Genomic DNA, 144,179 nt, shown 5'->3' with positions numbered 1-144,179 from the left:
ACTTTCTAGATAGCTCTCCTGCCAGCTAATAACTAGGCTAACTTTATTTATTTATTTTAGGTCAGTAGAAGCCAGCTAAGTACTGATGCTACCAGGCCTTTAAGTTGTGTCCTCTAAGAAGGGTGCCAACCTTTCAATAGAGAGATCATTGTACTTTGCACCTGTGAGAAGACTAGCTGCTGTGTTTTGCAACTTCTGATGTTTTTCAAGAATGGTTCTATATAGTCCCACTGCAATATGGAAGAGAGAATATATGTTAACCGAGGCATTGATTACCATCACAAATCTCATTCTCCCAGGAAGAATCACAAACGGCATAATGGACACAGCTGTCATATGCAAATCCAGTGACAACTGAGGATCAAGGAACATTTCCAGTTCATGAATCTGCTGCTTCAGGGGACAGCCTGAATGTAAACCAACTAAGAGGAACCTTTATTTGAGTTTCCTGTTTTCAGACAGCACTTCCATGTTGTCTGGAATTAATTTTAACTTGTTCTTCCTTATCCAGGCACTGTTTGGAGGTACCAATTAGTATTTATTCCTAAAAATATAGTCTCCCCACTTCATAAGATTCTGAGTAGCTTCCTTAAATTTAATACAGTACAGCTACCGTGTTCCTATTGTAACTGCTGGACAACACAGAGAACAATGTGAAACCCTCAGTGTCTAAGCGTTCATTGAGACAGTGCAGACTGCCACATAGACCTGTCCAATCCACATCCTCATAAGGTAGATGCTTTATGTCACATACTGAAAAGGTTCTTCCTTTTTCTGGAAGAAGAAAAAGAATCGGACCTTTTAAAAACAAAAGTAGAAGTGGCTGGAGTGAATCTGAAATAGCTCTCCTAAGTAGTCTCTGATAAATGGTTAGAATCTCCAGAAATTTGAGGAGAAATTTCTAGGTGATCTGAAGCAGAGATAAGTTTTTGTTTCAAAAATTCCTACTCCTGTAAGAATAGGAAAAGTCTAATTTGGCAACTGATTTAGGTTGCGTTTTGTGCACATCTTTTGTTGTGTTTGTGCATGTGTTTTAAAATCTCTTATTCCTTTTTTTCATTAATGTCTCCATTTCCTATAGGAATCTGTGTATGATTAGGGGGCTGGAGACTAAAACATATGAAGAACGATTACAGGAACTAGGCATGGCTAGTCTAATGAAAAGAAGGACCAGGGGAGACATGATAGCAGTGTTCCAATATCTCAGGGGTTGCCACAAAGAAGAGGGAGTCAAGCTATTCTCCAAAGCACCTGCAGGCCAGACAAGGAATAATGGATGGAAACTGACCAAGGAGACATTCAACCTAGAAATAAGGAGGAACTTTTTGACAGTGAGAACAATCAATCAGTGGAATAGCTTGCCTTCGGAAGTTGTGGGAGCTTCATCACTTGAGACTTTCAAGAAGAGATTGGACTGCCATTTGTCAGAAATGGTGTAGGGTCTCCTGCTTGAGCGGGGTTTTGGACTAGATAACCTCTAAATTCCCATTAAACACTGTTAATCTGTATGTCTTTGGCTTTTTCAGGCTGATCATGAAGATAGTAATTTTTATGTAGAATCTATTTTGATCTATAACAATAATTTTGAAAGTTTCTCAGGATTCTTTGCATAAATTCTGGTAGACTGGTTTTTCATAGCAAAATGGAAACATCTTGTGGGTCTTTCACATTTTTTTTGGTAAATGCTTATTCTTTAAAAATCAAACAATTCTTTCCCTCTAATGGGAACATAAAATCCTAAACTATTCCTGGCTGAATAATCTCTGTGAATATTGAAATCTCCCAGAAGAGGAAGCTCAAAATAAACAATAATACCTGCAAGAGATTAACAACATGGTCTTTAAGACCATACAGAGTCCTACAACAAATAAGGTTGAAATGAATAGTGCATCTGTTAGTTGAGGCTTAGTTCTTAGTTTGTTGCTTTGCTTTTTGTCAGAAGCTGCATCTAATTTCTTTAAGGCAGTGATCCCCAACCCCCGGTCCGCGGACCGGTGCCGGGCCGCGGAGTACCTGGCACCGGGCCGCGCAGCGGCCGGGGGCCATGATCGCTGCAGCGGCCGGGGGCCATGATCCCTGCTGCCTCTTCACCCACACGCGCAGCCTGAGATCAACCCCGGGACTCGAACCCGAGAGCCACCTCTCCGGTCCAAACCCCACTCCCACCCCGGCCGGCTGCCCGGCCGTCTTGGTAGCCCGTGGAGACGGAGCGCGTTCGGTTCGCCGCTACCTGGGGGCGCCGTCCCCATGACGTCCTCGCCTCCTTCCCTGGCGAGGCTTTCTCCCCGCCAGCCAATCAGAGGCCAGTCCCCAGGCAAGCGGGTACAAGTTGCTGGCCGGTCGAAGCAGAAGCGGGAGATTGGAGGGGGGGAGAGAGAGAGCGAGCGAGAGAGCGAGCGCTGGGCGGGTGGCAGCGTGTTCCACAGCGGACTAGGCGCGCCGCGGGCTGCCAACCCCCCCCCCACACGTACACACACTGCCTCTCTGGCAATTGGCTGCCCAGGAAGGGAGCGGGGAGCTTTCACAGATAGGAACGTGATGGGGTTTGTTTTCTTCCCCCACTCCTGAGCCCCTTTTTTTTTTTTTTGCTTGCCTTCTGGGGTCTCCGCCGTGGAGCAGCCGAGGTCAGATGGGGAGGCGGAGAGAGAGAGAGAGAGAGAGAGAGAGAGAGAGAGAGAGAGAGAGAGATGGGCGGGTGGCAGCTGTCTGTGAAACATCTTCCCCTCCCCACCTCCTGGGCAGCCAATTGCCAGAGAGGCACGGTGGGGGTGGTGGGGGTGGTGGGGGTGGAAGGAAATAAAAAGAGAAGTTGCCCTTTCATTTTGCAATCTCTCTCTACGACCTTGTTTCATTCTCTTCCCTTTTGTTTCGCCCTCATTTCTCAATCTCAGCAACTTTAACACTTTTGGACTTCAACTCCCCAAATTGCCCAGCCAGCTAGAATAGATAGATAGATGGTGGATAGGTGATTGATAGATAGAGAGGGATGGATGGATGGATAAATAGATAAATAGATAGATAGATGATAGATAGATAGATAGAGGATATATACACATACACGCATACACACATACATACACAGAGAGAGACAGAGACAGAGACAGACATGAATGGATAGATATCACAGAAGTGAGTACACCCCCTCACATTTTATCAATATTTAAGTATATCTTGCAGCAGTTTAGACATTAATGGCTGGGGGCCATGATCGCTGCAGAACAACGCCCCCCCCACCCCTGCGCGCGCTCAGCGGGCCACGGTAAAATTATCAAAGGCTGACTGGTCCGCGGCGATAAAAAGGTTGGGGACCACTGCTTTAAGGGATTGCATGTTTTATGTTTCCTGTATGTCTTTATGTCTACATAGAAAAACATATCCAAAGCTTATCCAACTTTGTCACCAGATAATAAATGTTTGAGCAATGGTAGGTTCCCTATAGTGGATTTGGAACCAAATCCAGCTGCATACTGCTTTTTAAATATTATTAATACGTTGTCTTTAAAAGAATATATCTGTGTAGTATTATTATATAATATTATTTCATTATCATTTGATTTTTTTAAAAAAACCATCTCTTAGATTCAACGAACAATATCTTTACAACAACATTTAAAAATATTTGGATATAGTAAATTAACACAGAAACAAGGACTTATATTAATAGGTAAGACAATTGGATTAAAAAAATAAAGCAAATAAAAACACTGGCAGGAAATGAAACAAGTGCCACCCTGCATATCTATTTACATACCCTGGAAGCTAGCCCAGAGAAAATCACAGCAGAGTAAATAAATATATCCTATGACATTACTCCCTTAGAAAGATCTTCAAACTTTGGGTTTATTTCAGACATTTATCCTTTCAAACCTGATGGGAGGTTTGGATGGGAGACCACCAGGACGTCCCACAAGAGTCCAGGAAGAAAGCAACAGCAATCCCCTTCAAGCAAATGATCTGGATGTATCCATTAAGTCATCAGGAGTCATCAAGCTTCTCTTGAGGGAATCACTGATTACCTTATGAAAGATACATATCTTAAAGAGAATATTGATCTTGACATATCGTATTTCCATCAGGTTTTAGCATTCAGTGTCCCTTCCCTGTTTGGAACATTTAAATTCACCTGGTTCCTCCATTTATCTGATTTATATGAAGATCCCCCAGCAATCACCCAGAGATGTTATATAGATGGTGAAGTGAGAGTGAAAATCTGTGGTATATAAAACGTTGAGGGTTCCTCCTCTTCCTTTTAAGAACAGAGAAAAATGAAGCAGAATAGGTGAGAAGACATTCAGGACTGGAGCTCAGTGTGCATTTGTAGATATAATTACATCACAGCAATTTACTTTCTTCAATCGATTATTTTGAATACTATCAAACATTATTTTGAATACATTAAGTTCTTGTATTTCTTACTAGCAGAGGCAAAAGCTTTATGAGGTTTGAACTGATCTTGCATTAACGGAACCTCCAGATCAAATTCAAAGCTGAATAGTGATCTTTAAGGTTATTCCTGAAGTTTAGCTTTGAGGCATCTCTGGCCTGCCATTTCTGCTTAACACACACTGTTAATTTCTTTGCTTTCCAGATTTTTTTTTCTTTGTTAGCAAGCACAAAAATCTAGTGTTCCTTCATGGATATAGTGATTTTCTAAGTAGGGCTGAAGAGCTGAAGTTCAGATTTGTGAAAGGACTGGAACAGACTGTAAAATGTAACATCAGATCCAGACGCTTATGCTAACTAGGCATCAACTCCCACAGATCTGCCTTTAAATGTGTGTGCTGAGATAAGCCATGTGGAAGAGTAGGAAATACAATTTTCATGGGCAACCCTTGCGCCACATACTCTTAATTTTTGTAGGTAATAATCCTCCAGCTGTGGGTTTGAAAGGTCTTTGTAAAATTTCCTGCAGTTTTTTTGGATAGATTTAAGCTGAAAATCAGATTTTGTACCTTACCAGTGGAAGAATTGGAGATGGTCCCTGAGCCACTTTTAATGCCTGATTTAATCCTCTGAATGGTCAAAATGATCGGATTAAATTTTTAAGGCACTGATTTTTTTTTTTTTAAGAAAGAGGGTGCACAAAATATGAATAACATGCTCGGGACAGTTTATTCCTTTCACATTTTGCGAGAGGGAATTGTGATTGCTAAATAAACTGCATATCCTACACCCAGTTGTTCTATAGTTAACTACCTACTATCTCCTTCTACAATTAGAAAACTAGGACAAAATAACCATATATAAGGACAGGATCCCACTTGAAGTACAAATTAGCACTGAAATGGTTAAATGTATACGTGCATATAGATATATGTAGATAGAGACAAAGATATGCTGCTTCATGCCAGTGGAGAAAATAAAATAAAATGAAGACATTGACACAGCAATAAGAAAAAAAGAGATGGATAAAGAAAGTGTGCAAATAAACAGATCTCTCAGAGTTTTAAAGGCTCTCTTAACTCACTTTACATCTTGCCTACCATATTTTCTCAAAAATAAGACAGGGTCTTATTTTCTTTTGACCCCCGAAATAAGTGCTTGGTCTTATTTTCAGGGAGATCTTATTATTTTTGAGTGCAGGAGAGAGCGAGTGTGATCACCTCATGGCTGCTGCTGTGTTGCAATAGTTTCAGGGAGGGCTTATTATCTGAGGAGGTCTTATTTTCAGGGAAACAGGTTATCAGTTCTGCTAGTGGTTGGTTGACTATTTCTTTATTTATCAGTGTTTATTAACCAACCCTTTCTTGAAGGACTCTCATAGCCCTAGAACATCAAAACAAAGAGGGAAAAAACCCCCAAAATGATAAAAGCTTCAGTCAATCTAAAACTTAAAGAGGCAGCTGTGATCAAACAGCTTGACTGAAGTCATGATGGAATAAAACACATCTAACTTGCTTACAGAATTTCAATAAATATAAAGCTATATTTGCTAGCTGGGAAAAATAATTCTATTACTGAGCTACCATATGAAGTGTATAAGTTTGGTATTTTAGAGTCTAATTCCAGGTTTATTTTTGTTAGGGTTAAATTACAGCACTAAAGTTATTCATTTATTAAATGTATTTGTTGCCCATCTCACACAAAAGGGAAAAAAAGATTAAAAAAATACTGAACAATTAAAATAATCTGCTTCATCCAGGATCTGCTGAAGATGCTGTGCAACTACTTTCTCCACAACCTTTCCTAAAAAATAGAGCTGAGACATCAGCTGAAAGTTGTCCAGTAAAATGGAATCCAGTGCTGCTTCTTGAAGAGGGGGCAAACCAATGCCTCCTTCAGAGAGGGTTGAATAAACCCCTCTCTCAAAGAATTAACCACAATTAGGATTCAACTACACAATATTCCCAGAGGAGCCTTAACTGGCCAGCAGGGGCATGAATCTAAGGAGCATCTGGTTGAACTCACAGCCATTAGAACCATGTCCATTTTCTCAGGCCCAACAGGAACGAACCGGTTACTAGATAACAGAGCAAGCCTGTGCCTCCATCATCTCACTGGACCTTTATCAAAGCTGATATTCAATTTGGAATGAATTCAAGCAATTTTGTCTGACAGATGGTCTGCTAATTCCTCTGCCCAGTTTGTAAGTAAATCTCTGAGTCCCCCTTCCCCAAGAGAGCTCACGTCACCTTAAACAAGACTGCCAGGTGGCTATCTGTTGATGCAATAAGTACAGAGAAGTATTGTTACTTTTTCTAAACCAGAATGAGCAACTTTAGCCAGACAATGCCACAAGAAATGGTTGTTGTTTTTCTGGAAGTACAAGGGCTGCAGAAGGAGAGGTGAAGTGGATAAAATGCATGATAATGATAATGATGGCAGCCTTCTCTGATTGCTACATTTGAGAGACTCAGGGTGATTAACATTCAATAGAAACTATGAATCTTGTATTTTTGATTGAAATGCATTTTTGTTTGAGTGGTTTGGAAATTACTACTTCCTAGCTAATAAAGCCACATCCAATTTCAAGCAGTAAATTTTAAAAGGCCCACTCATGCTGTAGACAAAGGGGAAGATGGGTCAAGGGCCATAGGTTGCCCTCTCTAGTTTTAAAATGTTTGAAGTTAGTTTTGTTACATTCATATTGAAGAAAACACATGCAGTAGAATGGCTGGCCCTTGGGTGTTTGCTCTTTCCATCAACTGTCTTAGAAAAAGTTGGTTTTCCACTTTCTTGTGACACTACAATGGAGAATGTTGTGATGTCAGCATTCTTTAACAGCAAACTTTAGCAATCTTTATTCCATTCTTTAATCTTCTGCCTAGCTGCTTCTTCCCAATGGACAAGTTTATAAACTGCTGCTTTACTACAAGTGAGAAAAAGTCATTGTCTGACACAACACAATCTCTATTGATCCTTTCTCTGCCAGTATCTGGAGACTGGAACAACTACCTATCTATGTTGGGGTAAGAAAAAAAATGCAGTTATATCTATTTATTTTGTCTCTGCCTAGGATGTTGCAAAATGCAGGGGAGGTTATATGTCTATTTGTATACTATATTTTTAGTATCCAGAATGACTCTAAAACATCTTACAAAAGCATTACAAACATCATAATCTATAAGATTGGCTGAAACTCAGCAGGTTCTGACAGGATCTGTAAAACCGGTAGTAGAAATTTTATGTAGTTCAGCGAACCGGCAAATACCACTTCTGGCTGACCCCAGAGTGGGGTGGAACTAGAGATTTTGCAGTATCCTACCCCTGCTATACCCACCACACCACGCCCACAGAATTGGTAGTAAAAAAATGATTTTCACCACTGCTACAAGATAACTACACTGTTCTGAAGCCATCTGTATATTATTCAATCAGATTATTCAACCAGGTGGTGGATTCCTTGGCTGAAAAAATCTGTCACCTCTTTTGCCTCACTTCTGAAAAGGAGGGGACACAAAGTCAGAGTCCTTTGTTGACTGGAGTGTAATAGTGGCCTCATATGGGACCCACAAAAGTAACTCTTTTTTCAGGTCAGACCAAATGTCACAGAATCAGAATCCTCACATTTGTGTGTGTGATGGCTTTCTCAGTACATTTCCCAGTAATTGTGGGTTTCCTGGATCAAATCTACTTCCCAGCAGATTGTAGATATCAATCCACGGTGATGCTACTTGTTTCTCAGTAACATGATGGTTTACTGCTGGGGAGGGGCATACATGGAAATGAAAGCTAGCATCACAAAAACCCCAAAGTTCTTAACAACAAAAAACAATGTTACATTCTATCCCAAATTGTAATGATATTGTATTTTTTGATAACAACATTCAGATAGATTTTACATGATGCAGATGGATTGCAGTCCATTTTATCCTCAAAACAATGCTGTGACCGAAACTAAGATGTGAGACTCCAACTTCATCAGAATGCAGACATATGGGGTTCTAGTTTGACACTCTGGCCATTTAATCTCATATCCACATCCTCCAAATAATTACCAGGCTCAGATGTGCTTTGTATAGAGTTTGATGTTCAAAATTTCCAAGTTCTACGTACAGGACTTTCCTTAGAGTTTCATACCAGGACCAATTGGTTTATGGTATATGCACTGCAGCTACGTGCCTGATTTGATGAGGCTTTGAGATGATGGATGGATGGAATGGATGGAAACTGAACAAGGAGAGATTCAACCTGGAAATAAGGAGACATTTATTGACAGTAAGAGCAATCAACCAATTGAATGGCTTGCCTTCAGAAGTTGTGAGAGCTTCATCACTGGTAGCTTCTGAGAACAGACTGGACTGCCATCTGTCAGAAATGGTGTGGAGTCTCCTGCTTGGGAGAGGATTGGGCTAGATGACCTACAAAGTCCCTTCCAACTCTGTTAATCTGTTAATGATTGCACCCTAGAGAGAAAGAAGAAATTATTCATTAGAAGAATTCAAACCAATATTTGTGAACATATTTAAAGATTCTATATGCCCATTTAACAAAAGTATTTAAATTTCTGAAAAAAAGTTTTTTATTAAAAAAAAACCTGCCACCAAACCCTGACAATCTGACAGCTGGGCAATCATGGATTGTTTAGATTAGACTTCATTGTGTCTTAATTCAAGGAATGTGAGATGACCAGGGACTGAACAACTCAGCACAGGGAATTCTGATCCAGGAAAGGCATACAACATTTGACACTCTTAAAATTCCCTCTGATGGGCTGATATTTGCTTCTTTGTCTCTGCAATTTTGCTCCTCTCATTCTCCTTCACGTCTGACTAATATACATGCCTTGGAAGACACCTGCTATCAAAAGTCTTCAAAAGCATATTGAAAAAGAAAAGCCCATATAAGAACTCTGGAATCTCTCTCCTTCTTTCAAAAGTATGAATACTTTTTAGTTTAGTTTAAAAGAGCATTCATTGTGATGATGAAAAGTGTTACTCTGAAGAAATGTCTGTCTTTTCATATAGGGTAGGAAAATTAATATTGGACAGGTGCATATAGAAATCTATATAGATGCTGCAAGTTAATGCTGGAAGTATTTTTAAACAGCTGGTTTTTTTTTCTTTATTGGAAATGAATGTACACTGCAGTGCCAGGTATATTTTTAATTATTTTTCCTGTTGCCAATGTAGGAGATTAGCATCAACAAGAGGAAATGAATTTGAAGAAAGGGAGGGCTGGTATTACGACAAAACAGAGTGATATTAAAATAATGAATACTTTTTCTCTTTCCATTTGCAGATCATAAATTGTTCTATGAACTGCTTTTTTAAAAATAAATCTCAGTTTCTTTTAACACTGTGTAATCTTCTTCTTTCTTTCTTTCTTTCTTTCTTTCTTTCTTTCTTTTTTCTTTCTTAAATCTCAGATTCTCTTAACACTTTTTTATTTTGTTTGTTTATTTATTTATTTTCTTCATCAGGAGCAAAAATTCAGCTGAACCTATAACAATTCAGCCATGTGCCACTGGTAACCTTGCTACTTCCAGCATGACAACCCTCTTACACACTGGAGGCAACTGGTCCACTGGTCTATTTGATATCTGCAGTGACAAGACAATTTGTAAGAGAATTGCATGTGTTCATTTAATTTTTAAAGCTGCTATCCAAACTTGCATGGGGAAAAGGAAGTTTTCATAACAGATTGCTGATTGGAGTCCTTTGCCCACCCCCAGCCCCCGGATGGATGGATGGATAGATGGATGGAAGGAAGGAAGGAAGGAGAGAGGGAGGGAAGGACCGAGGGAGGGAGGGAGTAAGGAAGGAAAGAACTGTGTAAGTTGTAGGGATTCCATCACTGGAAGTGCTTAAGAAAAGACTGGACAGCCGCTTGTTTGAAATGTTATCAGGTCTCCTGCTTTAGCAGAGGGTTGGACTAGAAGATCTCCAAGGTCCCTTCTAGTTCTAGTCTGATTGATTTATTGATTGATTTATCCATAACGTTTGGTTGCTAAAATGGTTCTTCAGATTTTCCAGTAGTGGACCCATTGCTACTGTCACCGAGTCCATATTCATACTAAATAGATAATATCTAATTATCAGATTTCATGTCTTCTTATATTATAGCTTTCTCTAGGTCTGTTTCATGCCTATACATTTAGTCTTTGACTTACAACCACAATTGAGCCCAAAATTACTGTTGTTAAGTAAGACATTTGTTAAGTGAATTTTGCCCCATTTTATGACCTGTCCTGCCCCAGTTGTTAAGTGAATCCCTACAATTGTTAGTTTACTGACACAGTTCTTAAGTGAATCTGACTTCCCCACTGGGAAGATGATTCCATGACTCCAGGACACTGTAACCATCATAAATATGAATTAATTGCCAAATGTCTTAATTTTGATCATATGTCTTCAGGGATGCTGCAATGGTCATAAGGATGAAAAAATAAGTCCCTTTTTTGAATGCCATTGTAACTTTGAATGGTCACTAAATGAGATATTTTAAGTCGAGGACCTACCCATATACATTAAATTACTAGGATAGTTTATTACCAAAACCACAGCTGTACCTGAAAAGCCACAGGAAATATTTAAGTTTTTCCTGTTGGCTGAGAAATGATAACAATCTTACAGAGATTCTTCACAGAACTGTTTCCATCACAATTCCTTGTTTCTATGGGCTGCAGTAGTGTCATCAATTTTAGAGGCTTCATCTTTTTGTACAGGTATCAGGTGTCTAACCTGATTTTATGACCCTTTTTGGGTGGTGGCCCTTAACTACATGCCACAGTTGTTATGAAAAATAATTGTTTGCAATGGGCCGGTTTTTGCTGAAAACTGGAAGTGTATGTCAGTTTTCAGCAAAAGTGTCATAAAATATGGTCACGGGATCATGAAACACTGCAAGTAGTCATAAATGTTGGCTGATTGCTAAGCACCCAAAATATGGTCATATGACCACAAGGGGGTGAACGATCTTTGGAACTGGGTTGTAAATACCCTTGGGGAGGTACATTGTTACTTTGAATAGTCTCTAAGTGACTGGTCAGAAGTTGAGGACTTAGCTATATATGTAAACAACAGGTTTTTACGCAGATATTTTTCTTAAAAGATCTTTAATGTCTTGCTGATTTGGAGGAGGTATGTAGAAAACTAGAACCTTTTTCCCATTAGAGAAGATCTTACTTTATAGTTAAAAGCTGGGCAGGATGGTTTTACAGGGTCCGAAATTGATGCTTCCATAACTGTTCAATATACAGGTAGTCCTCAACTTAACAATCACAATTGAGCCCAGAACTTCTGCTGTTAAGTGAGACCATTGTTAAGTCAGTTTTGCCCAATTTTATGACCTTTCATGCCACAGTTGTTGTCAATCACTGCAGTTGTTAAATTAGTTAACTTAATTATGTTAATTTGTGTTACTTATAACATAATGATGTTAATTTAACTTAATAGTGTTAAATTAGTGACTTGGCTGTTGAGTGAATATGACTTTGCTTATCAGAAAGCTGCAAAAGGGGAATCACCTGATCCCAGGACATCACAACCATAATAAAGGTGAACCAGTTGCCAAGCATCTGAATTCTGACCACGTGACCATGGGGATACTGCCATGGTTGCAAGTGTGGAAAATGGTCCTAAGTCACTGGTTTCAGTGCAGTCACAAAATGAATGGTTGTAAGTCGAGGACTACCCATATATACATACAGCGGGAATGGAAAAAGGCCAATTATGAGGGATTCTGTGATCTGTAAAAGGAGTGCTAGCAGTTTGTGCTAGCACTCCTTTTACAGATCATAGAATCCCTCAGATTTGGGAGGTGCAAAGATGCTTAAGGCACATGTTTCCACCCCTCCCCATCTCTAGCATCCTAAATCTTCCTAATTTTTTGAGCCAAGTCCAGCTATGTGATCCTTCAGCTGACAGAAGCCATTGTGTTTCTCTCTGACCTTTCTGTTTGTACTTTGCAATAGGTATGTGTGGCTTGTTCTGTAGTCCCTGTCTGGAATGTAGACTTGCGAGCAAGTATGGTGAGTGCTTTTGCTTCCCATTGCTACTGGGTTCAACCTTAGCCCTAAGAGCCGGCATCAGAGAGAGACACAGCATACATGTAAGTCTATGTTGTGCAGAATTCCCCTACCCACAACGTCCTTGGCCATAAGCATTAGATCTTTCTCCTCTCCTCTAGTTCAGTTCCAGTGGGAGATATCTTGGTCTGGAAGAAATCCACTTGAATAACTTAATGGGTAGTAGAGATTAAGTTGAAAATCTTTACAAGGGTGAAAAGTTCGCAGCAGGCAGAACATAAAAAAATATCTCAGAGCTTCATAGGACACAATCTTGCCACTCTGTTCTCTTTCCCCAAATCCCACATTTCTTGACCGCTGGGGTCAAAGATCCCTTTCTCTGAGAGTGCTTAGCTCCTTAATGCACAGTTAATACATTAAACCGCTAAAATAGTTGCTCTTTTAGCCTGAGACAAAAGACAATGTGTTTTCAAATGGCATTTCTGAGCCAAATAAATTCCCATGTTTTTTTAAAAAAATTGAATAAAAGCAACTGTTTATCTTTGCTACAGCTGTAAAATTGCATTGTCCCCAAAGAGAAAATACACTTTTTCTATGTAAGCAGAAAAACTAAGGACCAAAGTCAATAATAAACTATCATTTCTGTGCCAATATATATTTTAATGCATGCCAAATGGAGTTAGAGTCATTTTAACATTTCAGTAAAAACTAAAGGTATTTGATTTTTAAGATAATTACGATCCGTATTTGCCAAATAGCTCTGCACAAGAATACAGTAATATCCATCATCCACATGCAGGAATGTATACTGAGGAAAAGTGAACACACATTCTAGGGTGTTTTTGAATATGGATGCAGATCAAATAAATGCTTTTTAGGTTTGGGCAAACTGGATTGGATTGCAGTTGTTGAATTGGATTGGTCTAATGCAAATAAGTAATCATTCCTGAGCGTCTGAATTGGCCCAATTCAAACTGTCAGTTTGAATGTAAGGTCAGCATTGACTTCTTTTGGAAGTCCAATTTGATTCAAAGTGGCCCAGCCTTTTAAGAATAATTTGAAGCAAATAGTCAAACTGCATCAACGCGATAAAGATTTACATTGCCCTAATGCTCATCTTGCCTTTCCTGTAAAATGAAAACATTAGAGGTTCTCCTGCCAAGGAAGCATGACACGATGCAGATGTTCTTCATGGCTACCACAACTTAGGTTAGAAGACAAGATGGAATGCCAGCACTGATTTTGGTCAGGTTGCATGAGAATGGTTGTGGTGTAAAACAAACCCTATGAAATGAAAGTTGCATAAAGTGGTTAAAGCTTAATATAAGTGCTTGCACTTATAGCATTGCACCATTCTCTGAGTAGTATAGATGTAAATATTTTCAGGAGGGAAAAACTATAGCAAAGGCGGCCCATTTTCAAATTATACAACTATGTGCAATAAATAGTGGTAATAGGAAAGGAATAGGAAGTATTTCATAGATAATTACAAGAGGATGATTGGTCCTGCATCTTTTGTCTAGCTCTTTAGCAATTCAGAGAATATAGGAATGGTTCTCAATTATAGTTTGTCCTTGGGATAGACTAAATAAGTATTTAGTTATTAAATTAAATTACATTACATTATTAATTTAATTTACATTAATTAAGTTATTACATTAAATTAATTATTTTAAATTAAAACCAGTTTAATATAACTGAGCTGGCAAAAAAAAGAGCCAAGCTGATGTAGTAATGAAAGTGCTGGCTTAGAAGCCAGGAGACCATGGGTTTTAATTCTGCCTTAGGCTTGGTGACTTTGGGCCAGTCACCCTCTCTCTCAGTCCAACCCACATCACAGGGTTGTTGTTGTTGTGGAGAAAATAGGAGGAGGAGAGAATTTTAGGTATGTTTGCCATCTTGAGTTATTTCTGAGGTAATAAAGACAGGTAAAAAAAAAATCTTTAAAAAGCAAATCCAGTTGACCATTAGTTCAGCAAAATGTTAAATTTAAATTTAACAACAAAGAAATAAATTTAACATGAAATGGTTTGTCATGGAAGCCACTGCCTGTGAAGGCCCTTGGATTGGGGCTAAAAGGCGAAAGTGGAAGCAGTTTGCTCCGTCCCATATCTGAGTAGACATGGTTGCCATGAAAGACTGGTCTCACCAGAAAAACAGTTCATTGTGTCTTTCTCCTTCCAGCTAGTGGTTAGTGGTGCTTTGCAACCCAGGTATTGTAGTCTTATTTTTAAATGGATATTGCCAAATCTTTCAAGAGTTTCATACTCACTTGAAATCATATAAATTCTAAGGCTCTTATCCGAACCTTGCAAGGTCTCAGAGGATTGTGATGACCTCCGAAGATTTTGGTATCTAGTCAAGGTATTGGCATTTTATTTACTTAAAGATTCATATTTAGTTGATGGTCTAGTGCCAGGATGGTGAACCTATGGTACACATGCCACAGGTGGCACAAGGAGCCATTTGTCAGGGCACACGAGGCGCTGCCCTGTCAGCTGGCCAGCGTGCCTGCGTGCGCTGGCCAACTGAGTTCACAATTTTTTAAAGCCATTTTTTGCTCTCCCCAGCCTCCAGAGGCTTTATAGGAGCCTGGGGAGGACAAAAAGAGCCCCCCCACGCCCCCAGAGGCCCTTTGGAGGCTTCATGAGCTTCCCTGAAGCCTCCGGAGCGCAAAATAACAGCCCTATGGGCAAACCGGAAGTTCGGGAACGGACTTCCGGTTTGCTCGGAGGGTTGTTTTAAATGCTCCAGAGGCTTCAGGGAAGCCTCCTGAAGGTCCCTGAAGCCTCCAGAGGGCCTTGGGGGGGGGAGGAGGCTTTTTTCACCCTCCCCAGGCTCTCATAAAGCCTCTGGAGCCTGGGGAGGGCGAAAAAAGGATGCAAAAAATGGGGGGGGGGTCGCACCTGTAGTGCACGCATGCACACTGGGGTGTGTGTGTTGCGCATTGCATTATGGGTGCAGCATGCCCACACACGACCCCCCTGCGCTCCCCCCACTTATGGCACTTGAGCACTTGTCATTGCTAGTCTAGTGCAAAGGTGGGGAACTTTGGCCCTTTTATGACTTGTGGACTTCAATTCCCAGAATTCTTATAATCAAAGTTGATAACTACACAACTTGGGAAGGCTAGCTGAATTCACGCACTTGTAAGATATCTTCAGGGAGATTCTGGAATTCAGTTCAACTGCAGAATGGCTGAGGAGGAGAAAGATTTTGTGCGTTTGGCTATTTTGTCCAATTGGGATGCAGTTCAATATAGCAAACCTAACTTTTGAATAAACATAGATAGAAAGGATGGTTGCATTTGGAGAGGAATACAGCGGCTGTGAGAGGATTGGGAAGAACAAAGATTATTTTTAAAATGGAGTGGCGGAAAACCAGGAATTCCTATTTCCTTCAGAGGTAGAAAATGGTGGCTGGAAAGTACAGATAGTCCTTGACTTACGACCACAATTGAGCCCCAAATTTATGTTGCTAAGTGAGACATTTGTTAAGTGAGTTTTGCCCCATTTTACAATCTTTTTTGCCACAGTTATTAAGTGAATCACTGTAGTTAACTTAATAACATGTTTGCGAAGCGAATCTGGCGTCCTCATTGACTTTGCTGGTCAGAAGGACACAAAATTGTGATCCCATGACCTTGGGATACTGCAAAGGTCATAAATATGAACCAGTGGCCAAGCATCTGAATTTTGATCACATGACTATCATGACCCGACAAATGTGCGCACGACAAAAGCGCGCCGAGGAAACCGCGGCAACAAAAACTGCAACGTCATAAACGTGCCCACAACAATGCACCGACAAAACCGCGCCCACAAAAGCGTGATTTCAGTTAAGGTAAGGGTTAGGTTTAGGTTTAGGTTTAGGTTTAGGTTTAGGGTTAGGTTTAGAACTCGCGGTTATTACTTGTTTGTTGAAGGCACACTTTTGTCGGCGCGCTGTTGTCGGCGCACTTCTGCGCTCATTCGTAGGTGCGATTTAGAACTCACGGTTTTCTCGCCACGGTTTTGTTGGTCGCACTTTTGTCGAGCGTGCATTTGTCGGTGAACCCATGACTATAGGGATACTGCGACGGTCGTTTGTGTGAAAAATGATCATTTCACTTTTTTCAATACCAGTGTAACTTTGAACAGTCACTAAATGAACTTTTGTAAATTGAGGACTACCTGTAATTCTCTCAGAGATGACTTGCAGTGGATCTTGCATTGAGTCGAGTGGCTCTGTGGCCACTTTCAATTTACAATTCTGAGTTAGAAATGTGGGGGAAAGCTCACAAAATGGAAAAGGTTTTGTTGCCTGGACACTATGCAGTGATCATAAGAAAAAGACAAGATGAGCAGAAGTTGTTTGGTCACAAAGACAAACCCCATAATTAAAGGCCTATGCAAAGAGGGAACAGGAACTGACTAATTAAGGGTGGATTCAGGTATGCCACTGATTTTGGGGCAGCATATTCAAATGTCAGCAACTAAAAAGCAGATACCGACGATATAAAATTAGAGTCAGGAGTTGTGGAGGGCTCTTTTGCTTCCCCATAAGGGATAAGTGGTTCTGCCGCGTTATTTAGATATTTCCGTTTCTCAGACTGAGGAAAATGTGGAATGCAATGGGTTGGTGACACTGTCATTTGGATTATTTCTGTATTTAAAGAAATCAAATTATTACCTCCTTTCAGGGAAAGCTCATTGGTGTGGAAGCGAAGTGTAATTTCTACTTCCCTACACACACACACACACACACACACACACACACACACACACACACACACACACACACACACACTGTTGGGAAAGAACTAGAATTAGAATTTCTTCTGTGGAGAAATTCTAATTAGATTAGCATTTAGAGGCATGGAAAAATGGTTCCTCAGTCTGTCTAATATGGAGAGATACTTTTCTGTTCTTCCCCAGGGAACTCTCTGCGAAGACTGGATGGCAGTTCATTGCTGCTGGCCTTGTGCAGTCTGTCAAATGGCTCGAGAAATGAGGATAAGATCTCTGTTCCAGGTCTACAAAATGCACCGATCCTCTCCTCCTCTTCTGGCCAAAGATACACTTGTTTAAAACCGCTCTCCCCTTCATCTCCAGAGGCCCCTTTAAAGGCAAAAAGATGTTCCGTGTTCTCTTCACTCCAGCCGCAGTAGTTCGAAGTGCCATCAGGCCTCTGGAGTTTGGCACCACAATATATGCAGTCAGTTCTGTTTGTTTGCATCGTATTTATCCATATGGCTTTATCCATCTGCATTGTCAGGACGCCTGAAGCATCCTGACATTTCCCCCTGTCTCAGGAAGCAGGGCTCAGTTTTCAAGCGCAAGGGGTTAAATTCACTTACTGTAGGTTTTCTTCTTCCATCCTTGCACAGGATTCCCTGCAGGCAATTATGCTTGACAGATGATCAGAAGCAAACTCTCCACTTTTGACAATTTACTAACTAATCATCAGCAGATGAGTTTAAATGATGCTCATCATGAACTCGGGCTAGTGTTCGTGAATCAGGCTGTTTGTTTCCGAAATGAGGCGCATACTTCATTCTGGCCAACCTTTTGTTCTGCTTCCAAGAATCAGATGTGGACATACCCTGCCTAGGATACACTTTCGTGAAATAACCAGAGGTTCCAGCAATGTGCAAATCTTTAGGGCAGGAGCCCACAATCTTGGGGTGCAAATGGCATATTAGACATGCAGGTTCTCTTCCAAAAATGGCTGCATGGCATCAGCTTATTCACAGATTGGATTAAGTAAGTGCTATGACTGCACCTATTAAAAGCATCTATTTATCAGCATTTTCCTTTGTCCTTTTCTGGGGAAAGGGGGATACTTCTAAAAACAACCCTAGAATGCATCCAACTATCTCTTTTGTTTTCGAAAACCGACTATGAGGTTCATGGGGGAAGGGGTTTGAGCTATTCAAGTTTTTCTTTCTTTTTTGCTAATGAAAAAACCCACACACAAATGGCACTGGAAGCTTGGCAAGTATCAAAGGAAGTTTCTGCATGATCACTGAGGGTGGTGGGTGGGAGTGATGAGGCTGGCATTACTTTGGGAACCCAGGTTTAGGGAAGATTATACGTCAATGACATGGCAAATTGGGTAGCCCTGTTTGGAATTTTTTTTCTGAATATCAGAGGCAGTTTGCCACATTGAAACAGGCTGCAAAGCTATACGTGGCTTTTAGTACTAAGGAGTAGGAATGGGATGTTGATATGCCCCTAAGGATGGATTATGGATTGAAAGTTATTTTCTGCTATGTAAGAAAAGAAGGCCATTCTGATTTCATTAAGAAGGTCCTCATTTTGCCAGTAGCTAAAGTTTTTTTTCTTTTTAAATGGAAAGACTTTTGTTATCAACGTTAGCATCATTCCAATGAGCCTTTTGTCCAGTAGTAATTTTTACTGAAAATCAATTAAGCAATCCATCAATTAATTAAAATCAATTAAGCAAACCAATACTTTGGTTTCATAGCAATTAGATTTTTGGTTATTCCAACATGATGATATGTACCCCCAGCTTGGTGGATGATGCCATTATAAATTCCATCTACATTTTGAACAGAGAGGACCACTGGTTTGAAAGAGGGGGTCAAAGAGGACATCTATGTCAAAATTGAACAGCCCTCTTTCAATAGAAGGGGACAGACATGATATCCTCTATTTCCAGCCTACAATGCAGCAGTTCTAAGAGACTCCACACCCATTTGCACTAAAGTGACCCTGAAGATACATATAAACCTCCAGGTGGCCTCAACTACTCTTAAAAGAATTCAAATGAACAGCTGTCTGCAAGCAATATAACTTCTTCCATTCCCCACCATCCTGTCAGAGCTTTTTGGATGAGAAGTGAAACATTTTCAAAGAAAAACAAGAAAGTCCACTTGTCTCTTTAAAAAGCATCCTTGGGATATAAATTCCATCATTTCCTTGTGGTTCAAGAAGAAGTGAAAAAGAGAGGAAGTTCTTTAACAGTCACTCAACACATTAATCCAGAGATAGCCATTATCGCATAAAACAATGAATTGGAATGACCTTTCGCCCCTTCCTCCAAGGAATTCTACTAGCATGAATACTATTTATATGGAGATCAATAGCTGCAGCTTCAACTTTCTCTAACCTGGAAGCAAGCTGACTAGGGCAAGGCACTTCCTGAAGCCCCTCTTCTGAGGAGGCCAGCTACCCTTATTCTGCTATGTGTAAAGAGTTCCGAGAAGTAGACAGTGGCAGCCAAGCTTTCATCCTGCTGGGTAGAGTTTGAAGCCATCTGCTCCACCTTGCATGGCAACAGTTGCCTGGAAAGATGATGGGTAGGGGCATCACCCAAAGCGGGGAGCTTCACACAGGGTTGGTTCTTCTTGTAGGGAGATTCCTGACCTTGTGGATGCTCCATCACTGGATGTTTTTAAGAAGAGACTGGACAATCATTTGTCAGGAATAGTATAGGGCCTCCTGCTTGAGCAGGGGGTTGGACTAGAAGACCTCCAAGGTCTCTTCCAACTCTGTATTCTGTATTACTCTGTATTCTATTCTGTGTATGGGTAGGCAAAAAGGTTGAAGGGTGAGCAGCCATCAACTGCAGAATTCTGACTCCTATGGGAATCAGGAGCGAAGGAAACAGTGTTGCACCTAATGGATGGGTAAACAATGCAAGGCCAGGAAGGTGAGGACCTTGGAGGTCTTCTAGCCCAACCCCCTGCTCAAGCATGAGGCCCTATTCCATTCCTGACAAATGGTTGTCCAGTCTCTTCTTAAAAACATCCAGTGATGGAGCACCCACAACTTCCAGCCATTCCATTGATCAATTGTTCCCACTGTTGGGACATTTCTCCTTAGTTCTAGATTGGATCTCTCTTTGATACATTTCCATCCATTACTACTTGTCCTGCCTTCAGGTGCTCTGAAAAATAGGTCAACCCTGTCTGTGACTGTTGTCTTCTCTGCACTGTTTCTAGAGTTTCAAAATCTTTTGTGTGTTGTGCTGACCAAAACCAGATACAGTTTTCCAAGTTTGGTCTTACTAGTGCAGTATAAAGTGGTACTATTTCTCGTGATCTTGATACTATCCCTCTGTTGGTGCAACCTAGGACTGCATTGGGTTTTATATTTAATTTTTAATTGACATTTTTGACTTGCCTCGGATTTGATTGCGATGCCCTCCTGCAAATCCATGCACTATGCTCAATCTACTAAAAATAATTTTGAATAAGTATCCTGATTCTTTATGCCTTAGTGTAAGGCATAAACTAAGGCTGTTAGACGTTCTTTCCATCTAGGATATGAACATTACATGAAGTAGACTTTCTTCTCTGTGTAACATAAATCTCCCATATGATAAATTTGACACTTCCTCATCAGGTTAACATAGAATGACATTTTGCAAGGTTTAGTTAAATTCAGCATGTAGTCTCTTTAGTTAGATCAACATTATTTTTTGCAAGTTTCCAGGAGTCTAATTAGAAATGACATTAAGCATGTGGTTTGCCTTTGCATTTTTTCCTCAGTAGATAGCAACTGATGAACACTTGGGACATTTCTGTGGGAATAATTTGACTCAGATCCATAGGGGGGCAGCTGCAAAGCAAAGCAACAAGAGCTTTGCTTCACTGCATATACCCTGAGCTTGCCTTGAGGATCTCAAGAGGGCCACAGCTATGCAGTTGCTTCATGACTTGGTGGATCAAATCTCACAGGCCTTCTGATCAAGTTCATGGGATATGCAGATAGCAGCCTTAACTCTTCCTTCTGATACTGTGATCTTAATAAACTTTACTCCTCCCAGAGGTATTTTAGACTGGAAGAAAGTTCCTCTTAGTGTGAACCATTCTTTTTTCTTTTTCTTTTTGGGTGTCCTCAAGTCAGTGTTGGCTCCTGGTGACTGCCTGGACAAGTCCCTGTAATTTTCTTGGTAAGAGTCAAGAAGTAGTTTGCTATGACTTGCTTTCTAGGGCTGAGAGAGAGGGGACTGGCCCCAGGTCACCCAACTGGCTTTGTGTTGACGATGGGACTGGAACTCTTGGTCTCCTGGTTTATAGACTGGTATTTTTAACCAGTATGCCAAATTGGCTTCATTGAACAATCCTACTGCATTATTATGGTTTGTCACACAGTTAGTCAGATGGCCAGACTGGATTTGGCATTTTTATCCACAAATCAAGTCTTCCCCTAGGATCCAGAATAGGTAGATATTGATATTGGATGGCGTTAGTGGTGTTGTCGCAGGATGTAAGCTGTTCCGAGTAAAGCTACCTTTTGTAATTGACTGATGGTAAACTTGTCAATGCCAATGATGTTCAGGTGGTGCTTTGGTTGTTTTAGGATTGCACACAAGGCACCAATTACTATTGGTCATTTTATTTCTATCAGCAAATCTTTGTATTTTGTGACACCCCCTCCCCCCAGTTTTTTTCTTCTTTTTGGCTGCCATGTCCACTACCCAGGATTTTTTTTTGGGTTAACAATTGTTAAATCTGTGGTGTTATGTGGCAGGTACTTGTCTATTTCATTTCACGCATATGACATATGACTGACACACAAACAGCATGATCACACTCCTGTTGATCTTCTGGATCTTGGAGTCTTAGTGGACAACCAGTTAAATATGAGCTAGCAGGGTGCAGTGGCAGCCAAAAAAAAGCCAATGCAATTCTAATTTGCAGTAACAGAAGTATACAATCAAGATCAAGTGAGGTACTAATACCACTCTATAAAGCCTTAGTAAGGCACCTAGAATACTGTATCCAGTTTTGGTCACCACATTATAAAAAAGATGTTGAGACTTTAGAAAATAGAAAAAATTCAGAGAAGAGCAACAGAGATTATTAGGGGACTGGACACTAAAACATACGAAGAACAGTTGCAAGAATTGGGCATGGCTAGTCTAGTGAAGAGAAGGACCAGGGAGACATGATAGCAGTGTTCCAATATGTGAAGGGCCATCACAGAGAGGAGGGGAATTGACCTGTTTTCCAAAACACCTGAAAGCCAGACAAGGAATAATGGATGGAAGCTGATCAAGGACAGATTCAACCTAGAAATAAGGAGAAATTTTCTAACAGTGAGAACAATCAAACAACAGAATGGCTTGCCTTCGGAAGTTGTAAGAGCTTTATCACTAGTGGCCTTCAAGAAGAGACTGGACGGCCATCTGTCAGAAATGGTGTAGGGTCTCCTGCTTAGGTGGGGGGTTGGACTAGATGACCTACAAGATCCCTTCCAACTCTGTTAATCTGTTATCCTGTTCATGAAATGAAAAATGAAGGTAAATAAATGTTTAGTGGATCAGCCTTATAATTTTATTGAAGCTGATTGAAACAAGGTAGTGGTTTATTAAATAATTGCAGGTGTGATGCTTTCTTTGCCCTGTGTTTTTATTATTAATGTCCACATTTTATGACAACACTATGATAGAAAAGATCGGACCAATGAATCTCAGGAAGTACAGCCTCTTGTCATCAATGTTTCTCCCCCAATTAGGTTCTCCTGTTTTCTGACTGACAAAGATATTTGTGTCCCTCAAAAACGTTCATACCCTTTCTCTGACAAAAATTGCATCTGTATAGGACAAGTTCTTATCATTTTTCTCTTTCATTTCACTCTATATGACATTTCCACAGTTTGATGCTTTCTGGAGGCATTAAATTATATCGTACATAATACTAGCCTTGTTGAGTGTATTGCCTGAGGATGATGAGAATTGTTGAGAAGCTAGCTGAGGATGACTGACCTGTTGCAATATAGTTTGGCGTGAAAAGCAATGAAATTGGTAAAACAGGGCATAAAGATCAGCTCTTGTTATTAATGAGAAATAGATGCCAAATCATGCAAACTGCAGAGATATAGATAGCCTTATATCCAGAACATTGGAGAAAAACAATTTAAGTTTCATTGCAGAGTGAAGATATATCGATATGTGGAAAATATCTAAAAAGTGTTGAATTGTAGGACCAGTCACCCTTAAGATACCTTGTGGAAGAAAAATTTAAGGAAGAGCACAAGCATTGAAGAGTGTTCCATGCATGTTGGGGGGCACTGGACTAGGAATTTAGGAATTTAGGAATTGATTTTATTTGTAGGCCGCCCTTTTCCCTGAGGGGACTCAGGGCGGCTCACAGAAACCAGGGAGAGGGGAATACAATACAATACAGTACTAAGACGACAACACATAATAAAATAATACGCAACATGCATACAACATTCGGGCGGGGTAATGGTCCTTATCCCCAGGCCTGACGGGCGAGCCAGTTCTTCAAGGCTGTGCGGAAGGCCTGGACGGTGGTGAGGGTACGGATCTCTACGGGGAGTTCGTTCCAAAGGGTCGGGGCCGCTACTGAGAAGGCCCTCCTCCTTGTGGTTGCCAGCCGACATTGGCTGGCCGATGGGATGCGGAGGAGGCCCAACCTATGAGATCTTATAGGCCGTAGGGAGGTAATTGGCAGAAGGCGGTCTCTCAAGTATCCAGATCCACTGCCATGTAGGGCTTTATGGGTGGTCAATAGCACCTTGAAGCGCATCCGGAGATCGACAGGTAGCCAGCGCAGCTCGCGGAGGATAGGTGTAATGCGGGTGAATCGGGGTGCACCCGCGATCACTCGCGCGGCTGCGTTCTGTACTAGCTGAAGTCGCCGGATGTTCCTCAAGGGCAGCCCCATGTAGAGCACATTGCAGTATTCCAGCCTAGAGATCACGAGGGCCCGAGTGACTGTTGTGAGAGCCTCCCGGTTCAGGTAGGGTCGCAACTGGCGCACCAGGCGTACCTGGGCGAATGCCCCCCTGGTCACAGCTGCTATATGATGGTCGAATGACAGCTGTGGATCCAGGAGGACTCCCAAGTTGCGAACCCTCTCTGAGGGGTGTAGAATTTGACCCCCCAGCCTGAGTGTTGGATTAATGGCCGAATTTTTGGGAGGAAAACACAACAGCCACTCGGTCTTTTCTGGGTTGAGCACAAGCTTGTTAATCCTCATCCAGTCCATGACGGCTTCGAGTCCCCGGTCCATTACGTCAACCGCTTCATTGATTTGGCACGGGGCGGACAGATACAATTGAGTATCGTCCGCATATTGATGGTATCTAATCCCGTGCCTACGGATGATCTCTCCCAGCGGTTTCATGTAAATGTTAAATAGTAGGGGGGATAAGACTGAACCCTGCGGCACCCCATATTTTAGGGGCCTTGGGGACGATCTCTGCCCTCCCACTAACACCGACTGCGACCTGTCCGAGAGGTAGGAGGAGAACCACCGTAACACGGTGCCTCCCACTCCCACCTCCCGCAGTCTTCGCAGAAGGATACCATGGTCGATGGTATCGAAAGCCGCTGAGAGGTCAAGGAGGACCAGGATGGAGGGATGTCCTTCATCTCTGGCTCTCCAGAGATCATCCATCAATGCGACCAAGGCGGTTTCAGTGCTGTAACCGGGTCTGAAGCCTGACTGGAAGGGGTCTAGATAGTCTGCTTCCTCCAAGGACCGTTGGAGCTGGAAGGCCACCACCTTCTCAACAACCTTCCCCAGAAAGGGGAGGTTGGAGACCGGGCGGTAGTTATTAAGGACAGCTGGATCAAGGGATGACTTCTTCAGGAGGGGTCTCACCACCGCCGCCTTCAGTGCGGCGGGGAAGTTCCCCTCCCGAAGGGAGGCGGTTACTACCGCCTGGATCCAGCCTCGTGTCACCTCACTGCAGTTAGAAACCAGCCATGAGGGACACGGATCCAAAGCACAGGTGGAGGAACTCACAGCTCTCATGGCCTTGTCCACATCCCCGGGGGTAACCTCCTGAAACTCAACCCAGAGCTGTTGAACTTGGTCCCTCTGAGTCTCGGCTGGAACTGCAGGTGTGGAGTCCAAGTCCGTCCGAAACCGAGCAATTTTGTCCGCTAAGAATTGGGCATATTCTTCAGCTCTGCCCTGCAAGGGTTCCCCCGCCTCCCTTTTGTTCAACAGGGAGCGGGTTATCCTAAACAGGGCGGCTGGACGGGACTCAGCGGACGCAACCAGGGAGGCTATATGTGATCTTTTAGCTGCCCTAAGTGCCCTAGTATATTCCCTGGTGCAGGTGGTTACCATTGCTCGGTTCGATGCGGACTTATCGGACCTCCAACGGTGCTCTAGGCATCTCCTCCGGCGCTTCATCTCCCGGAGCTCCTCGGTGAACCAAGGTGGTCTCCGGGATCCGCTGCCTCGGAGGGGCCGCAGTGGCGCAATCCGGTCGAGGGCCTCTGACGCTGCCGAGTGCCACGCAGCAGCCAGAGTCTCTACCGGACTGTGGGTGAGAGTATCAGGAATAACCCCAAGCTCTGTCTGGAACCTTACTGGCTCCATAAGACGCCTGGGGCGGAACCACCTGGTCGGTTCCTCCTCCCTACAGTGGGGGTTTGGCCTCCGGAAGTCGAGCCTCAGTAGGCAATGGTCTGACCACGACAGGGGTACGATGTCACTCCCCCTCAGACCAAGATCACACATCCACTGCTCCGAGAGAAATACAAGGTCAAGCATGTGTCCCGCCGAATGGGTTGGGCCTCGAATTACTTGAGTCAAGCCCATGGCTGTCATGGAAGCCATGAACTCCTGCGCCCCATCAGAGTTTTCACCGAGCGTCGGCAGATTAAAGTCCCCCAGGACCATCAGCCTAGGGAACTCAACTGCCAGCTCGGCTACTGACTCGAGGAGCGAGGGGAGGGCTGCTGCAACGCTGTTGGGAGGCAGGTACGTTAGCAGCAAACCCACTTGACCCTTGAGGTCCAACTTTAACAGCAAAGACTCACACCCGACAATCTCCGGAGCAGGGACCCTACGAGGAACTAACGACTCCCGGATAACAGCGGCCACACCCCCACCCCTTCCCTGGGTTCTCGGCTGATGCAGCACCTGAAATCCTTCTGGGCACAGTTCTACAAGGGGGACTCCTCCCTCTGGGCCCAGCCAGGTCTCAGTAATACATGCCAGGTCTGCCCTCTCGTCTAAAATTAAGTCCCGGACGAGAGGTGCTTTATGTACAACAGACCTGGCATTTAGCGACAACAGCCTGAGACCAGGGTCCTGATTACTTACACCATCTGGTCTTGGAGTGGGACTCCTAGGGCCGGAAGGAGGGATCTCTGTGATGTAGCGAACCCTCCTTCCCCGGTAATGGCCTGCCCTAGAGTCCCCGCCGTATCTGCCCCTCCCTGTCACGACCGCAATACCCCGACCCTCTCCCGTGTCTTTAGCCCCCTCAGCCACCCCCATAGCCCCCGCAACTCCCGGCAGGTCCTCCGAATCAAGCACACTCATTTATACACTCAAGCAGTCCCCACGTGATAATTAAAACACATAAAATACAAGAGTCATAGGGTAATAAAAAGTGGGATCATCCAATTCACACATTCAATCCCATGCACTCAGCATACCATTTAAAAGTTTGCGCAGCGTCCGTAGATCTTATAAAAGAGTATATATAGAAGGGGGAGTAGCCTTCGTCCCCTCTTATGTATTTGGGAAGGTCCCAAAAAGTCCAGGCGATTAGAAGAAATTGTTAAAGCTGTTAAAGTCCGATTTATCAATAGTGTCAGTAAAGGCAAAGTCTGGGCAGTTAAGATGGTTTCCCTTGGACGATAAAAGATAATATTAACCAGCTGGATGCAGTTAGTTCGTATGTGCAGAGGCCCGGCAGATGTAATTATGGCTATAATTGTAAGTGGAGTGTGTAGGTGGTAATTAAGAAGGCGGTAGAGGTGGAAAAAATGATGAAACCAGCCTAGAACTAGAGGAAGCGCCAGTAATGGCCACTGGAGGGGGCCAGAGGACCACATATGCTGCCTTTCCGGGGTAATGGTGTCCAATACAAGATGGTCTGGTAGACGGTTTTGCCTGACGTGGCACTCCTGAGGCAGCAACAGCAGCAGATGGTACCCAACACAATAAAAAGTTTGTTGTTGCAGACCTGGGATCACAATCCAGGAAGGTAGATGGTAAATAAAACGTTGCAAGGCCCAGTGAAAGCAGCAGTAGAACCCAAAGGAGATGTCGTACCAAGGGGAGAAAGAGCAGTCAACAGGGCCGCAATACAAAACAGTAGAATTGTGGTGGGGATAAAGACCAAGTCCTCCAGACCGAGCAGGCACTTCCATGCAGCTCCTTACCCTTTGATCAGGGCACGGATCAAGCTCCCCAGGGTAGCGGGGCAGCCTCTTGGGACAGCGGGGCCAAAGCCACCGCCGCTCATGCAACGCCGCCACCACCGCCACCCAGCTGTTCAAGAGGGAGCCGTCAATAGGGCCGTAATGCCAGGCACCAGGATTACGGTGAGGGTAGAAAAATAAACCTCCAAACCAAACAGGCACTTCAAAGTCCGGATCCAGCCTCCCAAGGCAGCGGGGCAGCCTCCTGAGGCAGCGGGGCCGAAGCCGCCGCCGCTCGCGCAACGCCGCCACCGCCGCCGCCCAGCTGATCGGAAGAAAAGTCACCGAGGGAGGTAACGCCGTCCCGGGGCCACCCGAAGGTAGCCCCCTCCTTAGAAAGTTACCTTCCCTGGAAGCCTGACAGCTGATCGTTTGCGAGGACCCCTCTGTTGTCATATTCGGGGTCCTCGTCGCCTGGAATTTTCCGCTGTTTCTTTTCGGTAGCCGGAGCGTTAGAGCTCGGCGGCCATTCCCGTTCTCGCGCATGCGCCGTTCTAAATTGGATCATTCCATGTTCCTCTTAAATGAATATGAAGTTTAGTTAAAATAGTAGAATGGAAAATGTTGAGATCAAAATGGAAAGGATAGCACAGTCACCATGTTAACCACTCTTTCTCACCAAGTCCATGCTTTATTACCTTTCCTTCCCCCTCTTCCTCCCTGCACCATCCTGAAGACAAAATGGTTATTAAGTAAGAAAGTGGGTGTATTTTGCAAGCTTTAAAAAAAGGATCCATCACTGCAAAACATGTCCACCCCCATTTTGTACTCTTCTCATCCATCTTGCTCTATTTTGGTCTTCTTAAGAAACCTATTACCATGGCATCAAAGCACTGAAACCTCCTCCACAGCCAACCTGCTTTAGACATCTTCTGCCCTAATTCAAAAGAGTTCTGTGTTGTTCAGCAAAACAAAACACACACTAACTTCATCCTGGTTTTTCCATCTTGTCTTCCTGCTCTTAAATTTGTGTACAGCTGTGTATCCCCCCCCCCCGCATTTTCCTTTCAGCCTTATCCAGGTTTTTCTTTTGTTATCACATAGCAAGGAACATATTCTAAAAGTGTTTTATGAAATGGAAGAAAAACGAATGGCATTAACAGCAATAGCACTTAGACTTGTATACCGCTTCACCGTGCTTTGCAGCCCTTTCTAAGCAATTTACAGAGTCAGCATGTGGCCCCCAACAATCTGGGTCCTCATTTTACCCAACTCAGAAGGATGGAAGGCTGAGTCAACTTTGAGCCAGTGAAAAACAAGCTGCTGGCAATTGGCAGAATTAGCCTGCAATACTGCATTCTAACCACTGCACTGCCCACCTTGGCTTTTAACCTAGCCTCAGCATCCTCTTGGTTATTCTGACTATGTTAAGATACATATTTAAGAACATATTTTTGTTAAAAAAACCAGTGACCATCCAGTAAATATCCAGTTCTCCTGCTTTACTTTACTCTATCTGTTCCATAACTGCTTGACTCTTTCACCAATATGTTGATTAGCAAGTACATTACTCTCTGGAAAGAATGCATGAAACAACATCAGGAGCATCACTCTTTTTTTTGGGGGGGGGGGGAAAGAAAGTATTCCCAAATCTGGTGCTTACATGAATGGAAATACAATATCCAGCAATAGGAAAGGCTGGATGAGTTGGATCTACCTGCAGTTGAGAGCTGGAGATACACTAGATTATGCTATCCATTATGGAAGGAGATTGAATCAATAAAAATCTGAACTGCACATATCAGAGTCAGGGAAGAAAGTGCTGACAACTCTGAAAATACCAGTCTAACTGGTCTGAAGCATGCTATGCAGAGACAGGTAAACTTTTCAGACAAGGAAAAGTGATAAAAGTGCAGAGTCATCTACTTCTTTAACAATATCTATTGCTCCTTATGGTGGATGGATTTATAGGTGCAGGAAGTTTGTGCATACAACATTGAATGCCAACATTCAGCAGTGTAGCATAGACATCCCATGACTTCATAGATGAGCAGGACAAGAGCCAAGTCCATGGGAGGAAACATGTAGCACACCTGTCAGAAGCAGGTTGAGCTACAAAATCAACATGTTCTTAGGTGCCGGTTTCATGGCATTATTATTTGTTTCCTGTGGATATTATCCATATATATCAGAAATGTTTAAATCAGTTGGCTGACTGATTAGGGGTGTCCTTTACCTGCGTCCATTAGAAATGAGGCCAAACATGCCAGTGCTTTTCACTGAGCGTGTTTAGTGATGAGGTTTTGAGATGATTCTCTCAGAAACTTCCCATAGAATCCCTTTCAACTCTAACTGAATGTATTTCAGCCAAACCTGCTGCAAATCCTTCCATTAGCAAAGTCTTTAAGGAGCTTCTCCCATTCTCTGCATCCATGGATCTAATAAGTAAAATATAAATTTCTAATCTAATAGAAGATGAGAATAGCTTCACTAGTTATATTCAGAACCAATAGTCACCTACGTAGCTATTCAGGTGGTATCATATTGGTACAAAAATAATAATTAAAGGATAACTGTTGAACTCAATGGCAATGAATTTCTTGATCCCGAGACTTATTTAGTTTGGTCAACCACAATCCACTCCCAGGCATCACACACCAGATGGTTCTCTACTCTGCAACCAACATGTACTGGATAGTCTTCCTGAGTGAAAAATGCAGCTTCTCATGGTGTCCATTTGCCAAGTTATCAAAATCCTGTGCCTTCTTTCCTTTACCTCCTAGTCACAACTGACCATTCCATCTTATTTGATTGAAAGCCCTCTTACCTCTCTTTATCTTCTTAAGATGTTTCTTGGGAGTAAACTTTCAGTCTCTCCCTTCACTTGAAAATTTTGGTTCATCTTTTTTTTCTTCATTACTTTCAAGTTAATTTCTGCTCTTGTCCTCGCCCCCCCTCTATGTAACTGGCAGTGTATAATGGAAGTATCTTGTAACTCACAACGTCATAGTTTTATATCCTTTCCTAAACCTGAAGTTTTTTTTAATTCTCAACTCTTTGGAGACAATCTCCTCCTCTTTTGTGGAGGTCCCTGATTTTCTGATTTTCTGAGGTTTCTGATTTTCTCACGGATTCTACACTATCTGCCTACAAGCTCCTTATCTCTTCAACTGTGTTCCTATTTATCTTAACATCTGGGGATCCCATTTCTTCTTTTGATTCCTTTTAGTTTCATCACCCTGCACCCAGTTAATTATTGCCATCCAGTTAATTTTCTACCTTCTCATGGCAACCCTCTGCAATCCGTCTGAGATTTATTCATATCTCAACTCTACTGATATACACTCTGAGATGCATATACTTGAGAAATATGTCCTATTTTGGTTCTGTGTTCCCACAATGTTGATTTCATCTTGTCATTAGATCATGAATTAGACAGGTTAAAGTTGTCTTCAGCTAAATTGGGATTATAGTTCTGTCGCTGTCCAAGGGCAGTCACAGATGTGTTAGGGTTTGACACCCATTATTTGGAGGCTAGTCAGGAGACTGTAACACTTGAATCAGAGGTGATAGAGACAAGATAGGAAATGGAAAGGAGGACATCCAATTTCATGCTAGCCAGCTCAAGAGGTGGAGAGCGCTTCAACTCACTAATAGGGAAAGACCCTATGGCTTGTTTTCATGCTAAAGATAGATGTTGCATCAATGCAGTGGCAGGAAAGAAAATGTGACCAAGTTTCTTGTGAGCCACATTGTTCCATCCAAAAACCTAGGTGATTAGGGGAACAGCAAGAAAGAGTTAGAACACATTCAATTTGTTTATCCAAACTGGATATTTTAAATTATTCCAATTCAGTTGATTATTTCTCCATGTTTGTTCCTTGACATTCTAGAAAGTACTGACCTAAAAATTAAAGATCTAGAATTATATTACTTACCGTGTCTCCCTAAAAATTAGACAGGGTCTTATTTTCTTTTGACCCCCCCCCCCAAAAAAAAAGCACTTGGCCTTATTTTCGGGGAGGCAATGAGCATGGTCACCTCATGGCTGCTGCTGTGCTGCAATATTTTCAGGGATTGGGTTATTTTCGTGCATGCACTCAAAAGTGCACCGATTAGGCTTATTATTTGGGGAGATCTTATTTTCAGGGTAGCATTCGACATATTTATCTAACAGCCAAGGTGGCTAGCATGAGATTCATAGTGATTTTTTTTGATAGCCATGCTTGGTGTTTATGTTTTGATCTTTGCTTTAAGAGTAAATTACCTGCCATTTGAGGGAGCTTATGATAGTTTTTTAACGTTCTGAAAACTATGTCCTTAGGCTTAGAGGATTCTTTGAAATCTCTTAGCAGGCCTGGATAAACTATGGTCAAATTTAGCCTGGTTCTTGTTCATTGTTTTATTTTAACTCTTCACCTTACTGTAAGTGTCGTTCTGGTGATACTTTTCCACCTTGCACTACAACTAGAGGGTAATTTTGACAAATTGTTACTTTATTATGTTTGGATGGATTTCTTGAAGGTCTTAAAATGCCGCCTGTCTCATTAGTTTCCCTCTTTCTATTTGGAGCAGAAGCCGAACCTTCTGCCTTTCTCTTGTTTAAGCATTAAGGATGCCTTTTGGGGAAATCTGGAAGCCAAGTCCCTTAAGACCATATGATGTAAATGGATAGGTCTGGGATATTCTGGTTTCTTTCATTTTAGGAGTAGAATATTTCTGCAGAAAAGAAAATTCATATTTGGGTGAAAATCTTGTCAGATACTAAATGTCGGGGGTGGAACTGCAGGATTACAAAAATACATTCTCAGAGATCTAAGGGATACAAGTCCTTCTGTCAAGGCAATACATGTAGTCTTTGTTTAATGACCACAAGTTGTGACCCGCAAGTCTGCCAAATGAGACATCGCTTGACCATAATTGGTTTACAATCTCATTTCCACTGTGGTCATAAGGCAAATCACCCATGATTGTTAATTGAGACATTTGTTACTGCAACTTACAATTTTACTGCCAGCTTCTCCATTGACTCTGATAGTTGGAAAGGAGCCGTGAAGCATAAGGCAGATGGTGGTCTTGTGTGACTGCAGGATGCTGCATCTGTTATAAATGAGCGGCATATAAATTTGATAAAGAAATAAATATCTCCCAGCTGCATAGCCGTCAAATACTGAGCCCTGGGAGTGCAGTTCTCGTAATGAAGTATTGTGGGCAAACCAGTGGTGGGTTCTGGGTCCCGTTGCAACTAGTACGATACAACACGGCCGGGCGTCCACTACATGCACGCATGCAGCAGGCGCGCAGCGTGCGCATGCAGACTTACTGCCTATGACGCTCCATGACGGCTCCACAATGCTCCAGCTGCTCGGTGGAGCACCACGTAGGCGCTGTATGCTCCATGGGCGAAAGGCCTGATTGGCTCAAATACAGGTAAGGTGCACTGGTGGGTGGGCGGGCCCTCTGGAGCCCACCCACCCAACAGAATGGTTTCACCATTACTGGCCTAGGTCATCAATTACGAAGGTAAAGCAACATGAATAACGCATTGTGCTGATGACAAGTATCACACAAATGGCAAACAATGGCAATCAAACCATGGCAGATAGCTCTTATACTCTCTAGCTTCATGTGTTTGGCAGTTGAGCCAATGCACAGTTGAGGCAGGCAGTGGGTTTAGCCTTTATATGAGCCATAGCACTAGCTCCAAACAGCTGCTTCTGTTGGATTGGAAAGGTTTTCCTTTGTTTTCAAACAATTCCTTTGGAAAATAATTACAGCAGCAAATAATGAGCTAAAGCTTTCTCTATGCCAAGGCTCCTGCTGCTTAAAGGCAAGTCATCATAAGCCAGTCATGGTTTTTGCGTCAAGGCTGTCAGATCTTTGGGCCAGGAGTCTCATTGGATGTAGCCAAACTGTCCCTCTGGCTCTGCAAACCCCTTTATCATCAAATCAGCTACCTCTGGTTTTTCAAAACAGGCACATTAATGCAAATGGATGAAAACTGTTCATCCCCCTTCTCTGTTCCCTATTGCCTCCCCTAGGCTCCGATATGCGAGCCCTGTTTTTTTCTTTCTTCATTTTTCTGGTTCGCTTTTACAGCTGGCATCTTCCCACCAGTGTTTTCAGTGCACACCGCATTCGCCAGCAACTCTATCTGCACATTCTCAAGCAAGGGTTATTTTTGGCACAAATGTGTCTCATGAATGTGTATTTGCATTCACATGAGGAAGGCATAAATAGACACCTCCCACCCACCCACCCCAACTAATGATGCCTTCTCAGAAGGATTCAGTTTTAGAAAAGAGTTCAGTTAGGCGATTAGATGCTATTGTGGGAGGCATGATTATCCTCGCCTGTTGAGGAATGTCTTTGCGATCAGGGTGTTTTAAAAGAGGTTAATATATTCCCCTTTCAGAATGTTTATTAGTGGCTGAATCAGATTAGAAGTAATACTTTCATACCAGTAGTGATTTTTTCCCCGCTTACAGAATAAACACCAGGCATAACTTGATATGGATTCGGACATTAAAAGGGAGGAAATGAATTACGACTTTTGGCCTCTCTCTGGCGCCCACAATACAAAATGCTTCTCTCTGCTGCGCATTCTCTATCTGCATTGGGAGGACACTCTGGATCATAGGAAGCTGCCTCCCATGCATTATATTGATTGCTTATTTTTTAATTGTGATTTAATCAAAATTTATTAAAATAAAAAGGTAATAGCTAATGCCAATGAAAAAAGAAAAAACAGGAAAGGAAGAAAAAAAGACAATAGAAAAAGAAAAGAACTATGTGAAGAAATGACTTCCTCCTTCATCACAAATATAAATTATTTTAATAGCTTACTTTTCACCTACTTTTAAAATACAACAAATGATCTCTTCTTCCCATATCCATCCCTTATTAAGTAACAAATCCTTAAAGCCTCATTGTTCAGTCCTGGTCAGCAAAAGTCCCTTAAGAGTTATCAGAGATAACAATCTACCTATTTCAACCTGGATCAAATAAGCCAATTTTATACTTCTTCCTTTTTACAGTATTGATCTTTAATTTCTTCAAATAATGTCCTAGAATTGATTTATTTTCATTCTTTTCATTGTCCCTTCTCACACAATTCTTCAAAGCTTTAACAAATGCCTTTTGTAAATCCAATATAAGAAAGTTATTGAGGTGACGCTTTTGGTTTTTTTATTTGTATATCCTTTTTAATTATTTGTATATTGTTATTTGTATGTCCTTTTTAATTTAAAGACCCAAGCTGTTTCTTTTGAATGTCCAGTGTAGCCTCTTGTTCCATATCATTCTTGAAGCCTGCCATTTGAAAATCCATTTTCAGATCAATCTCAGCCTTGTCCACTAAAACTTGTTCTATTTCCATAATATCAGTCTATGTGTAGATTAAAAAAAAAATTAATAAAATTAAAATTAGCTTTTGGGTCCATTGTTCAAAAATATCCTTGAATATGTCTAATGTTAAAATATTTTCCTTCATTCTGTATTAGTAAGTCAAATGTAACTGTCCTCCTTTAACTAGTTGTTGTTGTTGTTGTTTTTTCTTCTTCTTCTTCTTCTTCTTCTTCTTCCTCCTCCTCCTCCTCCTCCCTCTCTCCCTCCTCCTCCTTCTCTCTCTCCTCCTCCCCCTCCTTCTTAAAATTTTTATTCTGCCTTCTTCATATAGAACTCAAGGTGGTGAGAATACTAATATTCCTTCCCCCTCCTATTTCCCCTACAATAACCACCCTATGAGTTAATTTGGACTAAGTGACTGCATTCCACTGCGGTTTTGGCTCTGCTTCACATTGCCATTTCTTCCCCCGGAGGTCGGCAGTGCCTTAAGTTGATGACTGCTAAATCTAAGCCTGCTCTGTTGAAGGGTTTTTCCCATGGAGTTTTGTTCATATAGCATGTCTTGTTTCTAAAAGGAGGCATGCTTTATGAAATGGGATGGAGGAAGGCAAACTGCAATGGGCTCAGAGTTGCATGCATATCTAACAACCCTGATGTTGTTACCAAGAACATGAAATGGCATAACTACCTGCACTGCTATGCTAATCAGGCTTGCACACAAACACACACACACACCGACACACATGCACGCACACAAACGCACACACTGCATAAATATATATCTATATTCACACACTGTGTGTATATATGTATGTATGTAGTCCTTGACTTATGATTACAATTGAGCTCAAAATTTCTGTTGTTAAATGAGACATTTGTTAAGTGAGTTTTGCCCCATTCTATAACCTTTTTTGCCACAGCTGTTAAATGAATCATTCCAGTTGATAAGTTAGTCACATAGTTAAGTGAGTCTGGTTTCCCCATTGACTTTGCTTGTCAGAAGGTCACAAGAGGTGATCACTTGACCTTGGGACAGAGCAATGGTCATACTGGTAAGTATGAACCAGTTGCCAAGCAACTGGTTGAATTTGATCACATGACTGTGGGGAAGCTACAAAGGTTGTAACTGTGAAAAATAGTCCTAAGTTACTTTTTCAGTGCCGTTGTAACTTTGTTGTTGTTAGTTGCGAAGTCGTGTCCCCATGGATAACAATCCTCCAGGCGTTCCTGTCCTCTACCATCCTCTGGAGTCCATTTAAGCTCATGCCTACTGCTTTGGTGACTCCATCCAGCTACCTCATTCTCTGTCATCCCCTTCTTCTTTTGCCTTCAATGTTTCCCAGCATTAGGATCTTCTCCAGTGAGTCCTTGCTTCTCATTACGTGGCCCAAGTATCTAAGTTTCTTCTTCAGGATCTGGTCTTCTAAAGAGCAGACAGGGTTGATCTCCTCTAGGACTGACCAGTTTGATAGCCTTGATTGTTGTAACTTTGAACAATACTAAATGAACTGCTGTAAGCCCTTCCTACAAATTATTCACAAGAAACAGGGCACTCACTCAGTACAGCTCTTTGCAGGCATTACCCAAACCTTATATAATACAAGGAAGACCTGGAGCTTGTGTGACTCCTTCTTGTCCTGTGAGCTGTTCTGTAGGAGTGGGCCAACACATTTCTGAACTGAGGAACCTAGTAACAGAGTTTGTAGTTGCCCAGAAGCCAAGACTCATAGAACTTTATGCAGAGTCCCCTTGTCTTTAAGAGATGTCCATGTTTAAAAATACCACTTGTAGACAGATAGTGTGGGTAAAATCAGAAGATGGAGCTGTTCTGCCTCTGTACATTCTATGATGTGTTTTGAGTAGTGCATTCTGGTAGAATGAAGTGGAAACAGGGGAGATTATTAGGACTATGAGTCCTAATGAATCAGAGAATTGTGCTTAAAGCCCACCTCACTGGACATCAAGGGTCCAACCATTTTTATAGGTGAAATAGGGAAATAGCTCTTCTGTATATCAGTGTGTGTGTCAAAGGTAAAATGGTAAAATAAAGTATCAGACCTGCCATTCAACAGGCAGAAGAGCTTGTCTCAAGCCACATTAGAGGTCATCAGGCAGCAAAATAACTCCTCGTCCCCAAATCATGGTGATAATATGCCTTCTTTTTTTTCTAACTGGGGTGCAGCTTTTAAGGGTTTTTAGCTCTTTTAGAATGCAAACTAAAGTGGCTTTTTCCAAAAATGAATTGGTCTGGAATCAAATATTTATCTGTTGATTTACCATTTACCATTTGTGGAATACCGGGACATTTTCTTCCTTCCCATACATTTAGAGGCAGTTAGTGTATGGTTCTGAAAGAATACATTATTTTGCTGTTGGCAAGACATCAAGATGAAAACATACTTGTTCTTGAAAACTTTCCTTATGCTGTTCGCTAGTGACAGACATTCGGCGTTGCATTAGTTTCGTTGGTTCAATGCATTCATGCAAGACAGTTAGCGCCAACATTTATTGAAACGACACTGCAGGAGCAATGATAAAACTTGCTGGTTTACTTCAGGCTAGAATGCACCACCTTTGAACTAATAAAAGGGAACAAAGTCAAACTGCGTATATGGCACTACTCTAAACATCAGTCACAGCTAGTTTATTTGATAAAATTGTGATTCTTTTTATTGCTGAGGCTAGGCAGCCAGGGAGAATCTGGGAGGCTGGTCTCCATCAATCATTTTGTAGGGGAGAGCTGGGTGCAGGGAAAAGGAAAAAACTCATAGCTCCTTCTATTAAGTGAGAATTGCTCAGTGAGTTTATTCCATTACCTCCCTTGGAGATAATGTTTCTGAAGCTGAGGATGATTTTTAATTTCTAAAAAAATAAGCATTCTGAATTCTGACATAAATGGAAAGTGCAAATGGAAACGTTAAGGTATAAGAAAGATGTGATAGCTCAGTTTCAAAAGTAGCAAGGAAAGGATGGTGGCTAAACCATGCTTAAAACTGGTTAGAATATGAAACAAAATGAAGCAAAGTGAAACAAAACTCTCTTTGTTCTTGTTTACAAATGAATTGTAGAGGTTTTGAACTTAGAGCAATATGGATTTTGAATCGGCTCCATGCTCCTAGTCCTTTATTATTATTATTATTTTTAGAACTAACAGTGATAATAGTATTGACACTACAGTTGGGATAGGTTTTTTCATCTGAAGAACATTGCAGGCTTATGCAGCATGAGGTTTACTTCTGAGCCACAGAAAACAAGAACTTCCCATATTGTTAGTGAAATCTTGTAATCATCGGTGAGATTCTAGATTTCTAAAGAGGCTGAGTCCGTTAGTAAAATTTAAACATTTTAAAAGGTAGCAGGTTGGACCTAGAACCAATCTCCCATCTGGTTGCTGATCCTTACAAACAATGAGTAAATAACGCATGTCCAAAACAAAGCCAATTAAATAAGGTTAAATTTCTCAATTCTCAGAGATGCCACTATAATTCTTTTTTGTAGGAAAAGTTGGGTGACCAGTTGGGCTAGAAAGGTCCAATGGCGAGGTCTTGTGATGTGGCATTCTCTTCTGATGAACTGAACTAGAGATAATGCGATGGGAATACAAAGATGATATTTCAGGGCTCTTGATGTTTGATTCTGGTTGTATTGCTTCTGTAATCACTCCTTGTTCAGGCTTGCCATTGGAGAAGTTCAATGAAGATACAGAATTATGTCTCTTGGACGGTGGTGGGCTGTAGTTCTGAAATCGCACTGTTTTCACTTGCTGAAAATAGAATGAAGAAATCTGGAGTTAATTTAATCTCAGAAGGCTTCCAGAAACATTGCTATGCCACTGTATAAACATATTCACAAACAAGCAAAGTAAATTCCGTTCTGCAATTTCCCTAGAAAAATGTGAAAAGACAAGTTACCTTACCTCTCTCATAAAATATTATCTGTAATACTTTAGCATATTGGACAGAAATTTGAAATGCAATTTAATGGTTGTATCTACAGAACTAGCTTTGTTTTGGCATGTTTTTGTAAAGAAGCAAACATTTCTGAGAGGTACATTATGTGAGTCTTCTACACAATTACTGAGCCATTTATAGCTGAATTATAATAAGAGAGATCAGTAGTTGAGAGAAACCCTTGTTTGCTTGGAATAGAAACTATGCTGTGGATTAGAAAGTACGGTTCCACCACAAAACCGCGGTAGACAAAAGCGCGGTCGACGAAAGCGCGTATGTGACGTCATCACAGCGCGACGAAAAAGATCAAAAAATGTAAAAATAAAGCGAAAACCTTACCCTAACCCCCCCAAACCTAACCCTAAACCTAACCCTAAACCTAACCCTTAACCTAACCCTAAACCTAACCCTTAACCTAACGAAAAACCTAACGCTAACCCTTAACCTAACGCTAAACGTAATGCTAACGCTCTAAACCTAACCCTAACCCTTAACCTAACCCTAACCCTAACCCTAACCCTTACCTTTATGTGAATCGGCTTGCTGTAATTTAATTTTTATTTCAATTTTTCGATCTTTTTCGTCGCGCTGTGATGACGTCACATACGCGCTTTCGTCGACCGCGCTTTTGTGGAACACGGTTTTGACGGGTCACGGAAAGGTACATATTACTAACTCTTAAGTAGATTTATGTAAGATCATTCTTTTGATGTAATATGGAAGTAAAACCAGTACAATGTTCTTCTGAAGAACATGAAATAGTTGTGAAATTAACAGAATTTTAAATAATACTATGTATATTATCAGCATTATAGTACTAGGTTAGTAATAAATAAATGTTTATGAACTAGAGTTAATTTCAGTCTTGAACATATTTAACTCCAAAGTATAATCTTCAGGAATAAGGACAATTTCATGTGTGTTAGGAAAACAGACTGTGTATTGTGTACTTGGTGCTGTTACTGAAAAAATAAGGTAATCTACCTGATTGAAAACTGCTTCCTGAGAAACCATGAATGATGATTAATTCTTAATGTGATTAGAAGAGGAGAAATCATTAGATATGAGGGAAACATGCCAACTATGTTTAATTTAAATTTAGACTTTTTTCAGTGAAGAGCCCTGGTGGTGCAGTAGTTAGAATGCAGTCTTGCAAGCTAATTCTGTCCACTGCAAGGAGTTTGATTCTGACCAGATCAAGGTTGACTCAGTCTTCTGTCCTTCCGAGGTTGATAAAATCAGGAGCCAGCAATATGATCTGTAAACCACTTAGAGAGTGCTATAAAGCACTATGAAGCAGTATATAAGTCTAAGTGCTATTTGCTAACAGGCCAAATGTGGCTCTTGATCCCAAAATCATAACACATATCACTAAATTCTCACAAAAGGAATTGCCAATAGTTGGTATTCTCTTAATATTTGACAACTATAATCCTATGATTGCAGGGACAGACCCTATTATTACCTTCTCAGTGGTGTTTTTCAAAGTGTCTGGTTTCACCAGAATGGAAGGTGGAGCAGATGCAGGTGGTTTCCCAGCTAGTTCGTTCTTTGAGACTTCACTGGTATCCAAAATGACCGAGCTACACACAGAAGGAGCTCTGCTGCTTCCGCTTCGGGGCAATAGCACTAAGGAAGAATTATGATAGGCGCTCAGTTTGATTCCTGTGTCACCCAAGCCAACTCCTCGGGGCAAAGAGGAAATAGATTGATATATTGGAGTGTGCTGAGATCGTGCTGGAGTTGGAGGATGCCGCTGGAGAGAGTTGGTTAAAGGAATAAGGGCTCCTGGTTGCAAAGGTTTCTGTAAAGATCCACCTGGGAGGACAAATAATTAAAGAGAGGAGGGTTAAGATAACAATAAGCTCTTCCAAACCACATGATTGAGAATTTATAATATGAGGATTCATATTTAAAAGGGTGGGAGAAATTCATTGAATTGCAGGATTTAACTGAATTCTAAAATTTGGGCTGATCATCATTATGTGGCGTGCTACTGGAATGCGGAGAGCTGTTAGGAAGTTACAAGGGTGAACTAACACAGTAGTGGAGCACATGGTTTGCATGTAGCATGTTTGAAGCTCATTCTCTCCAAAACTAATGAACCCCAGGAGGCAGCTTAATCTGTGTTCCTCTCGTTCCATCAGCTACTAGGAAAATGATATGCCACACTGGTTCATTTTACCTTTTGCCTTAGTGCTTAGTATTTTATCCTAGAAACACAAGTTCAGTAGTCTAGACCAGGGGTCTCCAACCCCTAGTTCGTGGCTCGGTACCAATCCACAGCCTGTTGGGAACCGGAATGTGCAAGGGGCAGGTGAGCACAAATGCATGAAGCTACATTTGTGCAAGCAGTACGCACACACATGCAAAACTATCCCCTCTCCTCCCTCATTGATGCCACAGAACTGGAAAGGTTGGAGACAACTGGTCTAGACTTTACATGAAAAGTATTTACTGGGAACCCTAGTAAGCCAGAGGAGACAGCACTGGACTAAGATGAGCAACAGTCTGACAGAGAGGAAGACATGCCTGTATATTACTCTAGTCTTTTTAAATACCTACTCAATGTCAAGTTTCAGCAGGAATTTTGTTTAAGGTTTGAACTGAAATAAATACTCAGCATGTGTCTTGCAACTTGCATATATTCATCCAATTAAAGTTGTATTTGTCTTTCTTCTCTCACTAAGTTTTTTTTTTAATGACTAAAGCATGGACATGTTTTTCTAACTATGTACTTTGTAAATGGGACCATGGAATTTGCTTCACTTGATTATTCATTTCATTTCTTTTATTTGTAGAAATCACATTGGGTTCATCACTTGTAGTTTTTATTTGCCCTCCCCCCCACTTTTTGTATTATCATTTGTCTTGCTTTGCACTGGCTGCAGCAGATTGATTAAATAAAATAGCTATTGGGAGCAACTTAAGTGTCACCCATAGCATGCTGCTCTGTGGCAGAATGTAGAAAAATTGTGACCTATTCAAGATCTCCAACTCTGATGTTTCCTTGTGACTCTCCCAATTTTTCCTTAGAATGCCCAAATGAATAACAAATGCCCAAAATATTAGGAATAAAGAAGGCAGAAGAGAGTATTTATTGTTCAGATGCGGATACAAAGGCCCCTGAATAACCCACCAATTCCCAAATAGAAACAGGTGAATAGAAAGGAGTTTTTAGTAACAGTCTCATTCATATCTTGTGCATTTAATTTGAAGACTGAATCAAATGGATTCTGCTAAGTATTTCATTTGTTCTAAAACAAATCTTATAATGGACTGTAAAATACGAAGTTCAATTATAATGCCTAATAATAGTTACTATTTTACTCCAAGCTCATTTTGTGTGCCTAGCAGATTATTTTCTGCCAATATAATTCTACAGTAATTCTACATAAATCCAGAGTGAACATTGACCTTATTCAGTTTCCAAGAACTGTATAGCATCAGATTTTTTTAAAGTTGCTGCCAACACTTCTTATTTTATCCCTTCAGTCTCTAAACAAAGACCCAGAACATAGCAGGGACAGATAGAATTTTAACTTGATTTCTCCCCTCATAAAAATTTATCTGCCACAGAGTGTCTAAACATTTGATCCTGCTACAATTTTCAGATCTTCCAGGCACTGAATAAACACATTCTTGTTTTTGGTAAGGCAGATTTCTGATCCAGCTTATTATGTTTACTACATTCACCCTGGAGTAGACTGGAGAAGACTCCCATGAATCTCTTGGACTGCAAGGCGATCAAACCGGTCAGACCTAGAGGAGATCAACCTTGACTGTTCTTTAGAAGGCCAGATCTTGAAGATGAAATTCAAGTACTTTGGCCACCCAGTGAGAAGGAAGGACTCACTGGAGAAGAGCCTAATGGTGGGAAATATTGAGGGCAAAAGAAGAAGGGGATGACAGAGAATGAGGTGGCTGGCTGGAGTCACGGAAGCAGTAGGCGTGAACTTAAATGGACTCCGGGGGATAATAGAGGACAGGCAGGCCTGGAGGAACATTGTCCATGGGGTGATGATGGGTCGGACATGACTTCACAACTAACAACAACATTAATCCTGTGTTTTAATGTCCAATTAAAGATTTCTAGTCATATCTCTGCCTTTGGGGATCAGGTCCACTTGTTTGTTTCTCATCTTAGGACTTACTCTTCTTATTGCTACTCCGTCCTCTTCTCATTGATGCTGTGTGCCCTGAAGCACTGGGCAAAGAGAGATTCCTCACAGGTGAAGTCAGAGATTTCAAAGGTCTGCTTTGCCCTGGACGGTTCCCTGAGATGCTTCCCTGGGATGAAAGTGAGGAAGTGGATAATGTCCAAGTTGCATAAAGGGAGGGCATCTTTGAATCAGAGAAGCCGGAGGATTTTCTGTTTGTTTGGGAGAGCAAAAGAAGAGGGAGGAAGGTGGTTCATTAGCAAGCAGATACCTTTCATGTCATTTACATAGAAAACATATGTTACAATTCAGATTCGGGAATTATATTTACTTTTTATTAGAAAATGCAGATCACTCCACAACAGCAAACATTTGTACATCTGAACCAAAATACCTTTGTAGATTATTTTAATCTTGCATTTATTTTTTTTATTTAAATAAACACCAGATTTTCCCACTCATCACTCTGCGAGACATTGAGAATTGTATTGTTGCAGGTTTTGCATTTCCACAAAGCAAAATAAAACACAATGACTCATCTTTTAATGATATATAGCTCATGTCTATTATTACTTCTCCCACCCAGCTATGAATATTTGAAGGACTATGGCATGTGAAACATCTGATTCTCACAGAGAGTGAGCCATTTTGTTCTGACCTTATAATTACTGTTTTTATTATTTTCTGAAGAATCTAGTACGATAAAGTTGGATAGTGTAGAAGTTGAATCATGGCAACTATATGTCCTCCAGAGAGGTTTCATTTCTCACTTAATCTGGATAGGCTTAATGACCCACCTAAGATAAAAGATTTAGGAGTTGGAGCATTTATATCCCAATATTTCTCTGCTTACTCACCTAACAAGCCCATCCAGATTAGATGACCTCCCTGAAGGACATCTATGGCAGTGGTGGGTTATGACCGTTACGCCCCAGTACGGTGCCTGCCAGGAGCACCAGGTACCATTTTGGTATGGTGCTCCGGAAGGCTCACCCACCCACCCACGCTCCTTACCGGTATTTAAGGTTTCCAGGGCTTCTGCACATGGAGTGTACGGCACCTGCGCGCCGCTCTATTGAGCAGCTGAACTGTTGTGGAGGCGTCATGGAGCGTCATAGGCAGTAAGTACACATGGACGTGCTCCGCACATTCATGTGGTAGACACCTGGCCCTGTTGCACCGTACCAGTTGCACCGGCATCCAGAACCCACCACTGATCTATGTGGTCCCTCTAATCACCTTGCTCAATCTGAAGAAGCTACTTGGACAAGCAGCAAAATATTTTGAACCAACAAGAAGTTCAGTCGCCATGACTCAACTTCCAGACCACTCTTCCTCGATGACTGAGAATCTTCATCAACAAAGGTTGGATCACTTCTTAAGAGATCAAAGCAGCCTGTTTCAAACTTAAGAAATTTTCAAATTCAAAACATTTTGCACAAATCAAATTCAGAAATATGCAGTTTCCATTCAGGTGTATCCCCATAGGCAGTTACTACTGTGATAAATATTAACAGCACAAATCCTTTGGCAGGTTAAACATGTTCATTGTATGGGAATGCTTGCATGCTTCTGTGACTGACGAGTCTGCTAATTTGAATTAATCATATTTTAAGGTGTTTTTATTTTTAGCTTTTGGCTTTAGTCTACTATTGCTGTACTCTGCCTCATATAAATGTTTCTTCCTCTGTTTAGCCTGTAACCTAGCGGCAATTCTGCTCACTGAAGATTTGCAATTACTTGTAGAATTTATTTTTCTCACTATGCACTTATATAATTAAAAGAAAGTTGTCCACTGGACTGGTGGAAATTGGTAATGGGACTGTAGTTCTGCTTTATAAGGTTGCAGGTATTTACTTGAGAACAAGCAATGTAAAATGAAATGTGGGATGGGAGATGGATAATGTCTGTGGACGGACAATTTATGTAATGATTCAGAATTACCAAAAGAATCCATTACCCAAGTAAATCACTCAAAAATAAAAAAAATCAGTGGAGGGAAAAGGTTGCGAAGATAATAACTATGCGCAAACATATAGAGAGTTAATTTCATGTTTTCTAGTTTTTATGGAGGGATGTTTATGGGAACAGATGCAAAATTTATTCAGTCTCTTAGAAAATAATATAACAGGGAAAGTTTATAGATTGATTTTTTTCAGTAGAAAAAAACAGGTTTCAATTATGCATGAGGCGGACCCTTCAACTGCAGCAGTTCCCTATAAAAAAAAAGAAGGACCCATTTGGTGACTGGGAGTGGTAAGTGTAGGAAGGCTTAATAAATGGTCAGGGAGAATGAGCTTGTCAAATCACCATGCCTAGAACTGTTCTTCAGCCTAGCTCACAGTTTTCATGAGGACATTGTCCCTAAGGCAAAACCTATAAGGACAAGGATGTTTCAAACATGCCAGAAACAAGAGACAAAGAGGCGCAAACCGAGACCGCCTCCTGCCAATTACCTCCCTGCGACCTATTCGATCGCACAGATTAGGCCTCCTCCGAGTCCCATCTGCCAGTCAGTGCCGACTGGCAACTACGCGGAGGAGAGCCTTTTCAGTAGTAGCTCCGACCCTCTGGAACTAGCTCCCCGTGGAGATTCGTACCCTCACCACCCTCCAGACCTTCCGCACAGCCCTCAAGACCTGGCTATCCCGTCAGGCCTGGGGATAAAAATCGTAACCAGCCCCACCCGAATGATGAATGTTGTGTTTTATTTTTACTTGCACTGTTTTCATGTTTATTGTTTTATTGTCTTGTACCCCCCCCCTTCCCTATAAATTGTAAGCCGCCCTGAGTCCCCTCAGGGAAAAGGGCGGCCTATAAATAATAAACTCATAAACTCATAAACAGGATATTAGTCAGAATCTTGCCATTGTAGGAATGGACCATCACTGACCCAAACAGGCTGACTTTTCAAATAGTAGTAGGAATAATAAATGTTTCTAGAGGCCCACAAGCAGAACTGAAAAGGAGACCCCTCTGGAGAAAAAAAATATTTATATTCAGGCAGTGGGTAGAACTGAAGAGGAGCTCAGCTACCTAATTTTAACAATTACAGGAAATACCTGCTTATATCACAACCTTTATCCAAGGCCTGAGGCACTTTAATTATGCTTGAACCCAGCTTTGGAAGGGACAAACACATTACTTGAATATGGAAAGCTTCAGTTGATCTCCAGTTGTATAATATAAAGGCTGTGGCCAGTCTAATGCCATTTGGTATCTGATTCTTTACTGTAACCCCAAATGAGAGCTTTGACAAAGCAACTTTTAAGCTACATTAATTAAGCTTTGATTTCAAGGGGGAAAAGCATTAGGAATGAACAGTTTAGGATTGATTCTGAAAGGATCATTCTTATTAAAATTTTAAGGTGAAATTCCCCTGCCCCATCAATAGCCAGCACCACTGTACCTCGGATGCCCAATTGACAAAAAACAAGCAGTTGTATCTACTGCTTATACTTAAAAAAGCTTGTTGATGAAGCACCGAGGAAGCAATGCTCTTGAAAGACAAAAATCAATCAATTATTCTGTTTCCTACTTATAATTCTATTTTCCAACTGTGGGTCCACCCCTTCTTCCTTCCAAAATTGTTGCAGTCCAATCTGATTGTTTCTTTGTTTTTCCTTGAGGAGGCCAACAAGGTCACAGAGCTCTTAAATTTGTTAAATTGTTGAGACTGGCAGCAATTTCTGCATGATCAGAGTTGCTTTAATAACCTAAGTGGTCCTGATTTGAACTTAAAACAGCAGCATTTGTGCTTCTTTCTAAGGGAGAAGAGAACAAACATCACCTTGTAGTCCATTCTGATAACATTCCCATGCCTAGCTTTTGCTTTGGAAAAAAAAAGATTTAATCGTGGGACAATGATTCGTCACAATATTGAAGTTGTCAGTTTATTATGAACTTGTTTCAAAAGGATGATTCACAATATTTGGGTTCATAAGTAAGGTACTTTGTAAAACTGCTTCCAATCTCCTGGGATCTGTGTTAGATTGTTCATTTTATTGGCCCAGAGTGTGATTGGAGGCCACCTCATAATTAAATGTGCCCTGGAAAATGAAGAATAACTGACTCTCCTTATTGGGAAGAAATTTAGTGTATATCAGGAAGCATAGTTCTGCCCCCAAAGCCGCCTGGGTGTTTCCAGTTTAAACTGAGCAATTTAACATGATAAAACACAAGGGAAGAAATGCATAAAGTAATAACATGGTTAGTTAGGTAGCTGTTTGAGCATCCCACATCTCAAACCACAGTCTAAAACCTGTCATTTTTTCCCCACTCTTTACCTGCAGTTCATATGTTCAGGGATTACAATATTCAGTTATCCAAACATAACACAATCATCTCAAGAAACACCATTTTGAAGAATGACAAATTGTTCTCTCAAAATTAATATAGGAGCTTGCGAGATCCATTCAAACTCATTTGTTATCTAGCTAATATGGTTGAGATGCAGTGTGAGCAACTATGTCCTTTCTCTTCTACTATTATCCATTCTGATTAAGGAAACTAAGCACTAAAGGAAGACACATTTTATTTAAGGTTAGTTTTGTTTTCATTTTAGAAGGTGCTTTCAATCTGTACCTATTTCTATTTTAATTTATCTTTTTACAACTGGTTCATTTGCATTTGTTTTTATAAATCTCCTCTTGGAAATAGACAAGTGATATCTTGTCTTTAAGGAAAAGTTTACAAAAGAAAAAGAGAAGGGAAAGTCTGGAAGTGGTTTTGGATAAAACCTAAAATAGTCAACTTTGAATCTATGAGTTGAAATTCAGACCTGCTTGAAATTAAGATTAAGAACCTCTAAATTGTGAGAACTTGACACTTCCCAAAATGGCTTTTATTCATAAACTGAACACACAGTGTATCAAAATTGCTGGAAAGGCCACACATTATTTTACAAATTATTGCTTTGATTTATAAAAGAATGACAGAAAAAATATTCCCAAATTCAGATCTGGAATAGTTCAACATTTTGCTCAGCTATTTTGCTTTTTCCACTAAATGTAGGGAAAAACATCAAAAACTTTGCTGAAGCATTTATGGAAATATGACCTCAGTTTTACTCATTCTTAAATAGTATATTATATTTTACTTTTCAGTTAACAGTGATTACTGGCAGATTATCTCATTTTTCAGTTAATGATGATTAAGAGGACACTTTTCAAGAACAGGCTTAGACTGAAAATCAAATCACCGAATGAGTAAACTGAAAATTCATATTAGTATAACTGGAGAATGCAAGGAATTTCCTTCCAACACTGTTTTACAACTATTTTCTCCATTAAAAAAAACACCTCTCCAACCCTTGATGTTCCTATATTAAGGTATCTTCTACATATTTCTTTACTGCCTTGAATTATTTTATTTTTATTGATTGATTCAATTTGTATGGCCACCTATCTCAACAAAGTGACTCCTGTTTGCTTCAGTAATTCACTTTTCACTAAATAGTCAGGCCTGCTATTAGCCATTTTCTATTTTCAGGAGAGAGAGGCTGCTTTGAGCTGATTTCATATTAAAACAGAACATATTTAGGGCATTAGGGAATTTATCTCCACATGCTTTCAACTGTAGCTTCAGCTTTATTCAAGACCTCAGGCATATTGTGATCTAACTTTAATATATGGAACAAGAAACTAAAACAAGTCAACAGTTAATTTTTCAGAACTGCCAAAGATGAGAAAAATATCTAAATTATAAAACTATTGTAAGAATAGTTTTCTCTGGTGAAATAAAACTGTGTAGAAAATATGTTTTTATTGTCTCAATAGTCTGACTAAAGAGTGGGGAACATGCAGTTTGCAGATGTTTTATTATTCCTACTTAGCCTCACCACTAGAGTCTGTTAACTCAGAGTAACCTAAAAGATAAGAGCTTCTGTGTTTATTAAATTTCCTTTGATTTTTGTTTCAGCTAATTCAGGGTGAATGGGTTTGGTGCATTTGTTGTAAGTTGAGATATTGATTCCTACTCCCTGTAAAACTAGGGGGGAGGGTGTGAGTCAAAATTGGTGTGGTTCAGTTTATGCCCCAGCCTTGTGGAATAACTTGCTTCCAGAGCTCTTAATAGCCCTGTCCCTGATGAAACTCTGAAACATGAGATTTCCTGCAAAGCTTTTAATTATTGTTAAGTATTTATGATTTCTGGAACTAAGCATGATTGCATCATATGGACATTAGCACGCTTATGTAGTTACGTTTGAACTTAATTATTTAGCTATTTTATGTTCAATTTTGCAAGCAACTGGGAGTCCTTAGAGAGCAAGCAATATAGGATATAAAATACTGTAAGTAAATAACTGAGTAAGGAAAGAAATAAATAGTTTAGAGGCAGATTTCGTGCTGTGCTAGATGGGACTGAGACTCAATTTAACTGAGCAACCATTTTTACAGCCAGATACTATACCTCTCAGAAGGCTACAGCATGAAGGCAACATAAGTCCCACATGTTTTGTCCATCTTGATCTGATATATTTTATTTATTTATTGTTGAATGTATACCTTGACGTTTTGCTTATTTCAACATTCAAGGTAGCTTACAATACAGAATACTGAAATAAGTTGTCTCTGAACATGAAGGCTCTTATGTAAGCAAAGTAGCTGACAGGACTTGATAGACCAGTTTTTGTAACTAACTCTTAATAATTTGGACATCATAAACAAGGCTTGGACATAAACAAGCAGCTTCTCCTCTCCCCCTTCCTGCTTTTTTTTTTTAAATTCCTTTTCCATTTTTCTCACCTTTTTATCCCCTTATCCCCACTGCTTTCTACTGGGGATCCTAGTGGAAAAGATCTTGAAAAATCATAGAGCAGATAGTTAGAGATGATGGTCAAGGTCCAGTTTTCATGGGGGAAAGTGGTGTGTTCATTTCCATAAATATCATAGTTCTTACTGAATGTTCTGGTTATTTAGCTTGGATGCCCCTCCACGGATTAAGCAATAAATATGCTTCATTTTTAAAATATGTCTTTCAAAAGAGTAAATACTGGGGAGGTTAACCAAGCCTTTGTAGGAACTTCTAAAAGGTCTTATGAAAACTTGTAACCTTACAAGCAATAGTAATTTACAATTTAATAGTAAATTAGTAAGGTAATAGTAATTTACTTTTTCATCTTTTGGACTGAAATAATTGCAATGCCCCTAGGATCGTCTTGAGATCTGTCCTGAGCATTGCTCAACTGTGGCAGTCCTTCATGCATTGAAAGAAATGCGTTATAATCTACTTGTTTGTGGTGTAGAAAGAAATGTCCTAATTTTAATGTGTCATAAAGGTTTTTGTTAAAAAGGTTTCCTAATAGTTATTTAATCACCCACAAAAACACGCTGCATAGCAAATGCTGCAAAAAAGCTTCATGGACTGTGGATGCCTCCTCCTGGATCAGCTTCTCACCAGGGTACCCAGACACCTCAATTTTTGTTTATTTGCTTGCATGTAAACAAAAACAAATTAGTCCTTCCGTGGCCTTGTACGGATCTACGGCAACATTTTGTAGCAAATGTATTGTTTCAATTAGTAAATGCATAGCTTTGATTTAATTATCCCTTTGAACAAGTAATTATATGTATAGTACCAATGATAAGCTATTCATTAAAAATAAAATAAAAGAGAATCCTCGATAGCAAGAAGACCAAGCTTTAGGGTGATATTTCAGTATCATACAAGCAACTGATCTGTGACTGTTCTATACAAATTCTTTACAGAAATTTATTCATCTGGCCTTCTTACATAAGCTCAGCATACTAGCACTATCCAAATACTAGTTCTTACTGATTTCTTCACTCCCTTGTAGCTACAAAATATTATTTTTAGGTATTATACTATTGTATACTTCAACTTTTATGCTACAGAAAAGTAGCATAAAAGTAAAATCTTTATTACGGTCAAAGACCAGCAATACACATTAGTTTTTACACTATATTAAAAAATACTAACATTAAAATATAATTAAAAAGTATTGACATTAAAAGTGGATAATAACATAATGGCCCAAAGATTGTTAAAGGTATGTCCAGATAATTGGTATAAGATGGTACTATACTTCTATACTTTTATGCTACAGAAAAGGGGAAACACTTACAATGATTAGGAGCTACAATATATAATTATTTTCCAGATCCAGAAAAGGAAAAAAAAAACTCTTAGCAGTCAAAACTGATTTTTTTTTGTTTCGTTTTGGCCAAAATAGTTCCAAAAAATGCATTAAGGTTACATGTAATCGTGTAAAATGTATGTAGGCAGCACTACCACACAATCTTATTCGCTCATCTTAAATTAATTCAAGCCCCATTTCCCTCCCCTCCCCGTGCTGTGGAAGAGTCCCTCTCCAGATATTTCTGCTATTTTCATATACACCTCTCAATCTATAAATAGTATAGGTCAAACCTGAAAAATGGAGCAACATAATTGCTGGGGAAGACTCCGACTTTTCCTGTGATCAGTGACATTCCTTTTAGCCAACCTTCACGGTATTTCCCCAAAACACGAATGCCTTCTCCTTTTTGCAGGTTGAGTTCATCCGGGCTGTGAGCTGTATAGGAGTGCAAAGCGACGGACCTATTGAAACGTAAGGAATGAGAAAGTAAAGCACCAGGCACTGGTTAAAAAAATAAATAGAAGAGTTTCATTTATGCAACATAAGGAGGCTATGACACAATACTCTGCTTTCAGGCCACACCAGGAGCTGCCCTTGTGCCTTGTGCTAAACCAGAGCAGTGCATCTGATGCTTCTTTGTGTAACACTTTTGTTACGCAATCTGGTGAATATTGTATCGGCTTTAAGTACAGACAACTTGTCAAGAATGCCAAATGGATCTCTACCTAGCAATATGTAGGGCATTTCTAAATCGGTTAGTGTAATCGGCATGATGTATTCAGTCCAAGATTAAGCTCTGGGCTACGATCCCAGATTGGAGAAAGAAAAACGCAGTCTGGAACGAAAAGAGTTAAACACCCGTACACTTGCACACAAAAAGATCATCTTCCTTTGAATGCAGAATAATTGCACTGTTTATTAGCACCAGGAAATTACATATTAAGATTCATCATCAGCTCTTTTGGGTTTTAGATCTGTCATCCAAATCCAAGAATTTCTTTGACACCTGACATTGCAGTAATTAGCTGCTCCAGCAAACAGTGTTAGGGTTTTGTGGATCCTGTAGCTTAAAAGGCATAATATTCACATGCTATTCCTAATGATTCTTCATTTAAATTAAAAAGATCTGTCTCTTCTGACAGTGAGCTTTATATTTCATGTCATGTGCTTGGAAGCTAATTTAAGGCATAAAAATAGAGTCATTCTAGAATGATGTTTACCTCAGTTTTAACAAAATACAAGTATAGCATATTTATGGAAAGGGAGCTCATGGGTTTATTTTTAAAAAAATTCCTTCTGGTATTGTAACTTTGGGGCATTTTGGCCCAAAACCTTGATTCCAGACCATGTGCTGCAGTTGCTAGGCAATAGCATCTTCTGGCCCCACAAAAATGTCATCCTTAAGAAATTCATAAGGATTATATGTACGTACATATTCAAAGATAGATGTTGCTGTAAGTGGGGAAGACTGACAATGGCCGTAGAATGCCCCATGGATTCAGGTTCTAGGTAACAGAAAGAGCTGACCTGTAAAAAAAGAAAAGAAATAATATTCAAATGAAAGCCCTTCTAGTTTCCTTCCACAGGATGTCATGAAAGTAAAACGGAATGTCCTTCAAATAGCTAGCAGAATTGATTCACCCTGGTAGAAGTTAGTCAGATGTCTCCAGGGAACTTCAAACATTTTATCACCTCTGCAGATTGGAACTGGAGAAGAATGAGCAGGCCATACCAAAGATGTATCTCCCTGGCAGGACTTCAGATGTGGAATCTTTCCAGGTTCCTATCCTTCATCTACTTTGCTCAGTGTACAAAAAGTTATTAGAGATTATGTGGTTATTAAGCATAAGTTTCAGTGAGTCCAATATATTGAATAAACCTCTGTGTATTGAATAAACTGTATTTGCTTACAGTTTAGAACTTATCTGAATCTCACCCGGCTCTGTGTTTTAGTCCTATTTTTATAGATATTAATTTAACATACATGGACAACTCTTGGATCATGTGCAATGGTCTCCAAGGCTATACCTCAGAATCTCCAAGGAAGGGGTGAAATGCTACTGATTTGGACCAGTTTGCCCGAACCGGTAGTAAAAGTGCTACTGGTTTGTTCAAACTGGTAGTAAAAAAATGCTTTCCAGATTATCAGCTGTGATGTGCGATTTACATTAGCTAGAAAGCACACTCACATTGCTACCGAACCAGTAGCAAAGTAAGTGGATTTCACCCCTGCTCCAAGGAGTTCTGGAACTTGCTGGGTCATAATTCTTAACCTCTTTCCCCCCCCTGTTGTAAAGTTTCTTTTTAAAAAGCGACATCCTAAGATGTCTTAAGACAAAGGTGGAGAAACACTGGGCTAGTCATCTAATTTTACTTTGCTTACTTTGGCAGGCCTTTAAAAAAAACCTTTAGTTAATGGCACAGCAAAACTGCTTTGATTTTATTATATAAATTTATTAAGGTTTTTTTTTAAAAAAAATAATAAAAAACTCATAGAAAATCAGTAGTCAAGAGAGAGAATAGAAAGACAGAAAATGGATAGAACTGGCAGAAATAGATGTAATAAAATAAAAAATATAAAAACAAAAATACAAACATAAAAATGACTTCTGACTTCTTTTAAAACAGATATAAATAAAACTTGAGTTCAGCTCCTGCTCTACAATAACAACGTAACTTCCATTTTTAAAAAATAATCTATAAATATTACTAATACACCAATCCATATATCATGATTTTGTTTTTTCCGGCTTCATGCAAAAAGTCCCCATGGGGGTTTTCAACTGTATTAAACTTAGCCAATGTCTTTCAGAGACATCAGTTTCACCATCCCTGACAGCTCCGTCAGTTTTACTCCCTTATTGTAAATTTCATCTGATATAGAAGTCTTGCTGCCATTATCATTTTTAAAAACAAAATACCATGCAATTTTTCAAACTTTTGCCCTAACAAAAATAAAAGCAAGTTACATATAAATATGTATTGCTCATTAGCTCACCTCTTAGTTTCTGTGATTTTTACTTTAGAGAAGTACAACTGTGATTTGCAATCCCTCATTAAGAATTGAGCACGCTGTACAAATCCATTTGTGCTGTTCTGCTTGGTATTGGCTAAGCAAGTTATGTGGACTTAATCAGTTGTGGTATATTCAATAAACCATGGTTAGATAATTGTGATGAATAATTGATTCACTGCAGCTTCAAACCAGGTCAAAAACCTGTATTATAATTTGCAAGCTCATAACAGCAGAGAGTTCTGCTCTTACATGCTAGAACAAGCAACCATATTGATTGAGAGTAAGCTTAGTTTGAGAGCCAGTTTTATGCTCAGTTATAAGATACCACACTAGAAATCAGGAGACCATGAAATCTAGTCCTGCCTTAGACATGAAGGCTGGCTGGGTAAAGCTGACCAATCATTCTCTTTTAACCCTAGGAAACAGGCAATGGCAAACCACTTCTGAAAAACCTTGCCAAGAAAATTGCAAGGAATTGTCTAGGCAGCTTCCAAGAATTGGAGAGTTTAAAAAGAGTGAGTTTAATTTGCAGCTAAAAATTTGCTCTCTGTTCTCTCAGCACCAGAACTTCCAGATAAAAAACTGATCCAATTCAGTCTAGAAATTCAGGGAATTTAGGAGGAGAGCTTGGCTTGGCTTGACTGTTATCTCTGTGGTGGTGGTTTATTTGTGTAAACCGCCACCACAAGTAGTGATTTATTTGTGTGTGTGTGTGTGTTTCAATAAATTCCATAAAAACAGGGAAACTTCTGGGATGATTTTCAACATTGTAGTGATTTTCTAGAATTCTAGAAGGAAATTTGCATAGTTATTTTCAGTTAATCAAATGTGACAGGTGTTATGGCTATGTATGCATCCTGGTAAATTTGGGATTATTTATCAGTTGTAGACAGGGCAGAAAAGTTATAAAGAAATGAATTTGTTAAACAGGATTTCTACAGGGTAGAGCTTTTTGTGTGTTTCTGTCACTGGATCATTTGTCTGACTTTGAAGGTGAATGGGTCTTGCACTATATTCATTGTACTTTTGGGGTTGTCATAGATATTCTCTTTCTCTTGTATAGAGGAAAATTTGACCTTGTGTCACAGATGCCTAATTATCTGCCGGGCATTGCCTAAAGCAGGACGGTCAAACTCAAGGCTTGTGGGCTGGATATGGCCATGGAGTGCTTAGATCTGGCCTGTGAGGCTGCCCTGGAAACAGCAAAGGATTGGCCCACAGTGCTTCTGCCAGCAAAAACGGAGCTCAAGAGGGCCGTGGCCGGCCGGCCCAAGCTCCATTTTCACTGGCAGAGTGTTGCAGGACCCCTTTGCAGCCGAAAACAGAGGTTGAGAGCCCCTTTTCCCTGGCAGAGTACTCGGGCTGCCACAGGCACTCCTGACACAAGTGACATTGAGCTGGCCACACCCAATCTGCCCCCCTGAGGTAAAACATAATCCTGATGCGGCCCTCAATGAAATCGAGTTTGAGTCCCCTGGTCTAAAATAAACAAGTGAATTGAATAATCCCTGAATTCAAAGGCTGAAACAAACAGTTTTGCCTCCAATGTCAGAAAAACCCACCTGCACCTTTCCTGTTATTAGTCACTAAAAATACAAGTAAATCATTTTTATTTTGTTTTTCCTAAACAACCTAATCACCTACCTGAAAAAAAAACACACCTCCCTTCCTGATACAGCTGTTTGGTTTCCCTTTCTGTAAACTGGAAGTTGCTTCTACTGGCAACTACCATGTAGCCTTTGCTATTATCCTGGCTGCTTCCAGAAAGCACATTTTGCTGTTGGCCATCATACCGAATCCAGCATCTATATATGCACATGAACAGATGGGAAAATTCTGGCACATTGTATACTGGCACCATGAAATATTAGCCATGTGAACAAAGAGTGCAGTATGAGATGTGGAGGGTTTTGGAAGCCCTTCTGAAAACAGCTGCATAATCTCATAAAAATGTCTCCATGGGTCTAATAGCTAATGTTAAATGTAAGAACTCTGAATTGTTGGCTGTTGAGAGGCCTCTTCTCCATGAATTTAGTTAATCCCTTTAAATTTCAAGACAACTAAGTGGGCTTTCTGATGATGGGTTTTTGAATTTCGTTATTCTGGGTACTGCGCATAATAAACCTCTCACTAATTTTCCTATGCTTAGGTTCTATGGTTCATTTTGCACTCAACATGGTTTTGCTATATGCATAGGACTAATAACAGTTTAGGGCCATTCAAATGGAAAATCTATTTTTCTGTTTCCCAGAATATTTGTACTTCAACCTTCTGTTCAAATGTAATAGTATTATTCTGAATTAAATGCCCCAACTGTTGTTTGTAGTAGTTTAACATGAATGAAATTGCTCATTCATTCATTCATTCATTCATTCATTCATTCATTCATTCATTCATTCATTCATTGGAAATGAAATGTGACGTCCCTTGCTATTAAAGGGTTCTTTGATAATAACCTCTAATTTCAAAATTGTTAAGATTTTTCTGAAAGCCTGCAAGCCAATCCTCCATGGCTTTAGCCCATACACCAAAAGAAATTTTCCTTTAATATATATATATATATATATATATATATATATATATATATATATATATATATATATATATATATATATATATATATATATATATATATATATATATATATATATATATATATATATATATATATATGTAGTTCCCTATATTCTCAACTGCTATATCCTAATACAATTAAAAGAAGGACAAAATTTTGAATGCTGGGTATTTTAATACAAATATAGGCAGACTTTTCTGGATAGATGACATTTCAACAAATCTCTGTTGCTTCTACTCTCCCTGAAATAAATGTTCATGTTTATATGGAGATATAGTTATTTATATCGGCAACATCCATTTCTACCAATACATTCACAAAGCAGAGAGACCAAGGAGTTTATAATCTAAATTCCATTAACTCCTGCCTTTTCTTCTGTGCAAAATATTATAGAAAAGGGAAAGAAAAAGGTTTGGATTGTACAATTTGATTCTTTCAAATAACAACTGCAAAGTTACTCTTGGTTGGAAAAATAATTCAGAGTCAGAATTTAGAAACTGACTACTACTTTTTAAATAGGAAAATATATTTGCAATGAGACAAAATCCTTTTGTCTTGCTGAGGGTTTACTAGCTACCATGAACAAAGGTCCTGATATTATTTATCTGATATTGCGAAACCATTGATTGGGAGCTACCCAGAATTGGATGAAAGATGGGCAGGCAGACAGCAAGACAAACAGAAAGATAGATAAATAAATAGATAGCAAGTAAATTTTCATTATTTAGATCATTTATAAATAGTTCTATTTCTGGCTACAATATAGGACTATTCAATCATGTTTAAAAATCAATAATCCAATGTGAGGTTGGCCCAACCCTCCTATCTTTTTGTAAGGGCTAAAGATGTGGCTGTGCCAAGCTGGCAGTGGGGGAACAGCACATTGGAGGTGGTTGATTGATAATAACAGATCCCACTTCCTCCTGCCCCTGCCCTCCCCATGTCTCCTTGGTTTTAATGACTGATGTTAACTTTTAACATTTTGACTGCATATGTAACTGTAAGCTGCCCAGAGTTACCCTATGGTAAGATGGGCGGCAAACAAACAAACAAACAAATATAAAATAAATAAATAAATAAATAAATAAATAAATAAATAAATAAATAAATCCTAAATTGGAGTTATGAGGAAGAAGGAAATCTAAGCATTTAAATCAAGGGTGGTGGCTTTTAGATCAAGATTATACAATTTACATTGGTTCACTAGCTTCATCAGGCTTGGTGTAGCATGCCAAAAGCTGAAATCTAAAATGGATAGGGCCAGGATCAATTTTAGGAGAGAGATTTAGGAGTTTTAATCAGTAAAATCCAGATCAGTGTTTTTAGAAAGGAAGGAAGGAAGGGAGGGAGGGAGGGAGGGAGGGAGGGAGGAAGGAAGGAAGGAAGGAAGGAAGGAAGGAAGGAATATAGCTGGAATCTCCTAGAGGACTGTCTCTTGTTGAGGATATACATTCTTTGCCAACAGATCCTTTTCATCAAAAACTGAAGGCCCTGTTTTTCTTGTTTTGTCTCTCTCCTCCAAGCTTGAAATTAATGAGCACTTTCATAGGAGGTCCCAGACAGTGATAGTTACTGTGACCAAGATGATAGAAAAACAACTCCAGCTGTCCTCCCTTTCTCCATCTCTAACAGATTTTCACCTCCCTCACCACCCTTGTGTCAAGAACAGAATCCTAACGCCTTACGAAACACTGTGTGGTTTGGAAAGCTAGCCCACACCGCTCTAGCGGTCCACACTTGTTTCCTTTGTAATGCCTTTTATAATTGACAGGGGTTAAGGCAAATAAATTCCCACACATCTATTATCTTAAATTCTTGACTGTCTACTGTGCTTTCAGCTGTACAGCTGCTAAAAGGAAGAGACAACCCTCCTTTGCCACATATTCCTTGACTGCTTCTTTGTAAAGAATTATCCGTTATGCAATAGAAATTTGGATAAACATGAACCAGAGAGAGCTTAGATATTGAGGGCAAATAGGCAGGCATTTTTCCATTCCAAGATAATTATCAAAGGAACTTTTTCTTTGAACCCTGATAATACAAAAGTAATCTTTATGGAGAATTAAAGGTGTGAATCTTACAGGAGGCAATGTCCAGATGGCTGTCATTCATTTTGTATCTGTTTACTATACACAAAATGTCATATCTCTTGTTTCTTGCTGCTCTTCCAAGTGTGTAAACCTTACTGAAACTGATATCAATCCATACACAAAGTAGGCAAAACTGGTTAGATGGGACCAATACTGCATATAAAGTATATCCACAAATTTCTTTTATATGCACAAGAGCAAAATTTGCTTTACTTTCTACTTGCAATGACTGCAGGGATCTGGACACAGCCTAGATCAATTTCCTCCAATCTGATTCCTTTCTGGTGTGACTGAAGTGTGCAACCCCTAAGCCAAATTATTTATTGTGATTGCAAGCCAAATTCTAAGAAGCTCTTAGAGAAAGCCTTGTATTTATATGGATAGATTAGTTCTGAATTGACTCATTGAGTTACACAGAGAAAGTAAACAGCTGTTTACTGTTCTGGGAGGTGCCCTTCTTAAGGTGCACCTGATTAGTCACTATTTATATCATATTGCCTTTGCAATCTGTAAAACTCTTAAATGATTACAAAAGTTACTGTGAGAAAAGACTTTTTCAGATAAGCATTTTGCAATAGTACAAAAATCTTACCAGTACAGAGAAAATGTATTTAGATTAGTTTTGTGATAGTTGCACCATTTTTCGTATCCTGACATGCATACCATCATTTCATACATCCTGCTCAAGGTAGGAAATATATGTGATATACATGACCACAACATACGTATGTCAAAAACTGAGGAACCTATCCTCAATCAAATGATTGAACTCAAGGTCCTCAAATTGATCTGTCAGCAGTAATCCTGGCTGTCCAGCCCAAGCCCTCCCTCACTGCATTTTTGCACACATGTTTGTAACTGCAAACCCACCCCTTTAATCTTCTGTCCACAGTTCATACAAGGGAGAATTTACTAACGATATGTTGGTTTTCCCTCTTTCTAGCAGTCCTTTTGTAAGGCATTCAAAGTGTCATCTCAACAGAGAAGACTTTTTTTACTTGAGCATAACATAAGCTGTTTGAAGTTATCCAGGTGTTCTAAAGTCTGAGAAAGAAGGAATGTTTGACTACATAAACACATGAATCATAAAGTTCCTTGTCCTAGTTTTATGCAATGCAAAAACAATATAGTGACAGTATGGAAAGAGCTGAAGAAAATAACAAGGAAGTATTCCTAGTGGAAGAGTGGGAGAGGGGAGAAGTTACAGAAAAAGCCACTATAGTCTCCAAAGCAGATGTATCCAACCTGTGGCCCACAGGTCACATGCAGCTCTGGACAGCTAATCATAAAGTCCTACAAGTTCATAAACTTTTATTATTGTTTTGTGATTTCTGTACATTAATTACATTATTAATTTAGCCCAAGACAATCTCTCTTCACTCAGTGTAGCCCAAACAAGCCAAAAGGTTGGACACCCATACTCTAAACCATTCTGTAATGTCCAAATACCTGAACATTTGAATGATGTTGGGAATGAGATGTATTTCTGAGGATAGCTATACCTTCTGAGTTAGGAAAAGACAACGAAGAAGCACGGACAATATCTGTCTACAAGGTTAGATTGTAGGCAGATGATGACTCTAGGCAGATCATTAGAAGAACCACCTGATTTTGTGGAAATGGGATATTCTCCTAAGAGACGAACCATTTGACCAGAAGAAATCTAGGTTTTAAGATCTGACCTTTCATTGTTTATGTGAATAAACCATTCCCATTACCATAAATTATGTTTGGGCATAATCTGTGAATATGCTCTTTTCCAGCCACCAATTTTTCAAAACTCAACCACTCCCCACATAATGGAATCCACAATGAAACTCACATCAGAACTTCATGAAAGAGAAAAACAAAGAAGCAGCCCTTTGCTTTAAAGAGGTACCCAAAATAATACATGACTCATTGAACTCACCTGTTTCCGTTCATTCTAGTGAGATTTTATTACTACCTATGCTTAATTGTAGCTAGCAGCAAACTAAGGGCTACAATATGAATGTTTTCAATGCTCAAATAACTCAGTGCTAGAATGGCAATTGCGATGCTGCAAGACAGAGTTATACATGAGGTTCTGTAGTTAATACTAGAGGTACTTGTAGATATATTAATTTAACACTTCCTATTGCTGGAATGAAGGAAAACATGGGACTGATGTGGCACTAGGAGAATTAATTTCAGAAATATGTGCATGTATATATAGAAGTTTACTTAGGAATTTCTGATTAGCAAAGGGGGTAAAATTGATGCTACCAGTGGCAATGGGAAATAATTATAATGGAATTTAATTTGGATGCCAAGGTTATTGTCCAACTTACATTCTTTCTCACTTCTTTCTGTTTTCAATGCTTTGACTCATTTCCTCAAATAAGAAATGCAAAGCACCTACATTCTTTTGTGTATGTATTTATTAATCAATCCCAAATTCCATACTACTCTAATACTGCTTGGATGGAGTAAAAAAAGGTATCACGAATCTCATTTTGTACTGAATTTGAATTCACAGCAGTACAAGATAAGGCAGCCTCTCTGCATTCAGCATTAAAGAACAGTAAAACGAAATTTTGGAACACTTTGCAAATAATACAATTCAGGTAGTCCTTGATGCCATTGACGCAAATGACCCAAAATTCCATTTAACGAGTCATTCATTAAGTGTTTTTTGCCCCATTTTAGGACCTTTCTTGCCGCAGTTGTTAAATTGAATCACTGCAGTTGTTAAATTAGTAACCCAGATGTTAAGTGGATCTGGCTTTCCCATTGAGTTTGCTGATCAGAAGGTCACATAAGGTGATCACATAACCCTGGAACACTGCATCCATTAAAAATATGAGTTAGTTACCAAGCATCTGAATTTTGATCATGTGACCATGGGATGCTGCAACAGTTGTAAGTGTGAAAAATGGTCCTAAGTCAGTTTTTTCAGTGCCGTTGTAACTTTGAACAGTCACTGAATAAACTCTTGTAAGTCAAGGGCTACCATACTTCTAGGAATATTTAAATTGTGCAGAATGTTTTAGTCTTCCAGTCTATAGAATTCAGGTCTTCTTCCATACATTCAAAAGAATTTGGCATTAGCATAAGGGGAAACATCAAGTTTCTACTTCTTTTTTATTTTTCAGGAGGCATTTCAGGGTTTAATTAATTATCCTTATATTATCTTGATAAGAATGAAATAAACTCATATTCACAGTGGGCAAAAATAACAGGAGCAGCAATGGAAAGATGTATATGTTTGGTTTGGCCTAGTGTACTATAGGCAATCTTCTGGTTTATGCAGTACACTTTTTTTCAGTAGCCAATAGCCATAGGACACAGGAGGCCTGGTAGCTAGAACTGCCACTGGAATTTTAGCCACTGGGGCTAAAATTTCAGTGTAACTTTTCCAATTTTGGAGTCATTTAGGGGCATCTGTAAAATGTTAATGCTCATTAAATTGTCAGAGGTTTCATGCACCTTTTTAAAAATCTGCTTTCCCACTGAACATTGGCAGAAAACTATGAATTTGTCACTCAAGCTTAAGGGTCCCAGAAGAATCAATCTAGCACAGTCACTGTTTTATTTCATTGGATATGCTCCATCACTTTAGATGTTCTTTTTTGCTAATGGCAGAATGCTGTTTAGAATTAAAAAATGATAAGAGAAATACCTGCTTGAATAAAGATGCCTAGTTATTCTTCAATAAATATAAATTTGTCTCTTAGCAATGCCATAGAGCAAAAATCAGAATAGATGTTCACGGTTCTTTTTTCATACCGAATAGACCAACATTTCAAAGTTGTGATATTGTGTCTGTTTGTAACAAATTGCATGAGACAAAATGGATGACAACTGCACTCTCTTCCTTTGTTTTACTTTTAATTAATTATGCCAAAGGCAAAGCCACATAAGAATAACCGATTCTCCAGTTCAATGTCTCTAGAAATGAAATGAAAATGACTTCATTTCCTGGAGGAATTCGAAGGAACAATTTTCACAACAAAGAACAATGTATCATCAATAGTAACTTCATAACTGCCTTGGTAGTGACTTAATTTTAAATAAAATGAAAGATAAAACACCCACTGACCGTCTCATTTCACAGTAGATACTTTCCACAACCAAACAAACTTTATTTTACATTCCATTTTTAAACTGAGAGGGCAAAAGTGATTTCACAATTTAATTAATTAATGTCCTAAAGGTGCTTTTTCAAAAGGCAACTGGGTTTTGTTTTTTACTTGAAGATGTTTTGTTTTTCATCCAAGAAGCTTCTTCCCTGCTTCTTCACTGAAGAAGCTTTTTGGATGAGAAGTGAAATATCTTTAAGGAAAAAACAAAATCCAATTGCCTTTTGAAAAAACACCTTTGGGACAACCATGACCTGTATGAGTGAGAATATCTATAGACAAAGTAATAAGGAAAATTTAAGGAAGAATAATTTTGGAGCAGGATCTGATTTTTTCTTTATGGTGCTGTTGATGTTGGATTTCAGTATTTTGCCAAAGTCAATGCCATTGGGCTCTCAAATTCCATATCTCATTTCACTCACTCAGCTATAGATGAGAGAGAACCCCTCATTTCATTTTATATTTGACTACTGAATATTTTTTGGTAAGTTTTATGTGAACCATTAATAGTATTCTCTGCTTGTCCATAAATAAAAGGTAAAGGTTCCCCTTGCACATATGTGCTAGTTGTTCCTGATTCTAGGGGGAGGTGCTGATCTCCGTTTCAAAGCTGAAGAGCCAAGGCTTTCTGAAGATGTCTCCATGGTCATGTGGCCAGCATGACAAAACACCAAAGGTGCACAGAACGCTGTTACCTTCCCACCAAAGGTGGTCCCTCTTTTTCTACTTGCATTGTTATGTGCTTTTGAACTGCTAGGTTGGCAGAAGCTGGGACAAGTAATGGGAGCTCACTCCATTACCCGGTGCTAGGGATTCGAACCGCTGAACTGCCAAACTTTCTGATTGACAAGTTCAGCATCTTACCCACTGAGCCACCACATCCATAAACAATAGCAATAATAATTTCTTCTACTGATTCAATTTTAGTTTGAAGATTTCTTCTCCAGAACAATATCCAATTTTTTATTCCCAATTATCTCAATCCAACTATTGTTTGGGCAAACTCCAGGGCACAGTTTAGGACAGGGGAGCCTGGCTTGCTGTGGTCCATGGGGTTTTGGGGAGTCACACACAATTTTGCAGATGAACAAGAACTTTTGTTTTCTTCTACAACTCAAATGAAATTGCTTTCTGTTATTCATGCCGATTAACAAAAGTGCTTCTGCCTCAAAGAGGGGAAAGGAAAGAAAAACCACTGGAATGTTTTCCAGACCAGACTCTGCTTTCAGCAGAGGGATGAACAGCAAAAGGAGCAAAATAATTGTGGGCGTTGCTGGCTTAGGGAGTTAGGAAGTTTCTATCATTCATAGAAGCAATGCTTCATCTTTGAGGTGTGAGAAGCCCCAAGGCAGTGAGCACATGTCTTCCAGAGTTTTAAATGACACCATTAATTATTTTGAATATAGATCCTTTTCCTCACTTCCTGTCCAGAGGGAATAGATTGTTTGGGGAATACCTCATACACAGGTTATTAATACATGTTCACAAAGTCTTTAGGTCTTGCGCTTTCTTAACTTGTCTTTCTTAACCTAGCATTTTAGAAATTATCTAAAGAAGGAGACTCAGGAAATCAAAAACAACAGGACTTGGCAAGAAAATATAAGTTAGACAATTATACCACAGACAAGAAGAACACAGAATAGGGACCAACTCAAAGCAGAGGAAAGAGCAACTCTCAAAAACCTATAGAAAGACCAAACCATTATCATCTTACTAGCAGACACAAGCTTAGCTACAGTAATTATGGACAAATCACAATATATACAAAAGGCAAAGAATTAGTGGAAGACAAAAAAAAAATCTACATCCCAGTAAACACCAACCCAATTCAGATGTTTGACAACCTGAGCAAGAAAATCTCTTGATGACCTAACCTATCCAAGAAAGGTTAAATCACGAAAGAAGAACGGTGGCAGATGACCAATGGACCCATCCTCCCAGCCTTCTATGGTTGGTCCAAAATACACAAGTTCAACATATTGCTTCATCCAACTGTATTAGTACCAGGGCTCCCAAAATACAACATAGCTAAAGAACTTATAAAAAAGACTTTGGCATTTCATATTGGGAAGTAAATATTCTATTAACTTTCCACTAGAGCAGGGGTGTTAAACTCAAGGTCTGGGGGGTTGGATCCAGCCCGTGGGGTGCTGAGATCTGGCCCACAGGGCCAGCCTAGAAATAGCAAGGGACTGGTGCGTGGTGCCTCTGCTAGCAAAAATGGGGTGCAGCCTGGACGGCTTCCTGTAGCACCCTGATGGCCAAAATGGTTTTAGCCATCAGGGTGCTGCAGGATGTATCTGTCCCGTCTCTCCCCTCCCTGGCCAACCTGGGAAGAACAACTATAATGCTGATCCAGCCCTCGAAGAAATCCTGTTTGACACCCCTGCACTAGAGTGCTCCAGAAAACTGAAGACTTAAATAATAAAAGAAGAGATTATGGTTTCATTTGATGTCATAGCAGTATTTACAAACTCAGAACTAGCAAAGGAATCCATACCAGTTGTGTTACATAATACACCTGACCTAACTGCACAACACATTTGATCTAATTGAATATACTAAGATCAAAATAGATCAACCTCTGCCTTACTATCTATTTTCAGTTTGATGGACAAATATACCAACCAATCAGAGGATCACGCATGGCATCACTATTCTCAAGACTCGTAGCAGAGACTGTAATGCAGTGTCTAGAAAAATATAACTCCCAAACATACCACCAAAAGTATGGACTGGCATGTAAGACAACATCCTTGTTATAATAAAAAAGGAGCAACTAGAGAAGACACATGAAATAATCAACATCTTCAGAGGAATAACATTCCTAAGGAAAGAAGAAAACAACGGATTACCCTTTCTGGATATCCTCAACAGAAGAGCAAATAGAAACACAAGTTTATCACAAACCACGCATATTAGCCAACTGCTTCATTACCAAATTAACATCCCAACTTCCCATAAGCGTAGCTGTGTAAGAACAACATTCAAATGGTCACAAATGCACTGCAGCAACCCAGAATACTAGAAAATGAAAACAGACTGCCTATACAACATCTTCCAATAAAACAGATACCCAGGCAAAAAGTGCTCAACTACTCAACCCACTAGAGAACAACCAATACAACCTATGAAAAGGGAAACATTACCATATATCAAAAACCATCTCAGAAACAACCCACGACTGTTACATCAACATGGCATCACCACAGCACACAAACCAACAAAAGCCTTCCAAAATAAAAATAGAAATACCCAGTAGCCCAAGAAGTAAAAACATGAGCCATCTAAACATACAATGTAAGGACTGTAACACCCTTTATTGATTTATTTTATTTATTGATTAAATTTGTTTGCTGCCCATCTCACCGTGAGGAGACTCTGGCCAGTTTACAACATTAAAAGCAATAAAAAGGTGTGTAATGTGTGTGTGTGTGTGTGTATCGATAGATCGATAGATCGATAGATGTAGAGGTAGGTAGACATAGATAATATTAAAAGTTATGCTTAAAAGATGGGAGGGGGAGCAGAATGCATGACAGGAGTGACGGGGGAATCTTCTATTGGTCCATCAACCACCTCCAATGTAATGCTACCCCATTGGAACCCCATTATGCAGTACAAACCAGAAGAATAGTAGCAGAATACATCCATGAACACCAACTGGCAGCAAGAAGACACTACGAAAACTCCTTAATGCCACAACACATGGAAAGACTTAAATATAGTTTCAACTGGGAACTGTGAGCATCCTAGACCAAGCTAAATGCAAAAAAATGCTAATTCCTGGAAGCCCAGCACTCAGACAAATCAGCCATTTAAGGCACATAGAGATGAATCACATTTGCACATTGTTCAAAAGACACACTTAAAACAGCTCAAAAGGAATAAAAAGATCTGAACATTGCCTAGCCTGCAATCAACACCAAGGTAAGCAGGGGTTAATATCAGGAGGAACACCAGACAAGCAATCAAGCAGAAAGCAAATACCCTAAAGGAACTACCAACTCAAACAATCAAGTATTAAAAACATCCTAATCAAGGAACTATCAAGGAGAAACACCCCCCCTCCCCGCAACCCCAGTGAGAGGACAAGCTACTGTGTATAAACATAGAGGAAATACTACCCATTTCTAACATTGAAGATGTTACCTAGCTGAGTAATGAAACATCGGCAAGAAAATAACCAAGTTCAAAGAGCAGCAAGGCTTCCTCTGTCTGGGGAATAATCTAAAAATGCAAAGAGGGTAGCAAAGTAGCATTGTTTTTTTCTGTTCTTGTAACAGCTTCCTTTCCACTCTGCTCTGATTATATTCCTCTACAGCCTTCTCCAATTATATATCTACTGACTCACTTCCTAAAACAGGAATAGACACCTCTTACATTCATACAACCCCCAGGCTCCGTTTTGTGGCTTCAGAATATTTAGGATTGGATTCAGAAATTCAATGGTCAGTTTCTTTGTTACTGTTTGCCACTAAACTCCTCCTCAATTTAGAGCTTGAGATACCGAGGAAAAAAAGTGTGACTTTGAGAATGAAAATGGCTGCCCTCCCCAGAATGATGAGGTCTATGATTGGGGAGGGGGTTCTCTTTTAGAAGAGATATAATTTATACACCCCATCCCATCATAATGTGCATGTATGCATGTTATACTAGTTAGTCTCATAAGTAATCCTTAAACCACGGTAGTTAAGAAGAAATGCTACATTTCTAGGCTATACAAGCAATGGCAATTCCTCATCCACAGAATTTGGGAAGTTAAAAAGGTTTGAGACAACGCTGAGCTTCATTTCTAGCTCTCCTGTATTTAAACATCTCTTCTTCCGTTGTGTAATTAACCAGGAAAAGATGGAGCAAGACCTTGTGGTTGGATTCACCTGAGATTCTCTTTACACTAGGCTGACAGCATCTGAAATTCTACAGTGCAACATTAACACGTCATTTCTTAAGTCTATGTTCCATGAATTCATTAGTGCTTACTCCACAAGAATTGGGATTAAGACTGTACCACAATTTAATCCTACTCAGACTTTTTCAGATAGGAAACTGGTACACAGGATGAAGTTGTCTCTTGTCTTCACAGAAGGATTAATTTAGCTTTCTGCCTCTCCCATGTTATTTATACCAATGCATTGTCACTACAATAAAGCCGAGATGAAAAAGTATTTAAAGAATTAAATACAGCATTATGTTGCCCATTACCCTAGGATTAAACTATTTTGGTTAATATAATTTAGTTGGGAATATACATGCATAGACTTGAGTTCATTGCTTTTGAAAAAACATTCCATGAGGCTGAAGTTCTATGTAAGATTCTGGTTAATCCTATTAAAACGAGCATTTGTATTTTAGGCAACATTGCATACAATACCCTACTAGCTATGATAAACAGAAGTGTTACTGGGGCTTTCTAAAACAAAAGTGGCATGTGGTAAATTAAAGTAAATATAGATTTCTTGGCTTTGAAATTAACTAGGTGTCTCATCTAAGTATTTACTCAACTTGGGCCTGCTTAGTTTTTTGAGATTATTAGTTAAATAGTCATGGAGGATCAGACTGACTGTTAGTTAAATAGTCATGGAGGATCAGACTGAGTAAATAGTTGGGACACCATTAGGAAATTTTAGGACTATAGGCTAATCTGGGAAATACAACCCCCTCCCCACCAAAAAAAAGAAGACAGTTGCAAGTAATTTCTACCTCTTTGCCAAGAAAACCAAAGCTATAATTGAACTTGATTCAAGGGAAAGGTCAATAACTGATGTAATTGCCAATGCAATGGCAGGAAATTTGGATGACTCTCTAAGACAGTCTGAGGTTTTCTACTGGCTGTCAGGTAACAATTTCACCTCATATTAATCTGTCTCCTTTGACTTACAACTGGAAGAAGAGATGTGACAGCTGATGAAACTAGGAGAATGCTCTAATCAGAAAACAAATGGCCCTTTTTAAGAGGTTACTCTTGGGATTTCTGAGTCTAGAGGAGAGATAAGGGAGTCACTGCTGGTGTTAATTAAACGAAAGGACTGCCATGGCCAAGGATTAAGAATTGATGAGATAATAATTTTATCTTGAAAAAATGATCTTCAGATTACAGTAATGAGATTGATAGACTTCTAGGCATTGGTGTTTCATTTTCAGGCATCTCTCCACAGCCAAAATCTACAGGAAGTTAAAACATTTCCTTTTCAATAAAATCTAAAACAAAGCAATATATTGTACATTTTTAACACAATAACCATGTGAAATGAGTACTGGGATGATGACAATTCATCTATCCCTCTTTGCATATTTTATGCCAGGTTATTTTTAAAACACACTTGGGTGTAATTTGTATTTCTGAAAATAATGTTCAAACTTGAATGAAATTATCTTTTGGCCTTCGTTTATGACATACAATGTTGTTCTTCCATGAATTAGGGGGAGAAAATGGTACATACTGGGAAAGTTGCTTGCAAAAATGCATGTGTCATGGAAACATGTTTACATTATTTTATAGCTATAACAATGCCTATGGATTTTTAAGTTGTTCAAAGTGCTGAGGAAATCAGATGGGACTTGAACTAATGCTAATAATACAGTGAGTAAATCAGACTGACTCTTCCATCCTTAGGCACTTTGACTGGTAACTACATAAACAGGTTAGGATGCAAACAAGACGATGTGTAACATTGATACATTTCCTGGCTAGTAATTTGTTTTCTCTTTTTCACCTTTTCTGCATCCAATCCATTCTTTTTATGGAATGAATCCTTGAATCATCCCTGTGAGTAGAGTCTTCATAAAGATGGATATTCAGATGCATAACTTCATCTGTGTTAGGAACTCTGTACAGAAGTTCCTTGTATACAGTAGCTACTCCCTTCATCTCAAGAACAGAAGCTTTAGAGAATGTACCAACCAATGTACATTGATAAAAAAAGTTAACCATACTACCAGTTTACTGCTGAACAGATGTCTTATGGGGGCCTCCACTTTGGCTGGGAAGACATGTAAACTATACAAGATACCGACATGCTGGAACATATACTAAAATCACATCCTGTCTTATATGAAATAAAGAATTAGCTTAGGTTAAGTTTTCTTCCCCTCGACATGAAAAAGTACTATTGATTCAAAATATAACATGTGAGAAGTGGCAGCTTAATATTAGAAAGGAGGTGAAAAGTGTGATTTGGAACTGAGTCCATTGTGCAGAACCAGCACCTGTTTTTCCAAAGTCCCACATTGCACAATCCAAGTTTGGGATTGCTCAGAATTAATCCCACTGAATTTACTCCACGCTAAGTGTTCATAAGATGCTATCTCTTCTAAATACGGTAGTTGCCAGGAATCCTTTTTTTTTTCTAGAACAAAATGAATGAACTCAGGGACAAGAATGAAGGTGGATCAGCCTTCCTTTTCAGAGGCAGAGCAAAGCAGTGCAAGCTCCTTCCAACTCAACTCAAAGCTCCCAAAAACATTTCCTCATTTCAACTGCACCTATCACATTACTTTTACAAGACCTTCTTTTTAAAAAAAATCCCTGTTTAGAAGTGCTTAGTAGTGCTAACCAGACACCCAGAGCTGCTATAAAGGAAAGAAGCAAAATGTTTTTATAAGCTATCAGTTATTAATACAACCCTCCCTGACCCAAACAAAAACTAAAGTCAAAACCAACCTCTCAAGAGACTCAAAGAAGCCCATGCATTCTAGTTGGAATCGGTGCCTTCGGTCTCCAGCTGTGCAGTTGGGAAAACTGAAAGGCTCATTGCTCATTTGAGAAGAAAAAACAATGTGCACAGTCCACGCCCAAACCGGAGGAATGCATGAAAGGTCAAACATCACTTGAATGCCTCCAGGAGGTAAGCTTCCTTGTTAACCTCAAAGGGAGCTGGCATTTGGAACTGGCATTTGGAGCTACCTGGATGAGTTTCACAATCCCTTTCCCTAAAAATGCTGCTTTGTTTTGGCAGAAGGTCTGTGCTTAGAATCACAGCTTTGCAATAGGCTTCCCCCCCCTTTCATCTGCTGAAGCTCTGTGTAGAGAGTTAAGTGGTTAAGAAGTGAGGATGGCCTGTATTGTAGGTTGTGCTTGGAATTCGGAGAAAAAAGTTTTTAGCGTGCATACATATGCACATCCAAGCACAAAGACACATTACAATCTTGTGCCCCTTTTTGTAAGTACAAGATATTTTGAAGGAATTAACCATAATAAACAATAGGTATTATGAATGTCTCCTAAATTTTCCTTCCCTATCCATAATTTTTGCTTACTGTCATATAAACAATAAATACAGTTTATTGAAAACTAGATTCTGGACTGTTGCCTTGTGTCTCTTTGGAAGGCAATTGATTTTACCCATTCATTTACCCATACACATCAACCTCCCCAAATAATACTGAGGGAGGCAAGGAAGAGGTAATTTTCTCCATGATCTTCTACAAAGCTACTCCACCTATTCCCAGAGGATTCCCAGAGGATTCAAAAAGTCAGCAATCTCAGACTCCAGGGACATTTGCAACGTTTAACTGAAGAGTTAGTCAGTCTCAGGAATCTCTTAATTCCTTGATAGCTTTGGTTCTTGGAATGCTGCAGATACTGTTTACATTTTCTGCAATTTATCTTCAGGAATCACACTCTGTCTGAGGTCTGCAAATGTCTCATAAACTGATCTTCTGTAACATGAGCTTGTCTGTCCTTTTGGTTATCCCCGCTCTCTTCTCAAATATGTAATTAGTTTATCTTCATTATCCTGTTGTGTTTGGCAAAGCTCAGATATCACTATCGCTTACTATCAACATCTTATCATTTTTTTAAAAAAAATATTATTATTGTCAGGCATCCCAAGGCTGGTGTAATCTCACTTTCAAATGCCTTTTGGTCAGAGAGAATGACCATTGTATTATTTAGAGGACATTATCTCTTAAAGATGATAAATGGCAATAAAGAGCCGGAGTCTCCAATTTCAGTATACCAGGGGGAATTATTTATATTATAATGACAAGATACATTGGAAATAGGTTGAAATAGAAATAGCTATTGTAGTGGAATATGGTGTTGATTCCCAGAAGGGTGGGATTGCCTTCCAGAGGACCGATCTCTTTATTGGGAGAAAGAGAATGAAGAGTCTTTCTCCCCAGAGGTTCTCAGAGTATCTCTTTAATGATGCAAGCAATTTCTGTAGTTTTGCAAGATAGTTCAAAGCCAACAAAGAAAACTTCTCTGGAGTAACTCTACATGCCTTTCTTGGTTTTGGGGTCCTCACATTATTTTCATATATATAAATAGATTTATTAGATATTTCATAACTCTGTCAAAATATACACAAACAAAAATATATGCCTTGAAACTAAAGTCTATATAATCAAGCTAAAAAGGAAACAAAATAACCAGCACATATCCTCTCCATCAGCCCACACCCAGACAAGCAGGGATTAACACCAGACAAACCATCAAGCAGAGAACATTACCCTAATTAAGGAACTACTAAGGAGAAAACCACACCCCCACCAACATTGGTAGGGCAAGCCACTGTACATAAACAAGGAGCAAACCCCACATTCACTCTTACCCAGTCGGGTAATGAAACATCTGCAAGCAAACAACAAACCTTTAAGAGGACCAAGACCTTCTCAGTTCAACTCTGATCTACACATATTTTTTTCTATTAGGATCTTTGTATTGAATCATTTGGCATGATTAAGCTTGGAGATGATGTAAGTTAGTGTGCATTTAAGCAGTTTGCGTCAAGATTAGCACAGCATAAAACTACAAGTTGCAATTGAAAAAGAACAGGGAAATAATCGAAAATTATCAGAGAGATAACCGGTTAATATATGAAGGATATAAAAACAGGCAAACAATACGAGCATAAGCAAGGATATATACACTATATATGCAAGTGAACAGCCCTGGGTCCTACAGATGGCATGCATCCCTATCTTATTTTATGGCTGGGAATTTCTGGAATATGGGAGGAAGAATTATTTTAAAGGTTTGGGGGAAGTTAAGGTGCAATCTGATGTATAAAGTTTAGCCCTTAAACCTTACAATCTCATATTCTCAGCAACTTCTGGTTGTAAGAAAATGATGCGCCTTTATGCCGACTCGACAAGGAGTCTTAGAATATTATTTGTTTTTAGTAATGAGCTAGCTTTCATTCTCTATTACTTGGTTTATTAATGTATCCTATATTAAGTATTTGCTATTTACCCAAACAATACTCATTTATGGACTGGCAGCAATGGCTAATTAAAAGGATCCATTTCCACTTTAAAGTAGTAGGACAAATATTATTTTGAGAAAATTAAAATAACATTATGGTTGAGGGAACTGTTCCGAAATAACTGAGGGATGGAATATCTGGCTAACCTATTGCAGATGACTCAAATTCTATTACTATATACAGATCTGCCTTCCGTAGAAACATAAAGAAGCAACATTTCTGTAGCAACATTAAACCAGCCAAGCACCATGCAATGTGGATTTCTACTCAGTGGTAACTACCGTATCTATCTTCCTTCCATCCTTAATGGGCAATGTACTTGCTACTTGTATCCTCTAATCATTCTTCCTCAACTCCTGAAAATAATCCCTTCAATCTCCACAGGTTCCACTTTTTAAGCAAAAGAATGCTCTGGAATTGTCCCAGAACTTATGTATTGGAAAATAGAAAGGATCAAATAGATCAATATGGCAATGAAAGTGTGAGGTCAACTGAATTTGACCCTTGCTAACAGTTTGAAGTGGTTTGCTACTGTTCTCTTACAGGATTTCCCCCACCCCAGCTTCTCATTGTAATTGACTCTTTGGGGTTTCCTGCTAATTTCTGAACAAATCTGAACATAGGTCACATCAGTCAGGTCTGGCTAAATGCAGCTAAGGGCTCTGACAAACAAATGCTTCAGGCCATACCAGATTGGCTTGTTTCAAAGATCTTTTTTTGTTTCTTTCCATTCTTCTCTGTCTTGCTGAGTAACAAATATGCAGGAATAAAGTCAATTAGTTCTTAATTTTTGTTCCTCCCTGACTCTGTGGTGGCTTTAAAGACTAATGAGACAGATCTTTCCATTGTAATAGGAGCAAAGAAACTGCCTTATTTTGGAAGAGACTTTGTGTCTCATAGACAGGTTTAATGCTAACAATTTACTTCTCTACATTTTACTGCTTGGTCTGATATACATCTCAACACTCTTTAATCTTCATTAACATTGCCTGCTGGTTTTAAGAATTAAATCTCGGTGCTGATGCAGAACAATGAGTAACCCTTGGGTTTGTTAATGTCGCTGTTCATAGTCAAGTAAACTTTATACGTAGCTCCAAAAAGGTGAACTGGTTCTGCAAGACTTAGAGAATTTGTACGTGTAAAATAGTACGTATAAAATACTATTTTGCTATTTTCAGTGGTATTCAGTGTCCCATTGAAGTTTTGTAGAGTAGGAAAGCAGTAAAAATGCAGAATTCAGAACAATCTTAGACATTTGTAATATTGGCCTTTTAAAATGAAATTCCGAATTAGAAAACATAATAGTTGATCCCATTAACAAATGGCTCTTTCAATAGAACATATTAATGCTTTAGCTGATCATTGTCCCTGAAAATAGCTCACCAGGGTCTCTGGAGATTATAGGCATAAACTATAAACCTTCATGAAAAGATAATGACATCTATTCTGTGACATCACAATGCAAACTTCCAGACATTCATTTATTGTATGCAAAACCCTACATCATTGGGTTTGCATTGTAACACTATATTGCATGTTTTGTCATTTGTCCCCTCCTTTTGTTACAGGTTGATGGCATTTGTGTAAGCCACACGTATATACCTTAAGATTTTTTGTATTAGCCTGCTCTGAGTTAAGGAATTGTTTATTCAGGAAACTGGATCTGGGATCCTCTTTCCAAATAGATGATTAACGCTTTCAAAACTAGCCATGCCTATCATTCTTTAGAGTTTAGGCTATAATCCTTGAACCCAACCAAATGCATGGGAATGACCCATGTGGTCCCAAGCTCATCACTGCAGCTTTTCAAAACAACCAATCCTATTCTTATGCAATTTCTAAAATGAATTAGGTAATTTTACTCTATAATGTGCTGATTCTGTGACCTGATGACTAAGCTGATGGGTAGTATAATGGTTTAGTGCATCTATCCAAAGAAATAAGCACATGATACGCTGATGGGTTACATTGACCAGTACTTTTTATTAGGACAAAAGAAATTAATTTTATAAACTCAGGAGATTGCCTTGTAAATTATCAGATTTTATATAGTTTGTACAAAATTTCTTGATTAATTTGGAAAATAGTGCACATAATTATGTAAAGTGTAGACCATATACAATAATTTCTTTTCAAGTTTTCAAATGAATAAAACCACAGGATTTACTTAGGTGAGCTAAAGAGAACACAAATCAAAACCTTCTTAGAAATATTATCTATTTTCTAGAATAGAGAAAGTTAAACCTCTTTCAGCCAATGGCCATGACCACACAGCAATGATAGGACATCAGAGTAGATTTTTGCAATCACTACCCTATAGGGCATATCAGACATTAATAAACCTGTTCATTTGGTTGCAGATTTCTGACATTTACAGTACTTGGATTTTTTTCCTGCAGAAAATCATAAAATTATGCCCTCATTATTTATCGGTTTGTAGATAAATTTTGGTGCTACTGCTGGGGTGTAAGGGCCCAAAGCTCCCTCCACCAAAAAAGAACAAGATATAGAGGGCCCTCTTCTGCTCTAGAAAATTTCTAGGTTTAGGATTACTGCCCTGACTGTTCATTCCACCAATAGATGACGATCTGTGTTGGCATTTCACTTTCATTTTCAATTTTTCGTTCATTTAAAAAAAAAATCTTTGGTTTTGCTTTTTGGTTTTATTAAACTATGTGACTTTCAATCCATTCCATTGCCTTTTTGTTTGCTATTTCAAGCGCTTTCAGTTGGAAAGAATGCCCACAAGTTTTACAGATGAAAAATAAACTGATGCACAAATTTTGGTGAAGACTAAGTTAAACTACAACAATGAACTATGTCCGGGGTCTCATTTAAGATAATCCGATGAGTTGGCCCCAGCTTCTTTCATTTGTCAGACAGTGGAGCATGAAAGAGAATTTTTTTTAGAAACCAGAATTAATCCTTCCTTCCATAGCAGATAAAGTTTGCTTTTCAATTCGCTACCTGGTGAGCAAAACCACATCCTTAGAGTGCCTACTCTTAAGTTAAGTTTACTTTATTGTCATTGCACCTCGTACAACGAAATCAAATGCCATCTTCAGTGTGCATTATAACTATAAAAATAAAACACAAATACATATCCTTCACATTCTATACAATTGAACTGAAAACCCAATCTTGCATTAGTATGGCCCTATGCAGTAGAATTCAATATAGTTACTACCCTGGAATAGAAGCTATTTTTCAGCCTATTTGTCCTTGTTTTTATTATCCTGTACTGTCTGCCAAGTGGTAATAGTTAAAAAAAAGGGGTGCCCAGGATGAGATGGATCTTTAAGAATGTTTTGAACTTCCTTAAGGCAGCGGGACCTATAAAGCTCTTCCAAGAAGGGGAGAAGGCAACCAATTAAGTCTATTGTTTGTTCACTTACCTTTTCCTTATGAGCGGCATGCAACAGAGATAATGGGAAAGAAAGAAAGAACAAAATCTTGAAATAAAAGGAAAAAAATAATGCATTTACCTGGTCTGGTGTATTATATGGGGCTTCTAATTTCTCTTGGTGCTTTGCAGTCACGCAAGGGTTGCTAGAACTGATGAGGACAGGAGGACTGATATCCAAAGTCTGCCTTCCTGTAGGTGAATGGACCATCCTGTTGAGGGTGTTTAGGGCAGTTGTAATAGAGAACTGTCTCATGGACTTCCTTCTAGATTCAGATCCTTTGCAGAAAGTGGGTGACTCTGCACCTTTGGATCTAGGTAAGAACCTTTGTAAAGGTGAAGCACATTTCTGGGGAGAAGACTGGTAACTTTTGCTCCTCTGAAGAAGTTGCTGAGCTGTTGTATTTGGCTGGAAAAGAAACAGGAGGGAGAAAAGAGATGTTGTCAGGCCTGGAAGCCATTTTTTTTTTTTTTTGCATTGGGCTTTCCGGCCTGCCACATTTAATGCTGTGGGAAAATGGGAGGGTGAGGGATTATATGGAGTGTGGGAGATATATAGTCAAAATAACATTCCTTTCTCAGAGAATCAAGGACATCTTGCCCTGCACACCTGGAGGGGTATGACTGGGAGGTATCTCCAGTTGGGACGGTGCTTTGATTGGACCATGTGATGGACATGTAGGTACTGGGAAGAGACTTGAACTTTCATTTGGGTGGAGAAAATCTGGAAGCTTTCAGATTTGGGTTATCCTAGATTTGCTCATATGACATCTCTAATAAAATGGAACTTTGAGGAACTTCAAGCCTTGGAGTCTTCTTTCAGCAGGGGTATTATTTGGAACACTGACAGATGTGACTTTGTTGATAGCAATCCAAAGATTTTAAATTGCAGAACTGAAATTCCAGGAATGGCTTGAATAGATATATGTAGCAACATGCTAACTTGTGTGTGGAATGGCATTACTGACTGGGTCTACACACAGTGCTAAGTCATGACTTATTTAACAATCTTATTGACGTTTTACCCAATAGGCAAAGGCATTCAACTCTCTAGTGATGCTGAGTGGTGTACAATATTTCAAAAAACTGAATTAACAGTAATAGTAAAAGGAGGATAGTGAAACACTCAGAAAGAATAAAACTAATACCTTCTTAATGTATAGCATTCTCAGAAAGTGCCACCATACAATTTAACCCAGAGTTTTTGAGGGCTAGTTTGAATGAGGCCAAGGGGAGGGGACATACAAATGGGTGTGTGTCTGTTGCTGTTTCATAGAACATGACCTGTGACAGAGAAAGATCACATTCTAAGTTCCATTAGGTGGCAGACTATGGGACCTGAAACATAGCAATTCTGTTGAAATGAACAGGATAGGCAGAAATGTAGGAGACAGAGAGTTTCTTGATAATGAGCTCTTATGACCTGAAGCACCTTGAAATGTACCTGTAAGAGTACAGATGACCACTATAGCTATACAACAGAAATCGGTACATGGGTATACCATCACATGCTTATGGTGGACCAGCTGCAGCTTCTGAATGCCTTTTAAAGGTAGCCTGACACTGTACGGAGAGCTTCTGAGTCCAGAAACAGGCAATTGTGGGAAAGATAAATCAGTGTGAAGGCCTTCCTGCCTACTACTACCTATGGTTCATCAGCAGCTGTAAGTTCAGGAAAACTCCCAAATGGTGCATTAACTTTGAATGGCGACATGGAAGCCCTTTGAGAATTGAAGATAGCAAAGTTCTGTGCAATCCTAAGATCTCATTAGTGGTGAGCTTCAGTCTGTCTACATATACACATTTAAAACACACACACACACTTCCTCTCCCTCTCTCTCCCTCCCTCCGTCCCTCTCTCTCTCTGATGAGTCCATTATTTCCAGCCTTAGCTCCTTTAGTAACCTTGGCTATACACAGCATATATTCTAAACCAGGGATGTCAAACTGGTGGCCTGCGGGCCGGATGCATCATCTGCAGGCCATGCCCACCCCAGCTTTGCAAAGGGGAAAAATGTTGCTATGTCATGTGACGGCAACGTGATATCAGAAGTTTGACACCCATGCGCTAAACCTTTAAAGGGAAGATTATTTTGTTCCACTTACAACTTCCAATTCCTGACTAGCGAGGCTTTCGATTGTTCTTAAATTCCTGGTGTCTTTCAATTGACGGCTATGTTAGCTTGCTTTAAACAACCATCTGATGGATTCCAAGGACAGCTTTTTCTCTTCTCAAGACTGAAAGTGCAAGCCATGATCAAATGTGCTGACAAGGAACATTCTGTAAGATTGTGTGGTGTGGGTGTACATTCATAGAATGTTCAATAAATGGTTCTTACCTCCACAAACAAGATAGGAAAAATTCCTGTTCTGTCACCCAACTTTCCTTCTGCCCAATTCTCATCCATTCGACTGATCATAGTGATTATATCACCCTGAAAGATAATAAACATAGATACTAACCAGGGTAGTTGTGTATGCTTGATAGCATAATTCTAACATATATACATAAAGTGAAAGAATATTTGAGCATTTCAACACATCACATGCCTCAATATTTTATCATAAACAAGAAAGATTTGGGGGGTGGGGGAGGTGAAGGTTCATTCTCCAAGCTTGTGGATTGGTTTCCGAACATTTTGTTACCTGGTTAGCTAACATCTTCAGCAGAGTTTTGGGGATGTCACTGTCAGAGTTCCTCTGTTTATAAGGGCTTCAGGTGTGAGTGTGTCAAGTGAGGGTCTTGTGATGGGTTAGGTGTGAGTCATCAGTGGGAATCTTATTATGGGTCTGGTGCTGTCTCTGGTTGGCTGTGCAGTTGATTTGGATTTTGAGGGGTTTATAGATAGATTTAGCTGTCAGCTGAATGAATGGAAAATGAATTCAAGGAAAGATGGTGATCGAGAAGCTACTTGGATGTGAGTAAAAAGATTGTGGTATAGAGTGCTGTAGATGTATGTGGAGTTATTCTATGGGAAACAGGACAAAGGTTGCATGGTTATGTTGAAGTAAAAGAGAATGATTAATATGATTAATGAAAAATGAGAATAAAGGAAAGATATCGCACACACACACAAAGATAGACAAACAGAGAGAATGTAATCAGAGGGAAAAAAGGAATAGTTAAGATTCAAAGATGCAGAGAAAATGTACAATGATTCTGATGAAAATTAAAACAAATATTTTTGAAACGTGAGAAGAAGTCTAAACCAAGAGGTTTATCAGAAGGTAAGGAAAAAGTGATGAAATGGTTTGTGATGAAGCTGAAATCAGATGAATAGAATTTGTATGGGGTCAATTTATATATTGAAAGGGTAGAACTGAAATAAATGAAATCCATATTAATATTTCAGACAAAAATGTTGAAAAGGATGCCATACAGATACCGTGTTTCCCTGAAAATAAGACAGGGTCTTATTTTCTTTTGACTCCCAAAATAAGCGCTTGGCCTTATTTTCAGGGAGGTCTTATTATTTTTGAGGTGCAGGAAGCGGCGAGCATGGTCACCTCACGGCTGCTGCTCTGTTGCAATATTTTCGGGGAGGGCTTATTTTTGGGAGAGGTCTTATTTTAATGCATGCACTCAAAAACCCGATTGGGCTTATTATCTGGGGAGGTCTTATTTTCAGGGGAAACAGGGTAGTCTTCCACATATGACCACAATTGAGCCCAAAATTTATGTAGCTAAGCAAGACATTTGTTAAATGAGTATTTCCTTATTTTACAAACCTCCTTGCCATAGTTGTTAAGCAGATCACTGCAATTGTTAAGTTAGTAACATGGGTTGTTAAATGAATCTGGCTTCCCCATTGACTTTGCTTGTCAGAAGGTTGCATAGGTGACCACAAGACCTGGTGACACTGCACAACGGTGCTAAATATGAGTCAGTTGCTGAGCGTCTGAATTTTGATGACATGAGCCTGGGGATGCTGCCAGAGTCGTAAGTATGGAAAACGGACATAAATCATCATTTAGTGCCATTTTTTTCAGTGGCATTGTAACTTTGTTACTAAATGAACTGTTGCAAGTCGAGGACTATCTGTATTGTGAGGAGTGAAAAAAATGTAAGGCTGCAGGTAGAAATAGCGTAACTGGAATACGCTAAAATGCAGATACAGTTTGCTTGTGGCATAGATGTGTGATCTGTTTAATGTGCATGTGAAGACTGTATCTTCTGAAAATTGATAGTATGGCAATATTTTTTTGCTCATAAACCTTGGCAGTGGCAGGGCAAACCACTTTTCATTGCCTACTAGCCTGTCCTCAGCCTTAAGAGGCGGTAATACATTTCCTCCTTTGGCTCAAATGACAAGAGCGTTACATGAAACCCCCAAATCCCAGCATTCTAAGGGAGGTATAGAAAAGCAGATGCACTTTGTCTCCAGCAACGTTTTTGAAAAGGAAAAGACCCCAAACCAGATGGCATGCAATCCAGGCCATGTTTGCAGTGAGCAAAATAAATGGCCTCTCTCTGAGATTCCTCATTTGTGCCTGCAGTGATGTAGAAAGACTTTTTTAAAAAGTACTTATATTGAGGAAATGAGCAGCAGCAGATGCGTCAGTGAAAACTGGCGCTCACAGCTGGCTCTTCCATGTCTCAGGCAATGATCGCAACTGGATGTTCAGAACCATTTTCCTGTATTTCTCTCATAAACCAGCTCCACTGTAATCTCAAGGCAGTAATTCAGGAACATGCTTAAATGTAGCCTGGTCTCATTATTCACTTTGCCCCACCCCAATCCCCTATATCTGAAATTGCTCCACCTTTCTTTTTGGGCACATTGTTATTCTACCTTGCAATGTGCATCTTTTGTCAGCTCTCTGATGAGAAAAAAGAGCCATGCTTAGGTGGCCATGTTATTTTATGCTTACTATGAGCAATGAAACAACAGAGATATTTACAGGATAAATATAGTTTGCTTTAGGAATTGAGGATTCTACCATGTCTAGGTATTCTGTTTTTTTCCACTGGCAATTGATAGCATCTTCTAGCATAACCCAACCATGACTTTGGCAATAAAAAGCCTGCCTTCATTACTGTTCTATCAGCACAGAGATGGTTGGATGGTACTACAAGATGCTAGAAATCAGTAGCATCTGTTTTCTGATGAATGCAGTAAACCATTTTCCTTCGAAGTTTCATTCGACACATTGCTTGCAAGTCTCTTAAATTCCCTGTGCTGAAACTTATACTATTATTGTATATTATCAACATGAAATCTATCCAGGCTATGATATTACAAAGTTGAATCTAATGTGGTAAATATAAATTGCTGGCAAGGAGCAGTTGGCTACAGTTATGGTTATATTTAATTGTTTAGATTGGAAGGGAATGGCATTTTGATATACAGAGAGGCAGTCATGTCATTCATTTGCATCACAAAGTTGGCCAGTGGGCTGCTGCAGGATGACAATCAGCATTTCTGCACCAGCAATTTATAGTGTCATCCAACCACTGCTGTGGCAATCTATCACAGATGCAGACAGGTTTCATCTCACCACAGCAATAGTTGGGTGGCACAATAAATCACCAGTGTGAAAAGTTTATTGTTCCTGTCTCTGCAAACTGGTTTGCCAAATGTAGTAGAATCTGCTTACCAATCTCTGTAAGAAATATAGAAGGGAAAAAGTAGAGTGTTTAGAATTAACACTCGAATTAGAAACTAGAGTTAACAAACTACAGCTTAAGAAAACTATTACAAGAATGAAGAGATGAATATAATACATTGGGGACCTGATGACGGTGGTAGCTATATGAGAAGAAGAAATCATCTTAAGATTTGAGAGCTTTCAGGAAGGAAATTTGCTTGGGTCCCTTCTTAGTTAATGAGAGAAAACAATAGCAAAATATCAGGGGTGGGCGCCGGATTCTTTTACTGCTGGTTTGTTCAGGGATGCGCTTTGGCATGCGCATGCTTGATGCAGACTATGTGCGCATGCACAGAAGCAAAAAAAACAAGATGGCAGCATCTATGGTGCCGCTGATAGAACCAGTTCGGGGCTGTGGGTGGCCGAGTTACTACCTACTTGGCCAAACCGGTTTGAACTGGTAGGAACCCACCTCTGCAAAATATACTATATTTCCCCACATATCCCAATAGAAGCATGGAACTAGCACTCTGTTCCTACTGCCTACTGATGCCTGATCAAAGAAGAAAGATCCCAGATAGCAGGAGTGGATAGAGCTGTGACACATAAAGGTGTTAGGTCTATTGAAGAGATTTGTTTGGTGGTTCACCCCTGTGGAGGAAAATACTCAACTGACAAAATTGTTTTATTGTATTCTCTCCTACTTTGGGTTTACTTGAAATGAAAAATGAACTTTGTTTCAAAATAAGTAAATACTTAAATAGAGACACGGTTACCAAAAATGTAGCTCACCATTACTGTACACCAGGGGTGTCAAACTTGATTTAATTGAGTTCAAACACAATCAGGGTTGTGTTTGACCTTGGGAGGCTGGGATAGGTGTGGCCAGCTCAATGTCACTTGTGTTGAGGGAGCCTGTGGTGACCCGAGTGCTCTGCCAGCAAAAATGGGCTCCCAATCTTCATTTTCTGCTGGGAGGGCCTTCTGCAATTCTCTGCCAGTGAAAACAGCACTCAGGAGAGCTGCCCTCCCAAGCTCTGTTTTCATTGGCAGAGTGTTGCAGGAGGCCCTCCCAGCAGAAAACAGAGATTGGGAGCCTGTTTTCACTAGCAGAGGCACTGCGGGCCAGTCCTTCGCTGTTTTCAGAGCGGCCTCACGGGCCAGATCTAAGCATACTGTAGGCCGGATCTGCCCTGCGGGCCATGAGTTTGACACTCCTGCTGTACACCTTAAGATTCTAGGAAAGGATTGAGGAAGTAGACATGCCCCCTATACTGATTCATTTCAATGTTTTTCCATATCATCAAATACATGTCGTAAGTGTAACTGGACATTAGTTTTTCAGTTTTGCTGGCTGGGTGCTGGACTTACCTTATGAAAAGACAGGCAATCTGGTTTTTCATTTTTATTCTTGGACTTCAGATTAAAATTATATAGTGCTCGACACAATGGTGGCGGCTGCGGCAACTGTTTGATAATTTGCACAGCGTTTGTCGGAAAAACTCCACTGACCCTATTGATTTCTCCTAGATACCAGTTTTCATCCAGCTGACGGTACAGTGTAATGATGTCTCCTTTGTTGAATCTCAGTTCTCCAGGATTTTGTCCTCTGTAGCTGTATAAGGCTTTAGCCCGGGGAACCTTCATACAAAGGAAAATGAGAAAGAGTCAGCTTATGAGAAAGTCCTCTAATGGTAACAGGGTAACATATATCAAAATAGGACTGAAGCTTTAATTTCACTCAGTAGAAAAGTTTAATGCCCGTTTCTCTTTCTCGCCACTGTGATCGTTGGAAGTTAAAATGTCAAAACTGAATTTTGCCATAACATTTTTCTGGGTTCAATATTTTATTTCCCTGTCTCCAAGAATTTAAATAATAACAAAGTAAAGAGGAATGGGAGGGAGAAAAAGCATAGAGGTCAGTACAATACTAAAACATTTTCTAATGGGCAGGAATTACTAGGAAGGACGGGAAATTTCAATCTTGGTGCTGCAAGCTCTGCACTTTTAGTTGAAGGCTATGAATGTTCTTGTTGATTCACAGCCTTTGCTTGCTACTTTGCACAGACCCAGGCCAAATACGAGCCACCAGCTTTCCTTTTTATCCTGAGTATTCTTTCTGATGCTTTCTAGTGCACCCAGAACTTCCTTCCACGGAAGTGCAGTTATTGTAAGAGGAGGGCATATCCTACTGAACTGAAGGTTTCTTGCTTGGACAGGATGCTTAGGGTTGAGCACCCAAGCTAATTGGTTCAACTCAATTCAAGAATTCAATTTCTCATAGCAGCACTAAAAGGAAATTTGGCACTAACAAAGTCTGCCAGGTAAGACAGATCAAAACAAATCAGACTTTCTTTTTTGGAAAAAATACAGTTAGGGACACAGTGGCTCAGGGGCTAAAACGCTCAGCTTGTTGATCAGAAAGGTTGGCAGTTTGGTGGTTCGAATCCCTAGTGCCGTGTAATGGAGTGAGCTCCCGTTACTTGTCTCAGCTTCTGCCAACTTAGCAGAAGCTAAGCACGTAAAAATGCAAGTAGAAAAATAGGAACCATCTTTGGTGGGAAGGTTAACAGCATTCCGTGCATCTTCGGAGCTTAGTCATGCTGGCCACATAACCACGGAGACTTCTTTGGACAGCGCTGGCTCTTTGGTTTTGAAGCGGAGATGAGCACAGCCTCCTAGAGTCGGGAACGACTGGCACATATGTGCAAGGGGAATCTTTACCTTTACCTTTATAGTTACAATACAACAGTTACAATACAACAACTTCTAAAGTAAACCTCCCTGGAGAAGGAGAGTGCTTGCAATCAGCTTGCAAGCTTGACTGTTTTTTCCCCTCCTGAAACTCATTTGTCTTCATTTGCAGATGCTGTTTCCAAGAAATTCTGTAAGAATACAGTCACTAAAATCTGCTGCCTGGAATTCAGACATGGGGTGAAGTGTGAGATGTAGTTGCTAATGCCAATTCCCAGCTTTAAAAGGGCTAAGTTTGTTCAGTTGGGTTTCTTCTTCCCAGTTACTTTTAAAGCCCTACATGGTTTAGGACCTGGCTACCTGAGAGACCGCCTCCTGCCGCTTATCTCCCAACGACCAACAAGATCACACAGGTTGGGCCTCCTCCGGGTGCTGTCAACCGGACAATGCCAGCTGGCGGCTCCCCGGGGGAGGGCCTCCTCTGTTGCTGCGCCGGCCCTTTGGAACGATCTACCCGCAGAGATCCGGACCCTTACCACTCTCCTGGCCTTCCGTAAAGCCGTCAAGACCTGGCTGTTTCGGCAGGCCTGGGGCTGCTGATTGATATCCAGCCCCGCTTAGATGGAATGGATGATCTTGAATTTTAATATTGTATTTTCTATTTTTAAATTTAAATGTTTTTTTTGTCTTGTTGTGAGCCGCCCAGAGTCCCAATGGGAGTGGGCGGCATACAAATTTTTATTAAACTTGGAAACTTGGAAACTAGGTGCATCTGCTGATACAAGGAGACCTTCCCAAGGTTGTTTAATTCTGAACATCAGCTGAAGAAGCCATGAGGATTCTGGCTGACTTGTTTTCCAGAGGTTCTCTCTATGAGCATTTTCAGAAAGAGAATGCTGACCACTAAGTATCAGTGCTTCGGTCTTGTCAGGTCTACCTTCTTTTTACTAGAAGCCGGTCAAAAAATAATGATATGGGCAGAGAGGTTAATATCAGCTGCACTTCATAAAACTTACAATGGGATGGCCTTGCAGAAGCAAGTTGAAAATACACAATTCAGAAAAAACCTTAAGGGAAAACAAAGTGGGAAAACAGCACAGTATCTTTTGATTGGTGGTTGTAAGAAGTGTCTACCTGGACACAACCAGAGGAAAGGGCTAACACAGAAATAAACCAAGTCTCTAAAAGAAGTTGCACATGTCAGATTGACTGGAACTTCAATATACCCAAAGGTGAAATTCTGGTTGAAAATTTTGGTAGCTGTTGTTATCATAGTGACAGAACATTCAGTTGTTGAGAGCTGTGCCAGGCCAAACCCTGCCCCAACAGAATGCCTCTGAGCACAAACCATAGTTTCTAAGATACACAGTCTTACAACAGTCTTTTGAAGCAGGTTAAAACAACTTTTTTTTTCTTTATGAGTCAAATAAGTTGCAGAACCAGCAGACAATCACAATGCTAATTTATCTTGTAGTCCAAATAGATTTGCCACCTTTCTCCACCCATAGATTTCATCTCCATTATTAATATTCTAGGCACATGCTCAACCTTTAAAAGGCATTTTGTGCCCAGGAGCAGCCTAGACTAAATATATAGTCAGATCCACTACACATGCCAAACTTCTCACCTTCCCTGTTTTAGAGACCAGATTATTATTCATGCCAAAGACAGCAGATGTGGATGCTTTTTATAGCTTAACTTGTATTTAGAAGGTCCTCAGCTTAACCTGAACCTTTCTTAAAATTGGGAAATTGAAAGAAGAAAACCTGTGTTCAGCCCATACTAGCTGATAAGGCTTTAAATATATATATATATAGCCCCAACATATTTGAACCAGTTTTAAAATGTGGTTATTTTCTCCACTGCCAGTCATCAGCATGGTTAAAATCACACTTCTAACACAAGCAAAACGACATTTGGAAACAAAGAGACACATTTTAGAGAAAGGGGATGCCCATAAGAAGAACAAAACCACTGCGCCACCAGAGCTCTTATCTTTATCTGGAAAATCTTTATTTTCAAGACTGTATGCTAGTGATAATATGGAATTGATGGTTGACACACTTTTCAAATGTCACTGCAGAAACATGTGACCTAAGGACTGCAACATAGATCGGAAAGGGCTGGACTGAAGGCGATTGACAGAATCAGGGAGTAAATTAAATAACCTAAATCCAGTTTGACAAATCTGCTGAGGGACAAGGTAAAGAAAGAAGCAGACAGTTTATAAGATACACAATACACAGACTTTTGAATGACTTCAGAAACAATCTAACATTTTTAAAAAAACCATGCACACTCAAAAGCCAAACAATAACTTAACTTAAGGCTGTGCCTGGTAGATGAAGGACATGAGGATAAATACTGAAAGCAGTTAGCACCCACCCCTCTCCTAGAAGAATGAAAAATTTAAGAAATATTAAAAAGGCAGAATATTATGTTTCTCTGGATGAGAAAAGGAGAAACATGTTTTAAAGACAAAGCAGCCACCCCCCCCCCCCCCCCCCGGCAGCTCCCTTGCCCCCCACAGCTCCAGGTTGATGGGATTAAGACAAGGCCCTCAGGACATGTAGGATTAGCCCTCTACCCACCTCACCACATGGCACCTGAAGATTACATCATCCAGCAAGGCTCAACCAAGCCTGGGATTCAGGGCAGCCTACAGAGTTAGCTAAGACTCCTACCCCATGGGAGTCTGACAACCAATTAGAATACAAGCCAATTTCAAAGCCCAACAAAGGGCATAAATCTCTCTCCCTCTCCCCCCTCTCCCTTTCTCTCTCTCTCTCTCTCTCTCCCTCCCTCCCTCCCCCCTCCCTCCCTCCCTCCCTCCCTCCCTCCCTCCCTCCCTCCCTCCTCTCTCTCTCTCTCTCTCTCTCTCTCTCTCTCTCTCTCTCTCTCGTGCTTTTTTTTACCCAGGACCTCAAAACCAAGTGGTCCTGTCCACCATTAAAACCATCTTTCCAAACAGCCAACATTGTTTCCAGTGTCTTTCTCCCCATTTGGAACTCAACCCAGATGGGCATTTCTTCCAACAACCCAAAGACATCTCCTCCTGTTGTTGAATGTTGAGTAAATCCTACGTGTACATCCTGTCTCTGGAAAAGAAAGTCAGATACCTTCTCTGTTCCTTTGGCTGACTTCTTTTCAGAATTCTTCTGTTGAGAAGAACAGAAGAAACCATGTTTATCTTTCTTGAAGTTTTGCATGTTTGTAATCTAGGACTTCTCTCAAACCTGCCAATGCCTTCTTTTCTTCTTTTCTTCTTTTATTTGTAAGCCATCCAGGTTGCCAAGGAGTTGGGCAGCAATTTACATTTGGATAGAAATAAAATGAAAGGCATTTGGGTGGAGCGGGCCATACTTCAGAAAAGAAGAAAAGAAAGAAAGAAGCTGAGGAACCTGTTATTTTAGCTTTGAGGCATACGACATCTGGAAGCTAAATAACTTATCATGCAAAATTGTGCACACAAAGCTCTGTATTATTAAAAACACTAAAATCATGAAAGAGTTTAATCTGCAGCAACCAAAGCATTTGGATGTGCAGAACTGAAGCAAAATTGGTTTTTGGACTTCGATTCATTGTGCTATGCAAATAAAGCTTTCACACCAGAGGTGGATTGCTCCCAGTTCAGCCCGGATCAGCGAACCGGTAGTGCCGGTGGCAGGAGGCTCCGCCCACCTGCCCGCTTCTGCGCATACACAGAAGTATCATGTGTGCATGAGCACGAGCAAAACTGTAGCCCCGGGATTTTCACATTGCTACCTGACTGCAGAGCTAAGGGTCATTTCCTAGCTTTCTTTTGCTTTGGAAGTTTTAATGTAAACATTATTTTATTTCTAATAATTCATTAAGGATTACTAGAATAACAAGATGCAAAATCCATACCAGGAATGCTAACACTGTCTCTAATTTGGTTTAAGTCTGTTTTTTTCCTTTCCCACAGTTTTCTCCAATTTGAAATTTTTAAAAGTTTTAAATCAGGATTTCTTCTCAAATCTTACCCTGTAGTTTCCTTTAAATTAGGATTTTTTTTTCTGGGATATTTTTAGGTCCCTTCCAAAGATATCCTTGGTATTATTCAAAGATGGCTGCTGTACCCTTGAATTCCTCCAATAATAACACTGGGCAGCTGACTCAGGTAACTTCTGGTTCACATACAGCTCAACATAGCTTCTTGTCAAACTTCCATTCTGCAACTTCTTTGAATGCTGAGCTTGGAGGGGATCACTTTCCCACTGGCAAGAGTTCCCACCAATCTCGGCATCTCAATTCCTTGGCTTTCTCCCACAATGTCCCTAAATCACAATGCCACAATATCCTCATGCCAAGACTTCAGCAGAGCAAAGGGACAGATTGACACCTCATGAATGGTTTTTATCCCCACTGTGTTTTCCCCCCACTGTGAAAGCAAATCTATTGTGTGATGAGGATGGATGCTGATTTTTGATTTTACATTTCTCTAAATTTCCTATAGTCAACTTGTCTGGAGTTTTCAGAAGTTGCAATGAGGACAGCCGCAGTCCCTTATAAATTTAATCTTGAGAATTCAAAGAGTGTTTTGGGAATGTCAACAGAAGGTTTATGGAAATGCCTGTAGCGGAACAGTGATTTTGTTTTGTCATGTTTTTTTCTGAGCATTACTGTAAATCTAGGCTGTCCAGATTTTCCATCCCATATATTATGGGACTGGTTTACCTGGTGAGAGACTCACAAAAATGACTCAGAATAAATCCTTTATTAAAATAAAAAATGAAGCCAACTAAAACAAAAGCCTTGCCTACTGCATTATCCAGCAGTCAAATTCTTTGTATGTATCTTTCCTCAGGTTTAAATCCAGCATTTTCTCCCTGCCTTTCAAAATCAAGAAATATTTTTTTCTTCATCACCTGGGCTTAACAACTTTCTCAAGCCTGAAATGTATTTGAATATTAATATATTATATTAGTTTTTCTCAAGTCTAGCTGATATTGCCAGCTTCCTTCCTAATCTGACCCAAAGACATCTGAGATAGAAGGAGGCTGGGAAGCAATGGGTGGATAGCCTGAAATGGTAACACTGGAGTGAAGGAATTCAGCCTTAGATAATAAACCATGCTCATAAGATAATAACCCACAGACTATGCTTTGTGGTGCCATGGGTCGCTTCTTTCATCACAGGCAATGGTAGATGATGGGGTGAGGGCAGATGGAGATTTTTTGTTGTTGAAATAAAAATGTGACAAGAAATGTGGGCTTTTTTCTATTGAAAGGAAATGGCCCAGCAGGTTCTGGTTTAGAAAATTTGCTGAATGAACAGGAAGTTGTTTTAGGCATGGAGAGAGAGCCATGATAGGAATTAAATTGATGATCTTAACAGAGAGATTAGCTAACACCAGAATGGTGTCCAGGCCTGTTGACATGTAAGTCAGTTAAAAATCTAAGGAAACTTGTCAGAAGGTCTCCAGGACAAGATGAGGGGATTGAAAAAAACTGCTGAGGACTTGTGGGTTGTATGTGTGTGGGGGGGAGGATTGGCTCGATATGTACTGTAGCATGAGGCCATTAAAGTTTCAGAAGAGAAGACTGATTATTCAAATACTTCAAAATATGCAGCTGGTAGCTGAACTATTTTGTCCCTCAGTGAAGGAGAAATGTAGAGCCTACATATGGGTCCTTCCTTAGTAGCCTACACTTTCAATCAGTTAATGAAGGGCTTTCCTTCTGCCTCCAGGGGGCTGCCAAGGATTGGCAAGACAGTTTTCTGGGCACAGAATAGAAGTATGAGGAGGATATAGAGTAACTCTGATTGGACAGCAGACTTCTTTCAGAAAAAGTAAAGATTAGATGGGATAGAGTAAAAAGTAAAGTTAGGTGTAGACTAGAAATCCAGCAGCAAAATAAAAGGGACATTCTTTTTTTTCCCACTTTGCCACTTTTCTGTCAGAATGATTGGCAAAAAAGTTGCCCAATGAACTTCCATTGCTGAAGGTGAACTTGAACCTGATTCTCCTTGGCCCTAGCACAACACCATAACTTCTGGTTCTTATTTCCTAGATACTAAGTAGTACTTAATTGTAGCTTGGTATTTCCTGATGATTTCCTATCCAGCTAATAGTCAGGCATAGTGCTACTTATCCTTTAAAAGCCATTAGGACACCGCCACCTAATTCAGCAGCAGTGTTATAGAGAACCAGTGGTTAGAATGCATAATGTAGGCTAACTCTGCTGACTGCCAGCAGTTTGATCCTGACTGGCTCAAGGTTGACTCAGCCTTCCATCCTTCTGAGGTCGGTAAAATCAAGACCTAGATTGTTGGGGGAAATATGCTGACTCTGTAAACCACTTAGAGAGGGCAGTAAAACACTAAGAAGCGGTATATAAGTCTAAGAGCTATTGCTATTGCTAATTTCAGAAGCTCACTACAAGGGTCAGAGATATGGAGTTGCAAGGAAGGGCAAGATGAAACGACAATATAAGCAAGATAATATAATCATAACATCCCACAATTTACTTTGGAATCAGATACTCTGATACATGACTGTAGTCTTTCCATGATTATGTCATCCTGACCATTTTGGTATCATCATGGTTTGCTGCAACAGCCAGCCAGCAAAGCTTGGATCAGACCTCTGGGGAAAATGATCTATCTTTTTCTCATGAAGGGAATTATCAAGATGCACAGAGAGAGTAGGGGGAGGGAGGGAAGGGATTGCTTTTAGTTATTAAGTCAACCGATTAGATGAAAAATACATGTAGTCCTTGCCTTATAAGTCAGCCCAGAATTTATGTTGCTGAGTGAGAAATTTATTAAGTGAGTTTTCCCACATTTTCCAACTTTTCTTGCTACATTTGTTAAGTGAATCACTGTCACTGTTAAATTAGTAACACGGTTGTTAAGTGAATCTGGACTCCCCATTGAGTTTGCTTGTCAGAAGATTGAAAAAGGTGAACATATGACCTCAGGACACAGCGACCGGCATAAATATGAAGTATCTGAATGTAAATCAGATGACCATGGACATGCTGTAACAGTTCTAAGTGTAAAAAATTGTCATGTCACTTTTTTCAGTGCCATTGTATCTTCAAATGGCTACTAAATGAAATGTTGTAAATTGGGGACTACCTGTAATACCATCTGGAGTGTGTCAAATAGTTAGCAATAGGTTCTTGAAGATGAAAATAAAGGGAGATATATGGTTTTCCTATTAAACATGTGGATTCAGGGAAACAATATAATATATATGTGATAGTTTCCTGTGAGAATTAAGACTATTTTTTTTAAATTCTGTTGTACTTTGTTCCTCCTCTGCTATTTCCATTTCACTTCTATTCAGTTTTAAACTATTAACATGCCCCTGGCTGACCTAATCTAAGTGCTACTTACTAAACATAATATGCTACAAGCTCGCTACCTTTCCTTGACCTTATCCCTGATGTTTCCTACCCGTGAAGCACTATAATTTAGGAAATCTTTCCTCTTCAATGTAATATAATGCAAAGTACCTATAGGCAGGTATTAATTACATTGATTGGCTTTTGAGTGCTTGCTTATTTTATTTTTTAGGCATTGTATTCTTTATATAACATAATGAAACTCTTTTCTTTATTTGGTAGTCTTTGTTGTAATTTAACCTTCATTTTTTTGTAATTTTCCTCATGTGCTACTTCTCCTTCCCCCTCCGCACTTCATCATGTAATACTTATTCATCAACTGTTTCATAGTTGAACATCTCCTAAATATTGATGACTGGATTAGTCATTCACTGGTCACTTGTATATACTGTGTAAAAGAAACCTGGATTCTGATTTAGATCTTTTATTTTTCCTTTTAGTATATTTTATTTTCATTTTCATACACTCACATGTATATCCCATACAGTATTAAACAGTAATTGCATCAATTCCTCTTGTCGACAATGCCCCAGAAAATAAAAGCCCAATATACCTCTTCCATCCTCCATACATCTCTTTCTTCCACCACCCTCCAACTTTCTATCTTCCCTCCATCATCCCCCTCTACCCTACTTCCCCTCGCCCTCTACCACTCCTCTCTCCAGATCCGCTCCCCCCCTTCCCTTTCGCCTTCCGCCCCTGCCCTCTCTCCCATCCCTCTCTACCCATCTTTCTTCTTTCCTACTCCTCCTCCCCGTGGTGTATTTCCACTATATGTTAATGTACTTGGCTTATCCTATTTTTAAAGAAAAATTAAAGAAAAACAGTATACACGTGAAGTCACATTGCATTGAGATCTAACACATTGTGTCTAGCCTAAAATGATTTAGATCTTTTAAATGCATGCTAAACAGGAAGAAGTGAAGTTTTTTGATCTGGTAATTCATGTGAACTCAAGATATAAAACCTACAAACCTTTGTATCTTATTTGTCAAACTCGTGGCTGGAGGCGTCATGTGCTGGCCACCCCCACCCCCATTGTAGTAAAGGGGAGGGGGAAAGTTGAGATATGTCATGTGACAACAACCTGTCGTTGCATGTTTGACACCCCTGCTCTAAGAAGTCTTGGAGGCAGAAACTTTTCTTGAAGAACACACCTGGGATAGTGCAGACTAGATTAAAAGGACTTGTTCAACAAGTATAAATTTTCATGTTGTAATGAAAACTAATGGTATGTAAATAATATCTGATTAGGCTGCAATCCTAAATTTGCTTGGAGGTAAATGCCATTAGGAACAATGGCATCAAAAGCTGCTTGGCAAACATGGGTTGTATCAATAATACATTGTATTTCACACCTCTTTACACTCCATGCATATTCCATTCCAGTAAAAAGGTTTGCTTATTCGGGAAGGACAATAGAACACTTTCCCATACAGTATTTCTGCTTAAATCTTGCTTTTGTGATAGTAGCATTCAGACAAAACCTAAAAGGGTCTTGAGTGAACATGCCAAATGGAGGAACTTTATCGAGATAAACTATGAATAAAAACTACTTGTGGAAGTAAGAGATAAATAAGAGTGTTACCTTTACAATTTCAGTATGCTACTAAAGTCATGGATTCAGAATAAAATGTACTATTTTGTACATTCTGTCTATCTTGTGGAGAACCCGTTTGCTATGAGATTGTTCATGTTGTTCAAAATGTAAATTGATTTTAATTTGAATCTATTTATGCCAACTCTGCAATATGTGCTGCAAACAGCAACTTCAAAAGTCTGGTTGGTGACTTAAATTGATTCCTCCCACTTTTTGAGAAGCCTGAGCGTAATTTATGTTTAACTATTTGTCTTCATTTTTGTTCACTGAAAACAGGCATACATGTAGCCTCAAGAGCAACAAACTCCTGGAAAAATGAAAAGCGTAATCATGTAATAATATTGATCAAGTTAACACAGATATATGTGATCTTGGATCCAGGCGAGATTGTCTTTTTGGCAAATCCCAATGGTACAAGCATTGACCTCTGGAACAAACAACTGCTTTGGTGAATATTTCATTATTCACTGGCCTGTGCACTTGAGTTTAAGTTCTGTTACCAAAAGTTTACAGAAGTTAATAGATCATTAATAGTCCTTTTGATTGCTTTGCTTATGCATACACAGTGTATAGAAGCGACTACAAGTCAGTAGAGAACCCTCAAACATAGTTGATCTTTTCTCTAATTTCTCCAATGGTAGCCATAACCACTGACCCAATTCCAAATTGAGCCAGGGAGAGTTCAGCAATCAGTGAGAAGAAGCAAACATTTTAATGCTTGTTTAGGTCGTGCTGAGGGTGTCTCCTAAATTAATTATATGGATCTCTTTTCAAACAAAAGCTGATAGAAAAGACTGACCTACTTTGGATTTAGCTGGTAAACTCACCACTTTCCTAAAGAAAAGGGAAGGGCTACATCAATTATTTACAGAAGGTTTCATTTGTTTGCTTTTGTTGGAGAAATGACATTTTTTATTGTTCCAAGTATCAAACAACACCAACACCCTTCCACACAGAGAAAGTTTGTTCAACTGCCTACTTTTCAGCCTTAGATAGCATGAAGCAATCTGGGAAATTCAGCAATAACAGAATCCACAATGACTTCCTTGCTTATCAAGAATCAGATTACACTAGATTTTTCTAACTTGGCATCCTCCAGATGTGCCGAGATTGCAACACCCACAATTCCAAGACATTGGCAATATTGACTAGAAATTCTGGAAATGGCAGTCACAACAGATAAGTACAGATTGTCAAGTTGTGGAAAGCTGAGGAATACAATATCAATAGAGGCTGTTTTACATAAGAGGTCTTCATTTAAACATATTGAAAAGCCTGCAGATTTTCATTGCTGGGGTGGTGGTAAAGAGATCTGCTGTATTACGCTGGATGGTGCATGTTTTTAAAATTATTTGAACTGAGTGTTTTAGAATGCAGGGGAAGGAAAGGACACCACTTCTTTGAGGACTTGACTTTTTCAGGTTTCCTTGCAAGGAAGCCTGAAAACAAACATGGCTGCTTTAAGGAGATGTTTAAAATACCGGCATTCATTTTCAAGCTCCTAAGGAAGGCTGAATTACATGGCTTTAAATAAGTGACATGGTTCTGCTTACATTCCAATGTGTTCTGTTCCAAATAATGTTTGAAGCATGCAGATCCTTATTAGTATATTTTTACACACAGGATTCTCTCCATATCCCATTATTGACAATAGCTTTTCACATCATATTTCCCGTGTTTGGAAGTCCCAAAAGTGCTTTTTTTCAAGAGGCAACTGGACTTTCTGGATGTTCTTTGAAGAGTTTTGCTTTTCATCCAAGAAGCTTTTTCAGCTCTTAATGGATGGTGGGAAATGGAAGGATTTCCTTGAATTCTTTTAGAGAGTTGTTGAGGCCACTTGGAAGTTTGCCTATGTCCACAGATAGTCCAGTTGCCTCTTGAAAAAAAGCACCCTTGGGACAACCATGACCTGGATGACTGACAATCTCCATAGACCATGTTTGGAAGCTTTTTAGTAATGACTGACATCTCCCCCCCAAACATATTATATCAAGCAGTGTTCTGATTTGGAATTACAGCTGAATGAAATTTCATACACATTTAAAATTTGCCAAAAAATTCAAACTTAAGCTTTACTTAACCCATGGTTGTCCCATTTGTCCAAAGTTGCCTCTTGAAAAACACACCTTGGGATAACTATGATCTGGATGAGTGAGAATCTTCATAGATATTAAGCCTTACTTATGTTACTTAGCAATAGCAATAGCAATAGCAGTTCGACTTATATACCACTTCATAGGGCTTTCAGCCCTCTCTAAGCGGTTTACAGAGTTAGCATATCACCCTCACAGTCTGGGTCCTCATTTTACCCACCTCAGAAGGATGGAATGCTGAGTCAACCTTGAGCCGGTGAGATTTGAACCACCGAACTGCAGTTAGCAGTCAGCCGAAGTGGCCTGCAGTACTGCACTCTAACCACTGCGCCACCTCGGCTCCTTAGAGTCAGTTCAACTTGACTGACTAGAACCAAAATTCTAGCAAGAAACATATAAGATTACACTGTTAAATGATAGTAAACCAAGATTATGTTGAGGTGTGCATGTTACAGGTTGTCACCTGCCTGATGCATAACCAAAATATATGACATCCAAAATACTATCAGATATTCTGTTTCATGTTAAACAATCTAATACTATCAGATGCAAACATCATTTGCACGCAACTGTTGAAAGACTCTTGAATATTAAAATAATAATTACATCATGTTTCTGAGAAAAAAATGTATGTATTAACTGCCTAATGTCAAAAATGATTTCACAATCAAATATTAAAGCTGCATCTCATTGTATATAAAATATGAACTGATATTTAATAAATATTTTAATAAAATTAAAGAAAATGGGTCGAATATTTGAATTATATTTTAAAATTTCCAAAAGAATTGCAAACCCTCTGAGGCCAAATTCCATTCAACTATTTTCATGGTGAATTTGAGGCCTTGGAAAAAGCCAATAAAATATTTCTGAGCTCAACTGAGCCTTAATTGAATGGTACAATATATTTGAATTTCTCATATCTCTCTGTTGCAGCTCTGGCCCTCTGGAACGAGCTCCCTATTGAGATCCGGACCCTTACTACCCTCCCGGCCTTCCGCAAAGCCACCAAGTCCTGGCTGTTCCAGCAGGCTGGGGGGAGCTGAGAAGCATCTACCTCCACGGAAATTGTGAATGTTGGTTTTGTTTTTAATATGTTGTCTTTGTCTCGTTCCCCTCTTTCCCTTGTCTTTTGTGAGCCGCCCGGAGTCCTCCGGGAGTGGGCGGCATACAAGACAAATAAATAAATAAATAAATAAATAAATAAATAAATAAATAAATAAATAAATAAATAAATAAATAATATAAAATACAGGGTAAAAAAAAAGTGTAACTTTGTCTGATTGCTACTTGTACCTCCCCACATTCCTGCTTGAGACTCCCTGATGTGGAAAGTCAGTACGTCAGACAGAGAAGCCCACTAGAATATGTAGTCATATAAAGAGAGAACTATCTTCATATCTTCATGTATCCATTTTATCATTTACACCAATTCCATCCACTGATACAGATTGTCAATTGAAATGAAAAAATTCTGATCCTGGTTACAGATTCCACAAACAGTTCATTTCTTAAAGGTCACGCAATGGAATTCCCTGAAAGCAGAAACATATAGGCTGTGATTCTATTAAAGAGGACCAGGTGAACACCTATTTGATATCATAGAAGAGTGTAGATGGTGGCATCCTGTGCAATGTGCTATCAGGAACATTACTATTTATGGATGATGTCATAAGATTGGTCAACCAATTGAAGCAAAGATGACATCATGACATTAATCATGCAAATGCTCTATTGGTATCATTGCATGATGGTTGCAACTTTGCATAATGATTCTGTGATCAATATGATATCACTTGTCCTTCTTTGGCATCTTCATATCCTTCACACGAACCTGCCATATTGTCAAGTACAGTGCTACAAAAGTTAAAATATAAAATATGCTCCTTTTTTTTGGTTTTTCAATATAAATTATATACATTTAGATGGAATACAGATTCCTTCCCTCTCTGCTAAGACAAGAAACAAGGTTCTGATAAAAACTTTTCTAGAAAAACAAAACAAAATTGAATCTCACCATTAGAGATCATTTCAGGCTTCCTGAAATAATTGCATGAGGTCTGAAATATGTATGGTTGAATGCTTTCAACCCTCTTTTAAAAGCCAACTTCGCTTCTCTGTGCTGTCTGAAGCCTCTGCCTCAAGTGTCTTGGGAACTCATTTAGCAGAGTCCCGTAAAGAAGAAATTAGAGAGGACAGCTGTGATGTGGCTGTATGGCACACTGTGGAGAAAAATAATCTCAAAAAGTGCTTCAATATATCAAAATACGGAGAAGACACCTTATGCTAGGTTATAGGATTTCTTTATCATTTAGTCTGTCCATGAATGCTGTTTCTTCTCAAGCTATTTCTTGAACCTTCTCATGGACTAGCCTTTCACAAAGACAGCAGAGTTTCCTATTTACATACTTCGTGTGATTAAATTCCCCAAAACGCCTCCATTCTTTAATGCGGAGGAATTGTTATCACTTGATGCAACTTCATTATAATTTGAATTGTTCCTTTGCTTTTTAACAGTTGAGTCAACTTCAGTCTTGTCACATAGAACAATACTGTCAAAAACGTTCCATTTTTTTTCCTTGTCATTATATTCCGAGAATTCAAGTCAGTCATAGTTTCTTTAACGCTGCTTTCCCCCCCCCCCCCAAGGAAAACTTCAGACTCTTCCCCCAGGGAACAGCTGAAAATAAAATCTACTTCCTGAATATGTATCTCCGCATGGTGCCCCAGCTATTTTTAATATTTTTATCACCTTCAGTATGCATTGAAAATGGTAGACTGATCCATTCTACTAATAGACGTTCTATCGATTCCTTTCAGAGAGACTTGATCATTATTTTCATGTTTGAGAGGTAGGGCAAGTATTCCAAGATTGACAGCATTAACAATAGCACTTAGACTTATACACCGCTTCATGCAGTGGTGGGCTGCTATGTAGTTGCGCAGATTCAGTGAACCCTTAGCTTTGATCGCTGGCTGGGCCCATCCACCTGCCCTTGTGCTAAGCTATCCATTTATAACAAACTTTCTTGCTCACTGCCCACCTGAGTTTTACACTGCCCCTGCTTTAATCACCGGAGCCGCCTGAACTGATTATCTGCTTCTCTGAAGCTCCATTTCACTCCCAAAGGAGCATATGTGAGCGAAGATAGTGCGCACTCAGGCTCATATCCAGCAAACCACTTGTGAACATAAGTGCAGCCCACCTCCGGCTTCGTATTGCTTTACAGTCGTCTCTAAGTGGTTTGCAGAGTCAGTATCTTATCCTCAACAATCTGGGTCCTCATTTTTACCAACCTTGGAAGGATGGAAGGCTGAGTCAACCTTGAGCTGGTCAGAATTAAACTGCTGGCAGCAGTATTAGCCTGCAATACTGCATTCTAACCACTGTGTCACCACAGCTCTGATGCCTTCTGTGTTAAGCAGACTTACTACACACTAACCATCTCTTCTGGAATGTCATGTCCCCTTATTCCCCAGGTAGAGGGGCCAACAATGTTTAAATTCAGTATGCCTTTGGAATGCTATGCTGAATGTATTTGCCTAGTGGAAATATTGCACATGTTTGTAGAACAAGGCTGGCAGGATTGTGTTAATGCAAATTCTGTAACATTAGGTTTAATCCACACAAAACAGTAACTCACAGAATCACTTACTCTGACTCAGTACAACATGTGAACCCGGCCATTTGTGATTTCTAAATGTGAGTTTTGTTTTACTGTCATGTTTGAGGATCACGATAGATTGCTGAACACATTATGTTTAAAGCAGTGTATGGTTTACAAACTTGGATGCCTTTGTAAAAAATACTAGACTAGGCTAAAATGGATGAAATGTTTAAGGTTCAGTATGTATGGGAATCCAGGCACACGTTTAGTATGTTGTGTGAATTTTATTTATTTGCTTGTAAAATTCATTGGCTGCCCATTTTACCACAGGATAACTCTGTGGACCAATACATCAAATCATAATAGTTTAGAGTTGCCTAATCTTGACAATGAGCTGAATAATGGAGAAATGAAATGAAATCCAGACAAATCAGGGTGCTATAGTATTGGGATGGAAAAATGCTGGATTTGAAGACTGGGGCAGGATTGAACTCTCCTACAAATATCAGCTCCATAGTTTGGAAATGCACTGATTCACATGCTTGCTATGGACTTTTAAAGCCCTAAGTGGTGTAAGGCCTGACTATCTAGGGGATTTTCTTCCTGTGTTGAAGTAGCAGAAGAGACTCTCATGAAGGGCCCTCCATTGCCAGAAACTCAGATGTACATTGGTACATTGGAGAGGGCCTTCTCCTATGTATCTCTTAAATTATCATGTCCTCCCCTCTCCAGGGGAGTTGCCCCATTGTCCCAGTATTTAAAGAAAGGGCAAGAATCTATCTTTGTTATCAAAAATTTAACTGGTAGCAATTACATTATTTTTAATGCTATCAATTATATTTTGAGTTTGTTTTAAATGGCTCTGAGAAAAGTTCTTGTGGAATCAAAATGTGATTACCCACTAACTCCTTGGAATTAGGTTTTACTAGGGGCCTTTATTTGTTTAGTTTCTTTTCCCTGTATATTTAAGTTGCTTTCCTGTCCATAAAGCTCTCATATATAAATCACTTATAATGATTAAAAAGTATCTAGAGAAGTAGGGGAGGGAGGCAAAGATGGTTCAATATAGTACATTCTTCTCAGGTCCCACATCTCAACAATTTAATATTAAATGACTGATATCCTTCACAACATCATGGTTTGATGAGGTGATGGCTCTGAAGGATTCCTTTCTATCAACTTTCATGCTGATATGGCATGTATTTATGCTTTTACGCACAATATGTGCCTAGATGCATTGACATGAATATGTTTGCAATCAGCTGACTTAGAATATAAGTATGTCCTGTTGTTGACATTTGAATAAATGTAGCTCTCAAAGGATGTGAAGCTCCTTTGCCTCTGGGGAATTATATGCAACAGCATCAGGTTATTGCATTAAGGCAGTTTGTGAGGAAAGAATAGAAAAGAATAAAATAGAATAGAACCAAACCTTGGAGATCTTCTAGTTCAGTCCCCTGCTCAAGCAGGGGGACCTGTACTATTTCAGATAAGTGACTGTCTAGTCTCTTCATAAAAACCTCCAATGATGGAGCAACTGTGATTTCTGAAGACAAGCTGTTCCACTGGTTAACTGTTAGGAAGTTTCTCCTTAATTCTAGGTTGCTTCTCTGATTAGTTTCCAACCATTGTTTCGTGTCCTGCCCTCTAGTGCTTTGAAGAATATGGCCCCCTCTTCTTTGTGGCAGCCCCTCAAATACTGGACTACTACTATCATGTCACCCCTAATTCTTCTTTTCCAAACCCAAAATCTGCAGCAGTTCTTCATATGGCTTAGTCTCCAGGCCTTTGATCATCTTAATTGCTCCTCTTTGAACGTTTTCCAATGTCTCAACATCTTTTTTGTAGTGTGGCGATCAAAATTACTAGTGAAATTTTATATGAATGAAGCAGAATTAAAAAAAGGTAACATAAAAAGCATGGATCCAACACCCAGTGGTATTTTATGAGTTCCCGTGGGATGTATACTTAAAGTCAACCTCTCCTTCTGCCCCATAAAACCAAAACAAAGTTAATGATGGCCCCTTGCTGGAAAGAGACGTTTGGGAAAGTAAATGTAAAGCAAAGAGGCTGAACATAGGTAAGTTGTAAAAACCACAATGAGATCACACATGGTATGACATCACACTAACGATACAAATGTAGTTTTATCAGTTGTGTCATGGTAGGCCAGGTGTGACATCATTACCCTCTCCTCAATTTGGTACATTCCTGGGGAGTTAAACATGGAAGCATTGAACTGAGGTCTTTCTGGTAGAAGCTCACTTTTCCTTGTTATTCTCTAAAAGTCTGTGCTGATTATTTGCACACAATTGCCTCTGCCAGAGTAGCCACACAAAACTGTGTCAGTGGGTCAGGTAGTTAATTGTAGAAGGTTCACTTAATTAAAGGTTTATGCTTAATCCCACTCCCATTATCAGTGCCACATCGGCTAACATTGATCTTGTCTTAAATCTCATTGTCACTGTGTCCTTACAAATGCTTTTCCTTTCTACATGTATTCAATCGAAAAACCAGACAAATCGAAAAAAGTTATAAAGACGAGGTACAGGAACACAATGTGTAACGTTTCCCATTTGTAATGAAGTTGCATGATTGCATTCACATAGCTACATGATTCTGCTGCCTTGGTGCTAACAATGGGGGAAAGCTATTGCTGGAGAAAGGGATGGCAGATTTTAAAATTAACATCACTAACCACATACCGTCCTTGGGCAATAGCCACCAACAGTAAAACAATTGCTTTAAAAGTACAGAAAAACAGTATGTCAATGTAGTTATCAGATCTGGTGAATATAAATGTTTGACTGCTGCATTTAACCAAAATGAATCACATGCTATGCCACTGTCATTGCTGAAGTAACTTTAGGTGGCCACCTCAAGAAAAGTTAAGTTCCCCTTCACTGGATATCTTAAAAACTGGAAATCTTTTACCTGAAATGCTTTAGTGCAGGGGTGAGCTATTAATTTCCCCAAGGAGCCACACGAGAAACTGAGACTATTGGGGGGGGGGGGGCAAAAGAACATTAAGGCATAGGCATGCATGCATGGAGATATATACATTGAAAAAAAAATAGCTGTCACCTTCAAAATAAAAGCATTGTATTGAGTGAAAGGCACACACTTAATTACATTTGATTTCTAATTTCTGATTGACCTCATGTGGGTTAGACAGGGACAATCAAATGATTGGATATGACGTAGGGGCTGTAAAATGCCCAGGCCTGCTTTAGCAGTTTCTGCCCTAAGTAGTGAGAAAACTAGATGATTTCCGAGGCAACCTTCAGCTTAATGCTTCTATGATTTAGCTACTACATCAAATGGAAGAGGTTCAGTATTGGACAAACGTGTGTAGCCTGTAGCCTCAGAGCTATTCAATGCTCTCTAAAGCCCCTTTGGAGGCTCTTACTAAATTGTAACATACTTTAACATTGGAGGCCTGCTGTATCTATATAGCATGAGTGTCGTTAAGACAGAATATCAATTTGCAAACAAAGAAGTATCACGATGCGCTAGAAGGCAGATAAGTGTCAACTACATAAGGGAGGAATCAAATTAACTACCAATGGAAATGAAAAACACATATTTACTGTTCCCACCCCCTTCTTGATCCTACTTAGCCCTCCCTACTTTCTTAACTTCTTGGATGCCAATTATTGAATCTGTCATTTGCACCTCTATAAACTGTCTGGTTTGGCACTACAATCAAACAAGAAAGTCACAGGCTTCAACGAATAGTTGGAACTGCAGGGAAAAAATTTTTTTTGCTACCAGCCTGCCTTCCATTGAGGACCTGTATATTGCGTAAGTCAGAAAGAGGGCTGTGGAAATATCCCTCACATCGTGGACATAAACTGTTTCAACCCCTACCCTCAAGACGGTGCTATAGGACATTACACACCAAAAGTAGACACAAGGACAGTCGTCCCCCCTGCTATCACTCTATTAAACAACTAATTCCCACAACCCTGTCAAACTACCTAGTAGGCTGTATTACTATTATCCGTCTCATCTTTTCTTTTACCTATTTCCTTATCCACTTTTGACTATAACTTTGTTGCTTGTATCTGGTATGAGCTGGTGGCACAGTGGTTAGAATGCAGTACTGCAGGCTACTTCTGCTGAATGCCAGCTGCCTGAAATTTGGCAGTTTGAATTTCGCTAGGCTCGAGATTGACTCAGCCTTCCATCTTTCCAAAGTAGATAAAATGAAGACCCGGATTGTTGAGGGCAATAGGCTGACTCTGCAAACAGCTAGAAAGGGCTGTAAATCACTATGAAGCAGTATATGTCAAAGTGCTATTGCTATCTTATGATTTATATTGTTTTATTTAGTATCCTTGTATGATTTATGTTGATTGCTTATTTAGTATCCTATGACTATCACTGAGTGTTGTGTCTTATGATTTATGATGAATGTATTTTATGATTATGATAATGATTTATCACTTGTTGCTTGTATGTAAAGTGACAGCTTATACACCAATCACACTTGGCCAATAAAGAATTCTATTTTGTTCTATTTAAAATCTCCCAAAAAACAAATTCAAGTATTTGGTAGAAGATGATTACTTTCTTGACAGTCATTACTAAGCGGTGTGATTAACTCAATAAATTCATATGCTACTCCTCTTCCATTTATGATTATTATTTTGCCTGACTCATTACCTTGGTAACCAATGAAGCATTTTTATGCTTTTCAAGTCAACACTTCATTTTGCCCATTAGGAAAAACTGCTTCTGAGAGAATTTTGTTCTGCAGTTGACTGGAGGAACACACACAATTCTCAGGAATGGTCATGGTGCTTGGAGAATTCTACACATGTGAAGAATTTGCCACTTTGGGAAAGAGTCCATGTACCAAAAAAAGGGGGGGTATAATGGTGGTCCCAAGCAGCAAGGGTAGAATGAGCCAGGAAGCATGAGGGGACTTGGAAATAACCCAGCTTTATCTTCATTGATAGCATGATTGGAGTACATGTGCTGGTTGGTTAAGAATATGGTGCATATGTAGGATTTCCTCCCAGAAAAGCACCATATTTGGTTCCATAGCAACCAGCAGACTCTTAAGAGTTTGCCTTTTGAACAATATGAGCGTATAGCAATTAAATTTAAATCAGGTGACTCTTTTTTTAAAAATAGGAATTTCAAAGCAGGGGATATTTCTTGTATAACAACACGAATCTGAGAATTCAGGCGCTTGCCAATTTAGAATAAGGCTGGCGCTTGTGCTTGTGTTATTTAGAGTTGAATTATGGTTTCTACATCATCTTGGAATCACCCAACACCACTCCAGCTTCTGCCTTTGGCTGTACAATAAATATGATAGCTAAATGATATATAGTGCAGTTTGCTATGTTATCTTAGTCAAGTGTTTTCACATTTGCCAAACTTCCCCACTGCACTAAATTCCTTCCTAATCACAGTGAGCAGTTATAACCCACTAAGCAGATAGCAGCGAGAATAACTTGCATAGCAACTCTGTGCAAATCAGTCAAGCTAATACCAAACCCAAGGCAAATATTTGTTGAATTAAATGGGCCTATCTTGTCATGCACATACATTCTGCAATAGTAGAAATGGTCATTTGGTATGTCCTTTCATTCTTCTGCAGCCCAGAAGAATGAAAACAAAGAAGTTAATAAGGGTGAAAATAGTTTTGTCCAGAGGTTCTGCTTAATAAAATCAAAATTAAGCCAAAGATAACCCTGGATTCCTTGTTATAATCCTGTTCAGATAAAATGTAGATATCACTGAATGAAGTGGTTTTTAGAACAGGATCATATAGGTTTGTCCCTTCTACTGATTTCTAAGATTCATAAGCCAACATGAGTCTAGGTCCATGATGGTGAACCTTTGGCACATGTGCCACAGGTGGCATACAGAGCCCTCTCTGTGGGCTCATGCGCCATCGCTCTAGCTCTGCCAGCTGATCATTGGTTGTCTGACATGCCCATGCGTGCTGACAAGTTGGTCATCAGGATTCTGACACGTGCATGTGCGTGGCCATCGAGTTGTCCGGTTTCCGGTGTTCTGGTGCATTGGTGTGCATACACACACATGCACTTTCCAGTTTTGGAACTGTGCGCCAAAAAGGTTTGCCATCACTGGTCTAGGCTGTATTTGAGTAGCATTTTTTTGTTATGATAAAAAAACGACTTTCAAAAAATAATCCTATGGAGTATCTGTCACTCAATGAAAATACATTTATTTACATAAACAGAATCCCATGTCTCTTAAGATGACCTTGTCCCATACGAAATCCTAGTGAATTTCTGCCAGGAGACGGACGCTACATAATCCAATTGTAGACTTGGCACAAAGCAACTCCCAATTTTCCTTGGAAGGTTTTATCAGATATTGTGCTTAACATGAAAAGGAGGGAGGGAAGGAGAACAGGTATAATATTGCTTCATAGCCTATTCTTATGCATCTATTACGTCAGACTGATTGCAGAAAACAATTACTGGGTCCTATAATCAAACCAGAAAGAGCAAAAGAGAATAATTTAGAAGGAAACATTATTCAGCGGAATGCTTATACTAGAGAGAATATATTTCTTTTACTCTTTTTCCAGCTGCTTTCTTGCCCCTTCTTATGACACGACGAAAGCAATAGATAATCACGCTAGTAGTTCCTCTCAGGCAATTCCATGTTATCCTTGGCTTACTGAGAATACTAAAAGATTTTGGTACAAAAATGTCCAACTGATGGCAGCTTTCAAGTGATTACAGTGAAGGATGAGAACATATAAGCAGTGATATTCTCTGGAAAAAAACTGGCAGAGGTTTCACAAAAGCAGAATTAGGATACGAGTGGTTGTCTATAGGTCCTTACTTCAATGACAGCTAGCCTGCTTACAGGAGTAGCATAGCTGGATTCTTAGATGACTCATGCCTATGCAATATTGCTTAGGAGGAAGTTAGGATTTATGGAATATTACCTTGATGAGAGATGGGGTAGATCTCTGAAACTTCCTGGAAAAGCACCTTCATGTGTATTTTTTCTACTGATGGAATACACTCTGATGCCCAAATTGTATTTTGTAATTCTGTGCTCAGGCATGTCTGGGCTTCCCACAAAACTCTGCAGAAGTCACCTTTTATTCTGACTGCGGAACTAGGACAAATTAATACGGATGGTCCTTGACATATGACCACAATTGAGCCCCAAATTTCTATAGTTAAGCAAGATTATTGTTAAGTGAATTTTGTCCCATGTTATGACCTTTCTTGCCATAGTTGTTAAGTGAATCACTTTAGTTGTTAAATTAGTAATATGGTTTTTAAGCCAATCTGGCTTCCCCATTGACTTTGTCAGAAGGTCATAAGAGATGATCATATGAGGCCAGGACACTGCAACTGTCAGAAATATGAGTCAGTTGCAAAGTGTCTGAATTTTGACCAGCTGATCATGGGGATGCTGCAATGGTCGTAGTGTGAAAATGGTGCTAAATCACTTTTTTCAGCCCCATTGTAACTTTGAATGGTCACTAAATGAACTGTTGTAAGTCGAGGGCCACCTGCACTGTACTGCTAACCTTAGCTTGGTTCCAAGCAGAATTGAAAGTCTCCAGCATTACGAGAAAAACTAGTCAGTGTTCAGGATGGTGATACTTATTCATATGCCAACATGTCCCAACTTTTACAGCATCATTATTAAACTAATCTAAGTCCAGATTTTCTACTGTTGTAATTTTTCAGGGTTTAGCTTCCCCCTTAAAGTTTCCACCGCAGAATTAACAATCTTTGACACTTATAAAAGAATGTAGGTTTGCAAAAAAGAAACGCTAATTTCCGTATACAGAAGAAAATTTAAAAATAATTACCCAATCATGGTTGGGAAGAGATGTTTCTCCATCTGTGACATCATGTGGGTGATTGAAAGCATAATTTTTAAAATTATGAACTGTTTTGTTCTTTCTAAGCCCTTTATTCATTTTGGCTAGGTAAATGGTGTTGTCTATGAGTTACTTGAATGGTAAGGAAATTTTTAGGAAGCTTATCTTTCTACATGGGGGTGGACTGATGATGGCCCGGGTTTTTGTAGGTGCCTAAATACTTCTTGGTCTTACAAATGGGCACAACACTGCCCATTTATTAAAGAATCACTATTTAGAGGTGGTTGCAGACCTATGATGTGGGATAATGATGTGGGATAATGATCAGAGCATTAAATATCCCTGGAACCTTTCCAGAGGTGGGCTTCCAAAGTTTCAGCAATGGGTTCTCTGCCTGGTTGTTGGGTGAGCGTGGCCATGGTGGGCACGGCCTAGTCAGCCTCATGTACCATGGCAAGGGGGAGTGCTTTGCCTTCCCCAGGCTCCAGAGGCTTTCCTCGAGCCTCTGGGAGGGTGAAAATGGCCTCCCCTGGGCTCTGGAGGCCCTCCGGAGGCTGGAAATGGGTCAGTTTCTGACCTCTGGAACTTCCGGGAGGCCCGTTTCCCCCCCATCAAGTTTCCGTGTGGGCCCTTCATTTATCTTGCATCCAAAATGGGTTGCGTGGAGACTACTGGGAAGGGCAGGGTGGGGCAGACAGGGTGGGATTTGGAGGTTCTCCGAACTGGCTATAACGTTAGCTAGGGGTTGTCCTGAACCTGTAGCAGCTCACCCCTGAACCTTTCTGAAAACATTTGAACGGGATTGCAAGATCTACGGGAGGAGAATCCCATCACTTTTTCTCTCTCATGTCTCATCACCATCAACTTTGCTTGTTCTGTCGCTTCAAGTCGCTTCAAGCGTATGATTAATAACACAGTAAATCATCTATGCATGAAGCGACATGAAAAGCAAAGTTGATGGTGGTGAGATTTTTGTAGACAGGTTTGTGTTATCGTACCTAGTCTGTGGATAACAGATGGTTTATCAGAGAATCAATTATTATTTTTTTTTTTTTTTTTTTTTTAGCATTATCTTTTTATTCAATTTTCAATTTTCACATTCCATTTGCAATCATTTATACACAGGGTATTTACTATAAGAAAAGAAGAAAAAAAAAGAAAAAAGGAATAAAACAATCAGATAAAAAGGAAACACAACTCATCATTCACAACCCCACCTAACCCTTGCATCCTCCATACACCCCATCTACCCCCTCCAACTTTCCTTTCTCCCTCTAACACTCCCCTCCTACTTCCCTTTCCCCTCAAACCTTCCTTCTCCCCTTACTCCCCAGACACCCTCCTTACATTCCCCTTACTCCTTACATTCCCCTTACTCCTTCCTTACTCCTCCCTCTTCCTTCCCTCTACCTCCCTCCTTGGTGTATGCCTTTATTCGAGTGTTGTTTGATCTAATAAATGTAAAATGAACCAAGGAAAAAAAAAAGATAATAATAATAATAATAAAAAAAGGAACCACCGTATATAAATACATTCTAGTTCTTATTAAGATTATGTTAAGCCCCCCCCCACCCCACCCCCCACAATCCCCATCCCTAATCTTCCCGGCTTCCCAGGGCCCACACCTGGCACTACCTTCTATCTAAAATATCTTGTATACATATGGATTAAAAAATAAAAGTAATATATAAAAAAGAAAAAAAAAAAAAAAAGAAACCACTCTTTGTGTTGATCTCAGCCCCCCATCTTTATCTATGCTTAAATAGTATAAATCATTCTATCTATATTTTATTCTCGTCTCTTACTTCTTTGCTATTTACCCCGATCTTCTGTAGACTCTCCCGTTCCCTTCCTAAACCTCATGATCCCTTCCAATAGGATTTAAGCAGCATAGTTCCTGCCATATATTCAAATATAACTTTACAGACAAGTAATCAAACTTTCCCTTCTAGTAAAATTTAAACAACGTAAATGATCTTTCTTTACCCCTTTTTCAAACCGTAATTCAAAATAATCTAACCAGATTTCCCCTTCTTAGTAAAGTTAAGCAGCATAGATCAGATATTACTTTACACAGGAATCAATTTCTATCTTAAGATAATTCCAACCGACTTCCCCTTCTAGTAGAATTTAAATAACTTAGTTCATTCCACATGCATTTTACCCTCATCCCCCACTTGTCTGATATTTACCACTATCAAATTTATACTAACATTTGTTTAAAATATAGCTCAGAGCGATTTGTAGCATGAATCATTCCACATATTCCAGTAATACTTTCAACAAGAGTCAGTTAACCTTCTATTTTAAGGTAGTCCCTTCTAACAAAGTTTAAACAACATAAATCATTCCGCATTCTTTTTACAGTTATCTTAAGATAATCCCAAGCAGCTTCCTGTTCTAATAAGCTTTAAACAACGTAAATTTTGCCCTCTTCCCTTGCTTGTCTGGTATTTACCACAAATAACGTAATTCATTCCACATGCATTTTACCCTCATCTCTTGCTTGTCTAATATTTACCACTATCAAATTTATACTAGCGTTTATTTAAAAAGTAACTCAGAACTATAACAACCAACTTTCCCTTCAAATAAAAGTTAAATAGCATGGATCATTTTCAAATAATACTTTCAGCAAGAGTCAGTTAACCTTCTATTTTAAAATAGTCCCATCTAACAAAGTTTAAACAACATAAATCATTCCGCATTCTTTTAACCACTATCAAATTTATGCTAACGTTACTTTAGAGTCTAGCTCAAAGTAGTTTCGTCCAGCTTTCCCTTCTGATAAGAATTAGTCCACTTTTTCTACCGGAGAGAGGTCTCAAACCCCCATTCAGTCCTCAACTTTAGGAAGTCTTTTGAAGTGTCTAAATTCTCGATCTGCGTTCTTCTGTTTCTCCGAGGGAGGAGGGGCTGCCCCCTCCATCTTGCAGCCGCATGGCCAGCCGTTTGCTTTCTCCTTCCGCTTGTCTCTCCTCTCCTCCAAGCGCGTCAGGAAGTCCCGCCTTCAGAATCCTACAATAGAAATCTTGAGCCTCCGAAACAGAGTTAAGACGAAATCTTTGATTCTCAAATGTAACCGTGATGCCGGCAGGGGCCTCCCATCTGTATCGAATCTGTTGACTCCTAAGCTCTTTAGTTAAAAAGGCGTAGTCCCTTCTTGCTCTCAACATCTGGAAAGGAATATCTTTGAAGACAATCAGGTCCTGGTCATCAATTCGGAGCCTGTTATTATGAAAATTTTGCACAATCGCGTTTCTAGATTCTTTTGTAGAGAAATGTATAATTATGTCCCTCGGGAGCTGTCGCTGTTCCGCTATCAATGAGTTCTGGCGATAGATTTTCCGAATCTGCCAATCAAAGTTAAGTCCCGGGCTTCCCAGCGCATGGCTGAAGGCTTCAGCAAAGGTCTGTTTTAAATTCTCTTGCTTCTTTTCACGGAATCCTCTGACTCTAATTGCAAATGCCTTCCTATTAAAATTTAGTATCATAAGCTGTTCTTCGTTATTTCTAATTTTTTCTTGTAAAATTTGAATATTGGTAGTCAAATTAAAATTAGCCTTCTCCAGACTTTCCAATTTGTTTTCTATTTCAGCAGAGTAATCTGACAGGGCAGACACAGCTGCAAAAGTATTCGCCTTCATTTGATTAACTTTAGATTGTAAATCATCAAATAATTCCAATACAAATTCCCTGATTTCTTTCTTAAAAGCGTTAAGCATTTTAAGGAGATATTCCTGTGTTAAAAGTTCCCCAGCAGAAGACATAGGAGACAAAGGCTGTGTTTCCAATGAAAATTCTTTAAATTCTTTTGTAGCAAGACGCTTCTTTGATTTGGGTGGCATAATAAATAAGCAAGTAAGCAGAGCTTCGCTCCCCTCTATTTCCAGAGAAGAAAAATTTATTTTCTTAAGGAGTAGTCTGCAGGAAGATAACACCGGCTAAGTATATCAATCATCCACGGAGAGAAATCGCCATTTTGAGGTCTAATTAGACAAAGAAGTCTCTAAGACGAATGGTGCTGGTATTTACGATAGTACTGAAAACATAAATCTCACAGGGGTGGGACCCGCCCGTATCAATTCTAGCTTGAAAAAACTTTATCTTGTCCTGGGGGGGGCTAGCCTGTCTGGGGCTGCCAAAAAAAAAAAGGCAGCTGAGAAGAAATGGCTGGAGATAAGAGCTCCGCTTCGGCCGGAACTAATCTCTTTCCACAGCCAAAAAAAAAAAAAAGGCTGTGGTTTACGATTAGATCCTAACCTACGGGGCTATCCTCCCTGCCCCTTTCTTAGCCAAAAAGGGGTGCTATCTATGATCTTATTTAGATATACAGACCAGATCTCTGAGGAGCTCGGTGGAGCCCTCCTCGGCAACAGGCCACGCCCCCCGGAAGTCCAGAGAATCAATTATTGATCAGGCTTCATTGCTGATGCAGACCTGCAACCATTTTCTTTGGATTAATACCCTCTCTGAACAGTACTAGCTACTACTGGATTGAAATCAGTATATTCATCATATCTGTATCTAACATTATTTTTTCTTTCCTGATGAAAGAATGAAAGTCGAGAAGACAAAAGTCAGAAGGATCAATGTTCCAATGCAGGAAGACAGCACAACATAACCCAGAGAAAACTTGAAGGGTGGGGAAATTTGATTTCAGACAGTGTCTGAGAAGAGCACTGAGAAAGGTCCAGAATATGTTGTCAAAGTTCAAACATTTTGATTCTAAATATTTCCAAAATTATGATGCCTCCAATTGCAATAAGAGGAATGGGAAGATCATTAAAGAATGTTAATGAATGACTACATAGATCTAGAATGTGTCCTCTGTCATGAATGTCAACTTCTGCTCAGGACAGGAATGCAGATGAAGGCACCTCCCAACAGGTCACTGTCCAGCCTCTGTTTGACTAATCTCTTGAAGGGGAGGCTCACCTACCATCTCTCTGAATTGCTCTGCTGAATTGCTTGCACTGTTAGTATGAGCCCTGTTATTTAAGCCCTGTATCCTGTACCTGTACCCAGGAGTAGAAGACAACAGTTCTTGATTTTCTACTATCTGTTATCCTGCATTGACTCTGATGAATTCATTCCAGTAACTTTGGCTGGCCTTACAGGGCAGTGGGCTGTAGGAACAAGAATATCTACACCTAAGAATCTGACCTGTTTACAGTGTCTGTGATTTCTCCAGACTTTGCATTTGTCCTGAGAGATTCATTCAAGCAAGAGTGAGCTTTGCTCTTTCCAGATCGCTGCTTCTTGATGTAACATGAATGTTTGGACTGAATTCGATAGCAATCATGTGGTGCTCATGTTCACCCTATTGCCATACTTGGAAAGAGGTCAAATTCCTTGATGTCTCTTTAAGCAAAACTGTTCTTGTAGATCTAGCTTGCAAGCAAGTGGTCTCCTGAGTTCTGGGAAAGAACTATTGGATGCAAACAGGGAAAAACCATACTGTGTCCATGAGGCCAAAAGACTGCTATATAAAATGTAACTTGGAATTGGCAGGAGGGAAGCTGAGTTAGATGGGGTGGAGTTGTTACTTTGCAGGTTTGAAGGCTGGCAAGGCAAGAAAATAAGAGGGCAGAGCTGAGCAAAGACATTTTTAAGAGCTCTTAAATACATGTTTAGTAAATAGCAAGAGAAGCCATCTACGTACATTTGCACAAGCCGGGATTATTATTTTTTTAGTGAATACAGGAAAAGCAACAGGCTGCCATAGAATAGCAATTTTTTGTATGGTAATTTTTTTGGGGGAGCGGGTGGTGGATTAGTTCATTGAAGCAGACAGAATGTTGACACTACAAAAGTCAATGTTTTAAATCATTGCCTTTCTCACTTGCGTAGGGTATTTTTATGTGGTTTGTTTTTAAGCTTTTGCAATCTTTAAATATTAATCCTTATTTTGTAATCGTATCACTTCAAGGCAAAGGCCTTGCCAGAACAATAAGAGAATACACAGCAGGGGAATTTCTGCAAAAGTCCCGATGAGTGCCAATTGTAAATCATTCAGTTTTGCAACAGTATTTTACCCTGGCCCAGGTAGGAATGCTTATGGCTCAAATGATGTTTGATGTGGTTTAAAATCGCCAAATGAAGAAGCCCAAAAGCTTTGAATGGGATTTTGAAATCTCTCGTGTTTGAGACGCTGTTATTATGATGCATAGTTATTATGAGATAATCCAAACACTTTGAAGTCACCCAGAGTCATCGCAGAGGAGGACAGTTGTGGATTAGTAACGAACATTTTTGCATTAGCGCAGCCCTATGACAATGTTCCTGGTAGGTCTTGATCCTGAGATCATAGGGTGAGGCTGCATCTGAGCACAGTTGATTTCCAGGCAATGAAACCAAGTTTTCCCCCTCATTTTTCTGATGCTAGTTCTCCTTCCACCTATATCATCTAATGGCTTCTTTTCTTGATGTGGGTCTTCATCTATCCTTGTTATAACCCTGTTCAGATAAAATGTGGATATCACTGCATGAAGTGGTTTTTAGAACAGGATCATATAGGTGTGACCCTTCTACTGATTTCTGAAGATTCATAAGCCAACATGAGTCTAGGCCTGTGATGGTGAACTAATGTACTAATTGTTCTATAGTTCCTTGGTCTCATAGCAAGATGGCAATACACTAGTGGCAAGATAAACATATTGGGAAGTGGCTAGCTGTAAATTTTTACAAACACATCTGCTTGCAATGCAAACTCATGGATAGAGAACAGTTAAAGTTATCTTTAGAGATGAAAGGGTTGAACCTGTGGGAAAGAAGTGATGTCTCATGTGAGATTTTACCCTTCAGATGAAGTGGTCTGGTGGGCAGATTTTATGCTCAGGATATTATTTTTTCTTTTCCTAATCTGAGTTTGGTCACTTTGAGTGCAAAAATATACTTGAATTAAAGCAGCTGGATAAGCATGGCATTCATATGACAGTTGACTAGATTGCTAGAATGTCGGATATCAACAACAATAATAAAAAAGCATATAGTAATGAGCATCTTAGTAACTAGGTTGCACAGGCAGCCATGCTCTGCCTCAGTGAGGCATTTCATGTCACTTAGATGATGCAATTTGCTACAGTGAGTAGATTGCATTGTTTGATGACTCTTCTAGCTGTTCCAGTAGCTAGAAGAAGTTCTCAGATGTCTTCATTGACTCCTAGTTACCTTCTGGCTTCTAGAATTACTAATCAAGGCCTTGGGAACCATGAATCAATGAGGCTACTTTTGTTTTAACTCATCCCTCCAAAGCTTTGCATAACCATCTTGGCTACAAAAACAGACTACCACTGAAATAGGCAGTATATACTGTATTCTTCAACTGGGTGGTCTTTGATGTGTTGGATGACCATCTATATAATTTCTAGCATTTACTTTGTCCTTGATTGGCTGGCTCTAGTGAAAGGCTGTTTCTCTACTGTAGGCTATATTGACATGTGTTTTTCCATAGGTGAGCTACCGTTGGAGGCAAGTAGCACACTGTTTAGATCCTGCTGTAATGTGACCATTTTAATAGATTAAATTCAATTTAGGACACATGACTACTTAACGCAGAACAGCAAATGGTTTACCTTTACCTAACAAAACTAAGTAAGGTACATTGACACCAGTGGAAGAGGGGGCATTCTCTCCATTTCACAAAATACATACGTATATAAGTAGAGCAAATTAAATAATTGAAATAACCAAGCATTCTTTGGACCTATATCCAGGTTTCAACTGGCTCAGCATTCCAACTACAGCAAGATGAGTAATGGAGACCAATCAATAATGCATTACATTATTACTAGCAGTTCATGGCTCAAATTCATAATCTGTTTCAATTTGTATACCTCACTGCTGTCTTGCATTAAATTAAAGAGTTCATTCACCATTCTTCTGTACCTCAAAACAATATTTTAAAAATCCTTTGGAAGATACCATCTGCATTTTATTTTTATTTCTTCTGGAGAAACTCAACTTAGTTCTTACCCCTGCCTTTCCCCTCAAAAATAGTAGTCATGCTCACTAGGGAAGAAACAGACATTGGACTTTATAATCCTGCTTCCTAGTTTTCTCTTTCAATTTAAAAAGTCATTAGTTTTGGTTGCTGACAATGCATTATTTTATGTAGTTATAATTGCACACTATTAATAAATTCTGTACAGATATTAAAAATAGACTAAACAAACAAAATCATATAATAGGGCTTCAGTGCAATCTCTTCCCCCCAGGAGTATTTGCCACTGAACACAGTGGGATTTACTGCTGAGTAAGCATGCATAAAATTTCTGTCTTAACACTATAGAGTAAGAAGATAGAATTTCAAATGAGCAGTCTTATGAGATAAATCTTTCCCATTTAGATCATTGAGTCTACTTTGCTCTTTGGGGATTCAAAATTAATCCATGATCACTAATTTTAGTTAGGGGGAGCCACCTTCAGTCTGAACACAAAACCAAGAGCAGGCCTCGTGGGCAAGATTGATATTTTCAGTCAATGGGAGAATAGGGTGAGTGGATTTTCTTAATTTAAGGGTGAGGTGATCTGTTAAGCCTTGCAGACATTTAAGGTGCTACCTCTATCCTTCAATCTCTATTTTTTCTCTCCCAGAGGAGAAGGCAAAAGTATGCAAAGCTTTAAGATATCTACTTCATTTGCATAAAAAAGGTAAAGGTTTTCCCTGTCCAGTTGTATCTGACTCTAGAGGTCAGTGTTCATCTCCATTTCCTAGCTGTGGGAGCCAAAGTATAAGAAGATGCTTCTCTGGTTATGTAACTGGCCTGACTCTACGTTGAGGTGCACAGAACACTGTTACCTTCCCAATGAAGTGGTCCCTATTTACCTACTAGCATTTGCATGCTTCCCGACTGTTAGATGGGCAGGATCTTCCCCAAACACTGACTCCATTCAATCCAGTGATGCCATGATCAATGGTTGGATTCAATTTTTTTTTACTACCAGTTCTGTGGGCGTGGCTTGGTAGGCATGGTGTGGCTTGATGGTTGTGGCTTGGTGGGCATGACAGGGGAAGGATACTGCAAAATCCCCAAGGGGATGGGTGGTATTTACCAGTTTTCCAAACTATTCAAAATTTCTGCTACCAGTTCTCCAGAAGTGGTCAGAACCTGCTGAATACCACCTCTGGTCATGATGCTATCATCCCTCTAGTCCGTGGAAATGTATTGTTGTTGTGGCTACAAAAGGTTGTCCACCTCTGTTTTAAGCTGATATATTCTTTTTCTTTCTAGGCTAGATGCTACTGCCAGGATAATATAATCTTAGAAATCCCAAGTCCTCTCAAATTGAAAAAAAGGATTAACCTCAAAACTGAGTTGAGGAAGAAAACTATATTTTCTGTCTGCAAGATACTGTCATTATTAGGCTACTGACAATATAAAAGAAAAGCAGGATGGACTACAGAACTGTGGAATCTCTGGCATTCAATCCATCTGGGCTGTGGGAAGCATTTGTCACTCCAGTGAAACTCTACCGCCCATCTTTTCACTGGGGAGTAGCAGTTTCCTTCAAGGTGACGCCTTGAAATAGCGCTTCCCCTGGATTTTGCCTGTTACTTAGCTGTAGCGATAGGCAGGAAAAGCCAGCTTTCAGCAATTGGCCTCTGAAGGCATCTCAAGCTGGGTACATTTTTAAGTACATGCATCAGGGAGGGATCATTTCAAAGCATTCCTATGTTCTTCAACCTGCTACTCTAAAAACTATGTGACACTGGAGGTGGATATGGTTTTAGAGGAGGCAAAGCTTTCATAGAACTGTTACATCATCTGACCAACTTCAGGGCTTCTAGAGGGATCTGGTCTTTAAGCCAGATCCTATACCTTAGTTTAATGTAAATTAGCTTTGTTGATTTGCATTAAAAAGTCACTTAAATCATTTGTGTTTATTCAAGCACAGTTGTATGGGAGTATCAGGTTATCAAAGCTATTTCTTGGGAACAAGAATTACACAACAGATTATGCAGATTTATTTGCAATGTGAATGAGATAAGGAGAATGAAGCTGCACTGATGTATAATTAGGAAAGTATCTAGGTTACAGATAACTTCAAGCTGGGCAAGTCTGGGTGAAGGCATCCTGTTGACTTCACCCATTATCATTCGCTCTTGTTATTTACCTCCTAATCTTGCCTTCTCCTACATACCAACCTCCACATGTTATGGGAATCCCAGGCAATCCAGACAGAGGATGAATAAATACAAGTGGCGTAGCCTGCCTTCTTTCTTTAAGACATTTGTTTTGAGAATTCCTTAAAATGTGGTTCTTTTAAATACATTTGTGTAGTTTTAAATGGCCATTGTCAGAGGGTGATCAACATCTTTCAGGTTTCAATACTAAATAGATAATCACTCACCTAACAAAGACTGAATTACAGGGGCCTGCCTGCAAATTCATACTCTTGAAAAATTGTTCTAAAAGCATACACAGTTATAATTAAGAAAAAAACTCTTAATTACATGATCCGAAAGCTGCCTCTGCCTGCCACCCAGATCCATACAATTGGTACCCTCACAAGTGTGTGTGTCAATCATTTTGCGTGAGTCTGTGTTATGAACTTTTCAGTGGGTTCTCTGCGCATGTGTTCACATATACATACCCTTCAATTTAAGGAAGACTGGAATAACCAGAAAAGTAATGAATCTAGGACACAACTGACCCATTTTTTAAACTATATTCTGGTCCTGTCACACTTTCAAAAGATCAAAAAACACTGTTTTGTATTTTTTTTAAAGCTACTTTTGTAACAGCAGAAGACAAAATATTTTTTTTTAAAAAGGTTCTGTTAGACTTTTAACCTTCTCAGTCCTTGACAGGTGTGAAAATAATTCTGCTTTTTCATATATATATAAATTCTCCATTTCCTGATTGAATCTAAAGCTGGAAAGAGCCATACTATAACATTACCCTGAAAAGTCTCAGCTCAATTTCGGGCTCAGCTGGAGATGGAAAACCTCTGAGAATTCAAGACTCAAACTCTTGGCTAGAAATAGTTCCAGACGGAATACATTCAAAATGAAAGTAAGAGTTGTTGTACAAATCCAGTTAAGACTGGTAGGGACCTCAGAGAGAAGTCAGACTGCTTTATAATTAGCTGAATTCATCTAACTCCTTAAAAATGAAAAGTGGCAAAATAAATCTTCCTAATACAGGTAGCGATGAAAGAAATAACCTTCCTTACCTCTTCCAAAGGAATCCTGGGACTGGAAGTCATCCGATATTGATCGAGCTCTAGGTTTTTTGGCCCTCCCCCCATTTTCCTGATAGAGGCAGGAGAGGAGAAGGCTGAGGATCGTTGGAGTGAGCCATACTTCATCATGCTTGTTCCAAACCGGATTCCATCCAATAAACGTATCAAAAATAGGTTGGAAGGCAGTTCTTCAATATTGCTGAGTACAAGGGTTCGACATTCAGGGCATCTCAGCTCCTTGTGTGATTTCAAAATTCTCTGGAGACAAGGCTTACAGAAGGTGTGCTGGCACGGAAGCACCTTAGCGGAGGCATCCAGCTTTTCCAGGCACACTGGACACTCTAGCATGTCGGATAAAGATAAATTGTCCATGATGATATTGATGTTCTACTCAGTGAAAAGCTCCAGCCTCAGGATGATCTAGAAAAGTCCACATGGTTGGAAAGAGTTGGTTTGTTCAGGAATGTCCCATGCAGCATACTGGTAATTGTAAACTCTAAGAGTTACTGTATTCTATAAAGAAAATAACAGAAGAGAGAAATTATAAAGCATAAATATTTCAGTATTATAAAATGCATGCCAACATTTCAAGAAACCCTTCATTAAGCAGTTTGCGCGTGGTATGTTCTCTCCTTTGCTCTCATGTAGGTGTGACATTATTCATGTCTGAATAAGTATTAGATAAACATAAATATACCCAATGGTCAACTGGCATCAAGAAAGACCCAAAGACCCAATTTGTTGTTGCAGGTAACCATTGAATAGTAAGAGAGACCTTGTTCCTTCCATCCCAATTGAGTTGATCACAGTAAGACAATACGCTTCTTGGAAGTATTGCAGGGTGATCCATCCATCTTCAAATAATGCTACATAAAAAAAGAATTATGTTGTGAATGTGACCAATCACACCACATACAGTACAAACAGAAGGGATTCTGTTGAGGCAGAGCTGAACACATTCTCCTCTCCCTTCTTTGAAACTACCCACTTTATCATGTTTCTGCATTTCCCCAATTTTCTCCTAGGAAAATCACATTAATAAAAGACTGTTTTGGCATACCTGGAAATAAAGCAACCTGTGCTTGATTTCAAGAGACTGGCAATGCAGTTTGCTTTGTCTTTAATAGTTGACAATCTAATACCAACCCCCCCAAAAAGGGGGGGATATTATTCCACCCACAGCAGAAAAGTTACCCAACCTGTTCAGCACCTTTCCCAACAGTATACCAAGCCAAAGCCGTGCCGATATTTCATCCTCATTTCAAGTCCTGGCCTGCAGAAATGAGTCCCATGCCATCCCACATCAAAACACTGCCTGCTAATGAAGACTGAACCTCGTATATCGAGTCCGATCAAATGTTTCAAGTGTCGCAATTCCTGAGACACTTCCTTTCCTTTCCTAAACTTGAACAATCCAACCTTGCTCTCTTTGTGACTCAGACTGCCGAGGAAGAGTGATCAGCTTCAGGGGCTGAGCTATCTTGCTGAGTGCTGAAGGAAGAAGCTATGGGGGGGAAAAGAAAGAGATAAATTAGAACAGGCTCCTAATTTTAGTGCGTGCTACTGACCTTGCATTCATGACCCTCTTTAAAATGAGTCCATCTCAAGGAATACCAGCTCCAGAGCTTGCTTTTTTCTCTTTCTCTCACTCTGAATTGCAGCTGCATTGAAAACTTTAACTAGGTGCATTACTCAGCTAAAGTTAACACGTGCTGCCTTGTTAACTCATATGTTGCCGGGCTGCTTACTCCTACACAGATTTTTAGATCAGGGAAAAGCGTGCAATCTGATTAGGCACCAGGAGGGAGCTGTTTGCTTGAAACCACAAATACGCATTTGAATTATTTTGGCCTTGATTACAGTACATTGGATCAATAATCTGGCATAGTTTGTTTGTTTTCTTCTTGAGAAGCTGATCTTGTTTTAGAAGCAGAGGGGGAGTGTAAAATGGGGATTAAAAAAAAAAAACCTCCACAACAAGCCTGTCAATAAAAGCAGAGAGGTGCCACAGAGAATGAAGAATGCATTTTGGGATGCCAATAAAAATTAGACCCAAACACCCACTTACCTAGAAGTAGATTATTATGGAGTAGACCTACGTGGGATTGCATATTTAGAGAAATGAAACTTCAGTCTCAAGAGGCATCTGCTGGGGGAGTGAGTGTTTTTGTTTCAGATCCAGCAACTTTCTTCTAAATAGTTTTCTTTGCCACTGACTTTGCCCAAAAGGAGAGAGACAAGATCTAAAGCAAAGTCTTCATTTGAGAGCAGAGTTTAGCTGTGCTGAAAGAAAACAGCTTGGTTGCAACTTTGATTAAAATCCATATTTCCTCTGCTGCTATTCACTTGAGCTGGAATTATGTTTAGAAGTGACCTCTTAAATAAAAGAAACTGCATCAAAAGGAGCTGGAAGAAAGTCCTTGGAATGAGTCAATGAAGTAGCCTCTACCCCGTGAGACCCTGACCAAGACAACTCATAATGCCGTCACTTTCCAGAGAACAATAATCCTCCAAACCCCTTCAGTTTTTTAAAAAAAATTGCTTCTGTTGGCACCTTTTCAGCTCCACAGTATCCTTGTTGAAGTTTAGTAACCAGCACTGTATAGGTACTGTAGTCTTCAACTTATGCTAGGTCGCTTAGCAATTGTTTGAAATTATGAGGGACTCACCTTGGGGCTACTATTGACCTGGATTTGAAGTTCTGATGGTTCACCTCCATGTAGTCAAATGACTGCTCTTCAGGTGCTTAGCAACATGGCCACGTTTGTAGCTATTTGCAGAGTCCTGAAGTCATGTGATTGTATTTTAGGAAAGTTTTGCTGAAAATCTGCATTTCTATACTTTTCAGCAAAACTGGGCCCCTAGAGATTCATTGACCATGGAATTTACTTAACAGATGCCACAAAAGGATCATAAATTGGGTCAGCCCTGTGACCAACCTGTTTTACAACCACCATGACATTTGATGGACAGGCTCCACTATGGTTTAAATCAAAGACTACCTGTATATGTAATTATTGAGTCTGTCATCTGCACCTCTATAACCGTCTGGTTTGGCTCTGCAAACAAACAAGACAGACACAGATTTCAACAGATAATTAGAACTGCAGAAAAAAACAATTGCTACCAACACGCCTTCCACTGAGGACCTGTATACTGCACGAGTCAAAAAGAGGCTTTGATAATATCTACAGACCCCTCACATCCTGGATGTAAATTGTTTCAACTTCTAGCCTCAAAACAATGCTACAGGTCTTGCACACCAGAACAATTAGAGAAGACAGTTTTCCCCTGAATGCCACCACTCTGTTAAACAACTAATTCCCACAATACTATGAAATTATCTACTAAGATTGTATTGCTATTATTCTTCTCTTCCTTCCTATTACCTATCTCTTTCCTAGTACCTATCTCTTTTCACTTATGACTATAACCATGTTGCTTGTATCTTTAAAATTTATATTATTTTATTTGTTTCCTAGAATAATTTGATTGCTTATTAGTAACCTATGACTATCACTATGTGCTGTATCTTATGATTCTTGATGAATGTATTCTATTTTATTTTTCTTTATGTACACTGAGAGTATATTTATTTATTGTTTATTTATTTATTGGTACGATTTATAGGCCGCCCAATCCCGGAAGACTCCGGGCGGCTTACAACGAAGGAAGAAGGAATAATAAAAAATGAAAATAAAAAATAAAAAACAGGTTAAAATCAACACACATAAATTCGTTATGATCGGGGCTGGACCTCAACAATGAGGTCAACAGCCCCAGGCCTGCCGGAATAGCCAGGTTTTAACAGCTTTTCTGAAGGCCATGAGAGTGGGTAAGGACCGTATATGCACCAAAGACAAATTCCTTGTGTGTTCAATAAAACTTGGCCAATAAAAAAATCTATTATATTCTTTCTATATACATATACTCCAATATTGCATTCATGTTGTACACTGGTGGGTTTCACATTTTGTTACCACCAGTTCACCGCATGTACCCTCGCTCGCTTCACGCATGTGCCTGGCCTTCCATGCATGCGCTTTGCTCACACGTGTGCCTTCTGCACATGCACCCAGCCTCAAAAACATGCTTAAATAGGACAGCATAGAGCTGGGGTGGGTGGATGGGGGTTTCTACTACTGGTTCGGGCAAACTGATCTGAACCAGCTGAATATCACCTCTGATGCTATGCACAGAGTTGTATTAAAGCATTAGAATAATGATTGTTGCCTACTGTTCTTTATAATATCAAGGATGGAAATTGAAATATACACATGGTATCAATATTTTCCTTAAGCATCACAATCTCAAATTCCTTTCCTGTTTGGTCAATTCCTGCTCATATGCATCAGGAGAACTGAGATTTTGCTGTAATATGCCTCATTTAATACTTGCTTATGTTGAAAAAAAATGAAAAGAACTATTTAGATGGATGGAACAGTGAAAAATGATGTGGATTACAAAAAACCAAAACAAAATACTTTGAAAGTGCCTTAAATCTACTCAGTGGCATCTGGGTATGGATGCGATAAATTAGAACCAATGTAAGTTAGCAGATGTTTTGTTTTTTGTTGATTGTTTTGTCTGTGTGACAAAAGACAGTCCATCCATAGTGGTTAATCAACTCTTAATCAAGATTTTAAGTAGTTTTCTTTAAATTACACATGCCATTAAAAAAATTGTGTAACAATTAATCGAACTGTCAAATTGCAGGCGGACAGCAGTCAGCTGAAGTATCCCACGGTACTGCAGTCTAACCACTGCATCACCATAGCTTTCTATAATTACCATATTTTTCAGAGTATAAGATGCATCTTTTTCCCCTAAAAAAGAAGGTGAGAATCTGGGTGCGTCTTATACACTGAATGCACCATTTTTGGCCTGCTGAAACCCCGCCCCCTTTGCAAAAATGGATGTGCAGAGGGTTTGGGAGGCTTGCTAAGTACTCCTGAGGGCTGGGGAGGGCAAATACGAGCAAAAAATGGGCCATTTTTGCTCATTTTTGCCCCCCCAGCCCCTAGGATCACTCTACAAGCCTCCCAAAGCCCCTGCATGCTCCCCCCCCTTTTTTTGTGTGCAAAAAATGGCCTGTTCACAAGCATTAATCTGAATGTAATAAGACTAATTTCTTCATTCCAAGGAAAAACTAATTACATTTTTTTTGATAAATCATATAGACTGATATCTAAATTTGAGTCTTTTGAACCTCTTTAGCATTGCCTGACATTGTTGGAAAAAAACCTCACATTTTGAAAATGTTGAGTTTCTTGTTCTGAGTGCATTTCTTCAAGAGAAACCTGTTAGAGAGCATATTCTGCTAATGGGCAGAACAAAATCCTAAATGTGTAAGATTATTCAGTCTCTTCCTTCCCCCACAGCGGTCCCCAACTTTTCCAGCTTTGTGTACCTGCATGTGTATGTGTGTGTGTGGGAGAGGAAATGGTTCTGTGGAGCTTCAAACGGAGTTTCATGCACACGTGCAAGTGCCTGCTGTTTGCACAAATGGAGCTGTGCACGTGTGCTTGTCTGTCACTTGTGCAGCCCAGTTCTGAATGGGTTGTGGCCCAGTAGTGGGCCATGGCCCAGAGTTGGGGACCTTTATGGTGGAATACCACATGCAGTGTAGATCTGAAGTGACTGCAGATAAAGAGTGTTGATGTCCATACATAGTTTAAGAAGCATGATTGGCTTCGATAAAGTCAAAATATTCATCACGTTGTATTCTGTCAGGCCCAAAGAACCCAGAATGACACTCGGATTTACTTTTGAGTAGTTTCTTTATTGTTGTTTCCTATAGACAGAAATCTTGCCAGACTAAAGAACTATCACCATAACTGTGAATTGCTAGGGAGGGTCCACCTTCACCCTCTTCCTGCATACCAAACATTCCATGCTTCGCAGTCTCTTTGCTCTCTGGGAAAGAGCCCCTCCCTTCTGCGACGCAGATTACATTCCATCTCATGCCCTGGGATGGCTTCTGTTTTCTTTCTTTTATAGAATTACATTTGAATGTTTTGGAGGCCCAGATCATCACATTTCAGGTATTTAAGAAGTATTGTCTTTAGTAGTAATATTCTATTGTGGCCTATAATGGGCACATCATAGCTTTCCACCACAGTTATCAGCAAATTTTTGTCTTTTATCAAAGAACTATAAATCTGAGGATTTTTTAATTCGTGGTTTTGAAAAGGGCTGTTTTTTTAAACCTTTGTAAAGAAAAGTCCAATATCAAATTGCACATTAAAAAAAAGTTTCCCTCAAGAAAGACTAATTCGTTTAGCCACATGCAATTCAAATGGAAGAAAGCCCTCTATTTATTTATTGTTAGTCCCTTTAAATTTGCCAAATAAAAATAAAGCTTGAATAAAGCTTTGCTTCAAACTTTAGCAACTGCTTGATCAGTTACACAACTGCTTGCATATTGATGAATCTGTATCTGCATGAACAGACATTCAAGTCTGAATTATGGTGTAGTTGTATGGCCCCTGGTTATTCAGAAAAATATAGACTGGAGTGGCTCCTAATTAAAATATTTTAGAATTTATACAACTTAGTATGCATTGGATTATATTAGTATTTCCTGTTGATAAGCAGGATGCCAATGTGATGGGTGGAAGGATGGAGGGCAACTTATCAGGATGTCAAAACTGGTTGTGCTTCTGTCTTGGTGTTTGTTCAACATAAGGCTTATATTTATCTCTGCATAATATGCAAAATAGGATTGGCAGTTACAAAACTCTTAGAATGCCAAATTGGCACCTCAGATTTTTTTTTAAAAAAAGGTGGAAAAGAAGAAATACTTCCTACTTTATATGAACTTGTCACACCTGCACCAGGAAAAAATATGTTTTTATTATCAACATATGAGGACAAACTTTTAATTAAACGTGTTAAAAGGATGTTCTCCCAATGTCACAGTAATGCTTATTTTGTTCTTTTCAGATGTGTTCTGAGACTTTGAACAACATGTCCCTATGATAAATCATCAAAAAAGGATAAAAGTACAGAGAGGACATTTTCAAAATACACTACAGTAGGCAGTAATTGTGGGCAAGTCAGCAGCCCAGTTTTCTTCAAGTGAATCACAACTCTTAAGGTTTGAATATGTTGAGAGACGTGCAAGGAAACCCAATGTATCTGGATGCAGTGCCAGGAACACTTTGCTTCTGTTGGAAATCACTATAGTGCTGAATTATCTTGCAATTCTGGTGTGCTGTGGGAAGAGAATATTTCACTCCCATTTAAAGAGACCTTTGGGAATCACAGGACAACACAACTGATTGCAACATCCAGATAAAAATATAGCTCAGTTTGTGCATTCAAAAAGTGCCTCTTTAGATAAAATGTGCGGATTTCTGTCTCTCCCCATCTTTCTTTTCTAGAGTGCCCTTCCAACAAACATGCTTCATTGACTGGATATGTGAAAACTAGCACCAGGTGGTGGAAAGGTACTTATAAAATTAAATGCATAGTTTAGGTTGCTAATAAATTCCGTTGTGGAATGTTTTTCACATCCATGATCTGAGTAATCCAGGTTTTCTAGGGCACTAGACACTTGTGAATTTTTAAAAGCACTAATCCATAAGGTAGCATAGATAAGTGAAGGCTACGTGCTTGTCAGTTTTGGTTGCATTACTGAAACTGAGTGGTTTCCCATCAAAACAACTACAGTGATTTCTGACGTAAAAAGGAGAATAAAATAACTGTTTCATCCTTATAATACAATCAGAACATTTAAGAAAGAGAGAAAGTGCAGATCTGACCTACGAAAAGCTTCGCTGCTCCTGTGCAAAATCAAATTCAGGGTTCATGGGCAGGAGTTTTAGAAAACACTATTTTTGGTTGGGGGAATAGTAGTTCTTTAAGCTCAGATAGCATTAAGTCAAACAATTTGTGGACAGATTTGACTTACAAAATGAATAAGGTAGGAAATTTATTTTAATATGTGTATGGCCAGAGACATCTCAAAAGCTATAGTACATAAAGTTTTCTCATGGAAATCCTGGAAAAACACAAAATATTCTACATGCATTTTTATGCACTCAGCAACTTAATTGTTGAAATATATATTTAAAAAAATATTCTTAATGCCTTCCATTAAAAGGAAAATCATTTTGGTTTTTGTGTGTGTTAAATTGTGCTTTTTTTGTGTTAATATGTCCAATATCACTTAATCTGTAATCTGGGAAGCAAGGGATTCTTCACCTATAAAATCTACATAAAACATAATTGAAAGTATTGGGTTCGTGCAAAGATGAATTTGTGAATATGCTGATTAGAAATGTGGAAGATGCTCATAAGATCAAGTAACTCTCAATTTACAAGCATTCATTTGTGACGGTTCAAAGTTACAACAACTCTGAAAAAGTGCAGGATATCTGTGCCCACACACCAGGAGTTCAATCCTGACTGGCTCAAGGTTGACTCAGCCCGCCATTCTTTTGAGGTCAGTAAAATGAAGAACCAGATTGCTGGGGGAAATATGCTGACATTGTACACCATTCAGAGAGTGCTGTAAAGCACTATCAAATGGTAAATAAGTCTAAGTGCATTTGCTATTGCTACACCCATCACAGCATCCCCACGGTTATATGATAAAAATTTGGGTGCTTGGCAACCAGCAAGTACTGATGACATTTAGAGCATCCCAGGCCTTGTGACTTTCATCTGTGACCTTCCCAGCCAGGTTTATAATGTCATTTGTAAAAAAAAAAAAAATGTGTTCTAATAAATCGTGTGGATACATTTAGATGGCAGCATTGACATGTTCCTGAAATCCTGGAGGTCAAAGAAATACAGATTTTCACATGACTTTAGATGCGGCACAGGGAAGAAGTATTTGGATTCAGTGTAAAGTAATATGACTATCATGTAATAGGAGTCCAAAAGAAGAAAGCATATATAGCATTTCTACTGGGAAGAACAGTTATATAGTAAATTGGCAAAATCTTCTCTTTTAGGAAATCTGATCAATCTTTTTTTTAATCAGATCTCCAATAACAGTTTATGGAGGATGCTAGTTACAATGCATTACAAATTACAGATCTAAAAATAATTGCTTATTATCCTACCAGTAAATAAGTATTCCATGTGTGTATTCAGTTTTTGTTCTCATGGAAAGTTGGCAGGAAACAAAGGACGTCACTTACTTGTATCTTCCAAATTTGCAATTCATTTTAAAAAGAAAAGGATTCAATCACACTGATCCTTATGAACAATTTCCAAAATGTTGTTAAATTAGTTTAGGTGTTCTTGACTGAAAGTCTAGGCAGAAATAATATATTTTAGGAGGAGTCTTTACCTACTTATTATTTCCAACACCACCTGGGGTATTTCTAAGAAGATAAGGGTGGGGAATGTTATTCTCTTCAAGATTATGGCTTGAAATGGAAACATGGGTTTCTTATTCATCTATGTGTAGGTGTTGCATTAAAATGACAGGAAACTAGAGCATTTGCCAGTGAGTGAAAGAAGTTATATAAAAATGTCCCAAAATAGATACGTAAGATTTGAGGGTGGGTTGTTATACTTATGGAACTGTTGTTTGTTCAGTGTAAATAATTAAAAACGGCAGAACTTGTTTTGTACATGTGAAAATCCAATCTTTTACAGACAACAAGGGAAAAATTCTATCTAAAGGTTAGTGAAATAGGCCTACAGAACTATGTCCATTTGAGCAATGCCTCTACTGGTAGGCACAAGGTGGAAGGTGCCTCAGCTGAAAAGTATTGGTGGTACATCATCTCAAAGCTAGGCTATTTGCCTTAGAATGTTGCTCAATCACCAGAATTTGCCTTCTAGGCCAGTGATAGCTAACCTTTTCGGCACCGAGTGCCGAAAGAGCGCAAGCGCATGCATGCACACACCCATAATGCAATGCGTGGGTGACTTCTCCGTGTGCCCATTACATGCGTGTGTGACCCCCCATGTGCACCCCACCCCACAAATGGCCCCCGCACATGTGTGTGCAACTCCCGTGTGCTCCCCATCCCCTGCATGTGCATGTCTCTCGCATACGCCCCGCTCCCCCACATGCGCGGAAGAGGCCCAAAGACCAGCTTGCTGGTGGGAGGTGTGCATGCATGCACGACAGATCTGAGCTGGGGCAATGGCTTGCATGCCTGCAGAGAGGGCTCTACATGCTACCTGTGGCACGTGTCCCATAGGTTCACCATCATGGTTATAGGCCATCCACTTTTTGTACATGGAAGAGAAGGATGTGCCAACTTGTCCTTCAGAGAGAAAAAATAATCTTAGGTCAGCCCTACTCTGGAGGGAGCTGAGTTGATGAAGTCAGCTCAAAGAGCTGCTGCCTTCACATATGGCTCTGGTTTACCACTTTAAATTTTGACTCCCCCTCCCCCACAATAACATCTGCCACTTGGAAATTGATGGGAAAAAATGAGGTAAATTATAAATCAAATTACTATTGTTCCCCTTATACCAGAGGTGGCTTGCTCCTGGTCCGAGCTGGATCGGTCGAACCGGTAGTAACAGCAGCAGGAGGCTCTGCCCACCTGCCCGGACACTTCTGCACATGTGCAGAAGAGTCGCGTGCACCCGAACTGGTAGTAAAAATATTGGCAACCCACCACTGTCTTATAAACAGCTATATTGCAGTTCATAGTCACTTAGGATTTGATCCTGTTGCATCTAAGGGCACTTAATTATTCATTGATAAAGCTGAAGAGGATTATATGTAGCAATGAATTGTTTAGTGTTGATTCTTACTCTTTTAACACATTGCTATCTGCTATTTTAATTCATTTTAGAAGTAGTGCACAACTTTGCCACTAAATAAAAGCTAAAAGTATGGTAGAATAAAATGTGTGCCCACCTGCATGCATATTTCCTTTTCCTTTAGCTATAAATCCCCTTTATATGTTATCCTTTGCAATACAATACAAAATTACAGCATATATATAAGCCTAGGCCCCGGTCCCCTGAGTAAACTACTCCTTCTGTGTCTTTGCAGCAATGATTTCTTTGTGTGGCACTCTATCAATGTTTAATCTCGAGGTGTCCTTTTAAGCCGTAATGTGAGAAGGCCCATAGAGCTTTTGAATTATATATTGCTTAGCTCTTTTTATTTATTTATTTATCTTTCTCTCTCTGTTTGTTCATTTAGATGCCTTGGAAACTATCGTTGCTGGACAAATTCCTGGGAATTTCTGTGAAAAACCAACCCCTTATGGATGAGTTCCAGAAGAAATCCAGCCAAAAGCATGATACAAGATCCCGAAAAGTAAGATTCAAAATTTCCTCAGCTTACAGTGGTCGAGTCTTGAAACAAATGTATGAAGATGGGCAAGAGCTTGAAATCCCAGCAGAAGACTGCCCCCATAATTGTCAGTCCTGGAATTTTGAACCCCGAGACAATTTATTGGGGATTAGAGAAAACCCAGATCACAGCTTTTATCCATCAGCTGGACTGAATGCCCAGAGGATCAGTGTTTTCAGAGAAGGGAACAAATACACTCTCACAAGTAACTCTTCCCTTCTGAATGATGACAAGGCTGATGGTCATATGGTAAGTAATGTAATACAATTCAGTAAAATGTAATAAAACATTCATTTGGCAAAGATTGTCAATAACGTTTAGTCATGTTTAGCAAGACATTATTTAATGAAATATTAATCATTTGCTTCAGTTATATATTCTTTTTATAGTCAAAGAAGTGCGGTGGCTCATGAGGTTAGGAATGCTGGGCTGATGATTGTCAGGCCCACATCTGAGATTCGGTTGCTGCTGTGGGATAGAGTGAGCTCCTGTCACACGCCCCGGCTCCTGCTGACCCCACAGTTTGAAAGTGGGCAACCGCGAGTAGAGAGATGGGTACCACTTCAGCAGGCAACTTAATGGAGACATGAATGGAGCCCCCATCTGGGCATCCCTTGGGCAACAGTGTTATCGCCATTCAATCCTTTCAACCTAGAAGCACTTCGGTGCTCCTGACACAAATGGATTAGTAGTTATATATATTCTACTTAACTTTATAGAATATTTCAGACCAGCACAAATTCAGAAGTCTAAGCAGAAAGTAATGAGGAAGTTCCATATCCAAGTGAGGGAATTTATACTTTACATGTCAAAGATCACATACTTCATTTTTACGTTGCTAGCTTAAAGGATTAAAGTACAAGCAATGTGAATTGAAGACTTTTGCTTGGGTTCTGGAGAGCTGTTGACTATCAAAAGTACTGTATGGTCTTATTTCAAACTTGTAGAATCTGTTCCACTATCCTGCTCTACATTTTTTATAAGAGCTTGGTGGAAATATAGATATAAATATAAAAATAATTAGCTTTTGAATGCTAGTGCTGTATAGTGTTCAAAGTCCTACATCACATAAATCAACTTCTGGTTTCTCTTCACCCCTCCTTTTTTCATTTCAGTAGTTTAGATGAAAGAGGTAGGCTGGCAAGGATTTTATTGCTCCTATAGGTAAATGATAAGCTGAAAGAAATCTTTGTCACTCCATTGTAACCCTCCAGAGAACCTACCAGTAAAGCCAGATCTATTTTTTCCGCATCTCTTGAGGAGATAATAAGGTTACAAAAGGATAAATAGCTTAACCTCCTGTAAAGTAGCTTCTCATATTCTTACTGCTGAACTGGCAATTCTTTGAAGATGTGTGAATGATTTACAATTGTAAGGTTTGGACTTTAGTAAGGTAATTAGCACCCAAACAGGTTCCTAGAGTTTGATTATGATCATTCTGTCGAATCAAATGTTTGTATATTTCAGTATAGTATTTCAGTGTCTATTCAGTTTTGAAATCTGTAATGCTTCTGATAAAATGTATCTACTGGCTATATACCGGCAGTCCAAAACTGTCTGTTTTAATTCTGAGATTGCAAAAACGAAATGAACATAAGCTCTTAAGAGATTGGATTTCATCGCTGTTGAATGGGATTCTTCATTCTAGTTCTGAAATTATGGAAGCTTGGTAACGGCTCAGTAGTGGTGGTAGCAATTCCTTTAAAATTAGAAATAGGACAATTAGAACCAGTATATAGTGCCTTAAAAAATTAGATCAAGTTCTGGATGCCATTTGCAAGCATTTTCTATTGCAAGAAATAGAAACTGCAACATTAAAATTCACCTGCTAAGGATACCTGCTGAAATAATAAAACCACAGAAGCCCACAATGAGCTCTGAAGGAATAGTAATGAGAATGCAATGATTTACAAGCATTTTATTGAATCATATTACTTATTAGGAAAACTGACATCCATGCAGGACATAGACAGGAGTGGAGAATGATTTTTTTTTACTTTGAAGTTGACATTTCCTCATTGTGAACTTGTTGAGATTGCATATCAGTAACCAGTGAGGGTTAGGAGTTGGCTAGATGGTAGAATACAAAGTAGGTGTGGGTGAACCACAGTGTGAAAATCATCAGCTCTGCTTCTTGGATGAGAAGCAAAACATCTTTAAAGAAAAACCAGAAAGTCGAGTTGCCTCTTGAAGAAAAGCACCTTTGGGACAACCATGACCTGGATGATTGAGAATCTCCATAGACACAGTGTGAAAAGTCACTGCTTGCCCTATATTGGGTCACCTTTCCTTCTACGCATCTATCTCATTTCCTTCCTTCCCTCCCTCCTTCTATAATATATATCAGTTTATTAAGCAGTAAGCAATAAGAAGACCTGCCATTATTCAGCTGATTTGGAAATGTAATCTGTCAATGACCCAGGTATCTTTCTTTGTGTAATGAGAAAGAATGAACTTTATGAATTCCATTATCAAGGCCTTCCTACACCTTGGCATAGGAACTTCTGACTAAGCCAGTTTCCATCTACCATTTGAGGAGGTCAGGTTTTTTATTCAACTTGGGGAGAAGTCTGGTAGGCTGGACATATTGGAGCTTTCTTTGCACTTGCTAATTTAGTTCTTGTTTCATAAAGATAGGCACTAAATAGAAAAGGACTCCCATTCATTGCAAATATATAAGATTTGCAAATCAGTGGGAGGAATTTTCTCTTGACGTTAATGGGCAATGAAAGAAAAAAACCCTTCTCATTACTAAGTATGGATTGGAGCACCTTAAAAAGGCCATCAATCTTTTTTTTTAAAAGTTAAACATCTACCTATGCCATTCTATTTCAGCATCCCCGCATTTTAGATTTTGGGAGGATTATAATCTATACCAGTAATCTAAAAATAATCCGGACACCACTGAGCAAGAAAGAGCTAATGCAAAGAATCATGCAAAATGAAGGTGTTGATGATAGCTCCTTCATGAACTCTGAAGAAAGAGGAGGAAGTAGCAGTGTTCAAAGCAATGTAAACATAAACAGTGATGAAACTGAATCAGACCACAACCGACATGTTTGGGTAAGACAAATGATTTCTTTTTCTTTGGTTCAGGATTCTCCTGGATATGGCCAGAATCTCAGGTGTGATTCCATCAACATTACATGTTTAAAAGTTTTGATATCTAGATGTTTGGAAGCAAAAGAGAACTTGGAAGGGAGGGAAGGGGAGGTTGCATACACATAAATTGCAGTAAAAGAAAATCTATATCATTAAAGAAGAACTGGGAGCTTTCTGGGCATATGGAATGTTGATGACAGTTTTGCTAGCAGAGATAAGAAATTCTAGTGGAAGGAACTCACCCCATTATCACTCCATAATTATCTCCAAGTTAATTCACCAGAATTAATAAACATGAAGATGACACCTCATAGATGTATAAACTAGTTTGTCATGTTTATCATTGATGTCACCTGTTTTGTAACTACAACCAAAACATTTTGAAATATCTGAACTTAGTCAATGCTGAGAACAGAGAATCCAGAGCTATAACTTTTCCAAGTGTGGTATAGCTGAAGCTCTTGTCAGTAGGCCATTTCTACTCATCCAGATGGCAAGGCATGTCCTTGTCAAATCATTCAGTGTAAAATACACACACACACACACACACACACACACACACACACACACACACACACACACACAGAGTCTGCCTTTAACGTGCGCAAACAACACAAATGCCAGTAACTTTTGGGACAAGTATATAAGAAGCCCAATTTATTGCATATATTTTGTGCCTTCCTGTTTGTCTCTTTTTCAGTCTTTCTTCTCCAATTGTCAGGAAGAAAGGAATAGTTCTCTTGCATGAAATGATTTCTTGTTTTCTTCTATGCATTTACTGGAGTGGTTATCCAGGTTATTCATCCCAGGGGGTTGACAACAAGGCATTGCTGATTCCTTTAGATGGAACATGAGGAACCCCAATAGTGATAATTAATTAAAAATTAAACATGGTCCAAATATTGTTAATCTTCCAGTCTTATATTACAAGTATATGGCATATTTCTCCTGTGAGATTTTGTCAAATGGTGAAGGCACCAGGCTAGAAACCAGGAGACTATGAGTTCTAGTTCTACCTTAGCCATGAAAGCCAGATGGATAATTTTGGGGCAGTCACTCTCTCTCAGACCAACTCACCTCACAGGATTGTCATTGTGGGGAAAGTAGAAGGTGGAAAGAGTATTAGGTAAACTTGAGTTAATTAAAAATAATAATAAAGGCTGTATAAAAGTAAATAAATAAATTCCTGTGAGAATTGGACTGCTGGACGTCCACAAGATTTGCGGGGTGGGGGAGTGCCATTCCATTTATTCCTGATTGTTGGCAATCTTTTTTGAGGCTTAGGTAAAGAATGGAGACCCTGACAAAATCAACATGTTTGTAGGTTTGAGTAAACTATCAATAAACAAGCAAACAAAAAGCATTAGAAAACATTTTGGATAGACAATAGGGGAAGGTGGGCTTGTAATAAATAAGCCCTTCTATCATTGTTAGAATGATAAGCCTAAATATAAGGTTTCTGCCATGTGCAGAAAGGCTACAAAAAACAAAATCAAGACAGACTCATGCTTGTAGCAAAGAGATAAAGAAAACTAATTCTTGACTACCATCTAATCTAATCTGACTTTTGCAACTCAGATATAATAGCCCTAATTTTCAGCCATAAATCAAAATACAATTATCTTCTTTTTCCTTGCTCTTTAACACAGCATGATGTGTTATTCTAGTTTCATTTATTTCATAAAGCTGAACATACTGTACATATTGCGTAGTATACCTACTGGTCAGAGGTTGTATTCAGCTGGTGCTGACCAGTTCTGGAGAACTGGTAGCAGAAATTTTGAGTAGTTCGGAGAACTGGTAAATACCACCTCTGACTGGCCCCACCCCTATCTATTCTCTGGCTCCCAAGTCCCAGCTGATTGGGAGGGAATGGGGATTTTGCAGTAGCCTTCCCCCGCCAAGGTATGCCCACCAAGCCACACCCGCCAAGCTATACCCACCACTGCTACTGGTGAAATGATTGGTATCAGACACAGATACTTAATATCTCTAAACCATGAAAGTCCATGAGGATTGAGATAGAAGGTAAACAATATAAACAAACAAACATATAATGGCTTTGGAAAGTACCTTAGAGGATGTCTAGATCTGTTGGTCTAGCCTTCATTTGGAGACTTCTCAGGGAAGGAGAACTAATAAGACCATTATGTTTCACAAACATCAAGCAAGTTCTGCCTGATCTACAGTGTGAACCTCTTTTTTTGCACTTTTAATCCATTGGTTCTGGACTGTCCCCCTAGGGCAATGGAGAATAAATCCACTCCATCTTCTGTGTGACAATCCTTCTGTCATCCTTCAAGGTAGAAACAGACGCAGCAGGGATTCCAGGACTGAACTTAGAACATAGAATAATAAATTGGAAGGGACCTTGAAGGTCTTCTAGTCCAACCTTCTGCTTAAGTAGGGGACCCTATACCATTTCAGATGAATCAGTGTCCAGTCTCTTTTTGAAAGCCTCCAGTGATGGAGCACCCACAACTTCTGAAGACAAGTTGTTCCATTGATTGATAGCCCTTTATTCATCAGTTGTTTTATTTTTTTAAATGCTAAGAATTGAAGCAACTGGGTGCAACAAAAGGCTGCAAGATGTCTCCTTTCCCTACCCCCAGCAGCAAAATCCAAACTATGTTTGAATAATATTTAGAATTCTGGGTGAAAACAATGCCTATCTTATAATTTTGCCGAGGAAAAAATTACCTTGGAGAACTTTTCCTGTCCCTTGTTTTTCTTCTGGGTAAGGGTTTTTGTGAACTGATACGAAGGAAAATGGTTTAATCAAGTTCTTGTATTTCAGGAAGGCGATGAGAACAGCTGCTCACAGTGTAAAGGATCAGGCTCTGCCCCCTGTGCTGTGTGTCATGGAAGCAAGTTTTCAATGTTGGCTAATCGGTTTAAAGAGTCATACAGAGCTCTGCGATGCCCTGCCTGTAATGAAAACGGGCAGCAGCCCTGCCAGATTTGTGTTTAGTGACTCTATCCGTTCTTTAATTTTTCTTGACTTATTTTCTTTCGAATAGAACAGACCCCATCAAATAGTCTATGCCCATCCATCTTCTTTGGCTAGAAAGCTACCTTTTTATGTCTGGTTGTTAAAGAGTCTATCAATTGCCAGCCTTTCCACTGAATTAAAAGAGCTGCCACATGTTTCAAGACAGCTTTTTTTTTCCTGATTTCAGTTGAGTGAAAGTAAAGCTGCACTCGCAGAGTAATATAAATGCCATATAAAAAGGACGTAACTTTGGCTAGCTCGTGTTCTCGGTTCCTATGGTCTTATTTTTTTAAAAAGAGAACAGACCCAGCTCAGACGTCAGCATAATAGAAGAAACAAAATTTGTACAACCAGGAGTATCAAAACATAAGAAGAAAACAAATGTCAGATATAACGGGACTGTTTTAATAACCTTTTGATTAAAAAGTATTTTTGGAGTCAGGCAACCTTACCAAAACTAAAACAAACAAACAAACAAACAAACAAACACACACACACACACATAGCTGCATGCCTACCTTTCAGAAAATTAGCCATCTGGAAACTCTTGAGGTTATCCAAACTATTTGCAAGTTAAAGTTTCCGGGGCTCCTTAAGTATTTATAAGCTCTTGTATCTCTTGGCAGAACAAAAGTTATTGTTTTGGGGCTTGCTAAAATAGAAATGAGACTCAATATGGTGTAGTGATTAAGACATCAAGATAGAAATCAGGACACTGTAAATTTTAGTCCTGCCTTTGGCACAAACCAGCCGGATGATCTTGGGCCAGTCACTTCTTCTAAGCCTTAGTAAGGAGGCAATGGCAAACCACTTTTGGGAAGAAAAAAAACTTTGCCAGAAAACTGCAGGGACTTGTCCAGCTAGTCTCTAAGAACTGGATATAATTAGATGGAAGAAAAAAAAGATGCATCAATTGTTAAAATTATCTGGAAAAATATGAGACTAGCACTATAAGGTAACAAAGGGATTTAAAAAATTCTACTTCTTGACTGACTTCCAGTGATTGTACAAAACTTTGCATTGCAGATGTAGAAGCTCTATTTAAATCCATGTTTAGGTATGACTTCTATCAGAAGATTCTTAGCACATAAAATAAGATGTCAGATACTATTTATTTGCACTTTTAGCTGGCTGACTAAATATCATGCTATGTTTCACTTTTATGAACAATTTCATTTTGCAACATGTTTTGCAATTAGTTGTACATTTATTCCTCCATTGGTTCATCTCTTTTCTTTCAAATCTGGATCATTTCAAATAGAATACTTTTTAATGTGCTTTATGTAGAGAACCATTTTACTTCTGTTACCTGATTTAGGCAGCCCATATGTCTATACGCTACTAGCCGGAAAAAAGGAAAACAACAACAATCAACGTACTAGAACATTTGGAAAAAATATATTTGTCCCTTTCTTCAGAGGGAAATTATAATTGATGTTAATGGGACGCTTTGCCTCTTCCAGGATTTGCGGTTAACAAATGGTGCTTCTGTTCTTTAAAAAGAATTCCCCCTTGTAATTTCTAAAACATGAGTTCTGATTAGTTCAGATGAAGAAGCAGTGTTAAATATTTAACGTGTACTGTGGGGAACACCAGAACTATTGCTAATAAGCAGGACTGCACAGTGATGTCGATTTAGAAGGGAAAGGGTAATTTCGAGCAGAGATGTACATGTAGCATCTCTTGGTATCTCGAATCCCACTGCTGTACCATAAACTTCTTTACAAAGTTGGAGACAAGGGGTATGAATGTTCACTTGTTCCCCAAATTACCCTCTCCTCTTCAAATCCAAATTGCTGTACAGGTTAGCACATAAGAAAGCAAATTTGGCTTTTGGGGATTTTTTTGGGGTGGGGGATGCCCTAAGTTTCATTTTATTTTCTATGCTGGCTTTGCTTGAATACAAGATCTAAGAACTTGATGTACTAAAAGATTCCTTATACATTTCATCTCCTGAAGTTGGAAAAGTAGGTAATTTAGAATTGAGATATATACATAATAACATGGCTTTAAAAAAAAAGCTGAATTATTCGCTTTAAAGCTATTGTTAAATGTAAGTAGTGATTTATCAGCTTGGATATGCCAGTATGCGTCTCATTCAGATAAACTCAACTGATCTTTAAATATATAACCACAATAAGCAACTGCTTTGAATTTTAATGAACACAGCGAAAGTATGTCAAAGGAAGGATTTTACTTGAAAAAGTTAGGCATATTTTGCTTTTGAATTGTTTAAGTATATCAGTTTCCCCTTACTACTAAAGATATAAAAACAATCCTCCAAGAATTTAAAATATTTTAAATGGACTTCTTTGTAAAAAAAAAAGAAAAGTACATTTGAAGCACTTGTGTGGAATCTGCTAACATATCCTTTTCTCTGGTCAAAAACTGGACATCTTCATCTATGATTCTTTATTTATTAAAGTTGCCTAGATAAAAGGGGTAATTTGGGGGGTGGGGAGTGTAAAGGCTATCTTTGGAAAATTTACACAAAACAACTATATTGTACTGAACATTTGTGTTAAAAAGAATGAAAAGTAAATGATTGAGATATTGTGCTAAAGGTTGAATAGACTAGGGCGGTAGAAAACCAATATTTGGGCTTTTTTCCTGTAACAAAAGACCCAGCCAGCATAATAAGAAAGTTACTTCAGGGAAGGGAGCTTTATATTTTCTGCTTATTTTTCATTTTGGATGATTAACCCCGCCTCTATCTATCTATCTATCTATCTATCTATCTATCTATCTATCTATCTATCTATCTATCTATCTATCTATCTATCTATCTATCATCTATCTATCTATCTATCTATCTATCTATCTATCTATCTACCTACCTACCTACCTACCTACCTACCTACCTACCTACCTACCTATCATCTATCTATATTTTATATCACCTCTTAAACCTAGTTTCAAAGCAGGCAAGCCACTATTTACATTTAACATATGAGTTACATACAATTTATTATATCTATGAACCATTAGCCGATAGGGATCTCTTCTGTAAATGCTAATAAAGGCTCTTACTGTGTCTGGTTGGTCTGTTTTCTCCAATGGAACTCTAGGCATCTTGTGTCACTTCATTTCCCCAAATTCATTGGTATACCTGGAAAGCCGATGGGATCCACAAATGCAGAGTGTTTGCATAGGTACTCTATCTGATCTAGAGTACTTCTATTCTTATTTCAAGCCATGACTGAAAGGCGGAGGGGGAGTGAAATCTCAAGTTCTTCCTGAAAGCTTACTAGCTGGTTGGAGTAAGCTGATCAAATGGGATCATGGGATTTACCTCACTGCAGTGTGTGTGATGGTGATGGTGGGGGTGCAGAGAACACCAGAGTTATCTGTCCATTGGGAAATAATTGATATTAACATCCTCCAACTCAAGATCCTGACACCACTGTCCTGAGACAAAAAAACGTGATCTCTGCTGTGAACTGAACCCTTTATAAATTGGATCAGGTCAGCGTTATCATGGTGGCCGTGAACTCCGAAGCAGCCTGATTCTGAAGGCAGATTTTGCTTTTGAAGACAGAGATTTATTACTGTTATTACTGTTACATCTATTCTGAGTCTCAGAAAAAAAGTAGATTTGTATCGATCATACTGTATTCTAACCATTCAAATGGGATTATGAAGCGTATAATATTAATCAATAATGGTATAATAGAATTATTTAGATGTAACAGCAATTTCAACATTACCAGAATTGTTATCAGGTTGTTTGGCTGTGATTCTAAAAGCTGACTGAAGCACAAAGGCATTCACCTGGCCTCCATATTTTTACATGGGATTGTTCATCATACATATTCAGAACAACACAATTTTTCTTCCTGAAAGGTGTATGTTCATTCATGGATTCCCATGGATTCCCATTTATACACTACAACTGGGTGTTCCTAACTTACTTCCCATTCAGACATATTAGTTGCTATCAATTCTTTTCTATAATTGTATTCTTCTATATATTACTTGTGTATTAGTTCAAAATTTCTTTGTTGAATGTATTCATCAGAAATTCATGCCAGATAAGTGGTATGGTAATTTGACACTCAATGTCATTTATTACATAAAAATAATTAAATTACAAACTGTGTGAATATGACTAAAATTCTTTGGATTTTCTGTATTTATTGTTTGTCTACCTTATTTATTCGACATAGTTAGTTTTCAGCATTTTCTTTGATCTTATAAACTAATAATTTGTTGAAGTGTAAAGCAAAAAAAGACAGTTTCAATAATAAATAAATACCTTATACCTTATATGTTATATATGATTTATAACTTCCCTTTTGTTATCTTCGCATTTCATTGTCTCTTTTATTTTAAATAGTTGCAGAATTACAAAAGAAATTATGTTAATCAAAATGTACATCAAGACAGGGAAGTGCACATGTTCCTTTATTATTTGTATATATACAACATGTATAAATTGTTTCAAGCTATTCTTGTACACTGTAATTACACCAGTAATTCAACATAAAGGGAAATGCTTGATTGGAATGATAAGTATCCATTAAAGTGCTATTCCTACCTTTCAGTTCCAGTTATTCCAGCAACGTAAACAAAAGGGAGAGAAATACTGAATGGCTGTATAGAAAAATGTAGTTTCCCCAAGGGACCTTATTTGCCAAAAATGTCAGAATAATATAAGAAAATAAGGACCCCGTTTTAGGGGCTTCTACAGGGTTGTGATGACACCTATAGTTATTCAAAGGAACCATCCCTTTTGTATACGTGCAATGTGATATACAGTACAGTATGTAAGAGTGGGATTCCAATCACATTTTAGCTGTTCTCAGTGACTACCTCTGCCTTTCTCTATCCCTTTTCTCTTGGGTAGTATCAGTTGCCTCCAGGATTGACTAGAGCATGGATGTCAAACTCGTCACGTCACATTGCTGTCATGTGACCTTTCACAATGCTTTTTCCCTTCGCGGAGCTGGGGTGGGCCTGGCCTGAGCGTGAAGCATCTGCCCCAAGGGCTGCCAGTTTGACATCCTTGGACTAGAGCATCAATGGGATATGCAGCCTATCACTTGTAGCATCTTGATGCTAATTTGGACCAGTACTCTATTTAGTTTTACAATTCTTCAGTCAAGACTGCAATCATCTTTTAAAAATTTAAACATGCCTACATTGAAGGCCTCTATATCACATATGGGTGTGTGTGTAGGTTCCACCACAAATCCGCGAAGCCCTTATCCGCGGAGACATAAGCGCGAAGACTAATTCGCACCGTTCGAAGCGCTAAGGAAAAACGCGACCCTACCGCGATGACATAATCGCGGAGGGCAAATCCGCGCATTCCCAAGCACTCAGTACCCTAAACCTAACGCTAAACCTAACCCTAAAACAAACCCCTAAACCTAATCCTAACCCTTACCTTAATTGAAATCGCCTTTCTGCCACGGCGCCGTTTTAAAGCGCCTTTCTGTTGCTGCGCTGTTGTTGCAGCGGTGATGACGTGGCGGCTTTAGCGACGCGATTTTATCACTGCTATTTTGACGAGCGCGGTTTTGTCGTGCCACGTGTGTGTATAGGTGATGGCTCAAATGTTAAAGATGACAAGCTTGTCAGCTGGAAACCTAGCAGATCAGGGTTCGAGACCCAAGCATTGTGTGATGGGGTGAACACTCGTTCCTCCAATCTAGCAATTTGAAAGCATGCAAGTAAGAGTAGATAAATAGGCACCACTTTAGTGGTAAGCTGTGTTCTGGGCACCTTGACATATAGTCATACTGACCACAGAAATGTCTTTGGACAATGTTGGCTCTCTTGGCTAAGAAATAGAGATAAGCACCACCCCTTGGAGTTGGTCACAACTGGAAGGGGGAAACCTTTACCTTTTTATATCAGATATAGTGTCAGCCCAAATGCTATAATTACACTGAAAATACATAACCTCTATTAACCAAAGTGTTAGAAATGAACAGTGAAGGCAGAACAAGTATAACACTGCTTCAGTGGAGACTGAGCTAAATTCTCAAAGACTTCAAGTAGCCTGTAACAAGTGGTGGGTTTCAAAATTTTTTAGAAACTCTTCTGTAGGTGTGGCCTGCTTTGTGGGAGTGGCTCGGAAACTCTGGCAGTTGAAGCACGCAAGTCTTAAAGCTGTCAAGTTACAAGACCCTTGCACCCCTAACCCTTTAGAAAAAAACCCCCAGGGGTGTTCAAACTTGACAGCTTTAAGACTTGTGGACTTCAACTCCAAGAATTCCTTCTCCAGTCATGTTGGCTCAGGAACTCTGGCATGTGAAGCATGCAAGTCTTAAAGTTGTCAAGTTACAAGACCTTTGCACCCCTAACCCTTTAAAAAAATCCCAGGGGCGTTCAAACTTGACATCTTTAAGACTTGTGGACTTCAACTCCCAAAATTCCTCCTCTCGCTCTTCATTTTGATGATGTGCAGACGGGCAGGGGGAGAGACCTGGAACCAGTTCTAAACGGAACTGTAGATTTGTGGAACCTCTTCTATAGAAGAGGTTAGAACTGGCAGGACCCCCCCCCCCTTGCCTGTAACCCAGTACAAGTTTGAATACGGTATGCAACTTTTGAGGGTAATAACCTGGTATCTCCCTTTGGAAGGGAACATCTTTCCCATTCTGTCAGTTCCTGAGTTTTCTTCCTCCACACATGTAGTAGACATTCATCATTCTAAGGCCACTGAACATGATGAATCTTCACCAGGTTGGTTTCCTGGTGAGAGAGGAATTGCCTCCTTAAATCGTTGTTTTCTCTGTAATTTCCCTGAAGATCTTATGACTCCCCTGAGCCTGCTAAGATCTTCCCCTTGTGTGCAATTGGACTACAAAAGCAACAATATTTATCTCTGAACATTGTTAATGGAAGCTTTTGATAGCTGTCTAGTCTCTAAAATCAGCTCTACTTACATGCCCTCCAATAAGATCAATGATGTTGATGAGCACAAGTGACACAAGATTTTCTTGAGATGATTTGTTCCCTGAGCAATGATTTGCCATGCGATGAAAGCGTGACTCTCTCTCTTTGACTCTTTTTTAATGTGTGTAACTGACTGTGTTCTCCAATTTTCTAACTAAATTAATTTTCACTGTTATTAATATTTCCTATTACAGTGTTTTTTTTTAAGTTTTGAGCAACAAGACTTTAGCTTACAAATTGCCAAGGGATAGCTTTTGCTAAATAAAAAGGCCACTACAAAAGTATTATAAATAAAAGAGGAGTGATTAGTAATGGCTATGGTGCTTTGAAGTCAATACATGTTTATCCATGCAGTTAGATATGGATTGCTAGAACTGCCAGAAAGGTTTGGGGCACTGCAAAATTATTTTTTCTCTACTAGCTTTATTAATTCCACAGCTGAGTTCAATGCCTCATAATACAGACGCCACTCTGAGTTAGCAACAGACACACAGCACTTATGTTGACTTTTTAGTGCCTAGCTTTCTAATCCCCTTGTTTAGGACTTCCATATGTAGGATGGAAAACCACTAGGTGGCAGCAAACATACAGGGGAAAATAACACTTTTGTGCCACCTAGTGGTTGTTCAGACTTTTGCAGTCTGAACAATCTTGTAGCTCTATACTTGTTTTTCTAAAAAGCTGTTTACATACTCATTGCTCTAATTTTCCCAGAATAAACTGTCAAATGGGTTAATGTCTGAAAGTGCCACCTCACTTCACCTATAACAATCTACTGTAGTTATAACAGAGGTGGGTTCCTACCGGTTCGGCCTGGTTCGACTGAAACGGTAGTGGTATGCTGGGCTGGGTTGCAGAACCAGCAGCATCCCAGGCTGGACACGGCATCTTTTTTTGAGTTCTGCGCATGTGCAAAACAATTTTTATTAAACTATGCATGCATGTGCAGCATGCATCCATGCACACATGAGCGAACCCGCAGTTAACACTGGCTGGAACCCACCCGAGTTACAAGTCAATAGCTGACTTGGTATTGGACCTGGGTACTTGAGAGACCGCCTGCTGCCAATTACCTCCAACAGACCGATTAGATCCCACAGATTAGGCCTCCTCCGAATTCCATCCACTGGCCAATGCCGATTGGCTACCACCCGGAGGAGGGCCACCTGGAGATTCGGACCCTCACCACCCTCCAGGCTTTCCGCAAAGCCCTTAAAACCTGGCTGTTCCGACAGGCCTGGGGCTGATAAGTTCCTGGCCCCGCTCGAATTGTGTGGCTGTTGATTGTTTTTAAATTGTGGTGTTGTTTGTCCGTTGTTTTTTTTTTTTCCTGCTTGTATCCCCCCCCCTTACTTGGTTTGTGAGCCGCCCTGAGTCCCTCTGGGAATAGGGCGGCATAGAAATACAATCAAATCAAATCAATCAAATGATGACTCCCCGTTTACAAGATGGG

General features: G+C 39.4%; 3 protein-coding genes across 7 annotated transcripts; 2 read left to right on the top strand and 1 right to left on the bottom strand.

Annotated features, from left to right (window-relative positions):
• The first annotated feature begins 7,281 nt into the window (after positions 1 to 7,281).
• Positions 7,282 to 17,478, top strand: PLAC8L1 (PLAC8 like 1). The gene is made up of 4 exons (XM_014058881.2): positions 7,282 to 7,409; positions 9,863 to 10,002; positions 12,356 to 12,492; positions 17,326 to 17,478. The coding sequence occupies exons 1-4, from the start codon at positions 7,282 to 7,284 to the stop codon at positions 17,476 to 17,478; spliced, it is 558 nt and encodes a 185-aa protein (XP_013914356.2).
• A 20,191-nt stretch (positions 17,479 to 37,669) lies between these two features.
• On the bottom strand, positions 37,670 to 120,360 carry SH3RF2 (SH3 domain containing ring finger 2). 5 transcript variants are annotated; one of them, XM_087709595.1, is made up of 11 exons: positions 119,777 to 119,924; positions 119,218 to 119,308; positions 118,434 to 118,955; positions 83,416 to 83,685; positions 78,795 to 78,890; positions 76,538 to 76,864; positions 52,493 to 52,587; positions 51,351 to 51,521; positions 42,954 to 43,171; positions 40,265 to 40,617; positions 37,670 to 38,612 (listed from the first exon to the last, which is right to left on the bottom strand). In XM_087709595.1, exons 3-11 carry the CDS (start codon positions 118,812 to 118,814, stop codon positions 38,310 to 38,312), a joined length of 2,214 nt encoding a protein of 737 aa, XP_087565721.1. In that variant the 5' UTR covers positions 118,815 to 118,955; positions 119,218 to 119,308; positions 119,777 to 119,924; the 3' UTR covers positions 37,670 to 38,309. The 5 variants fall into 5 exon arrangements, with proteins under 5 accessions (XP_087565721.1, XP_013919335.2, XP_013919341.2 ...); XM_014063860.2 differs by having other exon boundaries at positions 119,503 to 119,921; XM_014063866.2 differs by lacking the exons at positions 119,218 to 119,308; positions 119,777 to 119,924 and adding an exon at positions 120,011 to 120,360.
• A 9,229-nt stretch (positions 120,361 to 129,589) lies between these two features.
• On the top strand, positions 129,590 to 136,278 carry GRXCR2 (glutaredoxin and cysteine rich domain containing 2). Its single transcript, XM_014058883.2, has 3 exons — positions 129,590 to 129,975; positions 132,562 to 132,789; positions 135,626 to 136,278. Exons 1-3 carry the CDS (start codon positions 129,637 to 129,639, stop codon positions 135,797 to 135,799), a joined length of 741 nt encoding a protein of 246 aa, XP_013914358.2. The 5' UTR covers positions 129,590 to 129,636; the 3' UTR covers positions 135,800 to 136,278.
• Positions 136,279 to 144,179: the final 7,901 nt, after the last annotated feature.

This window comes from Thamnophis sirtalis, unplaced genomic scaffold (assembly GCF_051295495.1).
Source record: "Thamnophis sirtalis isolate CommonGarterSnake01/CBP01778 unplaced genomic scaffold, rThaSir2_p1.2 scaffold_3, whole genome shotgun sequence".
Taxonomy (NCBI): domain Eukaryota; kingdom Metazoa; phylum Chordata; class Lepidosauria; order Squamata; family Natricidae; genus Thamnophis; species Thamnophis sirtalis.
Note: the sequence above shows the minus strand (reverse complement) of the source record. Positions and strands in the feature narration are given on the sequence as shown.

Coding starts and splice junctions, on each gene's coding strand:
- PLAC8L1 (XM_014058881.2), top strand. CDS start 7,282: ATGGACAAGTTTATAAACTGCTGCTTTACTACAAGTGAGAAAAAGTCA. Junction 7,410..9,862: donor AACTACCTATCTATGTTGGG/GTAAGAAAAAAA, acceptor TTTCTTCATCAG/GAGCAAAAATTCAGCTGAAC. Junction 10,003..12,355: donor CTGCAGTGACAAGACAATTT/GTAAGAGAATTG, acceptor ACTTTGCAATAG/GTATGTGTGGCTTGTTCTGT.
- SH3RF2 (XM_014063866.2), bottom strand. CDS start 118,814: ATGGACAATTTATCTTTATCCGACATGCTAGAGTGTCCAGTGTGCCTG. Junction 52,588..76,537: donor CATATAATACACCAGACCAG/GTAAATGCATTA, acceptor CTTTTTTTACAG/GTCAGCTCTTTCTGTTACCT. Junction 43,172..51,350: donor TATGTTGCTCCATTTTTCAG/GTTTGACCTATA, acceptor CCAAACAAACAG/AAAATCCTCCGGCTTCTCTG.
- GRXCR2 (XM_014058883.2), top strand. CDS start 129,637: ATGGATGAGTTCCAGAAGAAATCCAGCCAAAAGCATGATACAAGATCC. Junction 129,976..132,561: donor ACAAGGCTGATGGTCATATG/GTAAGTAATGTA, acceptor ATTCTATTTCAG/CATCCCCGCATTTTAGATTT. Junction 132,790..135,625: donor ACCACAACCGACATGTTTGG/GTAAGACAAATG, acceptor CTTGTATTTCAG/GAAGGCGATGAGAACAGCTG.